The sequence below is a fragment of the Lontra canadensis genome, unplaced genomic scaffold (genome assembly GCF_010015895.1).
Source record: "Lontra canadensis isolate GAN:19392208 unplaced genomic scaffold, GSC_riverotter_1.0 scaffold19, whole genome shotgun sequence".
NCBI lineage: Eukaryota > Metazoa > Chordata > Mammalia > Carnivora > Mustelidae > Lontra > Lontra canadensis.
In genome coordinates, this window is record NW_022631013.1 from 4,519,613 (window position 1) to 4,648,618 (window position 129,006).

The 129,006-nt window shown below is 41.9% G+C and overlaps 1 protein-coding gene and 1 long non-coding RNA gene across 4 annotated transcripts; one reads left to right on the plus strand and one right to left on the minus strand.

Moving 5' to 3' along the window:
• Positions 1 to 1,505: 1,505 nt before the first annotated feature.
• TEK (TEK receptor tyrosine kinase) lies at positions 1,506 to 99,011 on the plus strand. 3 transcript variants are annotated; one of them, XM_032860328.1, is made up of 24 exons: positions 1,898 to 1,961; positions 16,448 to 16,533; positions 46,834 to 47,145; positions 55,613 to 55,723; positions 56,575 to 56,727; positions 60,598 to 60,729; positions 61,048 to 61,188; positions 61,926 to 62,054; positions 64,977 to 65,128; positions 66,738 to 66,882; positions 71,409 to 71,570; positions 72,728 to 72,862; positions 76,930 to 77,217; positions 79,237 to 79,536; positions 81,586 to 81,740; positions 83,469 to 83,679; positions 86,071 to 86,181; positions 88,421 to 88,611; positions 89,159 to 89,272; positions 93,093 to 93,163; positions 94,207 to 94,247; positions 95,349 to 95,445; positions 97,100 to 97,199; positions 98,027 to 99,011. In XM_032860328.1, the coding sequence occupies exons 3-24, from the start codon at positions 46,851 to 46,853 to the stop codon at positions 98,099 to 98,101; spliced, it is 3,309 nt and encodes a 1,102-aa protein (XP_032716219.1). In that variant the 5' UTR covers positions 1,898 to 1,961; positions 16,448 to 16,533; positions 46,834 to 46,850; the 3' UTR covers positions 98,102 to 99,011. The 3 variants fall into 3 exon arrangements, with proteins under 3 accessions (XP_032716217.1, XP_032716218.1, XP_032716219.1); XM_032860326.1 differs by lacking the exon at positions 16,448 to 16,533 and having other exon boundaries at positions 1,506 to 1,961; XM_032860327.1 differs by lacking the exon at positions 16,448 to 16,533 and having other exon boundaries at positions 1,507 to 1,961; positions 81,586 to 81,737.
• Positions 99,012 to 102,475: 3,464 nt separating this feature from the next.
• On the minus strand, positions 102,476 to 117,005 carry LOC116869294. Its single transcript, XR_004383021.1, has 3 exons — positions 116,923 to 117,005; positions 104,723 to 104,857; positions 102,476 to 102,510 (listed from the first exon to the last, which is right to left on the minus strand). It is a non-coding gene; the product is annotated as an uncharacterized LOC116869294 (long non-coding RNA).
• Between the last annotated feature and the right edge of the window lie 12,001 nt (positions 117,006 to 129,006).

The window sequence follows — 129,006 nt, forward strand, 5'->3', positions numbered from 1 at the left end:
CTCGTCCAAGGCCTCACAGGAAGAACAGAGCTGGGACAAGAGCACAGAATCCCCAAATCCCAGCCTGATTCTTTACAACAGCAAACAAAGCCATTTCATAAAATGAGAGAATGGCTTTCGGAGAAATTGCTTGGGGTGGAAATCAGAGACTGAATGGAGAGACTCAAGGAAATGAATACACTAACATTTAACGAAAGCCTTCTATGAATTAGGCACTGTGCCAACCTCATGTAATTCTCTCAAAAATCCCCCCGTTGGAGATATTATTGCTGTTTTACAGCTGTTGAAACGGAGACTCCAAGAGATTAAGTAAATATGTGGCTGAGTGAGTATTTGAACTCAGGTCTGCTTGAAAACAGCCTGCGCCTTTCTACCCGAGCAGACTGGAAACATCCATGGTCCTCAAGATCATCACTGATGTGATAAAACCTGGGACAGAAATGAGGCAAGGCTAGCAAGTGCCTGCCTTTTTCTGTGGTGAGCAGGTCAGGAGGAGCAGACCGCTCTTTCCTCCAGCATGAAGGCAGGGTGATGAACAAGAACATTGACATTCTGTCCTGACGTCACAGTTTGTGTTATGGAAAAATGATTTTCTGGATCAGTTCAGCATTTCTGATCTCATTTTAGGTATGGATACTCCAAGGGCTGTTTTCCTTTTGGCCTATTTGGTCTCTCTGGTCTTATGAATGCTATTTTTATCCCAATTGAATCACTTATATTAGGTTTTGACAAAGGTTATTTGTAAAGTTTTGTGTATAATTTGCTTCTGAAACACCACTGGCCAGGAACCATGAAATTCCTTTCATCACTAAAACTCTTCTAGACCAAGTGCTTTAAGAAATGAAATCACCGGGCGCCTGGGTGGCTCAGTGGTTTAGGTCGCTGCCTTCGGCTCGGGTCATGATCTCAGGGTCCTGGGATCGGGTCCCGCATCGGGCTCTCTGCTCGGCGGGCAGCCTGCTTCCCTCTCTCTCTCTCTCTGCCTGCCTGTCTGCCTGCTTGTGATCTCTGTCAAATAAATGAATAAAATCTTAAAAATTAAAAAAAAAAAAAAAAGAAATGAAATCACCTTCGGATGAATTGTTAATAAAAAATAAAGCTATAGCCAGTAGCATGGATATTTTTGGGCTCTTGGCCAGAAAAGAAACCATCTGTGTGCAAGAAAACAGGCCGACAATTTTGGACTCTGGTCTCTGGGGCTGCATTGTGCATTGACCTCACCGGTAATTACCCGAATGAATTGCCTTTGGGTTGTGTTCTCTCATCATGGAAAACCTTCTCTTACCAATGCAAACCACGTGGGTTAAAATGAGAAAACAAAAGCCAAAACTCCTCCCCACCCCATACCCGAAAGCCCCTCTGTCAGGGATCCCAGGTGGACCTGGTGGGCGGAGGGGGTTTGCTGTTGGAAGCTGAGAAGGGCTGGTTCACCCCCGCATGCCATCCATAGGTGGAGGGCTGTTATTCTGTTTCCCGCCTATGAGAGGATACCCCTATTGTTCCTGAAAACGCTGACCAGGACCCACACTTCCAACAAAAATTCCTCTACCCCTACAACGGCAGCAAGAGCAGCAGCAGAAGCAACAGCAATAGAGAAGTGTTTTGATGAATTGCTAGACGGATAGGGCTTGCCGTGCCCCCAGCCCTGCAGATACCAAATGCCTTTAAGATACAGCCTTTCCCATCCTAATCTACAAAGGAAACAGGAAAAAGGAACTTAAAACTCCCTGTGCTCAGACAGAAATGAGACTGTTACAGCCTGCTTCTGTGCTGTTCCTTCTTGCCTCTGACTTGTAAACAAGACCTAGTAGAACATGCGAATGGAAAGTCACAAACCTCTGTGTGTTTGAAAGGCTCCCTGGGACCTCATGCACATCTGCGGGAACTGGATGGAGAGATTTGGGGAAGCATGGACTCTTTAGCGGGCTTAGTTCTCTGTGGAGTCAGCTTGCTCCTTTCTGGTAAGGTTTGGCTTTGTTTTCTTAATTTAGTTTTTTTGGTTTGTTTTGGCTTTTTTTGTTTGTTTAAAATGGAGTTAGTGATTCTGGGCTTTCTCACCAGCTGTTAGTGCTGGTTAACAAGGGGAAACTGTGGCTTAGGCACTGTTTCTCCAGGACTTTCCATTTAATCTATGTGTGGATTAAAACGCAATGTCTTCACGGCATTGAACTGATTTTTCTAGAGTTTTCCTTCTGCATAATTGCCACCTGTGTTGCCGCAGACTCTATGAGAACTGATCAGGTCACTTTATTTGTAGAGATCCACTTACTGTAATACATTATTTGACTGCCCCTCATTTGGGATTGTTTCCTTATAAAAAAAAAAAAAAACAAAAAAAACAGAAAACCCTGCTTCCAGAAAAACTCCCATAATTTTGTAAAAAACGAAATTCATGCAGAGAATTATGGGACCCACTTACAGCAATGTGCAGATTGTCATTTTTAAATGAGAACAAAAACGCTTTTCTATAAGGATTTCTTATCTATCCACGTCCTATTTAAGCAAAACAGCCAAAGGCTAGGCTTTTTTTCTTTTTCTCTAAGAGCTGGGGTCAGGACTTTATAATTTTTCTTAGATTTTTTAAAATATTTGGCATGTGGTAATTTATAAAGTCTTCATTATCCCAATGGGACAAAAGTTGGGGCAGTTACCCCGATCCCTGGGCACAGGAGATTATCGAAAGCTAAGGAATGGTGGGTTTGGATGTTTTTGGATCTGGTATGTCTGTTGCTCAGATTCTCCAGATAGTGGCATGCCTCTTCTATTCCCTCACTCTGTGGGACACTGGCTGAGAGTGGAATGAAATCCTGATGTGTAAATCACAACTCTAATCACCAGCAGCTTCTCCCTGTTAGTTTGAAAACATTCTAATTATTGTAATGAAAATAGAATTGTTAGTGGAAATCAAATTGGGAAAATGTGCTGAATTCAATGGTGCAGCCTATGTTATTAAAAATGGATCCAAACATACATAAGTATGTGTTACATTATTTTCATCTTTTTCTATATGTTTGAAATACTATATTAAATAGTCAAAAAATTAATCCAACAAGATAAGAGAATTGCAGGTGATTTGTCTATAGCTTTTCAGTTTGCCTTCAACACCCAATTATATTGAGGATTTAATAATATTCTTAAGAATGTGTAATATAAACTGCTGAGATGGTTTCAGTGTTTTGTACAAATTATTTATATTAACATGGAAATGTTGATTTCTCTAGTAATAGGCACCTTTAAAACAAATAATTACCATGATTCTATTTTTATTTTGCTTTCTTTTCTGTGTGACATATTTATCAGTAACATGAAATCCGGAACTACTCTACACCAGGTATTACAGTAAGGCAAAGCCCAGGGGGCTACAGTTGCTCTGAGATACTTTATAAGTTAAATCACCTGTGTGTGTACACATGCACACACACACACACACACACACACACACACAGAGTTTTAATTCATTTTTTCCCCCTCAAAGTGACTGGATCATGGTACTTTGCAGTATAGGCTTAGACATAAAATCAGACAAAAAAAAATTTATGTGGCTGAAATAGTTGCTCTGTGTCTAGACCTTAGTTCCCTGGAAACATAGCCCTGACTTCAATAGGGAGAGGCTCAAGGAGAGGGATTTCATGCTCCTTTTGAAAAGAAAGGGTGACACTAGCAAAGTTGGTTTCTGGGGTAGGTCTGTTGTATTGGAATCCTAACTTACTTTCCCAGTATAACCCTCCATGGACATGGATACACAATGCTTGGTCATTGCAACAAGAATCCAGCATGATCATGTCTATAAGCATAGGAGTCCATTCTTTTTTGGGGGGAAGGGGGGCGTGGGGAGGCCATTCTTTACACCAAACTCCAGTGGTGCACCAATTAATGGAACAAGGGACTTACGACTTAGGCATTTCTCTCTCTATTCCAGTGGGTTGTTTCTGATTCTTTTTTTCTCTGGACATAGAGGACTGAAACAGTATGTCACATTTGCCTCAATGAAGGTGGCTCTGGGTGGCAGATACTGACCCATAAGAGGTTGGAAAAGGTATATAATTTTCAGAAGACTTCCCTAGATTGTGTACATTCCCCTCCCAATGGAGAATCATGGCCAACTTACAAACAAGTTCTCATAAACACACTAGCTTTTCCCTACTCTCCCATTCTCCCCTTTCAGGCTGTTTAGTCTAAAGAATTGTATATGCAGAAATACAAAATATATTATTCTTTGTGCTTTATCATAGTATGTCCTATATGATCAACAGTGACCCAATGGTAAGTCTCTAGTAGTGTGCCTTCATATCTCTTTCCTGTTTCATTTGGCATTTTAAATAACTATTATCTCTAATAGTGGATGTTTTGTCTGGAATGACAGTGGAAATTCGGTTTCAAGGTCAGGGAAGGGGTCCCAGATGGAACCTTCTCTTTAGGGCTGGTCTTGGAAGGTTATATCAGGTCTGAGTAATCTAGGGTGGAGGTCCAGAAGCTGGGACTAGAGACACACCTGGGAATTACTCTCACAGGGAGGAGTTTTGCTTTCTTCACAGATGCTCCCTCCTAAGCATTGTCTTTGTTGGAAATGTCAGGATTTCCCTTTCAGCTCTATGCTGGGAGAGCTTCCTGCAAGAGTTCTGGTTCTTTTAAGACATCTCTCGAGGAGGGAAGCACTCATCCAAGTCCATTTCAGAAGATTGTGCTGTGTCTTCTGGGGGATTCATATGGGTGGATTCCAAATTTTTCTGACATTATAAATTTATCTACTAAAAAGATATGTGTATGATTGTGTAACCTGCTTATTCCCTGTAGATGGCTTATTGGTTAGGCCACAGAATCTGTATTCAGATGATTTCTTTAAGATGAATAAGTGGACCAAACCCAAAAGATAGCAATTTAAAATGGACCAATGTGAAGTTTGGTTTCAAAAAATGTATGTATTTATGTTCAGTGTGAGAGAGTCTTGGTTTGTTGAAAGTTCTAGGGAATAATACCTACATTTTGGTGATACACACAATTCATAGGTGCCAACATGTGCTCTGTTTACTAAAAATGTAATATATAAGCTGCAACAGTTGACTTTAGTAGAAATATAAGGTCCACATTAGAAATGGTAGTCACTTGGGGCGCCTGGGTGGCTTAGTGGGTTAAAGCCTCTGCCTTCAGCTCAGGTCATGATCTCAAGGTCCTGGAATCAAGCCCCACATTGGCCTCTCTGCTCAGAAGGGAGCCTGCTTCTCCCCCAACCCCTGGCCCCGGCCACCTGCCTCTCTGCCTATTTGTGATCTCTCTCTCTCAAATAAATAAAATATTTTTTTTTTAAATGTAAAAAAAAAAAAAAAGGTAATCACATTACTGCTCAGAGAATATCCATTAAACACTGAAGAGACTGAGAAATTTCACAGCAAAGAGAGTGGGCAAGCAAGAAGGTAAGTGCTTTAGAAAAATATTTAGCCAGGAGAAAAGAGATGAATTTTTAAGGGTTTCCTTAGAGAAGACACCATAGATTGACATTGTATTTTGCTAGATCTAGCATACAAGGATGAAGGGAGTTTGGCTTGATTGATAGAAAGTTTCTGAATATTGGACCATCATCCCCATGATGAGTGAGCTCCCACACTGGGGAATGTTGAGGCATAGATGGGTGATCCTCTAGCAGGATCATCTGAAGACACTTCTCTTTTTTTTTTTTTTTTAAAGATTTTATTTATTTATTTGACAGACAGAGATCACAAGTAGGCAGAGAGGAAGGCAGAGAGAGAGGAGGAAGCAGGCTCCCTGCTGAGCAGAGAGCCTGATGCGGGGCTCGATCCCAGGACCGTGTGATCATGACCTAAGCTGAAGGCAGAGGCTTTAACCCACTGAGCCACCCAGGCGCCCTGAAGACACTTCTCTTTTACATCCCTTTCATTTTACTGTTTGTGGCTCTTCCCTGATCATTTAAGTGGAGAAGAATTCAGAAAAGCCACCAACATCTTTGCCCAGTGAAACCAACCTGGCTGTTTCCTGAATTTTAACTCAATCAACATGCCTTATGAGGAAAAAAAAGCATATGTGTACGTGTGCCATGATGACTCTTCTGAAGCCACTACTCTTGGAGACTGAGGTGGAGCTAAAACAAACAAACAAATAAAAAACAGGAGAAACAGTGAAGAGTAAGCATTGTGAAACCACAGATCTGGGGTTAAGCTCAAACTTGATGACTATGGGAATGTCACTTGATTTCTCAAAGCCACTGTTTTCTCCTCTTTTGTGGATGAGAGGACTTATTTCCCAAAGTCATTATGAGCATCACGTGATGCAAGTAGAGAGCTTAGCCAGTAAGAACTTCCTTAATAAATGAAGCAAGTATAATAATAACAATAATAATAATAATAAATGTTTCTATGAGGAACTCTCTGGTAGTTCAAGACTAGTTTAGTATTCTCCAGCATGTAGGGAAGTCACTGCTCAGAGAGGTACTCTCCTTCTAAAAGACATCAATTTTATCTAATTCCACAAGTTTTATGCTCGTCTCTGTCCATGTGGGCTATTATCCAGTGCTTCCCCTCACCTCCTCTTCATCCTTGCTCTAGGCTCTTTGCATTCAGTCAGGCTCATCTCTACAATCTATGCCTTCTTTCCTCTTGGCTCTTGTTCATGCTCCCCCATCCATTTGGAAAGGACACTCCCCATGCCTACTCTGTAAACACATATTCAACTCAACCTGCATAGGCCAAACTTCCCTCAATGATCTTCCCCTAATCCTCAGTTCCCTTACCATATAGGCTGTGTCTTTGTGATTTGGGCACATACATTTAGCTACATTAGCCTCTAACATTTTTGGCAAGAGATGTTACTTCTTTTTTATTCTCCATAATGCATGCATTTGATGTTGAATAATCTTTATTGGATAGAGTTTAATATGCCATAATAAGAAATTGTTGGTATGCCACAGCAGGCCTGAAAAAAAGAAGGAATGTTGTAGAAAGAGTTTTAGTCACATTGAAGTAATAATAATGACAAAAATAACAAATAATTGGATGACAATAACAGATTTCATGTAAATGGCAAGTGGTATTTGCTCAAATCTTCAAAGATAGCTTGTTATATATATATATATATATATATATATATATATATATGATGTGAACAAGGTCAAAAGAAAATTCCTTTATTCCTTTAGATGTGAAACATAAAAAAACTTCATGAAGATGGGTCTAACCTGGCCTTTACCTAGTATTAGATATTGTACTATTATTGAATTTCACCCAAAAGATAGACTCTTTATTCAATAGACCTTTGAGTTATTGCCCATCTTTTCTTTGTTCATTTTATTCATTCCTTTACTCAACTATCATTTCGGTCAATGAAGACATATTGAGGATTTAGTTTATGCCAAGTACTGTACTACTTATGAGGAATGCAAAAAAGGATGAGTCATTTTTTCTCCCTTCACATTTTAGTAGGAAAGAAGAGTATAGGCAGATGAATTATGTGATGTGATAAATGGTACCATAGGGATACATACAAAATCAAGCTTTTCAAGAGTTACAAAAACTATTAGTGACTTCAATAAAAAAAAGGGAACTTTAAAATCTAAATTAAATGTCTAAAAACATAGAATGTCAACTTCATTAATTGCTAAACATGTATGAATAAAATGAATAATATTTCACAACAATCTGTAGGTTAGATTTTCCTCACTTTGCAAGAATTCCTAAATAGTTGTGGATATTGCCAATTATTGCCAATTGTAATTATAAGTTGCTCACAGCCAAATGATGTAAAAACTAAGAATAAAAAAAGGAAAAGGGAAGAAAGCACTTCCCATTAGAGGGAGCAGGGAGTGTGGAATAGCAAGGCAAGTTCAAGAAAGTCGAGTAAGTTTGGTCTGTAGGGTGGGAGTGGAGAATTATGGTTGGGGTCAGAAAGGGAAGGGCCTTGTAGACCATTTTAAGTAACTTGTACCTCATTCTGTACATGTTGAAATTTAGTATGGTGTTTGTCCTATCACAACTGATTTATATCTTGGAAAATTCACTGTGATAATGGTATGGAAGATGGGTTAACCCGGCAGAGAGTATCAGCCCAGACTAATAATGTTTCTTTTCAAAACTCCAGGAAGGAAGGTCTGGATGGGCAGGGGTGTTGAGAATGTTTAGGAGGTGAAGCTATAAGGGTTGGTGATGCATTGCCTTTGGGAGATTGAGTGATAGGGGACAGAATAAGTATTGCTCCGTGGTTTTGGTTTGAGTAATGGTGGTAAAATTCACAGTGCTGGGAAAGGCGGCAGAAGGAACTGGTTGGAGATGAGCTGAGATGGAGCCAGTCATTACTTTGTTCATGTTCACTTTGAGGTTCCATGAAAAGGGAAATATTTAGCAAAATTGAGCTCTCTGGGTCTGAAGCTTAGATAAAGGAGTCTGGGCAAGGGTTTGAGACATAGGCATCCTTGGTTTATGGGAAGCGAAGCCATGGTCATGGATGTGTACAAAAATTAAAGGATGAAAAAGAGGAAGTCAAGGGTTCTATGAAGAAGCAGTCAGGGAGTTGGTAAGAGAGGTAAATCCAATCAGATTTCTTTTCTGGAATTTTAGAGAATTGGTGTGGCAGTAGCTAAAGAAGAAGAGCTTTTTAAGAAGAGGCGAGTAAGAAGGGAACAGCAGAGTGACAGCCCCTGGGCTTGACTTGGGGGCACCAGATTATAGGTGTGTTGTTTTACAGAACACCAGCTGCACTCATAACATTCTGGACCAGAACTGGAAGGGATGTCGGACGATCAGTTGGCATCACTCCCAGCCTTCAGGAAAGGGAATGTCTAAAGTTGCCTCCCTTATTTCTGGAATTTCAAACTGATAACTGAGTTCCCACCAGTCTGGCCAGACTATTCCTTAACTCCTAGTACACGTGCAGAATGTTTTTTAGCTTGATCTGTGCCTGCTTTCCTCTGCACCCCATCCCCCCACTTCCTCCACTTGTCCCTTCAGGAATCTGACCATCCTTCTCTCCATGTTTCTTTACCAAGGCAGCAGGGGCAGGTGTGGGGGCGTGGGTCTGCCAGATGGACAGACTCCTCTTTTCAACACATCTGCTGATGAGAGGGAGTGAATTCCTTCTGCCCCGCTGTTCCCTGTGGGACATGGTATGGATATGACAGGGGACCCTGTCCGGCAGCCAGATGACAGACACTGTGGGTGGCTGCTGTTAGCTTTCTGTTGGCCACTGCCCTTGCTCAGAGTTTGACCAGTGAGGTGTAGATGGTGGTCACACCCATCTCCCCAGATCTGTCAGCTTTCCCGCTTTTGTTAGAGGGTGATATCATGCTTCCTGGGGGGTGTGCTGGAAGACAATGCTCAGCCACTTTTCTCCAGATACAATAGGCGGAGTCAGGAAGGCAGTATTGACATTGCTGGGGCCAGGGAGGCACTCAGAGCTCTGCGGCCGTCAGATGGTGAACCAGCTTAACCTTGGCACACGGGGCCTGGGTTGTGCAAGGCGTCTGGCTGCAGAGCCAAAGGGGACTCCGCCCTGGGGGCAGGACTGCTTTAGACATTTGGGAATCTGGGATGGGCTTCAAATTCTGATCCCTCTGTCAAAAACAACCACAGAACAGTAACAGTACCGGATAACAAAAATGACTACCATAGACTGAATGTCTCTGTGGCAAGTATTAATAGGATTTTTCATAACTCACAACAATCTTGCTCAATAGATAATATTATTTTTTAAATAGACGGTAAAACTGAGGTTCCAAAAGTGACTTGCCCAAGGTTAAAAACTAAGACCTGCATTATTTTAGACTGCTTAGCATTCCTATTTTTCAAGAGCTGTCATTAGTTCCCTCCATGTGACCCTGATGGGACTGCCAATCACTGATTGCAGAGTGTACTACTCAGCTGACCACAGCAGTTGGTTCCGATGGAGGAAGAATGACCCAACAGGGAGAGTTAGACTCTTTCTCTGGGAATTTGTGAGCAAGAGGTTCTCCTTGTCCAGTGAGGACACTGAACACCCAGAGCTACCAGCTTCCCTGGACAGCTGAGAGAAACTGGTCTTTGGCAGGAGAGAATGAGTTCAGTCGCGCAGAGAGAACAGAACCATGACAGGTACTCTGCGATTATTGGAGTGTTGAGTCCAGTGGTTTTAGATCAGAGACCCAATCCTGTACCTTCCAATTATGGGAACCAGTTACCTTCATTTGCTTCCACTATTTTGAATGGTTTCTGTCTCTTGAAAGTGAATAGTCCTGAGAAGCCCCATTTCCTCAGGCTGTCTGGAAAATGAGGCTGGTGACCACACTTCTTCATGTGGTTTTGGTAATGATTTTAAGAGAAATACTACTTAAAATACTTAGTATGGTGTTGGTACATGATCAGCACTCAGCAAAACCAGATGCTCTTAAATTGTTTGCTTATAAACAGAGCTGCAGACTCTTACGTTGTTTTATGCCAGTCTTTTCAAAGCTCATCTGGGTGAGGGCAGGCAACTCCTCTTCTATGCCAGATGGGGCTCCCCATCTTCCCTGGGTGAAACAGCCTTCGTACCCCACATTTGGCCTTGTCTTGGGGAAAGGAGAGAGCGCTTAGAGCTGTGGTTTCTTGGGTTTTTGCTAAAAATCTGGAGTGTCAGGTAGGGGAATTCCTTCCAGTGCCTCTACTGGGTAGCAAGATGGTTCTCCTTACTTTTCTCTGGCCAGCCCTCAATTCCTTCTTCTCTCTTGTCTTGATTGAACAGAGGATCTAGGATGATTTGTCATCTATAAGTCCCACCTCAATCATCCCAAACCTAATTCCTAGTTCTTGATGACTTATGATGGAATTGTCAATTCCAAATAGAAGTCACCTCATTTTTTTACCAAGCTCATTATTGGATTTTTGGACCCAACTAGATTAAGAGTGTGTGTGTGTGTGTGTGTGTGTGTGAGAGAGAGAGAGAGAGGGAGAGAGAGAGAGTGTGTGAGAGAGAGAGAGAGAGAGAGAGACAGTAGCTCTTCTCACATTTCACCATTGTCTTTGCTCCAATCACTCCTGCTCTTACTCTTAATTCCTCTTTGTGTCTAGTGTCCTCACATCTAGAAAGCGCTTTCTTGTCTTCTGGGGTTGCTTTAAATGTCCATCTGTTTTGTTCCTTCTTGCTGCCTCTTCAGACTCAGACAGCAGGGTGCAAATAGCCGTCAGTTGTAATCAGTGCCTTTTCAGGAGCCAGTCTTTGCCTACCCCACCAGGCTCTGGGGATTCTCAGTCCCTCGTGCTAATCTGGAGGTGTATTTCAGCCATTCCAGGCTCTTTGCAATCTCTAAACATACACTTCCAAGCCTCCCTGCCTTTGTATGTGCTGTTTCTTCTGCCCAGAATGCCCTCTTCACCTTCGCTTCTTCATTTGACTTATTCATGCTTCAAGGTTTATCTCCAGTGTCATGTCTTCAAAGAAGTCTCCCTGGACCTTCTTGCATGGGTTTGGGTCTGCCCTTGCCTGGGATTCCATCAGAAATGTGGCTTGAGGCAAAGGCACATGGGTAGGTAGGTTATCTGGGAAGTGATCTCAGGGAGCAGGAGTGAGGGATGAGGGGAGTAGAACTGTACTAAGATATGTTATCATGCGAGCCACTGCTGTGGATCCTGGATCCTGCCGGCATCCTGAGGAGCTTTAGGAGATGAGACTCAGGACTGTTCACCTGTAGCACAGGAAAAGGAGAGGCATTCATCCTTTGCAATCCTCCCGCTTTGTGCAAGGTTCTGTAGATAAAAGAAGCTGGTGAGTTACTGCTGGTGTCCTGTGCTGTTGAGCCAGAAGAAGTCCCAGGAGAGGAAATGAGATGTACTCACTTGGACTCTGGGTGAGCTACTTGGAGATTACATCTGCTGAAAGCTGGTGGAGAAGAAGTGGCTGCTGCAGGCGGAGCTGGCCTGAGAGCTGGGATGGGGAGGATTTGCACTCACGCCCAAAAGAGGTCGCATGTAGGCACCCTTATGCTTGCCTCTGTCGTCGTACTTAGAACATTAAATTATAATTAACAGTTTACTTGTTGCTTTTGTCCACTAGGCTGGGAGCTGTGTTGGGCATTTCAATATTCTAAGCACCAGACATAGTATACTGGCTGGCAGAGAAATGCTTTAATAAATGGTTTTTGCATTGGTTTAATTGTTCCAGCCATTGCTTCCCTAAGTGTACTGTATATATTACTGCTGGCCAGAAAAAAATAATTTGATGTGGCTCTTGGAAACATATTCTAAAACTACCTACTCATTTTTATATGTAAGTATAAATAGATGCATGTGTGTATATATATATATATATATACACACACACACATACATATATACATATATATCTATACATACATCAATCATAATTTCTTGAATATTCTTAATACAAAGGTAATAAAACATGAGTTAAAGAGAATGGTTAATAGAATAATTGTACAAGCAGCATGTAGAGTCAGTAAGAATCTGACTGTGATACATAAATTATGCAGTTTGGGAGACATTGCTCTAAGTGAATGAGTTAGCTAATCTTTTTTAGAACTCTGTCTAAATAAAAAATAGAAAAGTAATTAGGTATATAATTAATACTATCCAAGTGAGATGAGTAAAGTGAAGGCATCTGTGGTGATCAACCTGTCTCAAGGACAGTCTAGGACTCTAATCTTGCTTTTCCCAGTAAGCCTGGAAAGTGGGCATTTGTTAATAGATCACAGATACCTAGTTTGCCCCTTGGGCATACTGGGCATCCATGAAAATAGGCTGAGTGGTCAGCTAGCAAGCCAGGAGTCATTGTCAACCAGGAGAGGAATGGATATGTTAGTGACAGTCACACATTCAGGCTAACTTCTTCTGAGCCCTTTCTATGTCCTGGGACTCTGCTAGGTAATGCAGTTAGAAAGATAGTTAAGAGAGGCACATAACCTCCAGTGCCTTGTGGTCTGCTGGGTGAAAAGCTCTTTAATGGAGGCAGACATTGGGAGCATGGGAAATGGGGCTGGGGAGTGGTAATCCTGGATGTTTGAGGAGGATGAATAGGATTATGTCTTATGGAAAACCAGGAGTGAGAGTGAGGAGTAGAGCATTCCAGGCAGAGGTAAAAGCATGAAAACGGGGAATAGAAAGTTTAAGGATCATTGGTACGCTGGTTCTACGTGGCTATACTCCAGGGCACACTGAAGGAGGTGGCAGGGGATACAACTGGAGAGATGAGTGGGGAAGAGAAGGTAATTTGGTTTGAGATGGGCTGAGTGGGCAGGGACAGTGTAGGGATCCCTCCGGGAGACATTAATACTGTAGGGTGAAGCTGTGTGAGGGAATGAGATTGCCCAAGAAGAAGACAGCAGAGTCTGGGGACACCTATATTAAGGGGTGAAATGGGTAGAGGAAGAGGAAACTGAAGACATTCAACGAGAGAAGCCAAGGGTGAAGGGAATTTCAACCACATCAAAAGTTGTAGAGGCAGGAGCAGCATAAAGAGAGGGACTAGAGACTGGGCAATTTGGGACTGTGCACTGCAGAGCATTCTTGGTGGATGGGCTGGGCTGGGGTTGAGGAATAAGCGGGAAGTGGGGAAGTAGAGTAGGTAAGTATAAGTTCCTTTCTGAGAGATGTCCCTTATCCGGACAGGTTCCTGTAACCATGTGCTTTTCTCTAAGCTTGATTCTGGGTGATCTGGTAGAAGGTATGAGGTCTTCTCTGCCAAGACTGGCTTGAGATGCTAGGAAGATAACACAGAGGTCTGGAGATAGTAGGGAAAGAATTCTTCCATCACAGACACCCTCTCTTGCCCCTGGATGCGGTCCCAAGTTACCTGTATTAGGGAACTATTTTAGTTTCACAAACATGGTAATAGAGGTCTTCATGGAATAGAGTCTTCATGGAAGGGCCACACATTAACCGTTATACAGAGTAACAGAATAATAGGACTTAAGACTTAAAAGATTATTTAGTCCAGCATTTCTGAATACCAATTCCAGGAGAATCCTAGAATCTTTTATTTTTATTTTTTGTGTATGCTAGGGAGCTAACACAAGGTACCTTAAGAAATACTAACTTCGTTCAACTTTCTCATTTTATAGACGCCAACACTGAGGCTCAGCACTTTGGTCAAACCCACTGAGCTCATTAGAGGCTAAGTTTTTTCTCTTTAACAGAGAATATGGAAGGCAATAGAAATTAGAGCTTAATGCATGTACTGTGTTGTCAAACTACCTTTTTTAGGGTAGTTTGTTATAATGTTATGCCTTCAGCTCAGGTCATGAACTTAAGCAGCAGTAAAATGCTGCTTAAGTTAGAGCCCCCATATCGTCCACTTAAAAATTCTTTGTATTCTTTTTTAAATGCTTAATGGACACAGCTGTAAGGCCCCCTAGCAGCATTGGCTTGCTTCGTGCCGCCTGGCCCTCCCATCCCCCTTCCCCCTGTGGATCTCACACCCAGAGTCAGTGGTGCTTTTCACACAAATAGTCTGCCAAGAGGTGTGGAACTAGAGCCAGAAACCCAGAGCAGCTGCAGAGGCTCAGCCACATCTAGAGGCTTGCAGAAATCTCCAGCCCGCCTGGCCACAGCCCCGATCACTGAGTGACTCTAGAGTACATAAACTATCAGCAAAGTGTGATTCCAACATGAGTAATACATGCATTCTGCCAGCTGCTTCTGGAATGAAACAAACAAGCAAAAAGAAACAGTTTTGTTGCCAGCCAGGTAGAAAAAAAAGATCACCATTAATTGCATCACTGTCTTCCTATTAAAGCTGGGGAGAGTCTGTGACTCAGGCTGATTTCTGTTAGAGAACCTCTTTTTCTCTCCTAGAGAACATTTTCTGAAGGAACTCATGGCTTATCACCCCTGCCAAGCCCACATTTTCACTCTACCCAGATTATGAGCACAGACTGTGGGGGCAGGAAAATCTGGTCTGAAGCTCCACACATTGTGGCAGCTGTGCGACCCTGGACAAGTCCTTTGTCCTTTCTGTAGAATGGAGATATGTTATGCCTCTAAGAGTAGTGAGGATTACATAATATAAGTAGATCAGAGGTTCAGCAAGTGCCGTTTCATACAAAAAGCTCAATAAGTATTAGCTATCATTATTATTTCTTATGTTTCCCTATGTTCTGAAGAGCTCCCTGTTGCCAAGAATCTGTGTAAATGTTATTCTATTCCATTCGATCTCATTTCAAAAGCTCCTTCCTTCCCAGCCTATTCTATTCTATGAACATTTCTTGAACTCGTCTCTGTGCCCCACCCTGGGTCAGCAGACGTGAAGATAAATAAAGTCCCTGCTGCTGAGGGGGGCTGCCGGTGGGGTGGGACATGCCGATGGCCGTCCAGTAGGTTCTCATCATTCAGAAGAGTTCTATAAACCGCGAACACAGGCTTAGATTCAGGCAAGTCACCACGTTTTTGTCAACTAGTTGATACACCTAGTTTTGTGTGTGTTTTGTTTAAAGGCAAATCGTTTAGCACATGTGGCTGATGGAGGAGCATGGAAGTCCAGGTCAACAGCACTACTGCTGCTTGAACAGAGCTCCTCTAACACACGGGGCTTCTTCTGAGGCTCATCACCGCTCTCTCATGCTTAGGAACATGAGACAGCACTTTGACACTTGGGGACACTTAAACTTGGGACCATTTCATTTTTTTTTTTTTTATCTTTTGGGTTTGTCTTAAATTTTTTTTGAGTACAGTTGGTGCACAATGTTACATTAGTCTCAGGTGTATGATATAGTGATGTGATGTATTGATACGTTATGCTACGTTCATTACAAACGTAGCTGCCCTCTGTCCTGTTACATCACTATTCTGGTATCATTGACTGTATTATGATGTGCTTTTTATTTGTTTGGGAGTCTTTTTTTTTTTTTTTAAAGATTTTATTTGAGAGGGAGAGAGCACCAGCAGGGGGAGGGACAGAGGGAGAAGCAGGCTCCCCGCTGAGCAGGGAGCCAGACCTGGGGCTTGATCCCAGGACTCCGGGATCATGACCTGAGCTGAAGGCAGAGGCTTGAGTGACCCAGGCTCCCCTAGGAGTCATTTTACATGGTGAAATTGCCAAGTAATACCACAAAAAATGTGAAAAAATAGCACTAGGTACGGTGTGAGGAGGATACTGATTTGCAGTTAGCAACATGGGCATCTGAGGACAACCTAAGCCACAATGGGGGTTGATTTTGAGGTTGTAAATAAACTATAAGCACATTGACAGGTACAGAATCAACAAATGAGGATAGACTGTTGACACAAATGACTCAACTCAGGTGGTAATAAAATATCCAGAGACCGTAGAGGACAAGCACAGGAGAGAGAGAGAGAAATGGGATCCATCTGGGACAGTCCACTCCACTGATGGCAATGAGGTATTCAGAAAGGCATTTCTGACAAGCAGACATGGAAACATGGAGGGATGACAGTATGGCCCCAGGTTGGGGTTCAGGGGTGGAGGGCTCTGGGCCTCCAGCACTCTACTGTGCGGTCTGACTTGACTGGCTACCTTTCGGCAGGCCTCTTCTTGCCCGCGTTCACCTAGAGGCAAGACCCAGCACTCTGAGACTCCAGACACATGAAACAATCTGACCCCCTGGTGTTAGTGAGTAGTAGACTACTTAGTGGGCCGAAGGGAAAGATGCTTTGCATTGTACAGTGTGCGGAACGTACTGAGTGCATAAATAGACATCTCTCCATTTCTCTGACAAAGTTCATCTCCAGCTCCCAGTCTCCTGATTTCTCTTCCCTTGCCCCACTGCCCGCATGATCCAGGCCATTCCATTCTCACCCCCACTTGTACATACCACTCAGCCAATGATAGACCAGCTAGTTATCCGGCCCCCTCTCCTCTGGAAACTTAGCAGGAGCCCAGTATTGTGAGTCGAGCATGGCTTTGGGGAGTTTTCACTCTATGCTTCATTTCCCACTTATCCAAATACTCCGTAAAATATTTTCCTTCATAGTTTGGCATAAGCAATAAAGAAGTACAAGGTCCCAGATGAGTTACCACTCCCTATTACTGCCAGTTACTCCTGATGGAGTATTTTCTCATCTTGGACACGTGACTCATGGTTGCTACAGTTTCTTAAGCACCTTGTCCAGACTCTAGCCATATTAGATACTGGATAAATGAATAGATTTCCACTGAACTGATGATTTGGGGGAAAGGAGACATTTTTTTAAAAGATTTTATTCATTTATTTGACAGAGAGAAAGATCACAAGTAGGCAGAGAGGCAGGCAGAGAGAGGGGGGAAGCAGGCTCCCTGCTGAGCAGAGAGCCTGATGCGGGGCTCGATCTCAGGACCCTGGGATCATGACCTGAGCTGAAGGCAGAGGCTTTAACCCACTGAGCCACCCAGGCGCCCCTAGGAGACATTTTTATAATGTTTTCCTCCTTAAAACTGATAGGTAATTTTACTTACTGTCATTTTCTTACACCTTTTACAAGGTTTTGTAATTCTCATCACATTAAGTTCTAAACATTTCTTCCTAATAATTCTCATCAAAATTTCCAGTGATACTATTTTTGAAACTTAAAATAATTGTGAATTTTATCTTGAGGAATAAGCAGAAGGAGCAGCTGAGAAAACTCTGGGGGGAAGAAAGTAATTCTTGAGAATAGCTCTATTAGATCTTAAGGGTATCTTAAGGGCAGAGTACTATACTATAGTAACAGTGGGGTACAGAACATGAGTCTGGAGACACAGATCGACAGACTAAAAAAATCAGAACCAGGGATGCCTGGGTGGCTCAGTGGGTTAAGCCGCTGGCTTCGGCTCAGGTCATGATCCCAGGGTCTTGGGATCGAGTCCCGCATCGGGCTCCTTGCTCAGCGGGGAGGCTGCCTCTCTCTCCGCCTCTGCCTGCCTCTCTGCCTGCTTGTGTGCTTTCTCTCTCTCTCTCTTTCTGACAAATAAATAAATAAAATCTTTAAAAAAAAATCAGAACCAGACCCAAGTTTATATAAAATTATATTACCTATAAAGGGTAAAAATCAGTGGGGAAAGGAGTAATAGTTCTGGGAAAATTAGTTTTCTGTTTAGAAAAAAGAACTGTTTAAAAAAGTCCATCTGTTACCACACACCAAAACAAATTCTAAATAGATTAAAGAGTAAATGCAAGAAACCAAGCCATCAAAAGAAGATGGAAGTGAATATTTTTTGACATTTTATATGGAGAAAAACTTCTTAAGTTTAAGAACAGTGGAAGAAACCACAAAAATAAAAATCAATAAACTTAGATACATAAATATTTAAGCTGTTAATTTAACAATAAGCAAAATTAAAAGGCAAAGAAAAAATTAGAACAATATTTGCAACAATTATGGCAAATAAGCAACTAAAGTATTTTCATACATGAAGCTGATTGAAATTGATACAAAAAATCAAAAACATCAATAGAAAAAGAGGAACAAACAATTCACAGAGAAAATATAAATGGCTAATAGGCTTGTGAAAAAGTTCATTCTCTAAAGTAAAATCAAAATAAGTTACTATTTTTCTACATCAAACTACTGAAGATTAAAAACCAAGTGGAGATATTTAAGAATACATGGCTAGGGTTGGTGAGATGAGTGTGTTTTCATACACTGTAGCTCTTTAAATAGAAATTTAGAAAATCAAAGCAAATTTTTACAAGATTTAAAATGTTGTAAGGTTAAGTTAAAATTTAGGATATGAAATGTTCTGCTTTAACCTAGGAAAAAACCTATATATGTTGGTTTCTGCAGTTCCTCTTTGTGTATACTTTGTGTATAAAGAATATACATCAAAATGTTAACAAGAGTAAAAATGTTTTGTCATAACCATTTCTTCTCACTGTATTTGGATTTCAGTGTCCAGATTTGGATAGACTTGATAGGGTATTTAAAGAAAAATTTTATGAAAAGAATATGTATTTTTAAGTAGTTTACATTCTGAGTGTTTTAAAAAGATTAAATACAATACTTCTGTAGTTTTAGAGATACTCCCTGCTGATCATTTTTATTCTCAAATTGTTACTACCTAAAAGATAAAAGTAATAGGAAAGGAACTCACGTTTATCAGGATTGCTGTCTATTTTGCATACATAAAATGTTAGTGACTGTCAATATATTAATTCATGCTCCGTGAATACAGGAAAAGATCCTTGGACATTTTCATTGGGCCATATGAACTATTGAAATAAGACCAGGAGAGACTGAGAAATGTTTCTTTCACAGGATTCAGTTAATTTTTGATGTTTGGGAATAAAAAAGTACTATTCAAATTGGAACTCTGTGTAGTTATTTCAAATTATAACATTTGTATGCATTAGCTTCCTTAAAATGTATATTTTTCTGTAAAAATAATTTGATTATAAAAATACTGACAAAAATATTTCATGTTCCTATTGAAAAGTTTGGATATGCAGAAAAACATTTTAATATATAAATGAATTTTATACTTTTTAAATATACAAATATATTAAATATGTGTTAATATATAAAATAATTTAATATATAAATATAGAAATAACATATTTACAAAGGGATCAAGAGAGAAAGAAAGATTAAGAGACAGACTGAGAGACATAGAAATACAGATTTGATTATTTGGTTTTAAACATCTGTTAATTATTGTCTTAAGGCATAAACCCAGTTTTGCCGGCTCCCTTTTATGATGGGAACTGAGAGAGGGACAAAAAAGGGGTCTCAACCACAGCATCATTGACCATAAATCAGAAGGGCCATGCAAACTGAAGACAGAGCCAAGCCAGGTCCTTTTTTTTTTTTTTTTAAATAAGATTTTTATTTATTTAATTGAGAAAGGGTGAGAGAGAATGAGGGGGGAGAGGGAAAAGCAGGCTCCCCACTGGCAGGAAGCCTGACACGGGACTCAATCCCAGGAACTGGAGATCATGACTTGAGCCGAAGGCAGACCCTTAACCAACTGAGCCATCCAGATACCCCTAAGCCAGGTCTTCTTTCTTTCTTTCTTTCTTTCTTTCTTTCTTTCTTTCTTTCTTTCTTTCTTTTTTTTAAGGATTTTATTTATTTATTTGATAGAGAGAGATCACAAGTAGGCAGAGAGGCAGGGAGAGAGAGTGAGAGGGAAGCAAGCTCCCTGCTCAGCAGAGAGCCCGACGTGGGACTCGATCCCAGGACCCTGGAATCATGACCTGAGCCGAAGGCAGCGGCTTAACCCGCTGAGCCACCCAGGCGCCCTAAGCCAGGTCTTCTGATGGTGCCATGTTATACTCAACCAAGCCCTGAAACAAATACTTTCCTCTTGTCCCTGGACCGCCTCTCATCACTTAGACTTAACCCTGAGAGATGAAGTGAGAATTCAGGGAAGTGTGAAGGATGAGGGTAAATTTCAGAAATGGAGTCGGAATGTCATCTATCTGTTACTTGTTCATAAAGAAGACCTATTGCTCTTAATGAAGAAGAGGGTCATGGCTTGTTTTAGGGTCACAAGTCTTGAGAATGTCCAGGAAGGCATTTTTCAAAATGTGGTGTCCTTCTGGCTCTGTGTCTTTTGCTCTCCATGTCACCATCTCCTTGTAAAACACAGGGGCCACAGTCAGCTGAGTTTGAGGAAGGTGAGGACGGCGCCCTCCGTGCCCTCTCCAATCTTGCTTCTTGGCCTCCTGTGTTATCACAGTGGCTGTGATGTGGCCAAACCTGAAGGCCAGTGTCCCCACCTTCCTGTTGGCCTTTAGTATTTGTATGCAAACTAATTACCACACCATGTCTGATCTTTCTACAGATCTACCATTAGGTAGGCCAGTGGCTCTCATATTTTCTTTCTGGGGCCCTGGGATTGTGGGGGGCACCTGTATGTCTGGCACACCTGGCCAAAGTGAGTAAATACCCGTTGGTCTCCAGCCCTATGCCCCTACTTTGCCAACTTCAATCAAGGTTACTATACTTTTTATGTAGTTAACATCATCTTCCATATAATATTTCACTTGGTAAAAGGACGCCTTTGTTTAACAAAAGTGCACGGGGAAATAGCTGACATCAGTTGCAAGATACGCTTGGGCAAAGATGGCCCTGAGCTGGGCTGGGTAGACAAATGTATCCCGTATGAGGAATTATTGGCTCAATACTGGCTAGAAGTACAGGTTTTGAAACTGAAATAGGAAAGCCGATGGGTTTATTTATTTACTGTAAACCAGAAACCAGGTCATCACTTCTATCGGTAAAGGCTGATAACGTTTTGAGAAGGTTTGAGAGACTCTTCTAAGAATAAAGGGGATGTATTTTTAAGCCATGAGCTTGCTAACACTGATCTTAGTGTTATGGGAAAGATTGTTTGCAAAAAAGCAGAATTTTGGCTGGATGAACTGTTACTTTATGGATATTAATATTTTATATACTTGAATTAGGAGTTAACACCATCTCATTTTCTGTGAGATTTACTGCCAACAAACCTGAAGTTGAATAAGTCCTTTGGAAATCTATTGAATATGTACAGGTATTCCCTTTTAAGTTGACATTTGATTGTTGATCCCTTTCACACGTTAAAATTTTGAAATTAACCACTCAGACCTCAGCAATCAAGTTTTAATTTCAAGCAAACATAATAGAGCAAAAAAAAAATCATCCTTTGAATAGATTTTACATCACACAATCTAAGAACTAAAGTCAATTTGATCTAGTTTTGAACTCCTTTAGGACCCAAGCTTAGGACTATCAGAAATTCTTTTTGAAACCTAGGGCTCTGGCTGATGAGTCCTCTTTTAAAATTCAGAATCCAGGGATTTTGGACTTACATTCCTAGAGCAGATGGTAAGTCTGGTTTTCCAGTGGTGACCTTAGACTTAGTCATTCTTTGAATCAGATTTCATTATCATTAGCGAAACCATAGATTAAAACTTCATGGCCCCTACTAGAAGTTAAATCCATTTGAAGATCCAGCCCATTAAAGGAATGGAGGCTTGAGCAACACAGCCCAGGAAGCCGGATGTAGAAGGAACGTAGTTCTGAATTTTCAGAAGCTGATAGGCTGAGGGAGACTCATTTCTTGCCTCTGTTTGTGTTGCTTCTCTGGGCTGTTACTATCTGGAAAAAAAAGAGAGCAAAAAGGTGTGAAATAAATTTTAAAAAGGATCCTTGTCCTAGTGCACCATTACTGTGTGTGATGGTAATTTGACAGCTCACTCTCTGGACCCTGTTTTCTCTGGATGTAAGATAAAAATGCTACTATAAACTTGAGCTTTTCCCTGTGATGGGCTCTGCAAGCAGGATCACCCCTTGAGAGGGTGGAGTTGTGCCTATTCTGCAGGACAGAAGACCCTATTTTCTCCTCATCGGTCTCACAGCTTTAGGGAATCCTGAGGTCGTCATCCTCCTCCTCCTCATTGCTGTTTATTGACTATTACACTATTTGTCACACACTTTTAACACATCATAGAATTTACAAAAATCGTTCTATATGATGTAGACCTACACATTTATGCATCCTCAGCAAAATGCTAAGCGGTCAGGATCCTCTCGTCCTTACAATGATGCCACGAAGGCACAGAAAGCTCAGTCACTCGAGGATGGGTCTGTGTTACATGAATAGTATATGGCAGACCTGGGACTCAAACACTGGCCGCTGGATTCTCGAGGCTCTGACTGGGAACTGCATGGCTCTGCTCCTCAGCCAGGCTTACCTCGCTGGCCTTTCACGCGATGGGATCGGTTTTGAGATAGGCATGGCAGGGCATCTGGGGGCTGATACAGAGTTTAGACCCATCGCTACAGTGAGAGGCAGGACTGTAAATCCAAGACTTAGCGTGCAGAGCACAAGCCCTTTGCTCCCCTTCCAATGACTTCATTTAAAAAAATGTTTATCTTTTATTCTGTGTGTCTACTACCACCATCCAGAGATAGCCACTGTTAACATTTTCCAGATAAGATTGAATTTTATATCCCTCCCTATGGAATTCACAAGCCTCCTGCCAGGTTTCCCCTGTGAATTCCCAGGGCACTTCCATTCCCAGGGTTCCCTCCTACACTAAGTTTGGCTTCAGTCTTCATTTAATTTATGCACCCCTCCCTCGCTCCGTCCTGCTGCTCTAGTCTCTGTTGGACTTGGTGTCAAGCTAGACATGCAGCTCAGGCTTTTATACCTCAATTAAAAATTAAAAAAGGCAACAATTGTTCAACACACAGACGATACATTTGTGACTATAACGCACTTGAGTTGAACCAGAGGTGGGATTTGTCCTGTGGCGACACAGGCACACCTGCTTCCTGAAGTCCTTTAGCTGCCCGTGGTACTGCTCGGACCTTCTCTTTTTTTCTCCTCTTTCCTTTTGTGCCACCAACTGGGATTATCTTAAGTTTATGAGTTAGTTTAGGAAGAATTATCTTTCCACTTCAGAACACAACATTTCTCCGTGTCTTTAGAGCTTTTTTTTATCTTTCAGTAAAATTTCATAGATAGTTTCATAAAGGTCATACACGTTTCATATTGAGCTATTAATACAACTGTGATCTACAACACCATTCTTGCCTGCTGGGAACCATAGATATATTTACAGAGAATGAATCCTTTAATAAAGGGCTGAAGTGATTTGCTAATATTTTATTTGGGATTTTTGCTTTTTCATAAGTGAGATAAGGAGTAGTTTTCACTCGTCAGCTATTTGTTTGAGGTTAGATAACAGGATTATTCTACCTTAAAGGAATTGGTAGATTGCTTTTTTTTTTTTTTTTTTAAAAAAAACATGTTGTTGTATTGAATGAACTCATAAGCAAAATCGGTTGGCCCTGTGAATTTTTTTTTTTTTATTACGTTCAGTTAGCCAGCATGCCCTGTGAATTCAGGCTTTGTATTTTTCGAGTTTAACTATAAGAATCTATATTTCCTAATAAAATCACTGAATATATGTTTTTCAAATCTATTGAGAATTATACATGAGATTTTCTCGTGATTTAAAACATCTTTTCACAAGCTATTTTGCCTTGTGTTTCATTGACAATTTTAGGGTTTTTTTTTTTTTTTTGAGGACTCTCCTCTTATCTTTTTTTTTAATTTAAACTTTATTTTTTCAGTGTTCCAAGACTCATTGTTTAGGAATTGTTTGCCACATTGTTTACCACACCCAGTGCTCCATGCAATACGTGCCCTCCTTAATACCCACCACCAGGCTCACCCAACCCCCCACCCCTCTTCTCTCTAAAACTTTCAGTTTGTTTCTCAGAGTCCACAGTCTCTCATGGTTCATCTCGCCCTCCGATTTCCCCCAACTCCTTTCTCCTCTCCATCTCCCAATGTTCTTCATGTTATTCTTTATGCTCCACAAGTAAGTGAAACCATATGATAATTGACTTTCTCTGCTTGACTTATTTCACTCAGCATAATCTTCTCCAGTCCCATCCATGTTGATACAAAAGTTAGATATTCATCCTTTCTGATGGAGGCATAATATTCCACTGTATATATGGACCATATCTTCTTTATCCATTCATCTGTTGAAGGGCATCTTGGCTGTTTCCACAGTTTGGTGACTATGGCCATTGCTGGTATGAACATTGGGGTACAGGTGGTCTTTCTTTTCACTACATCTGTATGTTTGGGGTAAAGACCCAGTAGTGCAATTGCAGGGTCATAGGGTAGCTCTATTTTTAATTTCCTAAGGAATCTCCACACTGTTTTCCAAAGTGGCTGCGCCAACTTGCATTCCCACCAATAGTGTGAGAGGGTTCCCCCTTCTCCACATCCTCTCCAACACTTGTTTACTGTCTTGTTAATTTTGGCCATTCTAGCTGGTGTAAGGTGGTATCTCAATGTGGTTTTGAATAGATTTCAGTGACTTGCTATTGTGAGTTCTATCCACACCACAAACAACCTCTTGGAATTCTTCTTTTTTCTATTTTTAAGTTTATTAATATCTGTATTTAGCTTTATTTTTTCCTTTTCCCTGCCTTAATTTTTTAAAAAAATTTTATTATCTATTTAGAGAGAGAGGGAGAGAGTGAGAGAGTGAGAGTGAGAGAGAGAGAGAGTGCGAGTTGGGGAGGCAAAGGGAGACGGAGGCACCACACTCAGAACAGAGCAAACACAGGCTGGAAATTGAGATCATGGACCTAGTCAGACCAGGACCCTGAGATCATGACCTGGGCCAAAATGAAGTCAGACAGTCAACCAACTGAGCCATCCAGGAGCCCTTCTCCCTGCCTTTTTAATGTCTTATTAGTTCTTTTACACGTTTCCTGAGTAGAGTTCTTGGTTTATTTATATTAATTAATAAGCAAAATATTTAAAGCTATACATTGTCTCTGAAAGTAGTTTTGGACTCATGTAGTTTTGAAAGTAAGATTATCCTTTATTTTCTAGAAATCTTGTCTTTTTAGTTATGGTCTTTTCTAAAAATTATTTAGAAGACAGTTTTATGATTTTGAAGAGTTGGGAAGAGTTGGATTGTTTTCACTTGTTCATTGATAGATTGTTAAACTCGATTTATCATGCTGTGTATGGCATCATTAGATTGTGTTTGGGGAATATTTCATGGGTGGTTTGTCTTTGTTGGACTTCACTGAGGCACGCACACACCATGAGTTACGGCAGGGCTGATATTCCACTGTTTTGTACTCGTTCATCTGTAGTGATTGTTAAAAGAGTAAAATAATTCTGTGCTCTCTGGTAAATGTTGCTTGCTCCTCCTAAAGGCTCCCTGTCCTGTCACCTTGGCTGCCTAGTCCCTGTAGACTTCCCAACCATCTAAAGGGTAATGTCTGGCCTGTCAGAGTCTTTCAAAGCATTTTCTGACACTCAGAGCAATGTGCATTTTAATTTGGTTGGCCCAGGTTGTTAAATATTTTGAATATTACCTCTGAGCCAAACCAAATGGAAATTAAGCAAATGCAACTAGATGTGCTTGGTCTAAACCACATACAAATATAAAACGGTGCAGATAATTTCACATGCCTTCCCTCTTCCACTGAGCTTGGTCTCTGTTCAATTGCTTCCCATGCTCTGGTTGTGAGCTGTGTGTGTGGAGGTACATAATTTTTGTGTCATCTGATTCCTGAATACCAACCGGGTCCTTTATCTGGTTCTCATCCAAAGCAGCAGTGATCTGTTCCGGTGCGGGAGGAAAACCTACATGTTACATTTGTGGATTAATGACACACTTCCACATTATCTTTCTGGACGAGTTAAAAGATTGTCAAAAGTAATTTTGTCTATATATAGTTTGACCTTACATGCTGATCTTACTAAATGTGTTGCTCCTTTGAGTGTACTCAATTTTGGGAAATACTGTTTGGATGGTGGGAGAAAAAAGAACCTGAATTCCTTGTTTTAAGGTATAGAATTATAGAAAGATACGTGTGTGTATACGCACACGTACATGTGTGTATAATTTATAATAATTTGTATGTTTGATTTTTAGTCTACTTCATCAGTCCACATTTGAGAGAGATGTGATGCTGTCCCCCAAAACTATTGTACTTATATTCTTTTTGCTTTTACCTTTTTTCTTTATATATTTGACTCTATATGATTTAGAGCACAACAATTCATGACCACTGTTTTCATTGTGTACTTCATTTTCCATTAGCATAATATAGATTTAGTTCCATTTCCATTTCATGTCTTCCGTCTTGAATTCCCCTTTGTCTGAAACTAATATTATTACCTTTGGTTTCTTTTTTCTTTATTTTTTATTCTTTTTTCTTGTCATTTCTTGATCATCTCTTTGTTTTTAAGATTGTGTGAGTTTAAGTGAGTCTCCTATAAGAATCATCTAGGAAGATTTTAATTTTTAAGCTAATTTTAATTAATTAATTTAATTTTAATTAATTAATTTTTGATTTTTTTCTGAGAGGATTTGTCCATAGGTGATTGTAAACACTTATCTTTAAGTCATAATATATTTAATTTTAACTTCTAACCTCCTGTTTTATGTCTGTTTTTTATACTTCCCTGATGTTTCCTTTTAGGTTTTTTTTTTTTCCTGTCCTTTGGTTTTTAATTTCATTAGTGGTTACTCTAAGTTTGTCAAAAACATTCTTTAACTTATACTTCTCTATTTATAATAGTAAATAATGAACCCATATCTTGAACATCTGCATATCAATGAGGAACTCATCACATTTAAACTTCATCCCATCCTTCATTCTCCCTTCTGAATCCTTGCTTACATAATATGGAATTTGAGATCTAAGTTACACATTTTCAATTTTAAGAGATACTTTTATTTTATTTTATTTTATTTTTTAAAAGATTTTATTTATTTGACAGAGATCACAAGTAGGCAGAGAGACAGGCAGAGACAGAGAGAGGGGGAAACAGGCTCCCTGCTGAGCAGAGAGCCCGATGTGGGCCTCGATCCCAGGACCCTAGGATCATGACCCGAGCCGAAGGCAGAGGCTTTAACCCACTGAGCCACCCAGGCAGCCCTAAGGAGATAGTTTTGATATTAAAAATATTTTAATAATAAAAATGAATACATTTTTCAGTCCAATTTTATTGGCCTTTGTGGTTGTTAGATGCTGATAATAGGCTGATCACTATAAGCAACAATTCCTCATTCTTTGTTTTATCTTTAGGGAAAAATTAAAAGAAACTACACTAACGGTGCTAGTCAGATGATACTTTAAATCTGAGATCCTCAGCTCAAGTGTTTGTTGATGGATGAATGGATAAAGAAGAGGTGGTGGGGCACCTGGGTGGCTCAATGGGTTAAGCCTCTGCCTTCGGCTCAGGTCATGATCTCAGAGTCCTGGGATCGAGCCCCGCATCAGGCTCTCTGCTCAGTGGGGAGCCTGCTTCCTCCTCTCTCTCTGCCTGCCTCTCTGCCTACTTGTGATCTCTCTCTCTATCCAATAAATAAATAAAATCTTAAAAAAAAAAAGAAGAAGAGGTGGTGTATACACACAATGGAATATTACTCAGTCATCACAAAGATTGAAATCTTGCCATTTGCATGGAGCTAAAGTATATAATGCTAAGCGAAATAAGTCAGAGAAAGACAAATACCATATGATTTCACTCATGTGGAATTTAAGAAACAAAACAAATGAGGGGTGCTTGAGTGCGTCAGTCAGTTAAGAGTCTGCCTTTGGCTCAGGTCATGATCCCAGGGTCCCACAGTTTAGTCCCACATTGGGCTCCCTGCTCTTTGGAATCTTCTTCTCCCTCTCCCTTAAAGTCTTAAAAAAAAAAAAAAGAAAGAAAACAAATGAGCTTAGGAAAAAAGAAAAGAGACAAACCAAGAAACACTCTTTTTTTTTTTTTTTAAGATTTTTTATTTATTTATTTGACAGACAGAGATCACAAGTAGGCAGAGAGGCAGGCAGAGAGAGAGAGAGGAGGAAGCAGGCTCCCCGCAGAGCAGAGAGCCCAATGCGGGGCTCGATCCCAGGACCCTGGGATCACGACCTGAGCCAAAGGCAGAGGCTTAACCCACTGAGCAACCCAGGCGCCCCAAGAAACAAACTCTTAAAAAAAAAAGATTATTTATTCTAGAGAGAAGGAGAGAAAGAGAAAGAACATGAGCTGGGGAAGGGAAGAGGGAGAGAATCTCAAGCAAACTCCGTACTGAGCACAGAACCCGATGATCTCATGACCCTAAGATCAAGACCTGAGCCAAAAATAAGAGTAGGAAGCTTAACCCACAGAACCACCCAGAGACTCCAAACAAACTCTTGACTATAGAGAGTAAACTGATGGTTACGAAAGGGGTGGTGGGTAGAAGCATGGGGGAAATAGGTGATGGGGATTAAAGAGTACACATATCATGATGAAAAAAATAAAATGATTGAAACAAGGGGCTCCTGGGGGACTCAGTCGTTAAGCGTCTGCCTTCAGCTCAGGTCATGACCCTGGGGTCCTGGGATAGAGCCCCGTATTGGGCTCCCTGCTCAGCACGAAGCCTGCTTCTCCCTCTCCCACTCCCCTTCTTGCCTTCCCTCTCTCGCTATGTCTCTTTGTCAAATAAACAAAATCTTGAAAAAAAAAGATTGAAGGAAAACAAAAATAAATCTGAGATTCAGACTTTAGTATTTAGTGTTAATAGGCTCTATTTCTATTTCATGATGTTATTAATTTAATATCTCACCTTTGTTATCTTAAAGTCCTCTGTATTCTTTTTTATTTTTATTTTTTTTTAAGATTTTATTTATTTTTTTGTCAGAGAGAGAGAGAGTGTGAGAGTGAGCACAGGCCGATAGAGTGGCAGGCAGAGGCAGAGCGAGAAGCAGGCTCCCTGCTGAGCAAGGAGCCTGATGTGGGACTCGATCCCAGGACTTTGGGATCATGACCTGAGCCGAAGGCAGCCGCTTAACCAACTGAGCCACCCAGGCGTCCTTCCTCTGTATTCTTTAATTCAAAAAATAAGTATAGAGGGTTTGAATTATCAGTTATGACAGTCTACGCACCTGAACTTTCTTGAACTTTGCAAAATGGAAGGGAAATTCCTATTACCTTAGAGATTTGAACTGAGTCTCAGAAGAGACTGGACTTGAGCAGATAAATATACATAGGGAAGGGCGTCCTTAGTAGAAAGAACCACGTCAGCAGTGGCCAGAGAGGCTGGGACTACAGAGACCACGGTCACTATAAACCCACAGTAGTTCAAGTGAGAAAGAATGAAGGCATGAAAAGGGGTTGAATGTTGAGACAGAGTCAAGCTAGAATGTGCAGAACACGATGATTGGCTAAAAACAGTGGGGGAAAGAGACTCGTCAACAATAACATGGAGTTTTCAGGCATCTGTTAGGAAAGCTGGAGGCTTAAGAGAATGTAGGAGAGGAAAGGTTAAGGCAAGAGAAGTTGCTGAGTTTGTTATAGTCCTATTACACTTGAGATGCCTGTCGAGGGGTCCGTAGGCATTTTCATAACGTGTGTTTGTAGCTGGGAAGAAGTTAGAACTGGAGACCCCGATTTGGCATAAGTGGTAACTGAAGCCTTGGGAGTTGGTGAGATCACTGTGAACACGGAAATGGGGTGTTCCGTAACACTGGTCAGGCCGTCATCTCGGGGCTAAGGCCACAGCCGCTTGCTGAGTTTTGGCAAGAAGGGTGAATGGGAAATGAGATCCAAGGGAAACCTCCTCTTTTGGATGGCGGGTGTTACTCGCAGAGTACTCCCCTACCTCTACTGGGAAGACCTGGTACGAAGGTGTATGGGTACTGAACCAGTGCACAGGGAGAACCTGCTGTGCCAAGCTCTCCCTCAGGGAAAAGGAAGAGTTAAAATTCTAACTCTATTGCGGGTGTTTTCCATTTGAGATCCCCCTTAGTCATGGGTTGCTTGGTTCAGTCAGATATAAATGATTGGCAGGGTTGTTGTGAGAATTATGTAAAACAATGCACTTAAGGTTCTGAATGATAATAGGTGCTTGATAAGTGGTGGCTATTGTATTTCTAGCAGTTTTAGTAATTGTTCACATGTAATTGACACAATACTATTGAAACACCAAACTAGCAAATACTTCACACTGATTTGCAAATGCTTAAACAAATAGCGCTAGAGAGGCGCTCCGGGGATTGCTTCAAGATGGGGGGAGTAGGGACGAATGCTGAGCTCCAATTTCCCTGCCAAGCCACAGGAAGCATGGTTTTATCTGTTTTAGTTATCAGACATCACAAAAAAATGAGAGTTGTTTGAAATGAGCATAGACCTGAAGGCACAAGGGAAAGGAACAGTTACTGAATCCAGATAGAGCAGTGGCAACAGGGGACAGTCCACCAGAGCCATGGCTTCTGTAGGTGGCTCAGCACGGGGGATGCTGGGAGAACAGACGCCCTGACCACACGCTCCTTCCACCCACCAGTCTCCTTCTGGGGCTTCCTACCAGCAGAACCCGGTGGAACACAGGGGACCTCCATGGACCCAGCGCTAGGGGAGAAGAGATAGGAGAGTGGCTGCTGCGGGGCACATCTTGTCAAAATAGAACTGAGGAAAAGCCTGACCTTAGTAGTTGAGACTCTTACACTGTGACCTTCACATTTGTGAACTAAATTTGACTTAAAAATGGACCCAGCCTATCTATGCCCAGAGTATCTGACTCGGACATTTCATGAGATGCTTCTCTGGCTTTCATGTTTTTGGACTGCTTCCCCTCAAGTGACTGCACAGACAGGCTCTGTCTCCTTGATGCCAGAACAATCTAAGTACATCCCACCTTGTCTAATTGGGAAGATAAAGGAATCGTTCTTCTAAACCATTACAGTGTTAACTGCCCAGCAGCAGCTCTCTGTAGGATCACAGTCTCTCACATGGCCATACCCATTAGGTACCACATCTGTGCAGTCCCTAAGACACAGCCCCTGCCCTGTGGCACCTGGGACGCTTCCCAGCATTATGTGAGAGCATTAGCCTAGCTCGTGGGCCAAGCCACAGTTAACCAGTTGAATGTGGGCATAAAAGCCCTGGAGGAGGGCCATACAGGCACGGAGTGTGGTTCATGCCAAGAGATTCCAAAGTTGAATCCTTGGGAGGAGCTGCTGACATGTTTGAAATGACGTCATTGTCATTGGAGTAAATGTGTGGGGCCTGGCAGGGGCCTCAGGGATTACACTAACTGTGGCCTCCAGGGCTTCTTTTAGGAAGACCCCAGACTAACACCCCTTGAGACATTCAGGCTGCTGTGTGATCGGGGAAAACCTGACAGAAAGTTGAATTGGTATTCCACCTGGCAAATGTGTCTGTAATTTGGAAGTACAAAGGATTTTTTTTTTTTAATGAAGGCAAGGGTATGTGACCAGACAAGCTGCTTTGCTTCAGAAATAGGTGACTTCCATTCACAGAAGTAATTCATGTAAGGCACAGAAGACAACAGATTCCAGAATTGTCATAAAGGAATTTCTAAACTAAATGATGCAAGGCTAGAGGGCATCTGACTTTTTTTACTATGAGTTAGGATCATGATCCCATTGGTGAGGTCGATGCTTCTAGAAGGCAGACCTATTGTCCTGTTTAAAGAGTAGAGAAGTATATGGAGTGCACAGACTCACTTTTAAAGACGATGAAGAAAATGTCAGAGCAGGTGCTCTGGCCCAGGGACAAACACAGTGCGGGGCTACTGGGTCAGGTGAGTGATTTCCCTGAGGCTAGCAAAGGCTGATGAAAAGATTGCTTGTGTTATCTTCGAGTGGCCCCTGGTGCCCCCCAAAGTTGCCACCGTGTCACCAAGCTGGTTGTGAGACTGCTTTTCTAGAATCACTTGCATGTGCAGAGAATTGGTTTCCTGTTAAGGTCAGTCCTGTAAGAAAGGGGACAAGAATCAAAGTGCTTTTGAAGGAAACAGAGGGAATCTTCATTAGCTCAGGACTGGCCTGTTTCCTGCTCATATGGGTTTGAAGTGTGTGGGAGGGTAGGCACACAGCAGAACAGAAAGCCCTTAGCAGTTCTTCCTTTTGTGAGTGCTTTAGTTCCAAGATGACTTAAAAAAAAATAAAACAACACAAAGCAAAACCCCAGCTGTCCCCTAAGGCTAATGCAGACCATGAGTTGATAGAAATTCAGTGATCAAATTGGCTTTGTGGCAGGTTGATGCAAATTGTCCTTGACACAGCAATCAGTGATTGAAATTTCATTCTCCCATTTCACAGTTGAGGAAAATGAGACAAGATTTCAAGACCAAAGATTTTAACTACTCCGCTATCTGGTTGACAGTGCCAGGCAATTTGTAATTCACAAAATAGTCACCTGGGTTTAAGATGTATTACTTTCAATTATTGTGGGATCCTTCCAGTTCAACTTAAACGTACTGAGAATACAAGCTATCTGTCAAACGTAGTGCTCGATGCTAGAGAGTCGAGGGTGAGCAAAGCAGTTCTTTTCTTCAGGGAAATGGACATCTCAGGTACTAATTAGAGCACTGCCATTAGATTGATTAGTTGTGTGTGCTTTTCTGTAAATAAAAATATTTGAAAATTACAAAAAATAAAACTATATGAATAATAAGTGAACATCTTTAAAAAATTTTTTTAAATTAACATATAATGTATTATTAGCCCCAGGGGTACAGATCTGTGAATCATCAGGTTTACACACTTCACAGCACTCACCATAGCACATACCCTCCCCAGTGTCCATAACCCCACCTCCCTCTCCCAACCCCCCTTCCCCCAGGCAACTGTAAGTGAACATCTTAAACATACTGAACACAGTAAGTGAACATCTCCCTTCTTCCTCACCCCACCCTTAATTTCTAAGCTTGACAATTTCATTATCCAAAGGTACCACTGCTACTTAACTAGTGTATGACTTCTAGGCTTTTCTCTGTTTGGCAAAGACGAGATCACGCATATGGTTCTGTGTCTTTTTTTAAATTATTTTTATTTATTTTTATTTATTTAATTATTTAAAATATTATTTATTTATATTTATTTATTTTTTCTTAATGAATGAGGGGCATAAATCCATGCAAACTTCTAATATTCCATTCTATGTAAGAATCATCATTTACTTAGCCATGTTCCTATTCATGAATTTCATGGTGTTTCCAATTTTTGGCCATAGGCTGTGATGAATATCCTTGCCATGTCTTTGCCTATTTTTACCAGTAATTATGGAAGATATATTTTTATTGTAATTTTAAAATTAACATACAGCGTAATTGTGTGTGTGTGCAGCCCTATGAGTTTTAATGTTTTAGAAATTTGTGCAACTGTCATCACAATCAGAATACAGAACCATTCCATCACCCCAGAAGTCTTACTGGACTGACCCTTTGTAGCCCGATCTCTCCCACTCCTAATCCTGGGCAACCACTCATCTGCTATTCAGCCATAAAAGGCTTTCCTTTTCCAGAATGTCATATAAATGCAGTCATACAGTATGTAGCCTTCTGATGCTTCCTTACTTTACTCAACATCATACCATGTTGTTGCAAGGATCAACAGTTTGTTCCTTTCTGTTGTTGAGTAATACTCCATTGTGTGGATGTTGATAACTTCATCTATTGAAGGTCATTTGGGTATTTTCAGTTTTGAGTGATTATAAATAAATAGAATTGTTATAAACATTCGTTGCAGAAACAAAAATTTCCATTTCTCTCAGGTAAATACCAGGAGTAGCCTTGCTGGTTGATATGATGAATGTAAGTTTGCCTTTATGAAAAAAATGTGGAAGCATTTTCACAGTGATTGACCCACTCATTTTATGTTATACCCAGCAATGAATGAGAGGTACAGCTGTTGTGCTTTCTTAGTGCACTTAGTATTATCAGCGTTTTTTGATTGATGATAGTTTTGTTTTTAGCCATTCTGATAGGGGTATAGCAATATCTCATTTTTTATAATTCAATTATAATTTATAATTTTAATATCTCATAGTTTTAATGAGCATTTCCCTAATGGCTAATGAAATGGGACATCTTTCTGCATGCTTTTTTGCCATCCATATGTTGTCTTTGGTGAAGTGTCTCCAGTCTTTTGCCCATTACAAAAAATGAATTTTTTTTTACTGTTGAGTTTTGAGAGTTGTTTTTTTTTTTTTTTTTTTTATACCTTCTGGATACAAGTTGTTTGTCAGATATGTGACTTGCAAATATCCTCTCCCAGTCTGTAGTTGTCTTCTTACTTTTAGCACTGTCATTTATGGACCAAAGTTTTCAATGTTGATAAAATATAATTTGTTCATTTATTTCCATGTGGATCACGATTTTGGTGTCCTAGCTAACAACTCACAGCCTAACTCCAAAATCATGAAGATTTTTCTTCCATATCCCTGTATTTTAACATTTTATAGGATTCATTTTCAGTTAATTTTTAAGGTTGGAGGTTTTTTTCAGGGCTCAGTTATTTTTGCATATGGATGTCCAATTGTTCTATCACTATTTCTTAAAAAGACCTATTGTCACTGAATTGCTAAAAGATACATTTTTTATGTGAAATGGTGTAATATGAATATAGTTTCATTGTTAATAGGTTTTGAAGCCAGTCTGCTTAAGTTTGAACCTCAATTCTACCACTAATTATCTTTGTGACACTGACCATGTACTTAACCTCCCTTGGCCTTAGTCTCCTTTTTTGTAGAACAAAGAGTTATAGTTCCTACTCCGTAAGATTGCTATGATGATGATTATGTGTACTACGCTTGAAGCGGCACTTGACATGTAGTAAGTGATGAATTAGGGTTAGCTTTTTTTTTTTTTTAAAGATTTTATTTATTGATTTGACAGAGAGAGATCACAAGTAGACAGAGAGGCAGGCAGAGAGAGAGAGAGAGGGAAGCAGGCTCCCTGCTGAGCAGAGAGCCCGATGCGGGGCTCGATCCCAGGACCCTGAGATCATGACCTGAGCCGAAGGCAGCGGCTTAACCCACTGAGCCACCCAGGCGCCCCAGGGTTAGCTTTTATGTAGCTTTATAATTATTGTAGATATTGCAAGCATGTCCTATAAGTGCATTTCCAAGAAAATATAAAAGATTGCAACCATTTTTTCTTCAACCTACTAGTTGGCTATTTGTATTTCTTCATCTGTGAGTTAACACTGATTTATTTTCTCTAAGGTTTTATTTATTTATTAGAGAGAGAGAGAGGGCACATGAGCAGCGGGGTGGGGCAGAGGGAAAAGGAGGAGCAGATTCCCCACTGAGCAAGGACCAGGTGCGGGACTCGATCCCAGGATCCTGGGATTATGACCTGAGCTGAAGGCAGATGTTCAACTGACTGAACCACCCAGGCCCCCAACACTAATTTATTTGTATATTATATGTATTAACACTTTAAGTTTCACATAGAATAGTGTTTTTTTTCCATTAGAGGCTGGAACTTGAAGTTCCACCCCCTACCCTCTGGGGAGAGGTGAGGAGCTGGAGGTTGAATCAGCCAATCGTCAATGACTTAGTTATGAGTCAAAATGAACCTCCATAAAACCCAAAAGAACTGGACTCTGAGCTTCCAGGTTGGTGAGAACAGAGCTGGGGATTCAGGGACCGTGGTTCTCCTGAAGAGGGCACGGAAGCTCCCAGACCTCCCCCCATACCTTGCCCTCAGTACCTCTTCACCTGGCTGTTGATTTGGATCCTTTAACATATCTTTAATTAACTGGCAAATCTGTTTCTCTGAGTTCATTGAGACCCTCTAGCAAAATAAAAGAAGTTACTCTAGCAAACCTCCGAGGAGGTCCTGGGAGCCTCTGCTTTGTAGCCAGTCAGTCCAAAGTACAGGGAACAGACGGCACTTGCAGCTGGGATCTGAAGTCCAAGGAAGAGGGTTTGGGAAGCACCCATCTGTAGCCCAGTGGAGAAGCACAGATAACAGCCTGAAGTTGTGACTGGCGTCCGAAACAGGGTAGAGGGTGGGTAGTGGGCTGTCTTACAAGACAGAGCCCTTACTCTGGGGAATCTGATGCTGTGTCTGAGTACATAATGTCAAAATTGGGTGGAATTCTCAGACACTTGCTTGTGTCCAAGAATTGCTTGGTGTGGGACATTGGGGAACTCCTCCCCGCACATTGGAATTGAGTCCAGGAACCCAAAAAGAGTCGGTGTCCGTAAACCTATAAAATGGAACATAAATACCTTTCTTCACTATTGTTATAAGAATTCAGGGGTACAGTGTTTGTAAAGCACCCAGCACAGTACCTATTAAGTAGTATATGGTAAGGAATGCTAGCTTTGTCCCTACAGGGTATAATCTGAGGCCTGCTGGCAAGGCTACCTTCCTCCTTTGTCACTCTCTTCATAGTGACTATTATGATTCTGAGCTTTTTCTATTACAGACTCATTTCTTTTGTTTGCTCTTCTAATAGTTCTCAGTGTGTGGTCACTTTAGGCTATTCTTGATTATTCTCTTTTTTGTGCAAACAAATCAATCAAATTGGCTTCTTTATCAGGATCTGGAGATCAAGGCATGAGGAGTTAGAGTAGTTGAATTCTGTCTTGGAAGATAAAGACATTAGGTTGTAGAAGTAGACATGCACACATTTGGGCAGCATAAGGGTGGAGGGGAACTTGGCAGGTGATTGAGTCGGGAGAAGAACCCAGAAAGAATTGGTGGCCTGGCACCAAGTGTGGATTCCTCTGACACCTGATGCGTTTCCTGGCACAAATGAACGCAGTCCACTTAGGGAGCGGTCTTCTCTTGGGGTGAAGTGGACAGGAAAGATTGTAAGGCAGCATTGTAAGACTTGGGGGTATTGGCGAAGTAGGCAAACTTCATTTCTGCGTATTCCCAATCTCTCTGTCCTGTATCCTTTCCAGATTTTTGGCTGCCTCTCCTCCAGGTCTTTCCTCCTTGCCCCAGCTTCCACCAAGCTCCAGGATTCTCCATGTACCATTCTGCCAGATCTGTAAACATTCCCAATGCCCTCACATTAATGATCTGTCCAGTTACACTCATATCCCTGGTGACAGAAAGGGCCCTGGAGAGAAATCAGCAACTGGGGACTGGCTTGACTATTGCCTTTCATGGGACCACTGATGAGTCTCTTGTCTGTAGGCCTCAGTTTACTTTTTAAACACTGTGAGTCTTGCTTCGGGAAGTCTCTCAAGTCCCCTTCAGTTTAAACAAGACTCGATGGGGTGGTACCATGCTACCGCCACCCCCACCATGTGGAACAGAGTTTGTAAGTAAGTGCACACATGTGCTTTAAACCCAGTGAAGTCTCACTGGACGTTCTGCCTATTCCCTGGAAATAAACAGTTTCCTGCCAACTGACCGTAGCTAATTCTAACGAGAACACGTGTTACTCTCAAAAAGAAATCGATAGGAAAAGAATGATGCTGAAACTGTAATTAGGCAGACAACATTGTAGTCTTGAGGTAGAATAAACGATGTCACTAAACAATATCTGTAAAGTTAGAATATTTGTTATTTGCTCGATGTGTGAATTTATTCTAATGTAAGTTATCCTATCTCAGGAGGTGCTATAACCTCAAGAGGTGGGAACTGACTCAGTTTTTCTCACTGTTATGTTCTCACCCCCTAGCACAGTGCCTGGTATGAGCGAATGCCCGATAAATTTTTCAGGAGAAAAAAAAAAAAGAACATGTGTTACTTATCCTGGATGGAAAATTTCTGGTATTCTAAGGTGGGGAGAGGTTGCCATTTCATCCAGGAGACAAGGACCGTATTTGGCTGGGAGGCAGGGATGGGAAACAGGCATGCCCTTTGGGCAAACTGGCTTGGCACAGCTCCTGGTGAGATGTTAGAGATGCACAGCCTACTCACATCAAGGATGTCCTTCTCTAACTCCAGACTCCCAATTATACAATAAAAAAGTTAGCAACTTCCTTTAGTTATTTCTAGTCTTGTACGTTTTGGCATCTTCTCGTTAATTGCCCAGTACCTTCTTGGAAGGAACGTTGAGGATAATGTTAGTCCTCAGAGGCTTACTACATACATAAAAGGATCATGAAGAACAAAAAGAGATTAAAGTGTTGGAAGCATGCCTGGGAACTGGATTTCTTCAGAGAAGGCAAGAAAGCAGAGAAGATACTAAAAATAGTTTAGCACAGACACATAGAAATGGCTCTAGTAGTTCTGAGGATCCAATAAGAAGAAACTAACGCCAACTTTAGGATAGATTTAAGAAAGAACATTCTAGAAGTGAGTCTTATCAAACACTTAATCATTCTTAAAACCCTGCTTTGTAGTTACCCTTTCAGGGAAAAGTATTCTGTCTTCTCATAACCCTTTTGCTTTATCTGAGTAAGTCTAATTCTCCTTCAGGCCAAATGTCACTTCCTGAGGGAAATCTACCTGATCCACAAACCATTCCCCCACCCCAGCCAAGTCTGATTAAGTTCACCGTTATGCTATCCCATAGTCATAAGAACTTGTCATTCTCTCTCACACTATTTATCATGGTTCCAGGGTTACATTTATTTATGTCCCTAGTTTCCTACATCTGTCTTTCACATTTGCCTGGAAGCTACATGAGGGTTGAAATCATCTGTTTTATTTATTGTTGTATCTCCAAGATGGAGTACAGTCACTGGCACAAGGGAGGTACTCGGGAAATTTTTTTAGTAGATGGATGAACATATAAATGACTTCATGACAGGTTTTTAACCTACAGATCATTTTCCTTTTCTGAGCAGTATATATAAAAAAAAATATTCTGCCAAATATCCTGAGTAGTTTGGGGGTTGTCTTGACTTCTTCAGCTCTTTGCCAACTCCCTCATTCCAGAAATGCTTTGGTTAAGATAGTGTTCATTGACATTTTAAATATTTGGAAGTTTAAGATATCTACTGCTGTTACTAAGCTGAGACATCCAAGAACACCTTGGAAAGGTTTTAAATCAAGTCAAGATCAAATTTCCAAGAACTCGGGGCGCCTGGGTGGCTCAGTGGGTTAAGCCGCTGCCTTCGGCTCAGGTCATGATCTCGGAGTCCTGGGATCGAGCCCCGCATCGGGCTCTCTGCTCAGCGGGGAGCCTGCTTCCTCCTCTCTCTCTCTGCCTGCCTCTCTGCCTGCTTGTGATCTCTCTGTCAAATAAATAAATAAAATCTTTTAAAAAAAAAATTTCCAAGAACTCATACATACAGTTGTTTTATTTATTTTTTTAAAAATATTTTATTTATTTATTTAACAGACAGAGATCACAAGTAGACAGAGAGGCAGGCAGAGAGAGAGGAGGGAAGCAGGCTCCCCGCTGAGCAGAGAGCCCGATGTGGGGCTCGATCCCAGGACCCTGGGATCATGACCTGAGCCGAAGGCAGAGGCTTAACCCACTGAGCCACCCAGGCGCCCTATACAGTTGTTTTAAAGACATGATATCTTACTCCAGACACATATCGATGAAACTTTACCAATACTACAAATCTAAGGTGTTAAGAAGCACAAATAAATGACCTCAGTATGCAATAATTTAACCTGCTTTTTCTACTTACCCTGCCAGTGCTTTGAAGATGAGGGAGCTGGTTTAATCAGAACTTCATCATCTTCATCATCTGCAACAGTCTCGAACTTGAATGTGGGAAGAGAGGGACAGCAGGCTAATTGGAATAAGCATGTTGTACTGCATTGGAATGTATTCTCATTGATAATCATATTTAACCGTTCAGTTTTTTCATCTGTAAAAAGAAAAGTAGTTGAAAGTGGTGATCTTTAAGGTTTTGTGTGTTTTTATTGAAACAATATTTTTAAAAGATTTTATTTATTTATTTGACAGAGAGAGATCACAAGTAGGCAGAGAAGCAGGCAGAGAGAGAGGAGGAAGCAGGCTCCCCGCTGAGCAGAGAGCCCAATGTGGGGCTCGATCCCAGAACCCTGGGATCATGACCTGAGCTGAAGGCAGAGGCTTTAACCCACTGAGCCACCCAGGTGCCCCTGAAACAAATTTTTTTTCCCAAATTTTTTCCCCAAATGAAAGCTTACATGAGTGTAAATGTAAACATATAAAAGTTGAGTAGCTCATTGAGAGCACGTATGTGTGATAATTTCACCTTCACCAGTCTCAGAAACTTCTAGAACAACATTTTAGAAAACTGAGAAATAACTCCTTGAAATAATACAGCTTGAAAAATGGCTCCATCTCTGATTTCCAAATCAGTTAATTTCTATTATATGGGTATTCATTTAGGTCCACAATCCTTTCTATAATAATTAAAAATATATTTTTATTTAAAATATTTTAATTACAGCATAGTTAACATATGGTGTTATATTAGTTTCAGGTATACAATACAGTGATTCAGCAAATCCATATATGACTCGGTGCTGTTCAAGATAAGTGTATTCTTGGGTCACCAGGGTGGCTCAGTCCATTAAGCGTCTGACTTCTGATCTCCGTTCAGGTCATGATCTCAGGGCTGTGAGATTCAGCCCCACATTGGGCTCTGCTCTGGGTGAAGAGGCTGCTTCACATTCTCTCTCTCCCTCTGCCCCTCCCCCGGCTCCCGCACACTCTCGCTCTCTCTCAAATAAGTAAGTAAATCTTTAAAACAACATTAAGTGTACTCTTAATCCCCGTTACCCTATTTCACCCATCCTGCCACCCACCTCCCCTCTGGTAACCATCTGTTTGTTCCCCATAGCAAAGAAACAGTTTCTTGCTTTGTCTCTTTCTCCCCTCTTTATTCATTTATTTCTTAAATTCCACATATGAGTGAAAACATACGGTATTTTTCTTTCTCTGACTGGCTTATTTCACTTAGCCTAATGCTCTGTAGCTCCATCCATGTTGTTGTGAATGACAAGATTTCGTTCTTTTTTATGGCTGAGTGATATCTTATTGTGTATATGTGTGTGGATACACCACATCTTTCTCCGTGCATCTATTAGCAGACATCTGTGCTGCTTCCATAATTGGGCTATTGTAAATAATGCTGCTGTACACATGGGGTGCATCTATCCCCTTGATTTACTGCTTTTGTATTCTTAGCGTAAATACCCAGTAGTACAATTATTGAATCATATTCTTTTTTAAAATTTTTTGAGGAGACTCCATACTGTTTTCCACATAAATAAGACACATTTTAGTGGCTGCACCAGTCTGCATTCCCACCAACAGTGTGCAAGTGTTCTTTTTTCCCAAATCCTTACACTTGTTAAAAAACAAGTTTTTGATTTTAGCCATTCTGACAAGTGTGAGGTGGTATCTCATTGCGGTTTTGATTTGCATTTCCCTGATGCCGAGTGATGTGGAGCATCTTTTCATGTATCTGTTGGCTGTCTGAACGTCTTCTTAGGAGAAATGCCTGTTCATGTCTTCTGCCCATTTTTAAATTGGATTATGATGATGATGATTATTATTGGTATTGAGTTGTGTAAGTTCCTTATATATATTTGGATACTAATCCTTTATTGGGTACGTCATTTGCAAATATCGTTTCCCATTCAGTAGGTTGTCTTTTAGTTTGTTGGTTATGTCCTTTGTTGTACAGAACTTTTTATTTTAATATAGTCCCAATAGTTTATTTTTGCTTTTGTTTCCCTTGCTTTAAGAGACATATCTAAAAAGATGCTGTTATGACTGATATCAAAGAAATTATTGCTTATGCTCTCTTCTTGGATTTTTATGGTTTCAGGTTTCACATTAAGGTCCTTAATTCATTTTTAATTTCGTTCTGTGTACAGTGTAACAAACTGGTTCCGTTTCATTCATGAATGTAGCTGCCCAGTTTTTCAACACCGTTTGTTGAAGAGATTCTTGTTTTCCCTTTGCATATTCTTACTTCCTCTGTTGAAGATTAATTGGCATGTAATTATGGCTTTATTTCTGGCCTTTCTATTCTGTTCCACTGATCTATGTGTCTATTTTTTTATTACTATTTTTGTTTGTTTCAAATTTTTATTTAAATTCTAGTTATGGGTGCCTGGGTGGCTCAGATGGTTAAGTAGCTACCTTCGCTCAGGTCATGATCCCGGGGTCTGGGGATCGAGTCCCGTGTCGGGCTCCCTGCTCAGTGGGAAGCCGGCTTCTCCCTCTGCCTCTCTCTCTCTCTCTATGTCTCTCATGAATAAATAAATAAAAGCTTTTTAAAAAGATTAATTCTAGTTAGTTAACATATAGGGTAATATTGGCTTCAGGAGTAGAATTCAGTGGTTCATCACATATAACACTCAGTGTTTATCACTAGTGCCCTCCTTTATCCCCATCACCCATTTGGCCCATCCCCCGCCCACCTCCCTCCATCAACCCTCAGTTTATTCTCTATAGTTAAGAGTCTCTTATGGTTTGCTTCCCTCCTTTTTTCCCCCCTTTCCCATATGTTTACCTGTTTTATTTCTTAAATTCCATATATAAGTGAGATCATATGGTATTTTTCTTTGTCTGATTTATTTCACTTAGCATAATACACTCTAACTCCACCCACATCAATGACTATTTTTAAAGGAAAATATTTCTTTGTCTTAGTTAATGAGTCATTATTCAGAGCAATATTAAATATAAGAAAATCTAAGGGCAAAAACAATTTATAAACATTTCGAGTGTACCACAATGCAGTTTAATAAGCAAATGTTACTGTGAACGATTAGATGATGTGTCTGTCCTACAGCAGACAAATGACAGAGTGAGCCAAGTAACATTTTAGGATATTGGGCTTCAACTGTGATGGACAATCATTTGTTAACTTGGCAGATGCCATGTCATGATGGAAAGCATTTCTTTATAAATAAGACACATTTTAGGCAAATATTAAAAAGTGTTTGCAAGGTCTTTGCTAAGGAAAAATCATATCAATCCCCAAAGCGTGAAAGATGCCTGAAATTCAACATGCGTCTTACTTACTCATATAGCAAACTTAGCCTTTTCCTTGATGCTAGATGTGTCAAGAACTAAGCACTGGGTTGGACTAGAGCCCTTCAGACCATGCCTGAGGTGAAAGAACTCCATGCCAGTCCCCAGTGGGACTTGGAGAAGACAGAGTTATAATGTAGGAAAAGGCGTTAGGAACAGGAGATGATACTGGTGTGAGCCCGGTCTGTCTTTTGGCAATTTTTCTGAGGCCCGTGTCCCCAGTAGCAGATTTCTCTGTGGCACCAGCTGTGTACCTACAGTCACACCTTTCACCGTGTCAGTGGCTGAACTCTTTCAAGAAGCCACAGGCCACAGCTGTACCCATGGCATTAGGGCCCCGGCTCCTTTATTCTCTTTGAGAGGCCAAGTATGGTTACTCTTCTTCTGCCTATTCTCGAAGGGTTTTTTCTTTTTTTCTTTTTAAACCCATGTTTTTTTCCCCCAGCATTGTGGAATGGTATCACATTTCCCACTAGTCTAAAGAAGAGAAAAAGAGAAAAATGCATTACTTGGATGCAATCCAAAGAGATTGGGATATAGGGACAAATGATGAGAGACACATATATTCCTTTGGCTCTTGATTCCCTTCCAAATACAACTTTTTTTTTTTTTTAAGATTTTATTTATTTATTTGAGAGAGAGACAGTGAGAGAGAGCATGAGCAAGGAGAAGGTCAGAGGGAGAAGCAGACTCCCCTTGGAGCTGGGAGCCCGATGCGGGACTCGATCCCGGAACTCCAGGATCATGACCTGAGCCGAAGGCAGTCGTCCGACCAACTGAGCCACCCAGGCGTCCCCAAATACAACTTTTTAAGGGACGAGCAATAGCATTTACTTTTTACATTTGATTTTTATGTGTAGGTATTATTCAAATGGTTCTAAAAGCCAGCGTACATATGTATATGGTGACAAACCTTCCTCTTATCATGTCCCCCAGCTACCCCACTCTCCCCTAATGGGTCAATCTTGTTCTCAGTTTCATGTCTCACCTTCCAGAATTGCTTTAGGCATAAGCAGACAAGTACAAATGCATACTCTTGTTCCAGGAAAACTAAGTAGATGATTTTTAAGATCCATCGCAGGAATCTGGTAGGGATTTCTTCTCATCTCCCTAGCTCACATACAAAATCCTTCTGACACCTCACTGAAAATGGCATGACCAAGGACAGACAACTCACTGGTGGGAGAGGGCTTCCTGTAAGTGGCATGCTGAGTAAGGGGAGGAAAGCCTAGTCCAGTCTGGACCCGCAGAAGTATGTGATTTCCCTTTCTGTCACTGAAAGTAAAGGGAGAGAACTGGGAGCAAAAAAAGGAAAAAGAAACCGGATCCATACCCAGAAACCGTGTAGAGATGAAGCATGGCTGTCTTTTCAAATCAGCTGCGTTTTCTATTATTTCCTAACATCCTTCAAAAACCAGAGCCAACGCAAGTTCAGTGAGTTCAGAATCAGTCCCTTAGTTTTGGCAAGTCACTCACCTGGTCCTAGAAATGAGCCTCGATCGAACTGGAGCTGAAAGATTTACGGTGTTTCCTTCCTCTGATGACTCTCTCTGGGAACATGCCTGGAATGAGTAAGTGTGGGAGACGAGGTGGTATTCACAGCTGGACCTACGTGTGGAGGGGAGCTGGGCTTCAGTGTTATTTTTGGAGGCCCTAATTCCACTGCTAGTTTTCCTCACTCATCCTCTCTTACAGCACTTTTTTTTAATTATTGTTTTTTTAATCACAATCCCTGTCTCTTCTCTGGAGATCGTGAAGTTACCATTGAGGCTTGGAGCAAGATACATGCTTCTTTAGGGTCAGGTTTGGAAACCCATTCAAGGCAAATTTTGTCCCTCAGTCCCAAATATTGAGTTAACGTTACAAGAAAAAAAATATATAGCTCTCATTCCCACTTACATTAAGATCTGATTTGGACATTCTTCTTAATTAATCAGACAAAAATGTAACTCCTAGTAGTGTCCTTCTCAAATTATCACTGCATCCATCCAACACTGGCGATTGTCATTAAAATTCTAAGAGGACTTCATGGCAGGCATAATGTCTGACATAAGCAAAGGCTCAAAAAAGATCTGGTAGATGAATACCAGTTAGCCTAGATACTCAGCAATTGATCACCTTCCTGTGGCATTTTATAAAAATTAAAACATTTGCTTTTTCTTTCTTTAAACTTACTACTTCTCAAAACAGCCTTTTAAATTTGGGCAAGGATGTCAATTTAGACTCAAAGGAACACTTACACGTTTAACTCATTATTCTAGAAGTCGGAGTTGTAAACTTGAACCAAGCAGATCTGGAATAAAATTGGTCCATCCATCCATCCATCCACCCAACCACCCACTCATTCAACAAATATTTGTTAAGTCCTACATGCAGGGACTAGGCAGGGCACTCCTATATACGTCAGTGTGAACAAAACAGCTTCTCTCCTTCACGGAACTTGTCATCCATCGTGCTTGACCTTGCTAGCCCCCAGGTCATTGCATGTAGACTTGGGGATCAGCCATCACCTGAGCCAGTGAATACCCTTCATCCCTGGTTTTCCACACTTGAGAGGAGCAGAGATTTCATTAGTTCATCTTAGAAACTTTGGAAATCAGAAGAGAAGAGAGGGGAGGGAGAGAATGTGAAAAGACGGCATTTTCTTTTCTAAAATGTGCTTCATCATTTATAAAAAAAACTTTTAGATAGGATTTCATTTTCACATTTGGGGACGGTTGAGGTTTGGGCCTAGTGTTCAGGAAATAGAATTAAGAGAACTGAAATAATAGTCGTTGTAAACCCCATAAGACACAGTGCTTAGTAAGTTTGGTACTTTATCTCATTTAATCTTTACAGGAATCCTGCAAAATGGGTCTTGTTAGCCTCATTTTTTTTTAAATAACTTTATATTTTTTAAAGATTTTACTTATTTATTTGAAAGGGAGTGGGAGCAAGAGAGAGCAGGAGCAGGGGGAGGGAGAAGGAGAAGCAGACTCTGCTGCTGAGCCGGGACCCAGACATGGGGCTCGATCCCAGGACACTGGGATCCTGACCTGAGGCAAAGGCAGATGCTTAACCCACTGAGGCACCCAGGCACCCCTGTTAACCTCATTTTAGAGATGAGGCAAATGAGGCTTAGAAGGAAACGTGGCCCTCACTCAGTCCTTCTCTATGGAATTCTTTGATAAGATGAGAGTACCACATTCTCATTAATTTTTAATAATTAAAATTACTTTCATTAATAATTAGTGACAATAATGCTATTGTTGTGAATTTAACTCAACAAGCATTTGCTGAATACCTAACTAATGTCACAGACACTGGAGTGGGTAGAGCTATAATGCACAGCTCTGTTTGGGGGGATGGAGAGTAACTGAGAGTCCATGGCAGCCACGGTGTGCGGTGGGGCAGGAGGGGCTCATAGTGTCTAGGTGATGCCATGGTAAAGAGTTTCAGATCTTGTCCTATGGAACAGTAGCATTTTATTTTATTTTATTTTTAAAGATTTTATTTATTTATTTGACAGAGATCACAAGAAGGCAGAGAGGCAGGCAGAGAGAGAGGGGGAAGCAGGCTCCCTGCTGAGCAGAGAGCCCGATGCAGGGCTTGATCCCAGGACCCTGAGATCATGACCTGAGCTGAAGGCAGAGGCTTTAAGCCACTGAGCCACCCAGGCGCCCCGAACAGTAAGTAGCATTTTAGAAAGACAGCTCACCAGCTATTTTCAGCCAGGACTCTATAAGCCCCCATTTATCCCATGGAGCCACATTAATAACCTTCCTCATGGTGACACACCTTCTTTCTTTTTCAGGAACAGTGGACAGTGCCATGGACCTGATCCTGATCAATTCCCTACCTCTGGTGTCTGATGCGGAAACGTCCCTCACCTGCATCGCCTCTGGTTGGCGCCCCCATGAGCCCATCACTATAGGAAGGGACTTTGAAGCCTTAATGAACCAGCACCAGGATCCACTGGAAGTTACTCAAGATGTGACCAGAGAATGGGCTAAAAAAGTTGTTTGGAAGAGAGAAAAGGCTAGTAAAATCAATGGTGCCTACTTCTGCGAAGGGCGCGTTCGAGGAGAAGCAATAAGGATCCGGACCATGAAGATGCGGCAGCAAGGTAACATGCCCATTCGTCGGGGGCCGTGGGGTCCGCTGAGGCTCACACAGAGCTCGTCTGCTGCTTGTCTCTAGTACGCACATAGCATTCGGGAGCAAAGACACCGGCCAGTCCGCCTCACCCACGTTCGACCCCTTTGCCGGACATTGTGCCTGGTTCCTGAGATGAAATGAACTGTAATACTTATTGTGCTAAGGTTTCCGTGGCCCTAATGGAGATAGGAACATGTTACGTGTATGGAGTAAGGAAATCACAGAGACGAAGACAGCTGTCCATGCCAGGATAGTAGCTGTTTTGAGCTTTCTAATTGAGTTTTCATGTTTCTTTGTTTTGCTTGCCCCTGAGTATTCTTAACAGAAGTCACTGTTTTCAGGGGACAATGTGGTAGAAATAAGAATCTTAAAAGGGGAGCATCTATCAATAACTTAACTGGTTCCTTAGTCTGTTGGCTATCTGTGGCTGTGGTCATGCTGTGTCCCACACAACCACAAACCCCAGTGGCACACCACAGTAAGCGTTCACAGCCTGTGAGTGTAAGTCAGCTGGGCGGATTGGGTGGCTCTGCCGTTCCCGACCCGGCTTTCTCACATGTGGACGTTGGCCGACGGTAGGCATATTATGCTGGCCTTGGCTGTACCAGCCTGGCTCTGTTCCATGCATCGATTTTCCTTTCGCAGGTTTAGCTAGGTGCACTGTCACGGAGATGGCAGAAGTGCAAGAGAACAAGAGGAAATGCACAAGGCTTCTTGAAACTCAGCCTCAGTGTTGTGTGCTCTCACTCCTGTCTCGTTTCTTTGCCCAAGAAAGTCAAATAGCTGAGCCTAAGCTCACAATGGCTGGACCTCCCACAATTAAATGGCAAAGATGACGGAGTCAGGGAAGGAGACAGGGGAGGACCTTCCAGCCCTCTGCCATTCTTGGAAAGAGACCGTGGTTTCGTTTTGGCACTTGAGTGGCCACACTTAGCTCACAGAACCCTGGAATTTTGAAGGGAGGTGTTGAGGGGTTTCTGCAAAGGGGCACATTATTCTTAGCTACCGCCTCACAAGGCAGTGATGGGATGGGACCTTTGTCCCAAAATACAAGTGGCTCTAAGCTAAGTCTTTAGTCCCGTCCACCAAACTGATGACAGCTGGAGAAGGCAGCTGTGCATATTCTTTAATGGTTCTGTTTTGCCCTAAGGCTCCCAGGCCTGGACAGGTGCGTAGACTCCTGGTATCTTGATGCTGCTTGCTGGGAGGAAGGCACAGAATTCCAGCAGAGATGACCTCTCCTTGCTCTGACTGGAATGATCTGGCCACTCATGTGTCAACCCTTTTTTTCTGAGCTGGTCATACCTCTAGAGGAATCCTTTCCAGATTGATGTCATCATATCCACAGGGACCGTGGCCTGAGAAAGTGTCATTTTAGGAGAAAATGACATTGTGAACTCTTCCGGGTTTGATTTTTCATTGCTAGACTGATCCACATAAATAACATAGCTCTATGTGTGTCTCTGGTGGGCCGTTTTTAAGCTAGGAGTCTGCATTTTTTTTTTTTTTTTAAGACAAGTGTCTCTCAAAGTTGAATGAGCTTCTAGATCACCTGTGGGTCTTGGTAAAATGCAGACTCTGATCAGTAGGTCCTTGAGGAGAGTCAGGAGAAGGTGCATTTCCCACAAGGTCCCAGGTGGTAAGATTCCTCTGGGCTGTGATAATTAAAAGATTTGAAGGCAGCAAGCTCATTTTAAAGTCAAAAGTGATAAAAATCACCATTCATTACAAATAAAGGAAAAGGTTTTCTTAGCAAAACTGTACCGGTCACCTTTAAATGACACTAGGGTGAGTGGGAAAGTGCACAACAGACGTTCCCAGGAATGCAGCTCTCCGGTGAGGGAAGAGAGTTTGAACAAAGGGATGTGAGGTGTGCCAAAGCTATCAGAGCTGAAGAGTCAGCCCTGTTATGTTCCACACGTGTCATTCAGGATTTGACTTGTGTCAAGAGTTAGTCCTTTCTGCTGACGTTTCCACATTCACAATGAAGATAATCCGAGACGTGGGCCCCCGTGCCTTCGTAGGAATGAAATGTGGGGTGCCACTGTGCCCTTTTCAGGCTGGTATGGGTCTGTCCTTGACGGTGTAGAAGTAAGAACCTGCAGAGTATATTAAACCAGAATTTGGGGAGTCAAAGACCAACCGTAACGACCGCTCCAAACGGAAGGTCTAGACCAGTGCAGGGAAAAGAGAGCTTAAATTCAGCTAAATGAAGTGAAGGCTGGCTTGCTAGCGAGAAAGCATGGGGAGAAAATGGCTTTTAGATGCCTTTTCTCGTGAGTTTTAATTCTTTTCCCACCACTCACCAGCTCTGGGGCCCTGGACAATTTCTTTAACATCCACTGGTCTCATTTTTCATCATCTGTGAAATGAGTATAATGATACCTTCAAAATACCATGAGTGCCTTTACATGAAGAGTGGATGGATACGGTCGACATGTTGCTAAAAGCTGGGGTGAAATGAGACCTTGCAGAGTGAGTTACAGAATAACAATAGTGGTTTGTAAATGGTGGGAATGGGATTTTAAAAAAAGATTTTATTGATTTATTAGAGAGAGAGAGAGAGAGAGAGAGAAAGCATGAGAGGGGAGAAGCTCAGAGAGAGAAGCAGACTCCCTGCAGAGCTGGGAGCCTGATGCAGGACTCGATCCCAGAACTTCAGGATCATGACCTGAGCCAAAGGCAGTCACTTAACCAACTGAGCCACCCAGGCACCTGGGAATGGGATTAAATGACCAGTGACCTGACTGCGGAGCCTATGTGGGTGACTGTTACATTACGCTTGGCACATCCCTCCCACTTGCTGTTAACCCCCCTCCTCCATTCTGAGCACGTGTTTTATAAGGTAGAGCCAGTCCATCGGAAAGCCTGCAGGGCACCCCAGGGCACAGTGTAGAGACATGGGCTTGAGCCTCTGCAACTGAATCATAGGATGCAGGGAAAACTCCTTCACTGAAATCATTTTTCTCACTTGAAAAAAATAATGCAGGTAGAGATTTTTACCCCAGACATCTGAGAATCAAAGGAGATAGCCAATCTACCTGGCTCCTAGTAAGTCTTCAGTAATCATCACAGTGCCATGGAATAAGCAATCATTTAGTAAGACTATTTTTCTACTCCGTTGTGGAAAAATGTAATACCATCCATTAACGTAATTGTGGAAATGTATACAAAATAGGAAAAGAGGTAGCGCTTTCGCTCCTGCATTTTAATAACAACATCACCGGCTGTTGAACTGATTCTGTTTCTTTCGCTGACCATCCAGTAGCTGAAATGTGGTGGGAGGAAAGTGTTATCCTTTACGGTGAATCAGGAAAACCTGCACAGCTCTGTCTTTGTGACACTATTAATTCCCTAGCAAAACACCAGGGGATCTCAGAGGTGCCTGCGCAGGGACATAGCAGGATAGGATAAACAGCAATGTAGTCCAGCTTGCTGCTGACTCGTGCATCTGGGGAGGAAGTGGAAAATCCATTTGAGATGGGCCAAAATACGCTTATGTTGGCTCTCACACGCCAAACAGTCAAACCGTTTTTATCAATGGCATCATGCAAAAAAATCAAAAGCAGTTTGTTCAAACCTCAGTGGTGATTTCATTTGGGGGTAGGGAGGTATAAATGAAGTTTGAGACATTTTCACATCCAAACGCTGTCTCGGTGTTCCATCAGAAGGAAGCATAGGTTATTTCCTTCCTATTTTCATCTGAGAAATCGCTTTACTTTAAGAACATCAAATTTTGCAGGGGCGCCTGGGTGGCTCAGTGGGTTAAAGCTTCTGCCTTCAGCTCAGGTCATGATCTCAGGGTCCTGGGATCGAGCCCTGAGTCGGGCTCTCTGCTCAGCGGGGAGCCTGCTTCCCCCCCACCCGATCTCTCTGCCTGCCTCTCCGCCTACTTGTGATCTCTGTCTATCAAATAAATAAGTAAAATCTTAAAAAAAAAAAAAGAACATCAAACCTTGCAAATATGATTTGTGAAGTTGATAGAAAGGAGCTATTTCTATCTAAACAACACAGATGAATGTGTTAGAAGCAGAAAGAAAATAGGAAAACTTGAGATCTGATTCATTCATATATTCTTTCATTTCCCAAGTACTCTTAAGCCTCTTTTTGTGTCACACATGGGAACTGAAGTGACGGTAACATTTCCTGAATACTTCTGTGCCTGACATCCCCCTAGCTATCTTATAGACATTACTGCATAGTTTAGTCTTTACCAAATGTATCTCTGAAGAGGACTGTTAGGACCTGTAATAATAGATGAGGCTTAGATCAGTTGCAACTTAGATGCAGTCACACACCTGGTTTTCATTGTCGGATCTGGAAAGGTTCACTCGGGCTGATCACAGAAGCCAGGACCTGACCAACACCCCGTGCTGCCTTTCAAAACAGATGTGAACTTGCGTCTTGGAGCGTTCAGGCTAGCAGGGGTGCTGCGCTCTGCGGGGGCTGGCATGGGGACGTGCGGGGCCTTCAGAGAGCAGCCTTGAGGCACTCACCCTGGATCCCAGGGGAGGGGTAAAGTTCCTGGAGAAAGGGACATCTACGGGGGCCGGGGGCCGAGGATGAGTGACACTTGGTGAGACATAGGGGGAAGGAAGGAGCCGAGGAGAGGGAGGAAGTTCATGACTTGGGTGTGAGTGATCTGTGGTCCTTTTGTAGAGCTGAGTACGGTTCAGAATGGCTGCTGTTGAGAGCTGAGGCCGTGGGCTTGGAGTGAGATGGGTCTGGAGAGCTAGCGTTGTTGAGCAAGTGGGGGCATCTTGAGTTCATGTCTCAGCTTTCACACGGATTCACTGTCAGGAAGCCTCGGGTACGGGACTAACTCACCCTTAACTCCATCTCCCACATGGGTAGACAAATGGATACACCATCTTTCTAGCACACTTGTGAGACTGCACAAAAAAGTAATGGGCATAAAACTATGTTATTACCCTTAGTCTCTATCATTAAAGGAGATACCCAAAATTGAACTCAATTATTTTACATCAGTGAGAAATATCTTTGTTTATAAGTGTTACTATGACCTCTTCTCTTCATCAGCCCTTAAGGAATAGGGAATCATGTTCTTAGTTAAGCTCTGTCCATTAAGTAGCCCATTCAAATGACCTTGAACAAGTCATCTTCATATTCAGTCCCTAGCAATCTCATTGATAAACGAGGTACTAGGACTTTAAAGCCTTGTGAGTACTAACATTATATAGCCTCTGAAAAGCTTCCAGACCCAAGGAATCTAGTTTAAATCCTGACTCTCCCATGAATTTGCTACATGATTTTGAACAAGTTACTTTACCTCTCTGTACCTTAACGTCCTCATTTGTAAAATTAGGATAATTGTAGTACCTATCTGATAGAGATATTGTGAAAATTATATCTGTATGAAGTGCTAAGAAAAAGTTGTGCCTGATCGTAGGCACTGTTGAAAGGTGCTTATTATTTTCATGATCCAGTCAAGTCACGACATTAATCTGTGCATACTGTAGACCAGCGGGGCTCCAGCAAAGGTCAGCATGAAAGTTGTAGATCCCTGTATTAGTACTCAGCAGAGAACAGTCAATTTAGAGCCATTAATGCAGGAGTGGGCAGGATGGGTGGGGTGGACTCTGCTGTTACTGTGTTTCTACCGAAGAAAACAGGGAGCTTATGGGACACCTGGGTGGCTCAGTGGTTAAGCATCTGCCTTTGGCTCAGGTCACGATCCCAGAGTCCTGGGACCAAACTCCACATAGGGCTCCCTGCTCTGCGGGGAGCCCGCTTCTCCCTCCTGTCTCTTGCTCCCCCTGGTTGTGCTTTATCTCTCTCTGACAAATAAATAAATAAAATCTTAAGAAAAAAAAGAAAGAGAACAGGAGCTTAAAAGGCACAAAGTCTAAAATAAGAAAGAGCTACAGAGTGGGGGGAAAAAGAAAAGCCCCGTTGGAGCTGAGCCTCGTGGGGAACGGCAGTTCCTTTTCAGGATATGATGCTGAGTGAGAAGTTCATGGTCAGCTCCATGGTCAGACTGTCACACAATGGGGCAGAAAATCAAACCACAGAGAAAGGAACAACAGTATAAAGTGATCACAAAAGGTTCTCTCTGGTTCTCCTGCTACAGAGAGCAGGAGCTGCATGTGTTGGGACTGCTTGAGGAAGCCCCTTGTCACTGCGAGCAGGAGCCCCAAGTCCCCCTGCCAGTCGTGCGTGCCTTCCCTGCACGTTGGATCCGTCTCAGTCCCCGTGAGAAAGCTGCCTCTGTTGTCCATATTGCACATGTCCGCGCAGCCGTGCTGTCATTTGTCATTGAAGGATGCTGATCGCTTCTAAGTCCCCCAGCGCTTGGAATCCATCATTTCATATTCCCCAGCAACACGTCAAAGTGAATACTTTTACTTCTAAATTAGAGTCGAGGAAGCTGAAATGTTCAGAGGTTGAGTAACTCCTTCAAGGAGGTCCAGTAAGTGGAGGAGCCACTTTGACAGCCCAGGACTGTCTTCTTCCAACGCTCCCACTGCCCTTGAGTCTGTCCCATCCCCCCTCTAGGTGCGTCCCATGTCATTGATGGGGGTGTCCTGGGAGGGCACCATGCCTGGGTATACAGACAGAGAACAGGCAGATGAACCTAAGGCTGAGTCCTGTTGAGTTCAAGGCATCGTCTGCACCCAGGGTAGCCCTCTAAGCCCATGGTGTGAACGTACCTAATCAGCCTCTCTGATTAGGTACGTGGGCCACAGAGGATCCAGGAAGGAAGGCTGATTCACCCCACTGTCTGCAGAAGGCTTGCTCCTGGGCTGAAGTGCCTTAGGGATTCAAACCTCAGGGCATAGGGTGCTTTGCTACTGATGGCTAATTTCGGTGCATCTGGTCGGAGAATTTGTTCCATGGGATATTGATTCTATGTTATTTATGGAGATGTGCTTTGTGGCTTAATAAGGGAGGCAATGATCTTAGAACTGGGTACAGGGATCTGTGAACAGCCAACAGATCTTTAATTGTGTTACTCAGTAATTTTTGGTCTGTTTGATGGATCGGTTTTGGGAAGCTTCCACAATGTTTGTGGGTTTGTCAGTTTCTTCCTTTAATTCTGTCAGTTTCTGTTTCGTGGGTCCTGAACCTGTTGTTAGATGCATACATAAGTTCATGATGACTAGATCTTCCATTTTTTATATCATCATGTAAAGACCATCTTTATCCTTAAAATTTTGTTTTGACTTTAGAGTAAATTATTTTTTTCTGACATAATTATTGCAGTGCCAGCTTCTTTGAATTATTGAGTCTGGCATACATTTTTCTCTCCCTCAGTCTTATGTGTTACTATGTTTAATGTGTAGGTCATGAAAAAGAGCATGTTGTGTGTGTGTGTGTGTGTGTGTGTGTGTGTGTGTGTGTGTGTTTAATGTATTTTTTAAAAATTCATTCTAGGATTCTTTGGACATACATTTGGCAGAATCTCTCTTTTCTGTATGCTGTGATTTTTACTTGGGCTTTTTTCTCCCCTTTTATGTCCCTCCTGGCCTCCATGTTTAGGGAAGTTATATATTCTGATTCTCTTCCTTAAGTAGTGATCCTTAAATTTTAAAAATTGGCTTAACTTGTATGTCAACTATACTTCAGTAAGGCTTAAATTTTTAAAAAATTGGCTTACCTCAATAAAGCCTAAAATTAATCCCCCCCTTATTCTTATAATTGTGGCTCTGTATAGATTATAGCATAAATTAAGGGAATTCAGAAACTGTTGTGGCTGGAAGAATGCTAGAAGATTTTATCCACATACCTTGTCCAACAAACCAAAGGACTCAGGCATATATATACAAACATACATATATACATACACACACACACAATTAAGGGGAAGAAGGGAAGATATTGGATCTCATCTTTGCCTTACTATCCAATATTCCAATATTTACACCATTAGTAATAAGTCCAGTATTGTGCTGATTCCATTTGAGAAACGCTTGCAGCATTCCAAAGCAATTAAAATTTGTTGGATCGACACAACCCAGAAGGAACTTGACCCAAAAGGGAAGAGCCATTTGGCAAATATCTAACCACCTCTATTCTTTTCCACTTTGAGAATACTTGGTAGGAACTGGAGAAGGTTGTTTGATCCATTGTTACTATAGTTTATAGCTAATGTCAGGTCTTAGTTTGATATCAGATACTAATCAACATAAAGTCCTTATCTCCCCAACTAGTTGTATGAAAACAATGTGTTTATGTATAGTGTGTGTATATATGTATTTATATTTTTATGGAGAGAATGAGTATTCCTTTCATCACATTTTTCAAAACCTTAATGAAGTTTAAAATCCGTTAGCTGCCATCGTTTTTCCTGTCCTACAAATCAGCTGACTTCTGGCAAGTGCCATCCCCCATCTGTTTAAGTTCCAAGTTCACTTGCTCCTGGAGAAAATGTGTGACCTCATTTTCTTATTTGTTTTCCTTCTTTCTTTCAAAAGCTTCCTTCCTACCAGCTACTTTAACCATGACTGTGGACAGGGGAGATAATGTGAATATATCTTTCAAAAAAGTGTTGATTAAAGAAGAAGATGCAGTGATTTATAAAAATGGTGAGTATGTGTTTCATTTCCTGCCAGCACCATGGTGTGAGACATTAGATAGCATGAAATGTATCGGGTCATTATCCTGGTGCAGTCTTGGGGGCAGATGTTGCAAGCAAAGCTGTTATGATGCAAGACAGTTGAATCTTATTAAAGAAGCTCTATGAGGCACTGTGGTTGGTTGCTTAATTAAGTAGAGATTCATATACATAAATGAATGTACATACATTCTATATTTATGAGTGTATAATATGAAATTGTGAATGTATAATAGATCACCCCTTATGATGTGGTAAGTGAGGTCCCAAATTCAGCCATGTAAACTGAGGGTTGCTTGATTGCAAGGTTAAGGAAATTACCAGATTGAGCCTGGGAAGCCAACTGGAAGTAGGTCTGGGAGTCCAACTGTGTCTTAACAAATCTGTCCAGTTCCAGCTGTGATTTGGCACCCCATGGTGGCAGTTGCCTGATCCAGCTGGAATATTGATGGGGACTATGCTGAGTTCTGTGGGTGGAGAGGACTTCCAGATTGCAGCAGCGACTCTAGGTTATCTCCTGGTTAGCTGATGAGTTGGCTTGGTGTCTTTGCCTGTTCATCTCTTCCTGCAGAAGATAAGCACTTGAGCTTTACCTCTATCTTCATACCTTTGGTGGTAGATCACGTAGACTAACCTCTCTGCTCTATCACCGTAACTTTCTCAGTCTGGGGAGAGCATTGCACGGCTCAACCTTTTCATTCTTCTACATCCAATATGCTAGAGCACGTTTTCTGTATCCAGTCAGAGCTGATAAAGTGGAGGGGCCAGATGGGGAAACGGAGTGTCTGCGTATGACTCACGGTTCTCCACTCTTCTCACCAGGTTCCTTCATCCACTCAGTGCCCCGGCATGAAGTACCTGATATTTTAGAAGTGCATCTGCCTCACGCTCAGCCCCAGGACGCTGGAGTGTACTCAGCCAGGTACATAGGAGGAAACCTCTTCACCTCAGCCTTCACCAGGCTGATAGTCCGGAGTAAGTGACTGAGAGGCCACAATCTGTGATGATTTGGTCGTTAGGATTTTTAGCTGCAAATAACAGAAACTGACTCTGACTACCTGAGCAAAAACCAGGGGATTGGTTGGAAGTTTACTAAGGACTCTAGAAAATTGGTAGAATGGCTGACAAAGAAGTTTCCAGAAAAGATAGGCCCCAGGGAAGATCTGGGGCTCAGCATGGGTGGGGGCAGATCGACTTTATCTCAAGGAGGATGAGCTTACTCTAACTGTGCTTCAGCAATGTTTTTCTATTTACTAAATTTGAATTCCCAGGATAAAGAATCGGATAGGCCTAATATATGTCAAATGTCTACTGGCTTATACCAATGAGCTATAGTCAAGTGTGGGGGCAACATACCACAGCGCAGACTCCAGGACCTCACACTTGAATAGCAGCTTCATTCCCCTAAGAAGGGGGGCATCACAGTGAGCTGGGCAGTCTCCCTGAAATGCATCTGATACACGGGGAGGAGTTGGGCCTTCTGGATTGGTCTAATAGCTAGTTAAACATTCAGTCTCCTGTGAGAGTCTTGGGTAGCTCGGTCAGTTAAGCATCCGACTCTTGATTTCAGGTCAGGTCACGATCTCAGGGTCATCAGATCAAGCCCCTCATCGGGCTTTGTGCTCAGCATGGAGTCCGCTTAAGTTTCTTCCCCCTCCCTCTCTCTCTGCTCCTCCCCCCGTGCCCTCATGCTCTCTCTCAAATAAATAAATAAATAAATAAATAAATAAATAAATAACATCTTTAAAAAAAAAAAAAAACACTTTAAGTCTCTTGTAAATCCTACACTGTCCGGACTATTTAACTCTCAAATGGGATTTCTATTCTCATGTTTGAAAACGTGCATGAGTTAGAGAACTAGTAAACACTCTGCCCCCCCCATTTAAAACTATCAAAGTAGAGAGTAACTATCAACCAGTAGTTTTTTTTTTTTTTTTAAGATTTTATTTATTTATTTGACAGAGAGGGATCACAGGTGGGCAGAGAGGGAGGCAGAGGGAGAGAGAGAGGAGGAAGCAGGCTCCCCGCTGTGCGGAGAGCCCGATGTGGGGCTCGATCCCAGGACCCTGAGATCATGACCTGAGCTGAAGGCAGAAGCTTAACCCACTGCGCCACCCAGGCGCCCCTCAGCCAGTAGTTTTTATAAGAAATTGATTTATAGAAAGAAAAACTTGCCTTGAATTTCCTGGCTATCCCACGTATTCATGCAATGAAACAACTCAGGTCTAAGTATTTGGGCTGCTCCATCATTCTAATGATTGGAATCTTACCGTTTTTCTTTTTCTTTGCCTTATATTTATTCATCTGTTCATTCAACAAAAATCTATTAATCATAACTCTTTGCCTAGTATTGTGTTGGTATGAAAATACAAGGATGAGAAGATGAATCACTGTCCCTTGGGTAATTCTCAGAGCAGTTACATAGGCAAATGGGTAAATCGTTTTGCATCGTGACAGTGGGAAGTGTGAAAAGTGTGGTTCTTGTGGTTTAGGCAGGTGGAGTCCCCTTTTATTCCACTCTCTCATGAAGAGTCCAAATGGCAAGAGCACAGCTGGACTTCATTTCATTTAGGTGTTTCTCTCCAGCCTATATAGCACTGCGTACCAGGCGTACTCAGAGTCTGGGGGAAATGGGCACATTTTCTAGTCATATCAGAAACACCAGATGTTGACCTATGGTAAAAGATTTAACTTTTTTTTTAATGTCAAAACAATCATGACTTAATATAGACTAGAGTTTGAAGCTCACCTGAAGTTTAAAGATAAAGTGAAAGATTTCAAACACACTTTGATCTCTAGCTATCTCTTGAGACTGCTAGGAGCACGTGGTCATTCCTTTGTTTTGGAGTATTTTGGTGAAACTGAGAAGCATTGCTAATATCTAAAATAAGTCTAAGAAAGTTTGAGTTTAGCTACAATCATCCGGTTTAAGAGTATTTTTCGCCAGTATGATTTACTTGATGTTTTAAGCAATGAGGTACAGCTAATGGCATTTGTACATTTCTCATAACTCTAGGGTAGCTGTCCAGGACAAATTGAAACCTAGGAGTAAATCATAAGTTCCTTAGACTTTGTGCCAAGAATCACACTGGTTATATTTATAGGATTTCTTTTCAATATAAATTCTCTCTCTGACAAAAAATTTCTTAGAACCAATGAATTTATAGGATTTCTCTCTGTATGCACGAATATTTAGTTTCCTAAAAATATAAAACCGCAGGGCTTTTGATGAAAATCGCAGAAGCTTGATTGCATCTTGTTGCTTATCAAAAAACACTTTTCCTAGCTTCTCCATCTCTAGGAGATCACCTCAGTTTTCCCCTCAAGCTTTATTCTTTTGTCTTTCTCAGGATGAGGGAAAAACCTGGGAAAGGTCTATAGATAGGTAGAGAGCTAGAGACATAATTCAGTGTAATAGGAAGCTCATTTTCTTCTCCATGGGCTGCCATCATTAGTTTTCAACACGTGCAAATAACTGTGATCTGGCTCTCAAGAAATCACTAATTGTGCAGAAGTATTTTTCCCTTTATATAGTAAGGCGTGTAAATATTAACTTTTAGACATTTTGTAGCTTTATCTTTTAAATGGAAGTTTGTAAGAAAGGGTCTGTGTAGACAGTCTTCCTGATTGTTTTAGAGAAAATACTGATAACCAGGAATTCTTGCCAAAGAAATTATTAAGTTACATCAGCTGTAGGCACAGGTCCAAGCTTACCACCGTGAGACTAACATTCAGGGACAAAGACACTAGTTCCTATCAGATGAGAAATTAAAACGCTGACCACAAAGGGTCATCCCAATCCCCTTGCATTTTTTCCTTATATCAGAAGGTGTCTTTGGACCTTAAAAAAATCATCTAAACTCACTAAATGTTAGAAAGAAGTAACCAGTAAATAAGAATCTAGGAACATTTTACCATTCTTGTACTTTAGGTTTTGCATAGCTTGTTTTACTTCCTGTATTTTTTTTTTTTTTTTACCTGAAAAATGGGCGGATGCTACTGCTCCTGCTCCTTCCTTCAGCTGCATCTTGTCTCTACAGACTGTGGACCAGAGGTTCTCACACTCTGGCATGCATTAGAATTATCGGGAGGACTTGGTAAGAATAGATCGCTAGGCCACCTCCAATTCAGTAGGTCACGGATGGGGGCTACATTTGAGATTTGCATCTCTAGCAGATTCCCAGGTAATGGAGAAGCTAGTGGTCAGGGATCACACTTGGAAAACCATTGATCTAGCTCTGATCGTACCTGCAGCTCTGGAAAATGCCAGGCCTTCCTCCCCTGCCTTACCTTTGCTTGGAACACACTCTGCGGCCTATCTTCTTTGCTGATTATGTGGTCATGCAGGTTCTGCTCGCATACCACCTCCTCCAGGAAGCTTTCCTTTCATCCCCAAGACAGGATTAGGTACTCCTTGTCTCTCTCTCTCTGTCTCTCTTTTTAAAGATTTTATTTATATATTTGATAGGGAGACACAGATAGTGACAGAGAGCACAAGCGGGGTGGAGAGGGAAAAGCAGGGAGCCTGACTGTGGGGCTTGATCCAGGACCCTGGGAACATGACCCAAGTGGAAGGCAGATGCTCAATTGACTGAGCCACCCAGGCACCCCTCCTTGTCTTTGTTGCTATCCTTATTTCCTGTTTCCATGTCTGTTTCCCACAGAGGACTATTAGCTTTTAAAGAACCGAGATTGTTTAAAAAAAAAAAAAAAAAGAACTGAGATTGTATTTTGTTTCTCTTCATTTACTCGTGTCTGTTGAAATGACTGCCATATTGTAGGTGTTCAGTAAAGGTTTATGGAATGAGTGTGCTCAACTCAGCAGAGCCTTGTTTTTCTTAAAAGGATGTGAAGCTCAGAAGTGGGGACCTGAGTGCAACCGTGTCTGCACCGAGTGTAAGAACAACGGTGTCTGCCATGAAGATACGGGAGAATGCATTTGCCCCCCTGGGTTTATGGGGAAGACCTGTGAGAAGGGTAAGTCCGGAGCGCTTGATGAGCAAGTTCCGCATTTAAAAAGCCGTCATTGCTGGATGTAGAATTTTAACTCTGGACACTGTTGGGAACAGAAACTAAGTGGCCCAGGTTAGGCCATGTAGGAACTTGGTGGGAATTGGAAAAAGGCACCCTTTTCTAAAGGTTCTTTATTGCCAATCATTGTAAAGCTGTCCCTGCCTCAGCTGAGATTGGATTGTTTTCCATATTCACTAGTCTAGGGGAGACCCATAATAGAAGACCCATACATTTCAAGGGGTTGAATATTTGACTCTGACTCATCTTTTTCTCCCACCAAAGCTTGTGAGCTGCACACGTTTGGCAGAACTTGTAAAGAAAGGTGTAGTGGACCAGAGGGCTGCAAGTCCTATGTGTTCTGTCTCCCAGACCCCTATGGGTGCTCCTGTGCCACGGGCTGGCAGGGTCTGCAGTGCAACGAAGGTATGTGCCAGTCACACCCCTGAACAGAAACGTTCCAGCAGGTACACCCGGGAGATCCAGCTTGCAGGAGATCAGAGCGAGGGATGAACCTGGACTGTTCACTCTGCTATCCAGTGCTGAGCTATGAGTTTGTTTTTTAAAAGATTTTATTTATTTATTTGACACAGAGAGAGCGAGAGAGACCGTGAGACAGGGAACACAAGCAGGGAGAGTGGGAGAGGGAGAAGCGGGCTCTGATCCCAGGACCCTGGGTTCATGACCGGAGCCTAAGGCAGATGCTTAATGACTGAACTACCCAGGTGCCCTTGAACTACAGGGTTTTGAATCACAGATGTTTTCATTGCAAGTTAATGATGCTTTCATAATTAAGCATAAGACTCTGGACGTTAGAGAAAGTGTTTTTCCTGCTCATCATCTAGGGTTCTTATTAAAACACAGCCTCTGATTCCATAGGTGTGGACTGGGTCCTGGGGTCTGAGCTTCCCGAAACTCCCAGATGGTGTTCATGGTGCTGGTTTTCAGACTACACTTTGAGTTGGAAAGGCCATAGAGATTTGTGTTTTTTTAGTGGACTCTAGATATCAGAGCTCTGAGGTCCTATCCAGGCAGGATTTGGACTTTGAAAACAGAGGAAGAGCTTTCTTCTGTTGACCCACTAACATCACCTCCTGGCCACCCACAGCCTTCATTTTCTCCCTTCCTCTCTGTTCACCATGGTTCTGGGTCTTGGTTTACAGCGTGCCAGCCGGGTTATTACGGGCCAGACTGCAGGCTTAGCTGCAGGTGCACCCACGGGGAGCTGTGCGATCGGTTCCAAGGATGTCTCTGCTCTCCAGAACGCCAAGGGCTGCAGTGTGAGAAAGAAGGTAAAGCAAGGTAACACTGTAACTAGGACCGTGTTTAGCCTGTCTGCGCTGGGCTTTGCCGGTTATAATTCTTGCCCCAGCAGCCCAAATTCCTCAAGCCACTTCTGTTTCCATCCAGAAGTTGGGAAGAATATACCCCAAGTTCTAAAGGACAACATTCTTGTCCTTCCTACGGGCCCTCCTCCCGGCCTTCATTCCTCTTTCTGCTAGAGTAAACCACGTTCCCTCTTTGTGGAGCAGGGAGTGATGACCGGCTGGCGGAGGGCTCTGCCTACCCCGTCTGCTCCCTTCCAGGGCACACATCTTTTCCCAGGGTGTGCACAACAGGGGAGAATTCCTTTGGAGGGATTTGGACAAAGGATATATATTTTTTTTAAGATTTTATTTATTTATTTGACAGAGATCACAAGTAGGCAGAGAGGCAGGCAGAGAGAGGAGGAAGCAGGCTCTCCGCAGAGCAGATAGTCCGATGCGGGGCTCAATCCCAGGACCCTGGGATCACGACCTGAACCGAAGGCAGAGGCTTCAACCCACTGAGCCATCCAGGCGCCCCTGGACAAAGGATATTTTTGAAAAGAAAGATAGAAAAAGGAAGCAAAAAGAGAAAAGATGAAGCCTCAAAGTGCAATTTTAAGTAATTCTAGTTCAGAAATTACTGTAGAGCAAGGGGTCCACAAACTCTGACCCACAGACCATTCAGTCCGCCATTTTTTTTAACAACTTTATTGAGATATCGTTTCTATACCATGAAGTTCATTCCTTTTAAGTGTGCAATTGAGTGATATTTACAGAGTCGTGCAGCCATGACTGCAATCTAATTTTAGGATGTTTCTGCTCCTTCAGAAGAAACCTTGTACCTATTGGCTGTAGATCCCATTCTCCTCCAACCACCCCCACCCCGCCCCCTGGCAACCCTGAATTTACTTTTTGTGTCTATAGATTGACTTATTCTTGACACTGCATAAACTGTAGATGGGATCACCCATTACGTGGTCTTTCGTGACTGGCTTCTTTCACGGACCCTACTGATTTTGAGGTTTAACTGTACTATAGCACTTACCCTTTTTATTTCCCCACCGTCTGTTGTTGTAAAGAAAATTTGATTGGCAGGAGCCGCACTAATTCGTTCAGAACATGTACTCGCTAGCTGCTTACACTCTACATCAGGGTTAAGGAGTTCGTTATTAGAGAACTTCCAGTCTGCAGAGCTGAAAATATTTACTGTCTAGACAGAAAAAGCTTAATTCCTCCCCTAGAATATACTTTATAAAATGAAAAGAAACATAATTTTATATATTTTCCCAAAATTTAAAAATAATGAAGCTATATAGCTTTTCCAACCCTACAAATTTAAATGTTCCAGAAGGAAATCTACACTCAGAGCAGCAAGACCAAGACCCTTACAGCTTTTTGTCCGTTTGTTTTTAAATTCAGAACAAATACGGGAGGAAAATACCAACAATTGTTTTTTCAAAGGCTTTGGCTTCGTTTTGCTGTGTTCAGTCCCCCCGCCCCCACACTGTTCAGAGTTCTGGCCACAGGGCAGGAACCTGGGAGGGTCTAGGAAGGGAAGGAAAGGCCTTGGGGCTGCGGGAGGATTGAGTTGAAAACAGGCCGCCAACACGCCCAGGGATTTGACTTTTCAATTTTATGCCTGTTTACCTTTGCTGAGCCTGAAGTTGCAAAAGGTGGGAGACCCTCAGACCTAGATGCAGTCCCCTGGCTTTCAGATAGCAGCCCCGCACCCCCCCTTCCTGGCTTCTCCTCCATCTCCACCTGCAAACCCACCTTCCAGCCGACTGCAGGAAGTGCAAGGCGACAGTGCAGGAAAGACTTAACTGCCTTCAAAGTGTCAAAGCGCTTTTTAAAGTTCCTACTCGAATCACTTCTTAAGCTGAAAAATCTGGTAGATTCTAATCACAATCCCTTCAAGTCTACAGACAGGTCAGGGAATTACCCTTGTAGTTCTTAGACCTCTTTCCTCCCTGCTCCGCACCGTTATCTCATTGCATTCTAGGCCCGGGAAACAGGACAACAATATAAAATATGAATGTTGTGTTCAACACGGTCCCATCGCCTTACCCCACCCCCACCAGTATCCAACAGCTTGTAAGTCCCTGCTGCTCTTGGGGGGCATTTCCATCACCCACAGTCTTCACGAAGTGCTGGACTGGTTTCTACTGCGTCTCACTTTTAGTTACAAAGGGTCTGAGGTTCTCTAAGACCCTACAATTCAGAATAAAATCGTATTTCAGGATGATTCATTCTCTACCACGTAGGTATTAGGCAAGGAGTCCTGATAGCCTTGTTGATACCAGAGACTGTCTTTCAGTGTTGGTGGCAACACTAGTGACTGCTCTGTTGCCTAGAAACCAGTTTGAGGGACTAGTTGTGTTCCACTTGGCTTCTTGCGCGTGTCGGTGTCCTCATTGCTCGTTACCTGCAGATTCAGGGAGCTCTGTCTTGTAGAGCAAGAGGGAGGCTCACGTTGGTCAGCAACGTTGTGTGGTTGTTTGCAGAGTCAAAGAGGACCGAGTTTTTGTTTTCGTTTTTTTTGGTCAGCGTTCTCTTCAAAAGTAAAGGGAGCTGAAACGTCAGACCAGGGATGATTTGCTCATGATGATCATTTTAATGTAGAGACTGTCCATCCCAGATCCACTGAGGGGAGCACGGCATTATGGCAGAGTGTAGACTCTGGATTCATACAGATCTGAGCTTGATTCTGGGCTATGAGCCTCAGTCTTCTCATCTGTAAGATGGGACCACAATAGCATTCCCCCGCAAATTTATTACACGATGATAAAACAATATACTACTTGCAAAGTTCTTACTGGGGACATGACTTGCCAAATGGTAGCTGCTTTTACTTCTGTTGCTGCTGTGTCAAAGATTAGATTTCACAGTGCTGTTTTCCTCGTGCAGGCACACCAAGGATGATCCCAAAGATAGAGGATTTGCCGGATCACATAGAAGTAAATAGCGGTAAATTCAACCCCATCTGCAAAGCGTCTGGCTGGCCACTACCTGCCAATGAAGAAATGACTCTTGTGAAGCCGGATGGGACAGTGCTCCATGTAGGAGTTATTCTTCTTCTGGCTCCTGACACTACTAGATACTTTCAGTGTAGCAATCCCCTTGATGCAGGCTGGGTTCCACCCTGGGCTTGCATCCTCCAAAGCCAGTGTGTTGTCACCTTGGACAGAATGCTGTGTCCCTGGGGAGGTAGAACAGAGTCACCGCAGCCTGGCCAGTGCCACAGGGCGAGGTTGGAAAGAGACCACTACAGTGGAATTGAAGCTGAGTGCCAACCACCCCACTCTCCCGGCAGAGTTTTCCGACTGTGTGTGTTGAGAGGGACATGTCAGGCTATGCAGGCCTCACAGTACATCCCCTCCGTCTAACATCTATAAGGAAGAATGAGGGGCTCTTGTGGCCACCAAAGGGTGTGGCAAGGTGTGGCCACATGAATCAGCAGGAGATTCTTGTGTTACCTACCATGTGCTATCAGGAAATGGAAATTTGATGACTGATCTACTTCTATTGTGTTCTTTGGAGCAAAAATTAGTAGAGCTTTAAAGAAGGCAGTTCAGCCTAATTTCGTTGATTCCAGATAGATCTGCTCTCACACTTCCAATTCAGAAACCATAAACCATGGAATCCTTTGGATCTGAATACATTCCTTGGGCCCCCGACCTCTTCACTCTGCCCTTGTGGCAGGAGCTCGGCTCTGGTTAGGGGCTGTCAGAGCACTTCTTCTTTGCTGGAAAGGACTAAGCAACTTTTCCAATATGTTTCCCTTCTCTCTTCCAACAATCTCCAATGCGGCCCAGATAGGAGTTCCCCAAATTTCTCTGTGTCACCAGAGATCCTCAGGAAGTTGATGTATTTTCTTGTCTAAACATTTTGAAATGGTTATCATTTTTTTTTTCCTCTCAAAGATAGCTGAAAATCAACCTGACAAGAAGGTAGATGCCAGTGGCCTCCCGGTTGCAGGATATGTGGAATGTGCCATTATTGGTTTCCACACGTCCGCTATTCCTGACTCCCCTCAAACAATTCCTTAGGCAGTGAAGCCAGTTGACAGCTGCTTAAAATCTTTTTGGCCTTTTCCTGAGTTAATGGAAGTAAGAGCTACTCTCTAGGGAGGGTCAGCCGTGCTGTATACGTGCTGCTTATTATTCCCTGTCCCCTCACTAGAGAAGTGGAAATTGGCTGGGTGACATTGACTCAGGAATTGTCAAGAGGGGCAAAGTAGAGATGTGAGTTGCGGTCCATGTGTCTTCAGAGCCCGGATTTTTCCCACAACACTGCACCCAATAGCTCCTCAATTATTTTGGGGAACCATTTTGTCCTCTCACCCAGCCATTTCTGTATTAAACTGGGAAGGAACAAATATTGCCAGAGCAGTTTAAAGGAATTGGGTTCTTAGCCTGTAAGTATTTACCCCACACTCCCAAACACACAAACACAACAGCAGGATCTGAGAGGGCGTCAATCCAATATAAACTTTCAGGGTTACTACAATAGCTTTGGAAATAAGCCAATGATTATACTAGCATTGCATTTGGCTTCTTAATCTCTCCTAGAAAACTTCTTATCAAACAATGAGATGGGGTCAGTGTTATGGACCTTTCATGTGTTTATGCCTCCCTAGAAGCTTTTATTTGTGTTTGACCCTTCCAGCCAAAAGACTTCAACCTTACGAGTCATCTGTCAGTGGCCACATTCACCATCCACCGGATCCTCCCCCCTGACTCAGGAGTCTGGGTCTGCAGTGTGAACACCGTGGCTGGGATGGTGGAAAAGCCCTTCAACATTTCTGTTAAAGGTGAGCTCTGTTTTCTAGAGGAAGAGCTGGCCTCCTCGGTGCAGTGTTTATGTATGGTTGGGTGCTGCTCCCAGATAGAAATGTTATCTGAACACGAAAATGCCCTTTTGGGTATTTTCTAGGTTTTAAAATTTTTTTCATATGCATGAAAATGGAAAGGAGGGATTAAGTAGATAACCTTTAGAGTCACACAGCCCTGGCTTTGATTTTTGTTCCTAAGAGCAAGACAGCTTTTGTATAGCCCTGAGCAGATGAGTTTAACTTCTCTGAGCCTTTCTTCATTTGAAAATAAAGTTTAGTTCATCTACTGCTCAGGGTGACTGTGAATATTTTTTTTAATATGCAAAACACCTGGAACTGTGTCTGGCACAACATGTCTCGTCGTGTTTGTAGTACGTGAAAAGTTTGACTTCATCATTGTGACTTCCTATTCATTATTGTACAGAATAATTTGGAAAATACTTTGAGAATTACTCACTTATTATGAAGCCCAGGCTATGTTATATAATGAACAATAATTTTTTCACATATTCAGCATGGTGCATATTCTTCTTGCTATGAATTAGGATTCCAAAATTTACATTAATCTAAGTAGATGGGTCTACATTTGTGGCTTGACGGGGAGAAGGAACATGAAGGTAAATCCAAATTATCTTGGCTGGTATACATAGATACCACAAGGGATTTTAAATTTGGAAGTTTCTTATGAACCCATTTAGACAAAAACCTCTAACAGCTCTTGGATGTATTTTGTAGAAAGTCACCAGGCTAAGTACTTCACACACTTCATCTTCTTTAATTATTATAAGAACTGTATGCAGCAGATATTGTTATCACCACTTTACCAGTCAGAAAACAGGTGCAGAGGGTTTAGTTAACTTGTATAAAGTAGCACATTTGTTAAGTAATAAATCTTAGTTTTGAACCTGGGTCTCCTGACTCAGATGCTGCACGATCTTTTCTAGACCATTTTGTTTTCTCTGTCTCCTGTGTTAAAGTTTAGGAAGCAAGATAACGAATGATGACTTGCATTTTACCCATTTGATTGCTTGATTAGGAATCTTTGGGCTATCTGAGAAGTAATTCCCATAAATAAAATAAAAGTAAATGTCCAGAGCATAATAATCTTTTTTAAGAGACCAGTAACGACATTAGCCTAAATACAACTTTGTAGATTGGGATTCTCTACTCTAAGCATCCATATAAACTGTCACAGAATCTTTAATATTTTTTTTTTTGAATTACTGGAAAAAGCCCTGATCTGTTTTATTCAGTAGAACATTCACATGATCAAAATAATTTCTTGTATCTTGCATGTTCTCGAAAGGAAGGAAATGATATGCAGACAAGACAAATTACCTTATTTTTAAGCTTCTTGGAATGTTTGCTGCCCATGGAAAATAAAAGTCAAAAATAAAACATGTTGCTAAGAGTCCATGGTTATAATTTTTATTTTTTAGTGGAAGACACAGCATATAATATCAATGTATCAAAGCCTCTGTAGTACTAAGTTACTGATACCTCTTCATGTCATATTTACTGATAGATATAAAATCAAAATATCCATTTGGTAAATTAGTCAGTGTCTTTAATCACAGTAAAAAAAAAAAAAAAAAAAAAGTTGCAAGGCTTTTACTACCAGAATACAAGTTGGTACAACCACTTTGGAAAACTGAAAATGTATGCTTAAGTTAGCCTGCATATACCTAGGACCTGGCAGTTCTCCTAGGTATAAGCTCAAAAGAGTGTATATGTTCAAAAAGACATCTTCAATATTCAGAGAAGTTTTATTCAAGATAGTCCCAAACTGAAACTAACCCAATTATCCAACCACGTGATAAAGGAGAAATAGATTGTATTATATTCATACCTAATGGGTTGCTAGGGCTGTCATACAGAGTGCCACAGATGAGGAGGCTTAAACAGAAATCTGTTTTCTCACATTCTGGAGGCTAGGTAAGTGATCAAAGTGTCAGTAGAATTGATTTCTCCTGAGGCCTCACTCCTTGGCTCATAAATGACTGTCTTTTCCCTGTATTTTCACATGGTCTTCCCTCTGTGTGTATGTGTATGTGTGTGTCCTAATTTAACTTCTTATAAGGACAACAGTTGCATTGGATTGGGACCCACCCTAAAGACCTCTTTTTGACTTCCTTACCTCTTTAAAGACCCTGTCTCTAAATAGAGTTACCTTCTGAGGTACTGGGGATTAAGACTTTCACTTAAGAATTTTGGGGGAATGCAGTTCAGCTCATAACATCATACAATGGAATATAAAACAGCAATAAAAGAGAATTAATTCCTGCAACAATATGGATATCATAGATGTAATAAAGAGCAAATGAAAATAGATGTTTTATGATTCCCTTTATATAAAGAACAGGCAAAACTAACTGATAGTGACAAAAGCCAGGGTAATAGTTCCCTATTGAATAGTTCCCTGTTCCTCATAAGAGTGCCTTCCTGGGGACTGGAAATATTCCTTGTCTCAGTCTGGGTAATGAGTACATAGGTCTGTGCACAGGTAAAGTCCCTCGAACGAAATACACTTAAGAGTTTTGCACTTTGTAATATGTATATCTCAATACAAATTACTAAAAAACAAAAAACTAAAATGATAAATTACTAAAAGGAAGGTTCTGGAGCAGTTTGTTTCATGTTAATATCATGAATATACTGCATATCTATTCATTACTTTTGTAATATCTGAGGCTTTTTTAATCCCACAAGAACCAATTTTAACCTATATGGGGGTGTTATTTCACTCTATTGAGAATATATGGTCTTTGAAATGGGGAGATTATTCTAGATTTTCTGGGTGGACCCACTCTAATCAGATGAGTCCTTAAAAGCAGAGAATTTTACCTAGTTATCATCAGAAAGAGATATCACAATGGAAGAAGGGCTCAAGATACATGATGTTGTTGCCTTTGAAGATGGAGGAAGGGACCACAAGTGAAGGAATGTAGGTGGTTTCTAGAAGTTGGGAAGAATAAGGAAACAGTGTCTCCCTTTGAGTACAGTCCTACCAACACCTTGATCTTAGCCCAGTGAGACCCACGTCTGACTTCTGACCTCCAGAACTTTAAGAATCAATTTGTGTTGCTTTAAAGAGAGAGAGAGAGAGAGAGAGAGAGAGACCATGCATAGTTGAGAGGAAGTCCAATAACAAATGTTCACACAAAATCTCTAAGAATAATAAATTCTGAAAATTGCAATGGAGGAAAAGATTAAGTTCTTTGAAGCTTAACTGAGGTTCTAGTATAGCCCCTGTAAAGAAATCACATCAGAGCTGATTAATCAATGATCAGTTAAGAGGTAACAGAGAATGGTGAGAGGCCTGGGGCTTTGGTTTCAGGAAAACAACACTTACAAAGAACAGAGATAGAAAGGAGCTTGTCACAGTTTTAGTTGGATGAGTTGAAAGGTCAGTGGCTGGGTGATGGGCATTAAGGAGGGCATGTGATGGGATGGGCACTGGTGTTACACGCAACTGATGGATCATTGAACACTACCTCTGAAAGTAATGATGTACTGTATGTCGGCTAATTGAATTTAAATTAAAAAATTTTTAAAAATTAAAAAAAGGTCAGTGATACTGGAGGGTATTGGGTGAGGGGAAGAGGAGGCAGGGGCTCAATGTGCCAGGTCTGATAGGTCATGGTATAAATTTTAGATTTTATTCTAAACATGATGGGAATCCCTGGTAAGGTCTTGAGCAGAGGAGTGATCATATTTTAAGAAGTACTTTGCAGATAGTGGGTGGGAGGGGAAAGAGCAAAGCCAGGAGATCACAGCGCAGGTGATGGCATTGAATCTGAAAAGCAACTCTTAAGAGTGGTAAGGGAGACTGGGGGAGTTTTCAGGCCCTGAGACCTCAACCACCAGCCAGTGCCAGGTTCTTGACTTCCTTATGAGAAAGAATTCAAGGAATTCAGAGGATAGCCGAAGTTATATTACAAAGCCAAAGTACACACAGATACATGATCTGAGATGCCCTGGGTGGATGTAGAGTTCTGCTTTTTATAAGTAGTCACAATGGGCGGGTGATAGATTCTTGACAGCTTCTGTGAATAGACGGGGACTTCCAAAAACTGTGCATATCATTACGCATGGTTTATGGCAGCTACTCTGCGCAGGCGCAGTCTAATTTTTCTTGTACAGATACTCCATAGTCAAAATGTACGAGGAGTACTCTGGCGCCCCCAGTGGAGGAGTCATTCGGTCATTTGCAGGCTGACTGGGTGGGACTGTGTGCATGCGTGCCATGGGCTTGAGCCATTAAGGGGATGCTTACGGCCCTGAGAAACCACGGAGCTATCGCGGGGTTTACTCAGTTGTCACAGTCTGTCAGGTGTCAGACTCCGTTCCCTGCCTTTTGTTCCTCCTGCAGTTACCCAGTGTTTTCCTATATACTGCCTCAAGGGGGTTTTGTTGGAAATGTAAGGTTACCTCTCCTCTGTCCTCATCAAAGTACAGGTAATCAAACTCCAAAGACTAATCTGATTGTTGAAAAATTTGTCCAGTTCTTCCAGAGCCGCTGAATGCCCCAAATGTGATTGACACTGGACATAATTTTGCTGTCATCAACATCAGCTCTGAGCCTTACTTTGGGGATGGACCAATCAAATCCAAGAAGCTTCTATACAAACCTGTTAATCATTATGAGGCTTGGCGGCATATTCAAGGTAAGGTTTGAACAGGAAAGACCCCAGCTAAAGATGTGGCACTAGGAGGAAAAAAAAAAAAAATCCTCAAATAAAAAAATACAGAAATCCTCTCTTGCACTCTCATTCCTCTGCCCCAGGGTAGTGGCTGTAGCCAAGGATTCCATTTCAGAGTTAATTACCTACCAATCTTTTAGTCTTACTATGCCCGTGATTTCCTAAAAAGGGCCCTCTAGGCACTGTTATGTAGGTAATTGAGGAAGTTACAAAAAGGAGAACAAAAGGAGTTTGGGGCTTCATATTAACCCAGCTGACCTGGATATGTGGAATTAAGTCATGGCACTGTTACCGAGCCCTTCACATTCTATTGTAGACTCAGCCAAAATTCAGAATCCTAGTGACGTAAGGCTGATTTGCAAAGTAGCTGTTGAAAATATCAATGGAGAGGTTTTATTAAAAAGCAGATTTTTTTTCATATGATGGTAATAATTTGTCACTTTCCACAAACTGTTCTTTTAAGAACTTGTAAACCCAGCCCAATTTTTTTTTTCTTACCAACTGGAAATTTATTATATGGTAAGGCAGTACTTTTGCAATACCTGTAGAGAACAGAGTGTGGCTAAAGCAAATAGCTAAGGAGAAAAGATACACATACTATTTGTTTATGAGATCTATTTTCAATGACTTCAGAGCCCTTCATTTGTAAATGGTATGATTATTACAAATCTGCTTTCTGGTCTTTGTAAGCAAACCCTCAAAGAATCTCTTCTCTTGATAGTCTGGTTGTGATCACTATGTATTTAAAAACAGTGGCAATTAAATTATATTATTTTAATTGAGATTCCCTTCCATTAAGTCTAATTGCTATTCCATATTGTTGAAGATTTGTGTGGTTTTATCCTGTAAGTGAAAAGACAAAATCCCTAGAGCAAAAGTGATTCAGTGGCTCAGAGAGACTTACATTAATGCATACATCGTAATCTGAAAGCTTCCTTTAAAAAGTCTCATTTTCCTTATGTTAGGAATGGTGAGGCCCTGAAGGGGGGATTGGCTGTTTCACTTAGTACATTGTATTTTTGAAAAACCAAACACTAGTTCACATCACAATAACAACATTCCACTTTAAACAATGTACAAGTATGCCAACTTTAAGTTTCCTGAACTTTCTCTCTTCTCAGTGACAAATGAGATTGTTACACTCAACTATTTGGAACCTCGCACAGAATACGAGCTCTGCGTGCAGCTGGTCCGGCGTGGAGAGGGCGGGGAAGGGCATCCGGGACCCGTGAGACGGTTCACAACTGCTTCTATCGGTCAGTGGAAGCAAACAGCATTTATTCCTACACTGGGTGGGAGGGGGGAGGAAGGGGAAAGAGGAAGGAAGACCAGGAAGGGTGGTGGTGGGCGAGTGGGTGGGTGGAGATGTAGGGGGAAGGAGTTTGCTTTTGAATGGGTGGGAAAGTGACAGGAAGGTTGGCAGCTTGGAGCCAAAGAGTTCTTTTATTTGGGCTGCACTCCTGGTCTATGTCCCTGGGGGAGGGTGTCTGCAGCAGTACGGGGACAGAGGAGGAAGCAGATGAGCCTTCAGGAAGTCAGGGCCATCCCTTAGGAGTTGGGATTTACTTAGCAGCAACTGCTTTGCTCCGGAGTTTTACCAACAGCTTCCTGTTTCCATCTTAAGGGCCTAAGTCAGACTCTTGCCACATATGTACTTCAGAAATCCCAGTTTATTTATTTTAAAAACTAATTTCTAATTTTTCAAAGAAATTCATGCACAGAGTTAAAACATCAAATAGGATAAAAGGCTTTTATCTAAAGAACAGCAGACCCTGTTCCACCTCCCAACCCTCCAGTGCTGCCTCCTACAGGCAGTCCGGTTTACCTCCTTAAGCTACTTTTTTTTGGTTTCAAGATTATTTATTTGTCAGAGAGAGTGAGAGAGCACAAGCAGGGGGAACAGGGGAGCGGCAGGGAGAGGGAGAAGCAAGGAGCTTCTTTTGAGCAAGGAGCCCGATGTGGGGCTCCATCCCAGGACCCTGGGATCATGACCTGAGCCGAAGGCAGATCCTTACTGGAATGAGCCACCCGGGCACCCCCCTTAAGCTACTTCATATTGTACATACGACTCCATGTTTCTAAATCAGTGGTTCTCAAACATTAGCATCCTTAAGCATTACCTGGAGAGCTGGTTAAGACACATTTCTGGGCCCCACCCCCAGAGTTTCCAATTCAGTAGGTTTGGGGTAAGGGTCGGGCTTAAGACTTTGCAGCTCTAAGAAGTTGACAAGTGGTACTTGTACTTGATCCTCGATTGTACATGCTGAGTAATAGTGCTTGGAGAAGCATTGTGCAAATAAGGGATGGTTTCCCGGAACTCACCAGGTAGCAAATACAAAAAATAGCACCAGAAGCGAGAGAGAGATAGATAGATATATATATATATAGATATATATATATATATCTATATATATATGTTGGAAGATAAAGAGATCAAAGGGGCCTCTGCTCTATGCTCAGGTTGCTGCTAAAAGGCAAATGGTAGTTAATTCTCTCTCTGCCAGTGTTAATGAATCAAAGGGGAAGGTCATAATCTGACTCAGATGGAAAGTATTTATGGAACAGATCACAAAACACTTCACAGACCCACACAGTACTGTCTTCAGCATTCAGAGTACGTTCCAGCCAGGATGTCTTTAGAAGTCTCTTGGAATATTTCAAAGTAGTTCTCAGGGGTAGGTGGGGAGGGAATTCTTGAAGGTTCTTCTTTTCCCATCATTTGAATTTTGCTGATGTTTGTTTTTTAATTCATCTGGCAGTTGCACTATTTATAAGTGTGTTGATTTAGTGGTGAAAGCCAGGAGGCCCAGGTTGGGGGCGGGGAGGGGAGAGATCACACTCTGAACACAGTCAGAAAAAGGGCAGGTAGGGAGGGGTGAAGGGTAGGTCATGTTCCTGAAGGAAAGGAAAGGAAAGGAAAAGGGAAATGACCATTTATCAAGTGACTCTTCTGTACCAAGCCTAGGCTTCGGAGGTTTACATATATGCTCTTATTGTCAAAGCAGAACAGAACTCTCTGTTCTGCTTTGTCATTCTAAGTTTGTCTGGCTCCTCTGGGCGGCTTCTTTTAGAACTTAAACTTCAGGGGCGCCTGGGTGGCTCAGTGGGTTAAAGCCTCTGCCTTCGGCTCAGGTCATGATCTCAGGGTCCTGGGATCGGGTCCTGCATCAGGCTCTCTGCTCAGCAGGGAGCCTGCTTCCCCCTCTCTCTCTGCCTGCCTCTCTGACTACTTGTGATCTCTGTCTGTCAAATAAATAACTAAATAAAATCTTTAAAAAAAAAAAAAGAACTTAAACTTCAGAGATAAGGAAAGGAGTTACCATCACCTCTTTCAACTTGTAAAGGTTATAGAGAATAAGAGCTATTTAGAGTAATAAATGTATTAATATTAAATAGTTAAAATAATGATTATATTTGCAAAGGCTACAGGTCGTCGTCCTGATGTATGGAAACAGACCCTTTCTCTCACCTCTAACTGAAAATAGCAGTTTTTCAAACTTTTCTCCCTCTCTCTCCCCTCCTCCCCCTGCTCCTCTTCCTTCAACTACTGCCTCCTTTAGATATCTGTGTCCTTAGGACAAAATGCCTCTTTTGTTCTAATGTCTCCCCTGCCATGAATTTTAATACCATAGATATATTTGTATACTGTGGCCCTACATAAGCCATTGTAATATCTAAAATATTCTCCTATCCCACAAACCAGTTTTTGCCCTCTTAGGGCCAATAGTGTCCCCACTGAGAATGCATGAGTTAGAGGATGCCTATTGCATGTTTTGAAAATACTTAATATCTAGAATTTAAAAATCAATTTACTGTTATTATAAACTGAGAATACAGAGTCCTGTGCCCACTGACACAGATAAGATAGGAAAGGAGGAAGGGAGGGAGGAAGGGAGGGAGGGAGGAAGGAAGGAGGGAAAGTAGTTTATGTAAGAGTTCCTGACTTCTTGTAAGCATTCTCACATCCATTACCCCATGTGTTCCTCCTGAGTCTGAAAGATAACTATTTCCATTTCGTGTTACATGTGAACTTGGAGAGCTTATGAATTTCCCCAAGGCCTCAAAATTAGGCGTGCTCCTCTCTCTTTCATTTCAAAACCCATTCGTTTGCATTCAGGTACCTGTCCGGTAGCCCATGTTCTCAGTTAGGGCAGCGTGTGGTCAGAGCCAGTCCCTTGCTGTGATCAGAGCAGGGCGAGGCCAGGCTCTGCCACCAGAGCTGTTCCAGTGTTTGAAATTCTTGTTACAGAGAAGGAACCCTGAAATTGCGTTAAAATATATTGCTCAAAATCATAACCGAAACACTGAATAGTTACCCACCCATCCTATCCCACAGCGTTGGAACATCCACTGTTTTAATTTTTATCAGTTTCCTCCCTATCCCTATCCTTCACCAACTGTATCCAGGACTTTTACCAAACTGCAACTAGAGTTTTTTCTCATGTATTATAAATATTTTTATTGGCCTCCCATGCTACTCCCTATGATCAATTTTAATCCATTGGATGGTTATATCATAATTCATTAAAGCATTTTCCTATTTTGAGCATTTAGATTTCTTCTGATTGTTTGTTATTATTGAATAATGCCACAATGAATGTCTTCACGCACTTAGGTTTTTCTCTTCTTCTGGATTATTTCTTCAGGATAAATCAGGATAAAATTATTTCTTCAGGATATAACCTATAGTAAGATTATAGGGCCAAAGCAGACGGTTACTTCTAGAACTCTTGAAAATACTCCCAAGTTGTTCTCTAAGGGGGTTCCTCTATTATAATTACTCAAACTACAAATTAGAACTGTTATAAAGGGGCACCTGGGTGGCTCAGTCGTTAAGCGTCTGCCTTCGGCTCAGGTCATGATCCCAAGGTCCTGGGATCCAGCTCCACGTCAGGCTCCCTGTTCCGTGGGTGGGAAGCCTGCTTCTTCCTCTTCCACTCACCCTGCTCATGTTCCCTCTCTTTCTGTGTCTCTCCCTGTCAGATAAGTAAATAAAATATTAAAAAAAAATAGAATTGTTATAAATATTTGCTATTTTGATAGAAAAAAAAAGTATGGCATGGCTGCTAGCTTGTGTTTCTTTGATGGTTTGTGAAGTTGTCTATTATTCTAGATGCCAAGGTTATTCCGTAACGTTGCCCTTTGGGGCTGTTTGTGCTTCACCTGATACAAAAGTCATGATCCAGGGGCACCTGGCTGGTACAACAGGTAGAGCATGTGACTCTTTACCTTGGGATTGTAAATTCAAGCCCCATGGTGGGGGTAGAGTTTACTTAAAAATAAAATCTTAAAAAAAAATCGTGATCTTTCTGGTTTCTCTCAGGTCTCCCACCTCCAAGAGGTCTCATCCTCCTACCAAAAAGTCAGACCACTCTAAATTTGACCTGGCAACCAATATTTCCAATTTCAGAAGATGACTTTTATGTTGAAGTGGAGAGAAGGTCTGTGCAAATGAATAGTGACCAGCAGAATATCAAAGTTCCAGGCAACCTGACTTCAGTGCTCCTTAATAATTTACACCCCAGGGAGCAGTATATAGTCCGAGCCAGAGTCAACACCAAGGCCCAGGGGGAATGGAGTGAAGACCTCATCGCTTGGACCCTTAGTGACAGTAAGTAACTCGCCTGGCACTAGCCTTGCTCGAATGACATTTGGGTGCTGCTGCTTGGATTTAGCTACCATCAAGTCAAGCCTGTTTGCTAGACATCATAAAAGGCAGTTAAGTGTGCATGCAGGTTAATTAGCGTCCCCATCCCAACACACCAAACCATTTAAATGACCTGTAATATATAAGAAAGCCCCATGTATTTAGATTTGCAATAATTCAGGCAGGACTGTGCTAAAATTTACCTTTCCTTGGTATGCGGTTATCTATTAAGTAAATTCATAGCATGAATAAGGTTTCTAGGGTATGTTTAATTTGTTATAGGACAGTTTTCAGGATTATCTTGTTTCTTCAGACCCACAGATGCTGGTTAATTAGATAGGTCTTTCCTAATCTTAAAAGTCGAAGAATTCTGCTTGAAAAATCTTCAGTAGTAGATAATTCTTAGGGTTAGAAAATACATTTGAGAGTAATAAAAGCTTTTTTCTTTCAAAATATTCTGCAACTCAGGATTTCCTCTATTTCAGATTGGTCGTTTAAAATTAGATGGAACTTCTTGGGTTTCTTGGTAGTATTGAAAGTTTTTCATCATTAAGCAAGGAGTTCTGTTTTGTGCCACTGCATTAGAACTGTGTCTGTGTATTTTGGAGTCCTTGGAAAGATAAAATATGTCTTGGCCACACGGACTATCACTTAGGTTAGGATCATGGTGTCCCTTGCCAACACCCGATGTCTGAGGTTCCCCTCTGCAGCTGCCTATCTCCACTTGCTCAATACCAGGTGTAGAAATGGGTTCTGTGTTCCTCCAGCCATTCTCCTATATCAGTGACATGTGGAAGTCTCACCTGTTATGGTGGCATTCAGGGATTCTTCATCAATTTTTAAAAATTCGTGAAATTTACAGAATACTCAGAGTAATTCAACAAACACCCACATTCCTACCACCCAGAATTAACAACTGTTTCTATTTTGTCATACTTGTTTTCAGCTCTTTTGTTGATTTGTGGAAGTAAAAGCACAATACGGATCACAGGGCCCTTGGCCTGTCATCCCTACTCTCATTTTAGGGCTGCTCCCTGGAGACAATCCAATTATGAGTTTGCTGTGTATCTTTCCATTCAAGGTTGAATCAGCTCGATATGTTAGATTCATCCATAAGTGCACATATGCATACATACTGTTCTTCATTTTGCTTTTTTGAATTAACACTATGATTTCTATCTTATCCATGTTCATTGTTTAGATCTGACATATACTTTTAAAATTTCTGCATAACATTCTATGTTCTGACTATATAGTCTTATTTATCCGTTCTCTTTGAGGTGGACATTTAGGTTGTTTCCTTTGTGTACCATGTTCTCCTTTCTTTCTTTCCTTTTTTTTTTTTTTAACTATTCCAAACAAAAGTGCAATGACCATCCTTATACATGTCTCCAGGTGTATAGATGTGAGAGCTGTCCTAGAGAATATGTCCAGAAGTAGAACTGATGGGCCATGTTTCTCGTTCAATGTGTACAATGTCCAGGGGTATATGAGAGTATCATTTTCCCTACAGCCATCTCTGTTCATATATCTTTTCCCTATATCTCTCATTTGATGGTGGAGACCTTTTTATTTTTCATAATCTCAAAGGTAAAAAATGGTACCCCACTATTAAATTCAATTTTCATTTTCTTGATAATTAACAATGTGGAGTATCTTTTCTTTGGCATATGGATTTCTGCTTTTTGATGAATTTGTTCATATACTTTGCCCAATTTCTACTAGTTGTAACAGAATTTGATGTTCTTAATTTAATGCAAGGATGAGAAAATATATGATGAAATATGTGTTGCCATTTTCCTGTCTTGTGCCATTTTGTCAAGTCTGCATAGAGTCTACTTCCAGCTGATTGGAATTACTACCCAAGAAAACACCTATTTGCCCTTCTTAGTTTATGTACTGACAGTAAGTCTCCATTAAAAACATAATAATCTAAGAGATGGTAGTGTAACTTAAGTGATTTTTTTTTTTTTTAATTTCCAGTTCTCCCTCCTCAACCAGAAAATATCAGGATTTCTAACATCACAGACTCCACAGCCATGATCTCTTGGACAATCTTGGATGGCTATTCTATTTCTTCTATTATCATCCGTTACAAGGTTCAGGGCAAGAATGAAGACCAGCACATTGATGTGAAGATCAAGAATGCCACCATTACCCAGTATCAGCTCAAGGGCCTAGAGCCTGAAACAGCTTACCAGGTGGACATTTTTGCAGAGAACAACATAGGGTCAAGCAACCCAACCTTTTCTCATGAACTGATGACCCTTTCTAAATCTCAAGGTTGGTAGAGTGGACAGGTATTTACCTAGGATTGTTTATGGAGAGTATCAGAAAAACCCCATTATCTTAAGATATTTACCTCATATGTATGTGATGTGACATAATTCATTTGTCCTAGGCTTCTCCATCTCTAGATAGGTTCTTTTTTTATTTTTATTTTTATTTTTTTATTTTTAAAGATTTTTTAAAATTTATTAGAGAGATCACAAGTAGGCAGAGAGGCAGGCAGAGGAGGAGGGAGAAGCAGGCTCCCCACTGAGCAGAGAGCCCAATGTGGGACTTGATCCCAGGACCCTGAGATCACGACCTGAGCCAAAAGCAGAGGCTTTAACCCACTGAGCCACCCAGGCACCCCTCTAGATAGGTTCTTAAAGTGAAAATGCCCCTGGGAGGGATACCCTGTTGATCCATTTTCTTTTGTTAAGCCTAAATCAACCCATCAGCACTCCCCATCCAGGAATGGAGGCTCTGAGGAATATGAATTTCATTCCACAGAAAAAGAACATGGAACCTGCTTAGTGAAGGCAGGCCTGTGCGTGTGCTTCAGTGGGAGGTTCCAAGAACCAACTCCATTCTTTCTCAAGAATGAACTCCTCTTTTAGCTTTGAGGACAGTATGCTCTTCTAAGTTGGGGTTTTTTATTGGTTGGTTGGTTGGTTGGTTTTGTTTTGTTTTTACTTTTTGCATCCAAATTATGATGTCTCCATGTCCACCACTAACCCCCATTCCAGTGAGAGTAAGTTTTTTGACATAGCTGGAGGTCTTTCAGAGTGCCAGGCACATGATGCTCAGTGTTTATGGTTGATAATGCCAGCTGAATGTAGTTAAGTGGATAAGGGACCAGGGTTGGTGGGGGGTGGGTGGGCTGCAGCTCCCAGAGCACCTTCCCTTTGAACTGTCTGCAATGGCGCCTGCCAGCCCTCAGCAACGTGTGCAGGGGAACACAGAGTGAGGTTAGATGGAGAGTTTTGCAGATTTATAATCTGGGCTAGAGTTTATTTTTACAGAAAATCTTCTGGTAGTAAAAACTTCTTGGTTTTCGAGGGTTACTTAAGAAGTAAAAGGAACCATGCCATATTTTCAGGGCTGATTCTTTGGAATATTTTTGAAACATCCAAGGAATGAGGAGTCTGCCAGTTATAGAGAGTTGCAGTTTTCAGGTGACACCCTTAATTAATGCCTATTTTTTTTACAATTATTTGTGCTTTTGTACAATGTATACAGGCCCTAAATCCAAGCTATACATAAAATGCAAACAGAAAAATTAAAAACAAGGCATAACAAAGCAACAAAATCCTCACCATTCTGTTCCAGATGTGTCTTTATGTACCCATGCTTGAGAGAGAAGGAAGGAAAGAGAGGTAATCACAAAAGAGTACTTGTAAGAACATAGGGTCTTGCTCTACATACTGTTTTTCAGAAAATGTATTGCATTTAATTTTTTTTTTGTTTAAATAAAGCGAAAAATGGGTTAGAGCATAATCTTTAACAGTTGATTTTGACTTAAGCCCTCATTTAATGATTTTTCTTTTCTGTCTTTCCCTCCTTCCCCTCCTCCTTTCCTTCATTTTCCCAATGGCATTCTTGGATTTTCTCTATCAGCTTTTAAACAAGAATTTTAAAAAAGGCAAGATAACTTACAGATTTAAATTCAGCAACTTAAGACTTGAGAGCTTTTCTAGTTAGGGAAATTGTGCAGGGACGTTTAGCCACCTGCCCAAAGCTTTATATCTAGTTAGTCATTCTTGCTACTACTTGATTATGTGCTACTGCTTGGGCCTTTACTTGGAAGTAAAAGTGGGACAAATGGTAATAACTAATGCTTAGCACTTTTCCCTTTCTTTTTGCAGGTCTTATAACAGTCCTGTGAGTCAGACTCCTCTCCATTGAGTTTCAGAACATATAAATGAGTAGCTGAATGTCCCCTAGCAATTAGTTGGCAGAGCCAGGGCTGCCATTACATATCCATTGTACCATGATGTTGCCCAAGGATGGTCTTGGCTTCTGTCTCCTAAACTAAACCTGCCGCTTCTCCTGTGTTCTGTGCAGCACCAGCAGACCTTGGAGGTGGGAAGATGCTGCTTATAGCCATCCTTGGCTCGGCGGGAATGACTTGCCTGACGGTGCTGTTGGCCTTCCTGATCATGTTGCAATTGAAGAGGGCAAATGTCCAAAGGAGAATGGCCCAAGCTTTCCAAAACGTGGTAGTGCCTCATCTTCCTACTAGCTAATAAGTACAAGTCTGCATGTATGCAGAATCCTCACTTTAAAGATGTAGACCAGGAGGGGTGCCTGGGTGGCTCACTTGGTTTAGCAATCGACTCTTGATTTCAGCTCAGGTCCTGTTCTCAGTGTTGTGAGTTCAAGCCTCATGTTGGGCTCCACACTAGGTGTGGGGCCTACTTAAAAAAAAAAAAAAAAAGATGTGGACCAGGAAATTTACTTGTAAAGCAAATGTTCCCCTTAGGCAGGTCTCATCTTCTCTTTGACTTCCATTATGAAATGGGAGATAAACAACATGACTATGTAATGTGTTGTCCAAACTGGAATGAATTTGAGAGTGGAAAGTTTGCTCTTAATAATTATTTAGGAAACCAGGGCTAAAACAGAACTATTGCCCTGCCGAAATGAGATGTATTATCATCATAGTGATGAGTCACCAGGACGACCAGTCTTGCAATATGAAGAATTGAATGTTATTAATAAGGAAGAACATGAACATAACCAGATCTCAGTGTGATGGGTAACGATGTATTGTGCTAGAAAAATTTCCCCCACATTTCCTATTTCCAGTTCCTACTTGATTCTTCTAATACCTCCCAGTCTTATTATTGCTCATATATATTATATGTGTAATATATGTGAATTTTTACGTTCACATGTGTCTCTCCATTCTTGTGTACCCATCAGTCTGCAGTCATAGTTTATAATACCTGGCACAGCCCCATTCTTTCATCTAGAAATTTTGACCAGTAACTAAGGCTTACAAAATCATACCTGACCAGTATACACCCAGTTTGATTCCTTTGGTATGCTATAGCCTGAATGTTTTTCTAAAACTAGAACGTTTTTCTAGTTTGTGGTTTCAAACTAGAAACTCGTTTGTGGTTTCAAATTCTGTAAAATGAATTTGTACCTGACTTTATCAATTCCATGTTTGAAACACTAGGTACAATTACACATTCCAGATGAGGTGCAGCTTCCTGTCCACAAATCCCTGAGAGTCCACTCCTTGGAGGATAAGGGGAGCTTTGTTATCTGACTCCATGCCAGAAGTGACTCAACTCAGGCTGTCTCTGGAGAAGAAAAACTAGCAAGGGAGCTGGGAGTGCTGGAGCTGCTCATGGTCCCACTGCTTTGTCCTGATATGTCAACAGTCTATCAAACTCAGGAGAAAAGGGGATGCTATGTTGGGCTTTACTGTATGTCTCTGTCATCCTGGAGCCAGAGTCTGCTCCAGAGTGGGCTTGAGAGGTTCAAAGATTTAGGAGAAGTCAGAGAGAGTAAGAGTCAATAATAACCAAGATAATGCAAGGAAAGCTCTTAGCAATGCATGGCCTGTTACTGCCCCAGACAGGATCTCTGAGTTCTTTTCCAAACCAGAACTGAACACCTGTTCATTCCCTAGCTCAGCAGAAACTCAAGTGTGACTAACTCGGGGATATGCCATCCTGTGGCATACTTGCTGTTATTCCCCTTTGCCTTGTGCTCTGCAGACATTGCTAATCGATTGCAGCATGCCTTCCACCTGAGCCCTGGAATTACCTCATGCAGCCCTTTAGACAGCTTGTTAGATGAAACCTATTTCCATTTGCATTTTAGAATTAGACAGTTTCTTGTTTTGCCTGGTATGGACACAAACCAGGAATATTTATGCACATTAGAATTATGAAAAATCCTGACACTAAACCATGAAAAAATTATTTCTCCAGAGGGAAGAACCGGCTGTGCAGTTCAACTCAGGAACTCTGGCCCTGAACAGGAAGGCCAAAAACAACCCGGATCCTACAATTTATCCAGTGCTTGACTGGAACGACATCAAATTTCAAGATGTGATCGGGGAGGGTAATTTTGGCCAGGTTCTTAAGGCGCGCATCAAGAAGGATGGGTTACGGATGGATGCTGCCATCAAGAGGATGAAAGGTCAGTGCTTGACCAGATCAAGTCAGCATTTCACTAGGGTGGGGAGAAAACTTCACTTCCTGTCAAATCTTTCCGCTATGGTCTTAAATTATTTAAACAGAAAATTGGCATAATGTCAAATACAGCTGTTCTGAACAATGGCAGGTGGTAGTTCCTTTGAGGTCAGCCAGTGATAGGGCCAGGCCATAAACATGAAGGCATGAGCTGTTTACATGCCACTGTCTCGACTCATTGGGATGTGACAATATAGATAGATCTCTGTCACACATGGCTAACTGCAGGGGAACGCTGTTGTTTCTCTTGATGGAGTGGTTCTCAAAGTGGAGTGAGTATCTGAATCACCTGGAAGGCTTGTTAAAAGCAAACTGTTGGGGTCCACCCTGGTTTCTGATTCAGCAAGTCTGGGGCGGAGCCAGAGGATTTGCATTTCTAATTAGCTCACAGGTGCTGCTGATGCCAGGGTTTGGAGACCACACTTTGCAAACTACTGTCTTCGTGGATGATCGGCAACAGAGCTCCTGGAGACGTTGTTAGAAATTCATCTTCTCGGCCTCTCCCACTGTTGGGTCTAGTGTAGGGGAATTTCTGGGGGGACACATGAGAATCTGTGTTCTTAACATGTGTGCTCTGTGATCCTTCTGTATGCTCAAGTTTGAAAGCTACCGACCTAAGGTCAGAAGAACTAAATCTTTTCCAGTTGTGTTCATCTCAGGACTGCTTGGTGCTTACCCACTTACCAAGATGGCTAATATACCTCCTGTGAGAAAGCAGACTGACTAGCTCACTGGCGGTCCTGGCTGTGTTCTCTTGTGTGAGGAGTTTACGTGTGGCTTGACTAGGAAGCCGTGGTGTCGTTTGTATAGCATCTGGCCTTGGAAAGCCATGAATCAGAGCAGGGAATGTCATGAACTGCTGTTGTTGGTCACCTTCGCAAAGTGGGCTCTCTAAGGTTGCTGCTAGGTTTTCCTTTTTGACAACAATATGGAACCTAAAGTTGGAATTAACCCTAAATCTCATTATGTCATTGCTGCTTTTTGCAGTGTTGTCAGAAAAGAAAGAAAATAAAACAAATAAAATAGTGTCTGTGCTTAGGGATAGTAGTATGTTTCAAACACACACACACATGTGCGCACGCACACACACACAAACACGCACAATCTTGCTTAGCATCCATAAATCTCTTTTCCGTTTTGCTACGTTAGTCATGGGGAGTTTGGGGGTACAGTAAGGACAGAATGAGGGAACAGGGTATAGAATCTTGTAAAAGCCAGGCTTTTAAAATCTGAACTGAGCCTGATTGTCTCATGCCCACGTGAAGAGGTGAAATAGCTTAAATGGGGCAGCAGGACAGAAACTGTCATGGGGGAGAGTGATGCATTCAGAGAAGGACAATTACCGAAGTAGGGGGACAACTTGTTTATAAAGAATTTCACTTTAAAAATGCTCCCAAGGCATTGACCCTTGGGCTTCTTGTGGTAAGAGCAGTGTATCTGGCCTGGGATTGCCCACTAGCTAATTTTATGGGTACCCTTCGCCCCTAGGAAACATTCCTGTAATTTCCAAGCACACTCAGGCCGGCACAGGGCCACCAGCCCCCAACAGTCCCCCTCTCCCACCTTTCCTATGCAATGCTATTTTTCAAAAAGCAGCACGAGTGCTTTGTCACTGACCAAGGCTGATCGGTTTGTGCAACAACCAGAGAGCACCTTCCCTTCAGCCTGGTTGGTCCAGGAGATCCTTCTTCTGACCAAATGCTAAGGGAGAGACAGGACGAAAAGACTCGTTTCCTGACCACTAAGCACTTCCATAAAAATACTGTGGGACTTGAGTTTCTGTTTTAGCAGGACTGCTTTGTGGAAAAGCAAGTTAAAATTACGGTAATAAAGCAAGGTGTCCGCATTCCTTGTGTGGTTGCTCTGAAACTGGTTCTCCTGCTCAGCATATTTGTTGCTGGACAGCGGCGTCGGCTGGAACAGGTAGAGTCTAAAGTGGAGGCCACTCCGTCGCTACCAAGTCATTTCACGGGGTCTTTGAGAGTCGAAACGAGGAAAAGTGTAAAGGAGAGGTTCTCAAGCAGGGGTGGTTTTGCCCTTTGGGGGAACATTCAGCAGCATCTGGATACATTTTTGGCTGGGTTGCTGGTATCTAGTGGGAGAAGCCAGACGTGCTTCCAAACGTCCTATTGTGCACAGGACAGCTCCCAACAACAAAGAAGTGTCAGCCCAAGGTGTCAGCAGTTCCAAGGACTCTTTCTAGAGTAATCTCTGGTTTCTGTACAGTTTTCTAGACCTGATGGTGACTCTGAAGGTCCTCTAAGGGGAGCAGGACAGGACAACTGTTTCCAAAGAGGTCTAACAGAGAGCGAATCACAACTCTTGACTTTCTTCCCAGAATATGCCTCCAAAGATGACCACAGGGACTTTGCTGGGGAACTGGAGGTTCTTTGTAAACTTGGCCACCACCCAAACATCATCAATCTCTTGGGAGCGTGTGAACATCGTGGTAAGATGCGCTTTTCCTATCTTTCCTGCCAGAATTTTTTCTTTTGAAACAGCCACAGTCCATATTAAGATCAGTAAAGATAATAATCTTAAGAATGTTACTTTTTTTTAAAAAAAGTTGCAGTCTCAATCAGAATGTCTAGTCCCATTTATAAACTGTGCTGAGGTTTGACAACTTTCTGGATGTAGGTCTCAAGGTTGGATCTTTTGCCCTCTGATGTGGTTCATCATTACTGCCCAGACGTTCCCATGGTTGCTGCAAACTCCCATCTTTGCTGACCCAGAGGTTTCCTCAGCTGCTGTTGCTTAGGGTAGATTGGGGAAGCCTTCAGCATCAGGAAGAGAGAAGTGCTTTGGCTCTTCTTAATTGCTTACCTTTTTCCCTCCAAACCCAAGACACTGAGACTCTGAATGTGAAATCCATGAATGCCAATAATCAACTGTAATATGAAAGCATTGGTGATGATTAGGATAAAATAAGAACAATAATCTTATATCTGATTGAGCTTTATTTTTTTCCAAAACCATTACTGGCACAATTATGGTGGAGCTTTACAACTACCCTATGTCACACTCTTAAAGTTAACTTATATTATTATTTTTTTAAAGATTTTATTTATTTATTTGACACACAGAGAAAGATCACAAGTAGGCAAAGAAGCAGGCAGAGAGAGAGGAGGAAGCAGCCTCCCCACTGAGCAGAGAGCCTGATGTGGGGCTCCATCCCAGGACCCTGGGATCATGACCTGAGCAGAAGCTAGAGGCTTTAACCCACTGAGCCACCCAGGCACCCTTCAACTTATATTACTAATTTGGATATTACTGAGTATTTCCATGAGTTTACATCTCCAGGCTACCTGGGTTTCTAGTTCTACAGGAATGCTTTCACTTAATGTCTCATGGAAAAGTTCGCGTCCACGAAAAAGCTCCACACAGCAATTATTTACAAACTTGACAACCTCTTGTTGACTTTGCAGCACAAACAGCAACAATAGAAAAGAGACTACTTCCTCTTCCTCAATTTATTAAACTAAAAATACTGGGACTTCAAACAATATATCATTCTGTGATCCAATAAGGGTGTAATTCTGAAAGCCAGATCATGTCCCTTAGGTTAGATAATGAAGTAATGACATTTATTTTTGAGCTATTTCCTGACAAGAGTAATCAGCATGGGACAACAGTAAATGAAAAGTTAAAAAAAAAAAAAAAGTAACCACCATCAACAGAAAAATATGTATCTTCCAAATTTTTGCTCTATCATCACCTTAGCCCATAACTGGTTGGCTCTTAAAATTTGTAGTGAGAAAGCATTGAGGTGTATCTTGACTTACAGTGCAACATGGTACAGTGTTAGACTTTTTTTTTTTTTTTTTGGCCAGAATTTCAATGTCTTAGAATGGCATTGAAGTTTACAGTCACTTGACATTTTAAATTTAAAAAAATGGTATACCAACAAAATTTACCTCTAAAAGACAGTAAAATCTGTCTACTTTTCATTGACTCTAGAGATCAATGTTTTTATGAAAGAAAGTAATTTTATTAAAACAATTTGGAATAAAACCAAGACAATGGACCATAATTTGTTCGAGGATCTATTGTTTTGTCTCTAAAAGTTTGAGTTTTCTCATCTCTCTAAGCAAGATGCCGTCTCTGACATTAGACTGTGCTGACCAGTGAGCTAATCAGCAATACATACGGTGACTGAGTATGAACTTCCAGGGAGGAATAGAACCAGTAGAGAGAATGTTACCTGGTGTGGGTCCTTCTGCCATGGATACAGAATCTTTTCCTTTTTAAAAAATAATCTCAAGAAAAGTTAGAGACTACATGGAATAACATGCCTGGCTCATATTAGTTCTCCATCAATACTGACCAAAAAAAAAAAAAAAAAAGATGCCGTGCACCTGCTGTCCTAGAGCTTCTGAAGGAAAACACGTTCATTTCATTCTGCTCTTCTTACTGAGAGGGTGAAAGCATTCAGGAAGCTTCCATGTTAGTCCACTAGCGGCAGGAGGGAGGGGTGTGGGAAAGAGGGGACCCCGGGTTCAAGCATGGTGTCTTTTAAGCACGGCAGGAGCACGGAACTTCTCTTCCTCCTGTCGCCAGCGTTCCCGAGGTTGGTACCGCTAGACCTGTTGCTTTTAGATACCGAGTTTTATAAGCAGTTCCCAGGACCATAGCCCATCTCAGAAATTTCACAGCTGCTGAGAAAGTGATGTCTCTCCCTTTCCCCACAGGCTACCTGTACCTGGCCATCGAATACGCCCCCCATGGAAACCTCCTGGACTTCCTGCGCAAGAGCCGAGTGCTGGAGACCGATCCAGCCTTTGCCATCGCCAACAGCACTGCCTCCACGCTGTCCTCCCAGCAGCTTCTCCATTTCGCAGCAGACGTGGCCCGGGGTATGGACTACTTGAGCCAAAAACAGGTTTGTTGTAAGGACCTTGCTTTGGACATCTTTCCTTTAGAATTCTCTCCAGGATTAGAGTTGAGTTAAATCTATGCATTTTTCAATTCCTCTTCCCCAGTAATTCCCCTTAGAATCTCCCTTATTTTCATGTCTTTCTTACTGTTCTATTTGTATAGAAGTTAAGGCCAAACACTGGCAATACCTGTATTTAGTGAAGGTCGGCATATGCATTTGGTGGGGTGCCCTAACCCATCGTAGCTTCTCCTGGGTCCAAACGATGCGTGGTAGCAGAGGACTTACCTGGCAACAGGAAGATCTAGTGACCTGGGTTTCTTTTCTTTCTTTTTTCTTTTTCTTTCTTTCTTTCTTTTCCCCCATGAAATGCTTCCCAAGACATGGCAGGTCATTTGGCACAACCCACTGAGGATTTTGGAGGGGGATGTTTAAGGGACTTGGATTCCTCACTTCTCTATTTCCCAGAGTTCTTGCCCCAGTGGCTCTGTGCCAGCAGAATGAGCAAACAAGCAAAAATGCTGAAAATACATGATGTTTTTTAAAATTTCAGTTTATCCACAGGGATCTGGCTGCCAGGAACATTTTAGTTGGTGAAAACTATGTAGCCAAAATAGCAGATTTTGGATTGTCCCGAGGTCAAGAAGTGTATGTGAAAAAGACGATGGTAAGTTCAGAGCACAGACACGGAGAACGTCCTCCCCAGGGCCCCTCCCTCTCGCGATGGCCCTTCTCTTGGAATACCTCCATTCTTTGGTGACTCGGGCACCTGGTAGTATACCCCAGGAGTTAGTGCCCTGGCCGAGAAAACATCTCTTCAGAGTTTTGATTCCTAAAATGACCGAGGGCTTCACATTTACCAGTGAAAAGCCACCATCACATGTGGCCAAGGGATGGTATATGCAAGTCTCATGGTGTAGGGGCTCTGGTCTGCTTCTATGCCAGACCCTTAAGTATCTCACCCAGAAACCTCTGAGGAGTTCCCTCAACCCCCTTTCATGTACAGCAAGCATAGGAAGGGCAAAAAAAGGCATTTAACATACTTTCCAAATATAAAGGAAATAAATTAATGAGGTTCCTAAATCACAAGGAGGCCCTGGAGAGAAATTCATAACTTCTAAAGCCTACGGAAGATGTCCCTCTTCATCACAAGTTCTCCACTGTCTCTCCAAGCGCACATCGAATCCACATCCGCCTGACGATACCTCCTCTCCCAGATAGTGATATTTAATCTTGATGTACAAGATCCCAGGAGAACGTCCCCACAGCAGGAGAGAAACTGGACTCCTTCTGCTTTTGTGGCCCAGTGTAAATCATAACGCCCCAGAAATGCCCCTCCCAGGGACATGAGAGCTGGGTGACAACATGGCGCCACCCCTGCTTTCCCTATGTGGGTGGGAGAGTGCAGGACCTTGGCACTGACAAATCCTGTAGTCGTCACATGTGTTTGGTGGCTCTACCCCAGTGGCACGGCTCCCCCTTCCCGAGGGCTGATGGACATTGCTCGGGCTCAGCTTCCCTGTGACTAAAGCAGTTTTCACACGGTCCCTTTATGTTTGTGGGTAACAAGGTGTCTCGCCAGGCTTAGGCTTCTGTATTTATCCTCTTATTCAGGGTTTTTTTTTGTTTCTTGTTTTTCCCAATATGCTTATTTTAGTTACTGACAAGATAACAAACAATATTCAAGAATGTTTTGAAAAGGAAATGACCCATTGTTCACCCCCTTGACCCGTTTTATTTTTCCTTTACTTATTGCCTTCCACAAACATACATATTTTTATATGGTTACCATCCCAGTGAACATAACCATTTTGGATATTTCTAGTCCCTTTTTGGATGGGGGTTTGAAGTGGGACCCCTTCGGCCTGTAGAGACCATCACACACAACCAGTGGGACTCCAGATGCTTATTGATGGCAATGCTTTCAGAAGCCATAGCCACCTCCTTGAGGGCTGGCTTCCATGTAATACTTTTTTCTCTGTTCTTTTCAGTTTTTCTGAATTTGCCTGACCCCAAACAGGCCATGTTTCTCTGCAGAGGGACTGGGCTTGTCTTAAAGAACCAGGACCCACCCCTCACCCATTCACTCCCACTCCCCCTGCTCCTCCTAGGCCACCTGAAGCTGGAGCTCTCCTTCACAGAGCAACTCTCCTTGCTTCTCTCTGGCATATGGGGGGCTGTGGTGCTCTGGGTGATGGGGTTGAGGCACTGACACAGTTTACCCCACAACCTACACATTTTATCTGGATCCTGTCCTCCGATTCCTAAGAAAAATGCTGCTTTGCTTGGCATTTCCTAAAGGGCAGGGATTTCGGTAGTCTTGGATAGTTTGGGGGAAATGCTTAGAGGGTTAGAGCACTTAGGTAGGTCAGAACTTAATTCTATCTGCTAGCACCTGGGTGAAGTGTTGTGGCAACACCGGGTCTGGGAGGAAAGACACAGAGACGGCCCAGGCTGAGGAAAGATGAGAGAATGGAGAGAAGCAAGCTCCGGGCAAGAAGGGTGTAGTGTGGCGAGTTACCACCAGAGGGCAGAGTGGCTACTTTCCCTGGCCTACCGTTTAAATTGGCGATTTTCCACTCCTTGCACTCCAGAATCTCTGGGAACCTTTCAAAAAGTACAGAGGCAGAGTCCTATGGCTGAGATACTATGATTCAGCAGCCTTGGGATGAGCCTTCTACATCAGTTTCTGTTTTTTAAGTCCCCCAGGTGACGCTAATATTGGAAGTGCTGGAAGCCAACATACTGATTTGGGGCTTTTTATTATCATGGATAGATCCATCCCCTCATCATCGATTTATTTATGACTACAATGTTTCATGCCTGTGCTAGGTTTTGGGGTAACATAAATTGAGCTAGTCTCCACTTTTAAATGAACACACAATGAACAATTGTTAACAGTTGGTGAGTGCCAAGGGCCAGGAGGGCACAGAGGAGGAACACACACTGAACTGAGTCCTGGTGGAGTCATGAGGGCTCCCTGGAGGAGGCCAGCTCCTGGGTTTTACAAATGTTAAATAGATATTGGAGACCCAGGAATGAACTGGATCACCCGGAGGGTACAGTCTATATAAAAACTTAGAGGCAACCATTTGGGTCAAGTAATTCAATGTGGCTGGAATGTAATGCAGAGAAGGAGAGTTAAAATTTAGGGTGGGAGGAGGAAGGGGTTATAACGTCTTCTTGTAGATTCTTGAATTCCAGCTAAAACATTTTGGATTCAGTTAGGGACTTGAGATCTTGGGACAATAAGGGACACTGAAGAACTTTAAGAAAAGGAACCACATGGCTGGATTTGCCATTTCGAGTGATCGGTCTGGCTGTGGTGAGGAGGACTGATCCTTAGGGAGTAAACTCTGAAGCAGGAAGGTCAGTTAAGAGGTTGTCCTCAGCTAAGAGGCGATGGTGGCCTAAATCCTGGAGAGAGAGCAAGGGGAACAGGTGGAAGTGGAAAGATCCAAAAGATGTCAAATGAGAAAAATAAAAAAGTGAACATGGAAATGCGGTCCAGGGCACAGCTGGTCTCAGGATGGTTGGTCTGGGAGAATACCTGCTCCTGTTTCAGGGGGGCTGAAAAGACCCCCCCACATAGTGCTGGTGTTGCCCCACCTCTTGGCTACTGTGGGCTGAAACACCACTGTTGGAGCTTGGACAAAACCCTGGAAGGGAGGCAGCCATCTCTCAGTAGGGCCCATGAGATTCTCTTGGTAGGTCTTTAGGAAGGAAGCCCCCAGACCACTGTAAAACTAGGACTAAAACCTAGAAGTCAAACTTCCCAGTGTCCAGTCCACATTCATTTTTCCCAGGTTGGACTTAAAGAAATGGGGACAATCTGGATGGAGTCAGGGCCAGGCCCCCAAAGGATGAGTGTCCCTCACGACACTCCAAACCCAGTGAAAACTGCACTGACAGGAAATTATTTCTTCCTCCACTGATGTGCATGTGCACCGTTCCCTTAGGTCTGAAATGCTCTTCTCTCCCCAGGCCACCTGCTGAACCTACACATCTTACAGGACCCAACTCCGAGGTCCCCTTGTCTGAAAGTCTGCCCCATCTCCTTCAGGCACAGTTGGTCATGTGACATGGCCTGAGCCTTTTCCACCTTGCAGTTTAATTCCTGGTTTCTTTGCCTCCCTCCCCTTTCAAGCCTCTGAGAGCCACAAAGTGAATAAATGAAATGCCCACCAAGAGGGCACACAGCCGTCCACACACATACATGCCCATGCTTACAATTCTTCTTTATATAAAACTCCTGTAGGGACTCCTTGAAGCAAGCAGGGCTTAATCTTTGCAGGTCTTTGAATTTGAGAATGTTCTTGTGCGTGGCACATACACAAACAGCAATTCCTGATTCTACCACGCCATATGTCCGGGAATTCCAAGTAGAGTTCCATGTGGGCTTGGGTGAAGCAGGGCTCCAGGCAAGTTACATGCCTTGGGCAGGGTCCCTGTCTTGACTAAGTGGCATCTCACTTTGTTCTCTCCAGGGAAGGCTCCCGGTGCGCTGGATGGCGATCGAGTCACTAAATTACAGTGTGTATACAACCAACAGTGATGTGTGAGTATGCCTTTTATTTTGAGGGTTTTCTTTTTTCCCCAGGAAAGTAAGCATTTGACAGAGGTCTTAACGAGAGGCAGGAATATGCCTCTCGTAGAAGAAAGCTTCCTCTGTAGAAGAAAGCTAGTCAGTAAGCCCAGGAAATAAATTAATAGTGTACAAAATGCAGCCTCAGAGTAGATAGACTGTTCTCATGGTCTAAGATCATTGGGGGCAGGTTGTGGGTTTCCTTCCGCCTGTCAAGGGGAAGTGGTGACTTCTCAATCACCAGAGAGTCAAGGGGCATGTGGGGTTTCCTGTGGCTCCACATCCCCGACTGAGTTCCGCATACAGGTGGGGGGTGAGGGGGCAGCCCAGACTAGCTGCTGGGGTCAGAGGTGGCAGGGGCAGAAGGCAGGCTGGGTCTAGAGCGCGTCTCTGCTCGCAGCCTGCAGGGACGAGTCTCAGGCTGGAGGTGGGAAGGGAGGGTTGGGAGTGAGACCTCAGCCGTCTGGCCCGCACCTTTATTGACAGCAGGAGAAACTGAGGCCTCGAGGGTTGAGGTGACTTGTCCAGGGAGTTTAGCTTCTGCCTGGGGAAGGGTGGGGGGCTGGCGAATACTTGTGTCCTCACTGCGTGCAACGTGCCTCTGGGGTGTTTGCTCACTTCCTCTCTGTGACCGAGGCAGCACCTGGTATCCACACTTTCCGAACACATGAAGAGGCCTCAGGCGGTTGAGTAACTTGTCCCAGGTCATGCGAGTGTCAAGGTGGTAGAGCTGGAGTTAAACTCTAGTCTGTCAGCTCGGACTGGGCCCTGCCGCCCCGACACCGTCCCGTGCTCTCCGCCGGAAGCAAGTGGGGGCTCTAACGCGGTTTCCCTGTTAGAATCCTGACCTTGGCTGAAGAGGAGAGAAGCACGTGCCCCTGCGGGGCCCTGTCCCAGGGAGCGCACACTTAACACTTCCTTTTCGGCAAAGTGTCAGTCACCCTGACTTTTGAGGCAGGAAACGAACGTGTCAGCTTGTCTGTTGGTGATTGGTCTCCCCGTTGTGTCCCCTGCAGGTGGTCCTACGGAGTGCTGCTCTGGGAGATCGTTTCCTTAGGTGAGTGTCCACGTTCATCTACGGCAAGACTTCAGGCGCCCGGAGCCGGCCCTCCCGGGCCCCCTCGCTGTGTAATTCCACCAGTGCCATTTTTACGTATTTCTGTATTTACGTGGCACCACCGGATAGGACTGGGAAATAGAATTTGATAGGTTTCTGTCTGTGCTTATTCCCGTCTTTCTTTTTTGAGAGCCCTGTAGCTAATGTCATACCTAATACTAACGACCTGGTGGCTGTGAGCTACACTAGAGCTTGTGTCTGTGGGTGCAGAGATGTCCCAGAACTATTGCATGTTTGCTTGAAGATGGCACGCTACACAGCTGTGAGAAGTCCTTTCCGAAGGCTAGTTAATAGCCTGTGAAAACATTTGTGTCAAAACCCAGCAACTGGGGCGCCTGGGTGGCTCAGTGGGTTAAAGCCTCTGCCTTCGGCTCAGGTCATGATCTCAGGGTCCTGGGATCGGGTCCTGCATCAGGCTCTCTGCTCAGCAGGGAGCCTGCTTCCCTTCCTCTCTCTCTGCCTGCCTCTCTGCCTACTTGTGATCTCTGTCAAATAAATAAATAAATAAATCTTTAAAAAAAAACAAACACAGCAACTGCCTTACACTAGGACCACAGTTGTGTAAATACTGCCCATGAAAAACCTGGAAAGACTACACCAGAGTGATACAGACTATTGCTTGCTCTCTTCCTACTTTTTTATATTTTCCAAGTTTTCTGTCATTGGACAGTAACTATTACAGATCAAACAGGAAGTGGATAACCTAACAGCAGACTCCCAAGTAGGGAAAAGATACTGCTCATTGGTACGCTACACAAGTTGTGTGGGCTGACTCAGGGAGGCGATTAGCCCTGTACATAATAGCCCTATGAGCCCTGGGCTGGATCTTTCCACCGAGGGGATGGCCGCCCAGTGACGCGGTTGGTGGCATACAAGCAGCTGTGCTGTGTGGTGGGTTTGCCCAGAGGGGAGGGTCACGCTGGGGGGGGGCACCTCCCTTGCCACACCCTTTCTCCCCATCTCTCGGCTTGAGAGGCTTGGGGCAGGAGACACTATGACAATTAGTAGGCCCTGAGAGTGACGTGGTTTTCTGTCTTCCAGGTGGCACCCCCTACTGCGGGATGACATGTGCAGAGCTCTACGAGAAGCTGCCCCAGGGCTACAGACTGGAGAAGCCCCTGAACTGTGATGATGAGGTGTAAGTCAGGCTCCGTGCTGGGGCCATTTCATCTGGACCTCCCCCGCATTTCTTGAACACGCAGACTCTCATGGAAGGGGTGTCTGATTCATACACACGTCGCCATCCCAAACAGCCAAAATAGAGGAGGAGGGTAGGGGGCTCCTTAAACTCAGAGCATGGTGCAGTGGGCAGGGAGTGAAGAGCTTTAAGGTGGGAATGAGGAAAGGCCCCAAATGCAGAAAAGATCTGAAATTCATAAATAAATGTATGAAACCTTGAGGCTAACTTTGGAGAGAGAGAGATTTCAGAGCTGTGACGTTAAGAAGATGGATTTTTTTTTTTTTAAATCACAGAATCTTGATTCTGCAAGGATCATTTTCCAGGAATAAGAATTATTCCGCAGGGAAGAATGAGTAGCTTTTGTGAAACCACCATTCCCAGAACTCCCTGAAGAAGCTACTGCCTGAAGCGTGTAATGTGAAAGGGCAAGGCGCTAGGTTCGGCAAAGAATTTATTATCCACACGGAGTTACTTTCTGAGAAAGCGTGGTATTCCTTAGGTCTCTGGTATAAGAGGCATGAACCTAGACCACGCTAGGTTGCTAGACTTCTGTGCCTGTAAGTTTCCCTTAAGACATTTATTCCCAATGTGAAATTTTGGGCCCTACCCCCCAACATTGCTTCTTTAAAAAAAAAAAAAAAATTATTAACATACAATGTATTATTTGCCCCAGGGGTACAGGTCTGTGAATCAGCAGTCTTAAAACATCACAGCACTCACTATAGCCCATACCCTCCCCAATGTCCATCACCCAGCCACCCTCTCCCTACCCGCCTACCCCCCAGCAACCCTGTTTGTTTTGTGAGATTGAGAGTCTCTTAAGGTTTGTCTCCCTCCCAATCCCATCTTGTTTCATTTTTTCCTTCCCTACCCTCCACAGCCCCCCAGCCTGCCTCTCAAATTCCTCATATCAGAGAGATCATACGATAGTCCAGTCCGACATTGCTTCTATAGGTCTAGGGTGGGTCCCAGGAATCTTCATTTTAATGCAAATGGTTCTGACCACATTAGGGGGCATACTGCCTTAGACCAGTGCTTCCACACGGTGTTCCCGGGACATACAAGATGCAAATAGGTAATATAAGAGGGAAGGAATTCTATGGTAGCTTACGTGGGGCAAGTTCCAGGTTAAGTCAGGTTACACGGGTTTTTTGTTTGTAAGGGCAAGACTTCTCAAGCTTTGACTCTGCTACTCCCTAAGGGGGAGATGCAATAGGTGGTAATCTTGCAAATTTATTACAGCATGGAGTCTTTAAAAAAAAAAATTATTAACATTTTGAGAGATGTGGCATTCCAAGAGAATTGCTGCCCTAGATGCATGCATGAGTCGGTTCTTTCCAGGTCAGGAGAGCTAAGACCAAGATCCCGCAGGAATGGTACTCAGGATGGGCACTAGTTTTACTGACAGAAGAAAGGGGGACCGGTGGGGGGAGGGGGGAGGCCAGAGAGAAACTCGATGCTCTACTTTTGTGCTGCTGCTTAAGCGCAGATGCCCACGTGTGAAATGGCTCCCTCTCTTCTCTCGTTCTGGTGCCCCACAGCAGACAGGCCCAGGACTGAAGCAGAGTCACGGAGTTCACTGCTTAACCCTCTTAACCCTTTGTGTTCACAGGTATGACCTCATGAGACAGTGCTGGCGGGAGAAGCCCTATGAGAGGCCCTCGTTTGCCCAGATCCTGGTGTCCTTGAACAGGATGTTAGAAGAACGCAAGGTGAGCTCGGACTTCCGGGCAGACTCTGGAGTCACAGTTCATCACGTCCCCCGTGGTTAAAAAGAAATAGCTGATACAGTTCAACAAGGTGGTCTGGGTGTAGCCTGAGGCAATAGAGGGACATAAAGGACGTGGCCCCCAGCTCTGAGGATGTTACAATGTCTGAGTTAATCAGCTTTCCATAAAAGAGAGAGTCACTTGGTAGGACAGATAGAATTACCTCAGAGTTAGAAGGCACCTCATCAGTAATGGAGCCTGACTCTTGAATTTTGCAGAAGAAATCTATACAAAGAGGGGAGACTGATGTGTCCAAGGGCACACAGCCAGGAACCGGTACAGCCTGGTCTGCAGGTTTCTAGGGGGTAGGGGCAGGAATTCTATAAAAAGGTCCAGCAGGTGGTTGGCTGTACAAATCTGAGGTTGAAAAGACAAATCTAGGTTATGGAACTGGACGGAAAGTTACCACCACCCGAGTGGTAATTAAACCAGAGATGTGGGTGAGGCCAGAGAGAAATGGGGACTGAGAACGATCCTGAGAGACTGCGACATTTCTGGGGGGACCACACCGGGACAAGAAAGAATGGCCTAGAGACTGAGGAGAGTACAAGGGTGAAGTCTTAGGTGCAGAAGGCCAGGGATGCATTTTAGGAAGAAAGCCGGCAAATACAACATGGGGACTGAGGACAGAAAAACGTCCCCCAGGTACCTAGTATTTGAATCAAAACAAGTTAAGAAAACTAGGGTCTGATGATTCCTGCCCCTGGCGGTTAGAACTGTTAGACCACTGTTCTGGACACTGTTGTTCTAAACCACTCTTACTCTCGTAGACCTATGTGAATACCACGCTTTATGAGAAGTTCGCCTATGCTGGGATCGACTGCTCTGCTGAGGAAGCCGCCTAGAACAAGTCACACCCATCCGTACGTAATGTTGCCCCTTCCCTGGCCTGTCAGACCCTTGATGCCAAGAAAGCCAGCAAGACTCTGTCAAGAGAGGGGACACAGAATATACCAATGTGTATATATTGCCGTATGTCTGGGACGAGACCACAAAAACCCGTGCGTGTGAATCTGTAGGACCCTTCAACTCTACTAGGACTGTATATACCGTTTTGAGTAAGAATGTGCTGAACTCAGAATGCCTGTTTGTGGTTTCATATGCAATAATATATTTTTCTAAAAATATGGACTTTACAGGAAGGTGTGTGAGTACAATTACTATGATGCCTAACTCATTATCATTCTGGATTTTTTTTTGATATTTACCTTCATAGTGAATGTTGTAAAATGTTTTGCTGTATAGAAGAAAGATGTTAATAAATGTCACACCAACCCTGATGGCACCGGTGAGGAAAGTGGGGGAAGTAGGTTAGTTCTATCAGGACATAGTTGAACATTTAAAAGGGATTCTTCAATTCCTCAACTGTAGACGCCATTTCAATGTCATTTGCTCATTGGACCCTGCTGTCATGTGTGTCCAGAGCCTACAAGTCAATCCAGAGTGCTACCATCTAAAAAGGGACTCAACTCTCCTTCAGTGTGCATCTAAGGAACTTTAAAGAAGTACAAGTTTGGTAAATCAATGGGATTTAGTTTTAGTTTCTCTGGTGACACTGCTTTGTATATTTTAAGAAATCGAGTAGGATGCCTGGGGCTCTATTTGGAAGACATGCGACATTCATACCAACAGAACACCATGTACTGCACATTGTAAAGTTCCCGTGTTGATCAGCTGTGAGTCTGCAGTTTATATGGTAGGCACACATTGCCGTGAGATCTCATAGTAAGTGAATAAATGTCTTACGTACCTGTTTTTTGTCTGGGAGTGTTTCTCCTAGGTCATGCCTGATGTCAAGTTCCCGCCCTCCAACTGTGTCGGTGAGATGCCCGTAGTGCGGTGGGTGGGGACTCCAGCTGGCAGGACTGAAAACATCGAGAAGTGTTCGGGCGAGCCCATTTTCTTGTAGCAGCGCCCTGTGCCCCCAGTAGTGCGCCCATGTCCACTGAGGGCTTAGAACAGCAGTCTTTTTATTTTTTTTTAAGATTTTGACAGAGATCACAAGTAGGCAGAGAGGCAGGCAGAGAGAGAGGGGGAAGCAGGCTCCCTGCTGAGCAGCGAGCCAGATGCAGGGCTCGATCCCAGGACTCTGGGATCATGACCTGAGTCGAAGGCAGAGGCTTTAACCCACTGAGCCACCCAGGCGCCCCAGAACGTCAATCTCTTAACTGGGATAGTGTGAAATCGGTCGACACAGAGCATAAAGTTCCGTGTTCCTGCCACTTGGTCCACCTCGTGTGTTCAGAGACGACAGCAGGGCCCTTTGTTCCCAGCGTTCTCCAGTGGAGCGCGCACGCGCAAGGCTGCTGGCAGACAGTCAGCAGCTGGAAATGCGGGGAAGAGCCCTTGACAGGTCCAGGTATCTGCACTGGTTCCTTGGGCTTTTTACCACATGTTGTGGAGATAATTCTGACAGCCCCTGGTTTGAAAGTCCACGGAACTGAGCACGGAGGACCTGAAAATGCAGGTAATCCCTTCACTGCACATGGCATTGGAACAAACCTCCCCCCCAATAGTCTGACTTTCTTCATTACATAGTACTTAAATTCATAATGATCAAAATTTGTATTATTTTACTTTACATCAAGTACATGACAAGAGAGATGGCTGAGAAGTACCCGAGACAGCAAGAAAAAGAGGTTCAGGCATCACTGAGTTACTTGTAAGTCACAACACGAAGGCAGCCAAACTGACGTATGTTTGAGGGCATCTCCTCACAAGCAACCGTCAGAAGGTAGCAGGTGTACTTCCCACCGGAGGCCCTCCTGTTAACTGCTCTGACTCTCCTGTACTATCGGCAGTGAAACCTTTGTAATTTTGTAGCATGTTAGCAACATTAATACTGAAGATTCGTACTCAAGGGTAATCAAACTGAATCAGGTCAGGTACTTGCCCATGATGAGAAAGCAAGAAAGATGGAGCTAACCCCTCAAAGGAATGAGACAGTCTGGCACTGAGAACACAGGTTAGTGTGTTCAGAAGATCCCTAGGACACTGCCTGAAAAAAATAAGTTGTGAATTAAAATCCAGTCACAGTACACTAGTTAGAATACAAACATTACCCAACAGCCAAATGACCCAAAGCTTTATGTTAACAGAGTACACTGAAAAGTTTACATTTACTTTGTGAGGAAAATCTATTTATATATGAGACCGAAAAAAAATGTGTTAGGTAATGATAGTTTTTGGTATTTGGAGAGAAAGAAATGTACGTAACCAGAGACGTGACCCTTGAGGAGGTCACTGCTCAACTGTAAATCGTACTCCTTTGTAAACCTGTCACCCTAGATCCATCAAGAGGAGTCGAAAATTCAAAGCAACTTAATCCTCCCCATTAACCCCCCCCACCCCACTCACAACTTTAGCAATGAACTGTGGAAATTGAAGAAAAAGGTCAAGAAACTTCCTACTGTCATAGACCCAACTCGACTGCCAGCCGCAGAGGCGTCCCTGAAACCACACTGCAGGGATTTAAGATCTGCTCGGGCAGAGCGATCACTCCTTTCCTTTCAGGTCTTCTTTCACCTTTCAGAGAACCAGTTCCATCTAGGTGGCTGTATTTTCACTTGAACTATGACCTCCAAACATTACAGAATAGAAGACAATGTGTTAGACCCACAATGACTGCATCCATGATACTACCCACAGTGGTTCTCAAAACAAAGCCTTGAGTTCATGTTTATAAAAAATTAACACTTGGCACTTACCAACACATGATTCTGAATGCTTTGTAAAGATTATACATAAATCTAGATTAGCAAACACTCCCTTTTCCTATGGAGGCTCTCCCCACATTGTCACTGCCTTGCTGTGACAAGATAGCACATTGCTACATTCTCTGTAAACCCCTTCTCCAGAAAACAACAAAGAGGGAGGTATTAGTAAAAGATCTGGCAAAAAGCCAAACATAGACAGTGCTAGAAAAAGTGCAACTCTCTACACAGAGAATGACCGAAAATACAAGTGGATAAAATTTACCCCAAACATAAAGCCTACAGTTCTGATGAGAATAATAAATGATGTAGGAGGTTAAATGAGAAATCATATGATCACCATGTCTAAAATGGTATGGTATTTTTCATTTGTGTTATTCTGGAAAAATGGGGTACTATATGTTTATATAAGCTGTTTTTTGTTAAGTGACATATTTTCCTAAGGTTCAAGATAGTTTTCAATAGAACACATTACATTTGATAATAGAATATTGTGGGAATTTTTTGAGATATATTTTTAGCAAAACAGATAAAGACCCACTGTGAGGCAGCAGTAGTGTCTAACAGACGAAGAATCAAAGAATAAAGACCATAGGGTACAGCTGGTATGTTGTACAATTAATGACACGGTCAGAGGGCCTTCCCATGTCTTAGTTATCTTTTAGAAACACAGCACTGTAACAAATTTTAAAATAGGCAGAATTAGTTTTCTTAGAATTCTCTATTTTGCCAAAGAGGAGCCTACATGGGTATGCGTGAACGTACAGAGTAACCTCCCTTCCAAGGCAGATACTGCTCAACTGTGCATATGGCAATGCCACTAACAGGGTAGTTGTAGCTATACTCGATGTACTTGACTAACTTGTTTACTGTTGGGTGTATTTCATCAGAAAAAAACAAGATGTTATGAGAGCAAGATACACACTAAGCCAGTATAAGTCACATGCACATATGATGAAATCTATTGAATTTAAACAGTAGTTTTTCTAACACAACACACACAATTTACTCTGGGTGAGATGACCTGACCCCAGTACATTTTGGAATCTCATTTAATGAAAAGCTGGCATGAAAAGAGGTACCCAGCAAAATTTAGACTGGAATTAGTCCTCCACACCAATTGAAGTTTTATACATGAATTCCAAGACCAGGCAACTTGCTGAACAGCGACCTGGCCACCATTCTCTGTGGCCTGGCTGTTCTGATGCCTGGGGAAGATCCAGGATGACACCAGGCAGGGGGCATTTGAGTGGTGTCTACATACGCAGATGCTTTAGGGTTCTCCACCCTAGCAGGGAATCGGTAAAGAAAAACTTACCGTAAGCATTTCAGGGAGCAAAGCTTCTACCACGAATCCCATGGTTTGTTTACTCAAGTCAGACTTAGGATCCTGATATCAATCATGAGTGAACAGGCTCTTACCACAGTCCTGAATGATTCTCTGCAGGTGGTCAGCCACTAGACGCAAGGGATATTTTGTGAGGCAAACCTTGCCGATGAGGAAACAGAACCGTCTCGTCCACAACTGAAATAGGAATTAGCTGTCAAGTGAATGAGAAAATGCTATCAGAAGCTCTCCCCCAAAAATAACCACACTGATCGCTGCAAAGATCATTGTAGACGGAGAACTATGCTCCGCGGGCAAAGAACGTGAGGCAGCTGTGACCTGTCAGTCACTAAGCTCTCCACGTAGATTATCCAGTACAACTTGCAGACCAACCGAATGGGGTATTTTACTGTCCCTTTTATGATATTGGCCCTTGTTACAGCCCAGGGGACTGCAGCTCTGGGAGGTGAAGGACGGAGTTAGGAGGGTCCCGGGGAATCCAACACAAGCAGTCTGACTTGTGGATTCACTTTCCTGCTGGAAGCACCACCAGGGGGCAGCATGTGCAGACAGGTTCCAACCAAGACGGGTAGATGCAGAGCCACGCTCCTCACTCTGGGATGCCGCTGAAGGGGACACCCCTCAACTTAGCACGTGACCCATCACATATTAGTGTTTACGTGTCTGCGTCTGGGGAGGCGGCACGGACAAGGACCCTGTCCCATCTATGTCCAAGTTTTCTGTGCTTATACATGAAAGATGATGCATACATTTCCACTGAAGTTCATAAAGCAGAAAATAGGATAAAAAGCAGAGCAGTCAGATAACTGAGCGTCTAGAAAGTGAGGTACCAGTTTGGATTCTTGCGGAAGGGAGCTGTATTTTGAAAGGAGCATGGAAGAAGATGAGCTTCAAGTGTAATTTAGAGACTCACTGAAAAATGAGGAGTTGGAAAGTTAACAGTAAGCACCTAGTATGCCATGTTTAAGAAGTACTGTAAAATTTCCTTTAATGAGTCAACTACCAACCAGACACCAGTTCCTGTCTGTGGGGTATTGAGTAAATAAAAGATGGTGGTAGAAATAGAGGAAAATGGGAAAATCCATGAGTTATCTGGGCAGAAGAAACAGACTGATTACAGTGAAGAATCGTGACAGTTTAACATTTTCTGATCCAGGAGACCGGTGGAGTAGAATGGTTCCTGAAAAAGGAGAGACAGAGTCATGGTGAGAAGTTCAGTTTGAGCGGTGAGGTCTCTGGGCCACAGAAGGACATCCCTGGAATAACTTTCTCAAAGACAACTTAGGTCCATTCCCACCTCTCTTTCCGCATAGTTTGGTAGGTCTGGGTGCAGACACATCCCAGTCTTACCTGGCACATGCAAAGACAACACTGCTATGGGAAACAGATCTATACTTTGAATGCCAGGTGCTTTACAGAGAACGAGGTTGACATTCACCTATGAAATTTAAATAGCTATATTTGTATTCTTGCACTAAAGAAGAACTAGCCCTTCTCAGCAGGAAGGTAAGTCCTGGGGGTGGCTAAAACAAATAATCAGCAAATGTCTCCAAAGTTCAAGAGCTGTGCTATGCAAGTGATAGGCCACCAGTTGCATGTGGCTGTTTAAATTTAATAAAAATGAAAAAATCATCTTCTCAGTCACATTAGACCTACTATAAATGTTCAATAACCAAGTGTGGTTAGTGTCTACCATAGTAGGTAGTGGAAAATATAGAAAGTTCTATTGGATACCAGTGTTCTAGAACAGAGGTAGCCACCAACCTCTTCACAGTGTCAAGCTGTAAATATTTTGGGCTTGCAGACCAGTCTCTGTCGTAACTCTTTAACAATGCTGCTGTAGCATGAAAGCAGCCACAGAAAATACAGAGATGAATGGGGGCAGTGGGTCTAACAAAAATATTTGCAAAACTAGGTGGCCAGCACCAGCTGCAGTGTTTGGACTCCTGTTCTAGAGCAAAGAATAGATCATTTTAACCTGAAGTATATTAAGGGGTAGATTTTTCAAGTCTATCACGCCAAGAAAAATGAGCATGACATTTGATTTTGAGCCTACCCATTAGACCTACCTGGACTTAACACAAAAAAGTATCTCCAAGTAGGTGAATAAAATAACCTGTTAGATAAACTTAGTCTCACCCATTTGAATATTAAAGATAATATCAAACAATGATTTTGGTTTAATTCTAACTAATGGATTTTCTTTTTGATCTGGATGAGCCAAAGGACTTTAGCTGTTTTACACTGCTTCTGGTTTTTGATGGTTGGACTATATTATCAACATGGACAGCAATTCTTTCCTTCTTAGTTAACAGGGCAAATCAACCATCAATGATAAGGCAATAGTAAGGACTACCATCTTAACTCATACTGCTCTGTAAAAGTACGAGGCTGTAGTTCTTCACCTTAAGAGCATACAGACTCCATTCAAAGCTATGTCCAATTAGTACAGTGTCAGCACTGAACAGGTTCAACAAGGTGGCTTGGACATCCGGATCAATATTCTAGTGTTCCTCAGGTCATCTTCGACACCAGAAAACCTGCCCCAGTAAGACACACAATGCAAGAAGGCATCTTGCTGGATTTCATCTGTTAGAGTTAGAACACATCACTGACCCAACGTGACAAACATTCACTGAACAAAACAATGATCTTACTTATGATCATCAGCTATCCTTTACCAGATTATATTTATAAAATGTAATGTGGATTAATTAATGTAAAGCTGGGAGGGGGGAGACATTAGTTCACAGAGTTCCTTTGGACTCTCTTTGTATAATCTGAGTTTTAGTCCCCCATTTCAAGTAAGCCTCAAAGAGCCACCACAGAGAACAATATGGAAGTTCCTGAAAAAATTAAAATAGCATTACCATATGATACAGTAATTCCACCACTGGGTATTTACCCAAAGAAAACAAAACCACAATTTGAAAAAGATACATGCAACCCTATGTTTACTGCAGCCTTACTTGTAATAGCCAAGATATGGAAGCAACCTAGGTGTCCACTGGTGGATAAAGGTGTGGTACACACACACACACACACACACACACACACACACACACGAATGTTATGCAGCATTAAAAAAGAATGAGATCTTACCATTTATGACAACATGGATGGACCTAAAGGGTATTATGCTAAGTGAAATAAGTCAGACTGAGTTTTCAGTCACATGTGGAATAGACCTATAAAAATAGAGAGCTAATGGTTGCCGGAAGGAAGGGGGATGGGATGGCCAAAATGGGCAGATGGGAGTGGGAGATACATGCTTTTAGTTACAAAGTAAATTAAGTTCTGGGAATAAAAGGTATAGCATGAGGATTATAGTTTATATTTTAGTAGTGTTGTGTGGTGATACTTGTGAGCATAGAATAATGGAGAAATGTTGAATCACAGTCTTTTATACCTGAGACTAATGTCACATTGTGTGTTGACTATACTCAAATAATAAAAAATAATAAAGCCTAACTATGAAATATGGGTAGCATGGAAGAGTCCTAGGGAGAGGTCAGATAACCTAAGTTTGAACTATGCTATGACTCTACTACTTACTTATATATATTTTTTACTGTTTTATTTATTTAATTTTAACTTCAGGATAGTTAACATACAGTGTTACATTAGTTTCAGGTGGATGATATAGTGATTCAACAATTCTATACATTACTCAGTGCTCATCATGGTAAGTGTACTCCTACTCCCCTTCACCTCTCCCCCGTTGCCCCCCTTCCCTCTGGTAACCATTAGTTTGTTCTCCATAGTTAAGAGTCTGTTTATTGGTTTGTCTCTCTCTCCCTCTTTTCCCCCATGAGCACTAGTTTGGTTTCTTAAATTCCACATATGATTGAAACCATATGGTATTTGTCTTCCTCTGACTGACTTATTTCCCTTGGCATTATACTCTCTTGTTCCATCCATGTTGTTGCAAATGGCAAGATTTCATTCTTTTTTTATGGCTGAATTATACATACACACACACACACACACACACACACACACACACACCATCTTCTTTACAGTTACTATATTTGATTTTCAGAAAGTTACTTAACCTTCTGGTCTAGTCTTATCTGTAGAGTTAATTACCAATCTTAATGGCTTATGAGGACCAGTGAAATACATGCAGAAAACTCTCCAGTGGCTTCCATGAAGCCCATTCTAAATAACTGTCTAGAAGCATGGCTACTTCTATGCTTTACTGTGATTTAGGAGAAAGCCAAGAGATAAAAGTACCTATTTTTTTTTAAGATCTTATTTATATGACAGAGAGACAGCAAGAGAGGGAATACAAGCCAAGGGAGAGGGAAAAGAAGATTCCCTGCTGAGCAGAGAGCCCAATGCGGGCTCGATCTCAGGACCCTGGGATCATGACCTGAGCTGAAGGCAGATGCTTAACAACTGAGCTACCCAGGCACCTCTGGGAAGGTATTTTTAATTTAAAGTGTATATTGATATTATTGTCCTCTGTGGACAAAATATATATGGCTCAACTTTTATTTAACATAGTATAGGAAGTATTAGCTGGAGCAACAAGAACATGATTTTATATATAGACAATCCAAAGACTCCACCAAAAAACTGTTAGAACAAATGAGGTCAGTAAATTTGCAGGGTCCAAAAATCAATATACAAAAGTCTATTGCATGTTTATACATTAATAATGAAATTTCACTTAAAAATTAAGAAAATCCCATTTACAAGCATCAAAAAGAATAAAATACCTAGGAATAAATTTAATCGAGGAGGTAGAAGACCTGTACACTGAAAACTAAGACACTGATGAAAGAAATCAAAGGGGATACCAGTAAATGCAAAGATATTCCATGCTCATGGGTTGGAAGAACACTGTAAATATTGCCATACCACTCAAAGCAGTCTACACATCCAATGCAATCTGTATCAAAATTCTAATGGCATTTTCCAAAGAAATAGAACAAACGATTGTAAAAATTTGTATGGAACTACAAAAGATCCAGAATAGCTAAAGCAATCTTGAAAAAGAACAACAAAATTGGAGGCATCACACTTACTGATTTCAAGCAATATTACAAAGCTATAGTAATCAAAACAGTATGGGGTATTGGCATAAAAATAAATGCAGAGATCAATGAAACAGAATAGATAGCCCAGAAATAAACCCATGCATTTATGATCAATTAATCTAGTACAAAGATTGAGTGACTACACAGCAGAGAAAGGATAGTCTCTTCAATAAGTGGTGTTGGGAAAACCGGACAACTACATGCAAAAGAATGAAAGTGGACTACCATCCTATACCACACTCAAAAATTAACTCAAAAATGAATTAAAGACTTGACTGTAAGATGAGAAACCACAAAACTCCTAGAACAGGCAAAAAAAGCTCCTTGATATTGGTTTTAGACATTTTTTTTTAATCTGACTCCATAGGCGATAGCAACAAAAGCAAAAATAAACAAATGGGACCACCTTAAACTAAAAAGCTTTTGCACAGTTAAAGATACCATCAACAAAATAACCCACGAAATGAACAAAGGTATTTGCAAATCATTTATCCAATGAGTGGTTAATACCCAAAGTATATAAAGAACTCCTACAACTCAACAACAACAACAACAAATCCCAAACAACCTGATTAAAAAATGGGCAGAGGATCTGAATAGACATTTTTGCAAAGATATACAGACGGCCAACAGACTCATGAAAAGATGCTCGATATCGCTCATCAGGGAAATGCAAATCAAAACCGCCATAAGATACCACCTCACACCTGTTAGAATGGCTACTGTCAAAAAGATAAAAAATAACAAGTGTTGGTGAGGATGTGGGCAAAGGGAACCTTTGTGCACTGTTGGTGGTAATATAAATTGGTGCAGCCAATATACCACCAGTATACAGTATATATGGTGCATAGCCATATACTATGAAAAACATGGAGCTTCCTCAAAAAATTTAAAACAGAATTACCATATGATCCACTAACTATACTTCTGGGTATTTATTTGAAGAATATGAAAAGCATGAACTTGAAAAGACGGATATACTCTAGTGTTTATTGTAGCATTATTTTCAACAGCCAAGATATGGAAACAACCTAAGTAATCACTGATGGATGAATGGATGAGAAGATGCAACATAATATCTACAAAGAAATACCACTTAGCTCTATAAAAGAATGAAATCTTCCCATTTGTGACAACATGGATGAAACTTAGGGTATTAGACTAAGGGAAATAAATCAGAGCAAGATAAACACTGTATGATTTAACTTATAGGTAGAATCCAAAAAAAAAAAAAAAAAAATCAACGAACAAAACAAAACTCAGATACAGAGATCTGAATGGTGGTTTCCAGAGGGGAGGACTATTGGGAGTAGAAAAAAATGGGTTCAGGAGACCAAGAGGTACAAATTTCCACTTTTAAGTCAAGAGGTTGTAATGTACACCATGGGGACTATAATCATTAAGACTGTACTGTAAATTTGAAAGTTGTTTAAAAAGTAAATCTTAAACGTTCTCACAAGGAAAAAGTTTTTAAACTTTGTATGGTGACAGATGGTAACCAGTCTTATTTTGATCATTTCACATACGAATGACAAATCATTATATTGTATGTACACCTGCAACTGATAATGTATGCCAATTATACTTGAATAGTTAAAAAAAAAAAAAGATACCTAGCTCCATCATCAAGCTTAGGGAATTTAATAATCAAATATTTGGATTAAGAGGAAATTATCATGGGGTACTTGGGTTTATTTTAAAACATTTTTAAAAAATTCAATGCATTGAATGTATTTGAAGGTTTTTTGAGACTCAAAAATTATAATGCAAGCCCTTCAGTTATCATTTTGTCACTATGAGTATCAATAATTACCAAATATTTCCAAAATGCAGTTAGGAAAGATCCCATTAAAACCATTAAAGTAGGGGAGGAGTCAAGATGGCAGAGAAATAGCAGGCTGAGACTACTTCAGGTAGCGGGAGATCAGCTAGATAGCTTATCTAAAGATTGCAAACACCTACAAATCCAACGGGAGATTGAAGAGAAGAAGAACAGCAATTCTAGAAACAGAAAATCAACCACTTTCTGAAAGGTAGGACTGGCGGAGAAGTGAATCCAAAGCGACGGGAAGATAGACCGCGGTGGAAGGGGCCGGCTCCCGGCAAGCGGCGGAGCAATGGAGCACAAAATCAGGACTTTTAAAAGTCTGTTCCACTGAGGGACATCGCTAAGGCTTAACACCCAGAGGCTTAACCGGGGTGAAGCCCATGCGGGGTCAGTGTGGCCTCAGGTCGCGCAGGGTCACAGAAGGATCAGGGGTGTCTGAGGGTTGCAGAGCTTGCAGGTATTAGAACGGGGAAGCCGGCTAAAGAGATGGAGCCGAGGAGTGAGCTCACAGCTCGGGGTTACCTTGAACTGGTCGCAGGCTCGGTCAGCTCGGAGCGTGGCCGGAGGCCAGGGAGACAGGAGTAATTGGGCGCTATTCTCTGAGGACGCACTGAGGAGTGGGGCCCCGGGCTCTCGGCTCCTCCGGGCCGGAGACTGGGAGGCCGCCATCTTCATTCCCGTCCTCCGGACTCTACGGAAAGCTCTCAGGGAACAAAAGCTCCCGAAAGCAAACCCAAGTGGATAATTCAGCCCGGCCCTTGGTAAGGGCAGTGCAACTCCACCTGGGGCAAAGACACTTGAGAATCACTACAATAGGCCCCTCCCCCAGAAGATCAACAAGAAACCCAGCCAGGACCAAGTTCACCTACCAAGGAGTGCAGTTTCAATACCAAGGAGAGCAGCGGAATTCCAGAGGAGGAGAAAGCAAAGCACAGAACTCATGGCTTTCTCCCCATGATTCTTTAGCCTTGCAGTTAATTTAATTTTTTTTTCTTTTTCAATTTTTTTTTCACTTCTTCTGCTAAACTTTTTAAACTTTTACCCTTTTCTTTTTTAACGTTTTTAAACTAGTTTATATATGTATTTTTTTCTTTTTTATATTTTTTCTTTATTTGTTTTTTTTTTAATTATTTCCTTTTTTTTTCTTTTTTCTTTCTGAACCTCTTTTTATCCCCTTTCTCCCCCCTCACGATTTGGGATCTCTTCTGATTTGGTTAAAGCATATTTTCCTGGGGTTGTTGCCACCCTTTTAGTATTTTACTTGCTCCTTCATATACTCTTATCTGGACAAAATGACAAGGTGGAAAAATTCACCACAAAAAAAAAGAACAAGAGGCAGTACCAAAGACTAGGGACCTAATCAATACAGACATTGGTAATATGTCAGATCTAGAGTTCAGAATGATGATTCTCAAGGTGCTAGCCGGGCTCAAAAAAGGCATGGAAGATATTAGAGAAACCCTCTCCGGAGAGGAGATATAAAAGCCCTTTCTGGAGAAATAAAAGAACTAAAATCTAACCAAGTTGAAATCAAAAAAGCTATTAATGAGGTGCAATAAAAAATGGAGGCTCTCACTGCTAGAATAAATGAGGCAGAAGAGAGAATTAGCGATATAGAAGACCAAATGACAGAGAATAAAGAAGCTGAGCAAAAGAGGGACAAACAGCTACTGGACCACGAGGGCAGAATTCGAGAGATAAGTGACACCATAAGATGAAACAACATTAGAATAATTGGGATTCCAGAAGAAGAGGAAACAGAGAGGGGAGCAGAAGGTATATTGGAGAGAATTATTGGAGAGAATTTCCCCAATATTGCAAAGGGAACAAGCATCAAAATCCAGGAGGTTCAGAGAACCCCCCTCAAAATCAATAAGAATAGGTCCACACCCTGTCACCTAATAGTAAAATTTACAAGTCTTAGTGACAAAGAGAAAATCCTGAAAGCAGCCTGGGAAAAGAAGTCTGTAACATACAATGGTAAAAATATTAGATTGGCAGCAGACTTATCCACAGAGACCTGGCAGGCCAGAAAGAGCTGCCATGATATATTCAGAGCACTAAACGAGAAAAACATGCAGCCAAGAATACTATATCCAGCTAGGCTATCATTGAAAAGAGGAGAGATTAAAAGCTTCCAGGACAAACAAAAACTGAAAGAATTTGCAAACACCAAACCAGCTCTACAGGAAATATTGAAAGGGGTCCTCTAAGCAAAGAGAGACCCTAAAAGTAGTAGATCAGAAAGGAACAGAAACAATATACAATAACAGTCACCTTACAGGCAATACAATGGCACTAAATTCATATCTCTCAATACTTACCCTGAATGTTAATGGGCTAAATGCCCCAATCAAAAGACACAGGGTATCAGAATGGATAAAAAAACAAAACCCACCTATATGTTGCCTACAAGAAACTCATCTTAAACCTGAAGACACCTCCAGATTTAAAGTGAGGGGGTGGAAAAGAATTTATCATGCTAATGGACATCAGAAGAAAGCAGGAGTGGCAATCCTTATATCAGATCAATTAGATTTTAAGCCAAAGACTATAATAAGAGATGAGGAAGGACACTATATCAAACTCAAAGGAACTGTCCAACAAGAAGATCTAACAATTTTAAATATCTATGCCCCTAACGTGGGAGCAGCCAACTATGTAAACCAATTAACAACAAAATCAAAGAAACACATCAACAATAATACAATAATAGTAGGGGACTTTAACACTCCCCTCACTGAAATGGACAGATCATCCAAGCAAAAGATCAACAAGGAAATAAAGGCCTTAAATGACACACTGGACCAGATGGACATCACAGATATATTCAGAACATTTCATCCCAAAGCAACAGAATACACATTCTTCTCTAGTGCACATGGAACATTCTCCAGAATAGATCACATCCTCAGTCCTAAATCAGCTCTCAACCAGTATCAAAAGATTGGAATCATTCCCTGCATATTTTCAGACCACAATGCTCTGAAGCTAGAACTCAAGCACAAGAGGAAATTTGGAAAGAACCCAAATACATGGAGACTAAACAGCATCCTTCTAAAGAATGAATGGGTCAACCAGGAAATTAGAGAAGAATTGAAAAAATTCATGGAAACAAATGAAAATGAAAACACAACGGTTCAAAATCTGTGGGACACAACAAAGGCAGTCCTGAGAGGAAAATATATAGCGGTACAAGCCTTTCTCAAGAAACAAGAAAGGTCTCAGGTACACAACCTAACCCTACACCTAAAGGAGCTGGAGAAAGAACAAGAAAGAAACCCTAAACCCAGCAGGAGAAGAGAAATCATAAAGATCAGAGCAGAAATCAATGAAATAGAAACCAAAAAAAACAATAGAACAAATCAACGAAACTAGGAGATGGTTCTTTGAAAGAATTAATAAGATTGATAAGCCACTGGCTAGACTTATCAAAAAGAAAAGAGAAAGGACCCAAATAAATAAAATCATGAATCAAAGAGGAGAGATCACAACTAACACCAAAGAAATACAGACAATTATAAGAACATATTATGAGCAACTCTATGCCAACAAATTTGACAATCTGGAAGAAATGGATGCATTCCTAGAGACATATAAACTGCCACAACTGAACCAGGAAGAAATAGAAAGCCTGAACAGACCCATAACCAGTAAGGAGATTGAAACAGTCATCAAAAATCTCCAAACAAACAAAAGCCCAGGGCCAGATGGCTTCCCGGGGGAATTCTACCAAACATTTAAAGAAGAACTAATTCCTATTCTCCTGAGACTGTTCCAAAAAATAGAAATGGAAGGAAAACTTCCAAACTCATTTTATGAGGCCAGCCTCACCTTGATCCCCAAGCCAGACAAGGATCCCATTAAAAAAGAGAACTACAGACCAATATCTCTGATGAACACAGATGCAAAAATTCTCACCAAAATACTAGCCAATAGGATTCAACAGTACATTAAAAGGATTATTCACCATGACCAAGTGGGATTTATTCCAGGGCTGCAAGGTTGGTTCAACATCCGCAAATCAATCAATGTGATACAACACATTAATTAAAGAAAGAACAAGAACCATATGATACTCTCAATAGATGCTGAAAAAGCATTTGACAAAGTACAGCATCCCTTCCTGATCAAAACTCTTCAGTGTAGGGATAGAGGGCACATACCTCAATATTATCAAAGCCATCTATGAAAAACCCACCGCAAATATCATTCTCAATGGAGAAAAACTGAAAGCTTTTCTGCTAAGGTCAGGAACACGGCAGGGATGTCCATTATCACCATTGCTATTCAACATAGTACTAGAAGTCCTAGCCTCAGCAATCAGACAACAAAAGGAAATTAAAGGCATCCAAATCGGCAAAGAAGAAGTCAAACTATCACTCTTCACAGATGATAGGATACTATATGTGGAAAACCCAAAAGACTCCACTCCAAAACTGCTAGAACTTGTCCAGGAATTCAGTAAAGTGTCAGGATATAAAATCAATGCACAGAAGTCAGTTGCATTTCTCTACACCAACAAGAAGACAGAAGAAAGAGAAATTAAGGAGTCCATCCCATTTACAATTGCACCCAAAACTATAAGATACCTAGGAATAAACCTAACCAAAGAGACTAAGAATCTATACACAGAAAACTATAAAGTACTCATGAAAGAAATTGAGGAAGACACAAAGAAATGGAAAAATGTTCCATGCTCCTGGATTGGAAGAATAAATATTGTGAAAATGTCTATGCTACCTAAAGCAATCTACACATTTAATGCAATTCCTATCAAAATACCATCCATTTTTTTCAAAGAAATGGAACAAATAATGCTAAAATTTATATGGAACCAGAAAAGACCTCGAATAGCCAAAGGAATATTGAAAAAGAAAGCCAAGGTTGGTGGCATCACAATTCCGGACTTCAAGCTCTATTACAAAGCTGTCATCATCAAGACAGCATGGTACTGGCACAAAAACAGACACATAGATCAATGGAACAGAATAGAGAGCCCAGAAATAGACCCTCAACTCTATGGTCAACTAATCTTTGACAAAGCAGGAAAGAATGTCCAATGGATAAAAGACAGCCTCTTCAATAAATGGTGTTGGGAAAATTGGACAGCCACATGCAGAAAAATGAAATTGGACCATTTCCTTACACCACACACGAAAATAGACTCAAAATGGATGAAGGACCTCAGTGTGAGAAAGGAATCCATCAAAATCCTTGAGGAGAACACAGGCAGCAACCTCTTCGACCTCAGCCGCAGCAACATCTTCCTAGGAACATCGCCAAAGGCAAGGGAAGCAAGGGCAAAAATGAACTATTGGGATTTCATCAAGATCAAAAGCTTTTGCACAGCAAAGGAAACAGTTAACAAAACCAAAAGACAACTGACAGAACGGGAGAAGATATTTGCAAACGACATATCAGATAAAGGGCTAGTGTCCAAAATCTATAAAGAACTTAGCAAACTCAACACCCAAAGAACAAATAATCCAATCAAGAAATGGGCAGAAGACATGAACAGACATTTCTGCAAAGAAGACATCCAGATGGCCAACAGACACATGAAAAAGTACTCCATATCACTCGGCATCAGGGAAATACAAATCAAAACCACAATGAGATATCACCTCACACCAGTCAGAATGGCTAAAATTAACAAGTCAGGAAATGACAGATGCTGGCGAGGATGCGGAGAAAGGGGAACCCTCCTACACTGTTGGTGGGAATGCAAGCTGGTACAACCACTCTGGAAAACAGCATGGAGGTTCCTCAAAATGTTGAAAATAGAGCTACCCTATGACCCAGCAATTGCACTACTGGGTATTTACCCTAAAGATACAAATGTAGCGATCCGAAAGGGCACGTGCACCCAAATGTTTATAGCAGCAATGTCTACAATAGACAAACTATGGAAAGAACCTAGATGTCCATCAACAGATGAATGGATAAAGAATATGTGGTATATATACACAATGGAATACTATTCAGCCATCAAAAGAAATGAAATCTTGCCATTTGCAATGACGTGGATGGAACTAGAGGGTATCATGCTTAGCGAAATAAGTCAATCGGAGAAAGACAACTACCATATGATCTCCCTGATATGAGGGAGTGGAGATGCAACATGGGGGGTTAAGGGGGTAGGAGAAGATTTAATGAAACAAGGTGGGATTGGGAGGGAGACAAACCATAAGTGACTCTTAATCTCACAAAACAAACTGAGGGTTTCTGGGGGGAGGGGGGTTGGGAGGGCGTGTGGGGTTATGGACATTGGGGAGGGTATGTGCTATGGTGAGTGCTGTGACGTGTGTAAACCTGGCGATTCACAGACCTGTACCCCTGGGGATAAAAATATATGTTTATAAAAAATTAAAAATTAAAAATTAAAAAAAAAACCATTAAAGTATAAGTACCATTGGAAGTATAGTAACGTTAAGTATATTACAATTTTGTTTGTCAGTATACCCCAATAAAGCTGGAAAAAAAATAGAGTTAAATCCATACAACTATTTAAATGTGGCAAAAATGAGTAGGAAAAAAAAAATCCAAAGAGATCAGGAGAAAGATTAGTATACAAATATTAGTATTTTCTGATCATAGCAATCTTTACTAAGATTTATGCATATAACCATTTTTATGAACTGTGAGGGAATTTAGGTTTAAAAATGCTTATTAGAATTCTCTATACATATTCTCAATATTTATCATCAAAACAACTTTTAATTTACATGGCCACTTTGCTTTGTTGTGTTCCAAAATTATGGGCATATATACATTATATATTATATGATATATACTTTATATACAATATTATGTAAGATAGTATATATACTATACTATATTATGTATACTATATACATTATTATATATACTATATATGTGTATGTGTATATACAAGTCATATTTGTTTGTATATATAAACAAATCATATATATATATATACACACACACACATAATTGAGTAATTTTAAGTACTTTTGGAGAATGTATTAAATTGAATAAATACAGTAATATCAATAATAAACACTTCTTATTCTAAAGTGAAAATTTAGATCCTTGCCATTTTATATTTGAGGAAATATATAAATAGGTCATGTTATATGGCTTATAAACCTTTAGGAAACCCAAATTCAACTGATCAGTGATATCACTGGTGTTTCATATGAGGTTTTAAAAAATTAAAGTCACATCTATATTGTACCACTTCAAGTTAGCACTGAGTTTGGGTCAGAAATACATTTTATTTTAATAATAATGATTCACAGAATAGAATCTGCACTGAACCATTACTTTGCATGCCATATCAAAGCTATGTATACTCAGGGACATGTCTACAAGATTGCAGAAATTTTTATCCAATGGGAATTTTTACTGAATAGAAATGGCAAATAGGGCATTTTCAAAAGGAACTGATTAATGATGGAACAATGAATAAAATAATTTATTCAGTGTTTTTACGTCTCTAGCTCCTACCTAGCACTTCCACATGTCAAGACCATAATGGCTGAAAACCTGTTATTTAGGGTTGTAACATGGGGTCTAACACAGTGTCTGTCTGCATAATTTTAGCAAGGTACTCCATAAAATATGAATGTTTTTGAACAAATGAATGAACTAAAGGAAAATAGTGTAACTCCTGCTGTAACATTGACTCAATAAAAGTATTAAGCTAAAACTCACCTAAACTACATGTTGAATATTCTACATTCTCAAAGTCAACCCTTTTATATACCTGGTGTTATAGTCAATGACTTCTTCATCTGGTTTCACAAATGTATCATAGACCACCTGGAGGCTAGGATCAACCACTGTCACTTAAGTTCCAAACCTTTGGCTGTACAACACTATAAAGGGGGACATATTAAACTTACATAGCATATTGAGTAAACATTTTAACATCTGAGATATCACAAAGGAATATTTCTGACTAGAATAGACAGTTTAGTATTATTTGGATTTCTAACAAAAGCCAGTCTGACAGTCTTACAAAAGATATTCCAAATTTTTATTTTTTTCTTTAATGTTAGTAGTATTTCTGCTAATAAAATAATTCCATTTTCTTGGCTTAGTTGTTATGATTATTTTTATTAGAATCAGTGCTATCCGGTAGAACATTCCATGATGACAAATGTTTTATTTCTATGCTGTTTAATATGGCAGCCAGTAGCCACAGGTCTGAGGGGTGCCTGGGTGGCTCAGTCAGTTAAACATAGGACTCTTGATTTCAGCTCAGGTCATGATCTAAGGGTCTTGAGACCAAGATCTGCACTGGACTCTGTACTGGGCATGGAGCCTGCTTGGGATTCTCCATCCCAGGGCTCCTGGGTGGCTCACTTGGTTAAGGGTTTGCGTTTAATTCAGATTATGATCCCAGGGTCCTGGGAGCCAACCTTGCATTGGGCTCCCTGCTCAGTGGGAAGCCTGCTTCTCTCCCTCCCCCTCCCCCTGCTCATGATCTCTTTCAAATAAATAAATAAAATCTTAAAAAAAAATTCTCCCTCCCCCCATTTGCCCCTCCCCCGCTTACATGTGTGCTCCCTCTCTCTCTCTCTCTCTAACAAAATGAAATATGGCCAGTGTGACTGAGGAACTGAGTGTTACCATATTGGATAATGCAGTTAAAGATCTTACTCAATGAAAAAAAGAAAATCTTTACAATAAATGTATAAACATGGCATTGTAGAAGACAGCATAGTAAGGATACTGGATTTCAAAGCCCGAAGCAGCCTCAATTGTTTTTAGTTAAAGACTCACACTTCAAACTGAACAATGCCTTATATATTTATCATAATTAAACTCTACAAATCTGCTCTCTAAATATACTACAGGGAATAAAAATTTTATGTTTTGGGAGAGACAACTGTTCACATGATGTTTGACACATCCAATGTACTTTCCCCCATTTTAGTATATCTGATTCTCACAGTAACCATGGAGTGATGATTAACCCCATACTTCACAGGTTAGAGCATCTGAGACTCTTGCTCGGGGGTGACCGTGGGGGAGGGGTGGAGGTTCCAAGGTCATAGGATTCCAAGTTCTGTTTGTTCCCTACTTTTTCGTATTGATTCTCATATGAATAAAAGTCCCTACAAATATTTTACTGTCTCTATAAACAATAGTTTCTGAAAAATTTATTCAAGTTTTTATGTTGATTCTGGGGATAACAGCACTATTTATAATATTCTCCACACATATAATTTCAGCAATTTGAGGAGTAGAAACACCATTGGTAATATATAAAGAAAAATTAATAGCCCAAAGGAGGACCAAGGGTCAATTCCTGGCTCTATCCCTAAGTATAGGAAAGTGGCCAAGTGGCCTGATTCTCTGCAGCTTCTGTTGTTTCTGAAAATACATGAACTACACTGCAGAGCGATGTGGGATGGGGATAAAGCCCAGTGAAGTACTCTCATACTACAAAGGGTGCGACACCATAATTTCCTTATAATTACTCCAAGAAGGGTAAGAGAGAAAACATTGATATACCACCTCACAACTCACAGCAAATACACCAGGATTACCACTGGCAGGTGGGCACTTGATGGAAGTCTTCATGAAGCCCTCTAGGTTTTCTTTCTTTCTTTCTTTCCTTCCTTCTTTCTTTCTTTCTTTTTTAAAGATTTTATTTATTTATTTGTCAGAGAGAGAGAGAGAGTGAGCACAGGCAGACAGAGCGGCAGAGGGAGAAGCAAACTCCCTGCGGAGCAAGGAGCCCGATGCGGGACTCGATCCCAGGACGCTGGGATCATGACCTGAGCTGAAGGCAGCTGCTTAACCAACTGAGCCACCCAGGCATCCCAACCCTCTAGGTTTTCTTTCCGGTCATGAACATGAAGCTGAAATAAACAGGACCCAATAAATTACTGTATATTCCTGCAGGGGCAATTATGCTCATAGAAATTTCATCAATTAAAAATTAGTTGATGAATTCTTTCAAATTCTTTCAAAGTCTTCTTGATCTCTGGAGACAAACCTCTGATCCTGACCCAGGCAGTGGTCTTGGTGACAAGCCCTACCCTAGCAACCGGACACCCAGCAGGTCCAAGGATGCATTCCCAACAGCTGTACTGTGTCTCTAAGCCACTAAGGACTACAAACCAGAAACAAATAAAAATCAAAACAGCCCAACTCTATAAAGCAGAAGCAGACCTTACTCCCAGGTCTTACCTTCAAAGACCTTTAAGGACACTGCTGTGTGTGTGATCTGATGTTACCACTCCACATAGTCTTAGTTCTAGATATTCCATAATGAGCAGAAAAATCAACTCCTGGAAGCAGAGTTCTTATGGGTTCCACTTTGATGAAGTACAATTACCAATGTCCTGAACACTTTCTATTCCCTTCCTTCCTCTTTCCCTCATTTTTGTCCTGGTACCTCAGCGATCCCCTGGCATCATTTTTAAAAGATTTTAATGTATTTATTTATTGAGAGAAAGAATGCAGGCACATGAGAGTAGGGCTGGGGCAAAGGGAGAGGGAGAAAGAATCTCAAGCAGACTCCATGCTGAGTGGGGAGGCCCACAAGGGGCTTGATCCCAGGACCCTGAGATCATGACCAGAGTCAAAATCGAGAGTCAGACACTTCACTAGCTGAGCCACCCAGGTGCCCCTAGTGTGGCTTCTTTATTCTGCTTTGACTTTACCTCAACTATCTTTTCAACCTTCTCTACTCCTTGACCTTTTCTCTCTACTGGAGCCCTCTGGTTGAGGGCTACCAACTACCAGCTTCTCCCTTCCCATGTCTGAGCTGTTGATCTGACCCAAGAAACATCACCCAGTTATACAGTCTGAGAGCGCAACACAGATGTCCCCTCCAGCCTTGGCTAGACCTACGAAGCCCTGATGCCCTCTTCTGGATCTTTTTTCAGGCATATTGCACATTTTCACAGCCATAATCCCAAGCCTTCATAACTCTTTTCTTACCCCACTCCCATATGCCATCCCATCTGTTTCCTTATCCACCTCAGCCCATTTCCCTCTGGCCAAGACAACGTTCTCTCAACTGCTACCTATGAAATCCTTCTGCCTCCAGTGGTTTCTGCACCAGTTTTCCTATAAAATGTGGTTAAGATTGACTTTCCTAAAACACATGTTCATTATATCACTTTGCTCAAGTTGTTCCCTTGCACATGACTAATCAAATGCAAATTTCTCAGGCTGGCCCTGAAGGCTCTTGCTTACCCAGGCTTACCTCACTCATCCAGTCTGGACATTCCACAGCTCCATCTTACTTCCTCCCGGGATGAGGAAGGGAGGCGGAGATCCAGTTTTAACGCAGCATTTATTATAAGCCAGGACTTGCACACGTCAGCTCACCAAATTGCCACACAAAGCTCATTCTGTGAAGGTGGAACCAAAAGCTCAGAAAGCTTAAGTAACTTGCCCAAGGTCTTAGAGGAAGTCGGTGGCAAAAAATCCCCAAATCTTGGGTCTGCAGACTCTCGAGTCCTCATTCTGCTTTTTACGCTGTATTGCCTGGTTAGCCCAACCGGTCTCCCTGCTACACTGACTCTTCCTGCGGCATCTTCCCTCTTTGTTCTCCTCCCTTGGGAATTCACAATCCCTCCACCCTGTGAAACTAAGCCCTCCGTGCTCTAAACACTCGGGCCAAACCTGCCTGATTTACTTTATTCTTTATCCACATATTTTTTTCTGTCATTCAATCAAGCCCACTGTTCTGTTATCTTCTTCATAGTATTTCGTACACTCACTCATATTCATGCCCATCTCTACATAATACATAAATAATTCTGCATAAATTCTACATAAATAATTCATGTGTCCACGCACCCACCCAAAGATTTACGGACAGTCCCTTTGCGTTAGTACCATGCTAAGTGCTGGGGATACAATAGGGAGAGAAATCAGGAACGGATGGGCATTCCTCCTAGAGCTTACAGTCTTTCAGAGAGGGCAGATAAACGACTAGAGTGTTATTAAATATGGTTACATGCTCTGAAAGCAAGAGGCCCGGAGCCAGGATTCGGCTGGGAAAGGATGGAGGAGTTAAGCAGAGACACAGAGGGTAAGGAGGACCCAGCCACAGCACAAGCACAGGGAACAACAGGGAAGGAGGCTCTGGGCAGGTGGGCAGGGTGGGGGAGGCTAGGAAGGGAACAAGGAACAGGGTGGAAGATGGGGGCAGCGGCCGAATCAGGCAGGGTCAGCCAAGAAACCAAAGTTGTTTTCATCAAAGCAGGGCAGAGTGATGTCAAAAGCAGATGTGATGTCAAAAAGTTATTCTGGGGACTTGGGGGTGAAACATAGATTGGGGGTGGGGGTTGGGAGGAGCCGTGAGACTGAGCAGGAGGACGGTGCAGCAACTGGGGACAGAGATGGGGCGGCCGGGACCTGGGCAGGGGCAGGAGAGGTGGAGCCCCTCAGGCTCAAGCTACATTCCTGAGGGAGAGCAGAGGAGACATGCGCGCTGCTGGGACGAAAATGTGCGTGACAGGGAGACTCCTGAGGCGCCCAGGTTTCCAGTTTGCATAGGCAAGCCGCCCAGCTGAGGGGACTGGAGTAGACCTACCATGTTGCAGGGAAGACAGGGGCTGGCGGGGGCAGGGATCAAGAGTTCATGTTCATTCAGCGTCAGGCAGAGCGGCAAAGACCATTCCAAGCCCAGCAGATGCAAAGCAGGTGAAGTCCGGAATGAGCTGACCGCCTGCAGGTCCGTCTGCCCAACTGTCCCGGCCTGGAGTTCCTGAGCCCGCGGGCCACAAGGGGAGGAAGTGGTGGTCAGAGGTGCAGACTTCAGTGGGTGCGGTCTCTCTCTACGGGACCGCATTTATACATACAGCAAATGGAATACTTTATTCCACTTTTCTCTCAACAGCTTGGGCACTGGCTGGTCAATGAAGTGCGACGGAGCTACCCAGTACTTGCCTTTAGGACTCAGCACCGGGCCAGAGTGGTAGTGACACTCTTCCGCCCTGCTGTGTTTGCCTGCAGGCAACACGCCATGTATTTCCCTACAACGACAAAGTATCTTCCTGTAAGCTCAACCCAAGCAGGAAGTGAGATTATTTGTGAATCTCTGGAGAGAAAAGAAGAACGGATGGAAGTGCAGGGAATGAACCGCCCGTGTGTTCTTGGTCATGCATGGACAGCACATGCAGCGCTGACCATGAAGTCACAGGAGAAGTCACAGGGCGACTCCAAGGAATCCTTGCCGGTGACCTGCTCATGGCAGCCCGGGCCCCTCCTCAAACAGGCATTCTCCGTCTGCCTCCAGAGTCAGCCCAGCGCCAGAGAATTGTGGGTTTAGCCCCACAGTCACACTGCAGCCAACTTGATTAACCATGCGTGCTAACCCATCATGGCTCCTGAAATGGGATGCAAGTCTTCAGTATTATTTTATCCCTTCCAGACACACAGTGACCTGTACGTACGTATTAAGTCGCTGAGTGTATATCTGAGCTATTCACTAGACCCATTTCTGAAAAATATTCCTCAAACTGGCCATGATGATGAAAGCAGCTCTTGTCTGAAGGCCTACATGCGTTTCTGAGGCACATGCTGTGCAAAGTGCTTCACATGTGTTCCTGGAACAGATGCTCAAAACAACCCAGTGGAGTAGCTCGATTGCCCAGAACTGGGAAAACCAAGGCTGGGAGAGGCTAAGTGACTTATCCACATCTAACTGGCATCCAAACCTAGATTTGCCTTCCTCCTTCAGAGCCTGTGTTCTTAACTGGGTGAGGGGGTCTAGAAAAAAAAGAAAGGTATCACAAATGGTGAAGATAATCCTGAGAAAAATTCTAAAGATACAAAAGGTATTTTATAGTCACTGAAAAATATTCCTATAACTGCATTTCAAACTCCAATGGACCTAAGATTTGACAGTTGTGGTATCAAGTATCCTATATTTTCTTGTTTTGGGTGGTGGTGGGGGAAAGGAATGGGTTTTAAGTAACCATGCCTAGCATTTACAGAAAATGTAGAATAATACCAGTTGTAAATCTTTTGATAAGAATTCCTAACCAAAGATGTAAAGTATTCAGAGATGACACTGCATATGTAACGAAGAGTAGTTAGGAGTAAGGACTCCAGAGTCAGACTCCTTGGGTTCAAATCCTAGCTCTACCACTTATTTTCAGAGGGAACTCTGACAAGTCATTTGACCTGTGAATGGAGATAATGCTAGTACTTACCGGAAATGATTAATATTCAATACAATAAATTATGAAAATAAAATAAACTACATAGGTAATGGAAATGAAGTGGTAAGGAAAATAGTCCTTTCAGTGTTCCAAACTTAGCAAGTAACCAGGATCATTTTTGGTCCCCATAGACTTACTGTCATTCACAAGAGCTTTTGTCATGCCTGGGGTTAAAAGAACACTTCCTGATTTGTCAGGGTTGGGGTGGGGATAGTTATTTTCCTGTAACTGTTCTTTGGGTTAGAAGGCAGTCTTTCAGAGGTCTGTAGAGAATAATTCCTGTGAGTGCTAAGAAAAAAAAGGGGGGGCGCTGTTCAATAAAACTTAAATAAATACTTTTAAAGGAGTGGTAAGGTTAGAGTCTATTAATCCTTCCAGACATGAAAAGCTAGGATGCTAATTAATATTAAGTAAGGGAGTAGCCTAAAAGAATCCAAGTCTCCATATTCTCTGACAAAAAGATATATATATACACATACATACACACATATACACATGCATGTGAATATACAGACATATGTACATATACATGCATACATATATATTGTTCCCTGTATCATGTGATGTCCTATACTTTGGGTAAGAGAGGGGAAAGTAAGAATCAGGTCAGTAACAGCCAGTGCATAGTAAGCATGCCAAAAACTATCCTAATGACTTTGATTTAAACTTTACATTAACCCAGAAGGGCACACATATTGACCTTGTTTTTATAGACGAGTGAGATGATGTTCAGGGAAATGAAGACACACGACCAAAGTTACATAGCACAGTTGATATACAAACTCAGGTGCTCTGGTTCCAAATCACACTTATTGATTCTTAATAGTCACAGAGATAAGAGTGCAAAGGCTTACAAGCAGGAAACATGGTGCCTTTCACACGGGCAAAATGCACAAGTTCAAGGATCTCTTCCCAGCATCACTAACTCTTAAAATGCCTCACACTAATGGATTCTTAAAATTTCTTCTAATACATTATTTAAAAAACGGGCAGAATTTGCTAGACCACCTTTGGCAAACCTTTTTATAAAAGGAAGAATTCTTCTGTGTGAAAAGTATTAAGAGATTCTAGAAGCATCTACTTTGTTTCAGACAAGTACTTGGAGGACAAGTACTACCATCTGGTTTTATTCAAAATACAACCAAATTCAAGTAACAACTTTTCTCTAGTTTCTTGCTCCTGGAAGTTTGTTATAAATTCAGACTTTGAGGCTGTTCCCAGACCCACTGAAGCAGAATCTGCATTTAACAATTCCCAGGCAATTACGTGCATGTTGAGTTTGAGAAGCATGAGAAGCAGGACTCTTTCTGACTGGATGTATGTTAGCGCTCACCCCCTCAAAAAAGAGAGGTTGAGAATTCAAATGCTGCCTAAGTATAGCCCATTTCTTCATCTATTTATACTAACTTTTAAAAAGGATATGAAGTATGCATGGTGTGCAGATGATCCTTCATAAACAACAGCAATTTAGTAATTGCATTATGCTACTTTTAGTTCTTTAAGGTGACATGGTCAAGAGTCTGTCATTACACCAAGCTTACCACTTCTCTTTTCCTTCTTTTTCGATCCAGTTGTTTTGCTGTTGTTACTGCTTCCGGACACATCTAGAATATATAAGAACTCTTCTCCTAAGACATGAATTATTTTTTAATTTATTTTTTAAACTTCTTTTCAGTGTCCCAGAATTCGTTTATGCACCGCACCCAGGGCTCCATGCAATCCGTGCCCTCCATAATACCCACCACCAGGCTCACCCAACCTCCCACCCGCTGCCCCTTCAAAACCCTCAGATTGTTTTTCAGAGTCCATAGTCTCTCATGGTTCACCTCCCCTTCCAATTTCCCTCAACTCCCTTCAACTCTCCATCTCCCCATGTCCTCCGTGTTATTTCTTATGCTCCACAAATAAGTGAAACCATATGATAATTGACTTTCTCTGCTTGACTTATTTCACTCAGCATAATCTCTTCCAGCCCCGTCCATGTTGCTACAAAAGTTGGGTATTCATCCTTTCTGATGGAGGCATCATACTCCATTGTATATATGGACCACATCTTCCTTATCCCTTCGTCCGTTGAAGGGCATCTTGGTTCTTTCCACAGTTTGGTGACTGTGGCCATTGCAGCTATGAACATTGGGGTACAGATGGCCCTTCTTTTCACTACATCTGTATCTTTGGGGTAAATACCCAAGAGTGCAATTGCAGGGTCATAGGGAAGCTCTATTTTTAATTTCTTAAGGAATCTCCACACTGTTTTCCAAAGTGGCTGCACCAACTTGCATTCCCACCAACAGTGTAAGAGGGTTCCCCTTTCTCCACAACTTCCCCAACACACGTTGCTTACTGTCTTATTAATTTTGGCCATTCTAACTGGCATAAGGTGGTATCTCAATGTGGTTTTGATTTGAATCTCCCTGATGGCTAGTGATGATGAACATTTTTTCATGTGTCTGATAGCCATTTGTATGTCTTAATTGGAGAAGTGTCTGTTCATGTCTTCTGCCCATTTTTTGACATGATTATCTGTTTTGTATGTGTTGAGTTTGAGAAGTTCTTTATAGATCCTGGATATCAGCCTTTTGTCTGTACTGTCATTTGCAAATATCTTCTCCCATTCCGTGAGTTGCCTCCTTGTTTTGTTGACTATTTCCTTTGCTGTGCAGAAGCTTTTGATCTTGATGAAGTCCCCAAAATTCATTTTCACTTTTGTTTCCTTTGCCTTTGGAGACATATCTTGAAAGAAGTTGCTGTGGCTGATGTTGAAGAGGTTACTGCCTATGTTCTCCTCTATGATTCTGATGGATTCCTGCCTCATGTTGAGGCCTTTTATCCATTTCGAGTTTATCTTTGTGTATGGTGTAAGAGAATAGTCAAGTTTCATTCTTCTATACATAGCTGTCCAATTTTTCCAGCACCATTTATTGAAGAGACTGTCTTTTTTCCACTGTATATTTTTTCCTGTTTTGTCGAAGATTATTTGACCATAGAGTTGAGGGTCCACATCTGGGCTCTCTACTCTGTTCCACTGGTCAATGTTTCTGTTTTTATGCCAGTACCATGCTGTCTTGGTGATCACAGCTTTGTAGTAAAGCTTGAAATAAGGTAATGTGATGCCGCCAGTTTTGTTTTTCTTTTTCAACATTTCCTTAGCAATTCAGAGTCTCTTCTGATTCCATACAAATTTTAGGATTGTTTGCTCCAGCTCTTTGAAAAATGCAAGTGGAATTTTGATAGGAATGGCATTGAAAATCTAGACCATGAATTATTTTTGTCTGCTTTATAAAAAATAAGAGAACACAAGAAAGGTATATAGCATAGTCAAGATTTTATCTTTACCTTAAAACAAGCACCCAGCAAGTGAGACTAAACATCTTCATAATCACTTTCAACTTGGGAAAAAAGTTAAATTTACTGAACTACTAAATAGATCAAGATTTCACAGTTTCCAAAGCTGATGTATTTTGTACTCTGTCTAGAGTATGTCTAAATGTGAGTCAATGAGTTTTCATCATCATTGACTGCAACCCTAATGATTTGCAAATCCTTTCTATTTCCTTTGTAAATATCCAAAATATGTACTTAGACCTCTATGTTCAATTTCTGTATGCTATATTTAATTTGAAAAGGGGGGAATTTAGAATACCATAAAAATACTAACCTATACGACCTTGTATATTTTGTTTTTTAAAATTTTTATCTTATTAAGTTTTTAATTCCAGTATAGTTAGCATACAGTACTGTATCAGTTTCAGGTGTGTAATGCAGTGATTCAACACTTGCATACATCACCTCATGTTCCTCACAAGTGACCTCCTCAGTCCCCATCATCTATTTCTCCCATCCCCCCACCCACCTTCCATCTGGTAACCATCAGATTGTTCCCCAGAGTTAAGAGTCTGTTCTTTGGCTAGTCTCTTTTTTTCCTTTGTTCATCTGTTTCTTAAATTCCACATACAAGTGAAATACGGTATATGTCTTTTCCTGACTCACTTTGCTTAGCATAATACACTCTAGATCCATGTCTATTGTTGCAAACAGCCAAGATTTCATGCTTTTATATGGTCGAGCAATATTTCATTGTGTATGTATGTATGTGTACATATATGTAGGTATATATAATATAATGTATGTACATATCTTCTTTATCCATTCATCTACTGATGGACACTTGGATTGCTTGTATAATTTGGCTATTGTAAATAATGCTACAGTAAACAAAGGTGTGCTTAGATTCTTTTGAATTAGTGTTTTCTTCTTCTTTGGGTAAATACCCAGTAGTACATACTAGATCATAGGGCAGTTCTATTTTTATTCTTTTGAGGAAACTCCATACTGTTTTCCACAGTGGCTGCACCAGTTGCATTCCCACCAACACTGCATGAAGGTTCCTTTTTCTCCACATCCTCACCAACACTTGTTGTTTCTTATGTTTTTTTTTTTTTAATTTTAGCCCTTCTGACAGGTGTGAGGAGGTATCTCATTGTACTTTTGTTTATTTCCCTGATGAGTGATGTTGAGCATCTTTTCATGTGTCTGTTGGCCATCTGTAGGTCTTCAAGAAATGTCTGTTCATGTGACCTTGTATATCTTAATGCATGTTTAAGTCTACTTGCAGTGCTGTATATTTTTAAAACATCATAAAGAAATTATAAACAGTTTTTATATTCTTGAAATTAGAATAGCCTTTCTAAGCATAACACAAAATCCAGAAACCATAAAAGAAAATACCTTCTATATTAGTAAAAACTTCATAAATAAGGCTGAAGTACAATTGACAAACTGAGGAAAACATCTGCAACGCATTAAAAGGAGAGACGCAAAAAGTTGTTGCAGATGAATGGGCCAACAAGAGGGAGGAGAAGGATGCAAAAAGGGAAATTAAAAAGTGAGAGGAAAAGGAAGGTCTTCATAGTAATAATTTAAAAAAGACTGGGGCGCCTGGGTGGCTCAGTGGGTTAAAGCCTCTGCCTTCAGCTCAGGTCATGATCCCAGGGTCCTGGAATCAAGCCCCGCATTGGGCTCTCTGCTCTGCGGGGAGCCTGCTTCCTCCTTTCTCTCTCTGCCTGCCTCTCTGCCTACTTGTGATCTCTCTCTCTCTGTCAAATAAATAAATAAAATCTTTAAAAACAATTTTTTTTAAAAGACTAAAATAACTTCATTTCTGGCCTATACTTTCACACTCTGAATAGGATAAATGATTAACTTTTGCAAGGTGTGAGGACAAACACATATACTCCTATATTTTTAGTTGGGGATGTAAAGGGCAAACATTTTCTGGAGGCATTTGCAGTATTTACCAATTTTAAACATGCAGACCCTTTCTGCTAGCTACTCTGTGCACCGGCATTTATGCTAAGGATGTACCTGCTCTAGCATGAGGAAATGTTAGATTTCACACTCCATTAATCACAGAATTTATGGCAGGAAAAACATCTAATCAACCTAAATACTCAGATGTGTCTATTTCATTTGTATTATACATTCCACACAATGGAATATCAATATTATAGGTTCTATACAATCGAATACCCATAGTCATTAAAAAGTAGGATAACAGATGTAGATGTTAACAGACTGTAGATTAACTGACTAGAGACTTCTGTGATACCTCATTTCAGTGAAAAAAGTTAGACCATACGTAAGATGATTGT

What these genes read in the sequence shown, in the direction of transcription:
- TEK (XM_032860326.1), top strand. Translation starts at nt 1,910, where the DNA reads ATGGACTCTTTAGCGGGCTTAGTTCTCTGTGGAGTCAGCTTGCTCCTT. An exon ending in GGGGAAGACCTGTGAGAAGG is followed by an intron (nt 60,730 to 61,047) that starts GTAAGTCCGGAG and finishes CTCCCACCAAAG; the next exon opens with CTTGTGAGCTGCACACGTTT. An exon ending in CTGGGAGATCGTTTCCTTAG is followed by an intron (nt 94,248 to 95,348) that starts GTGAGTGTCCAC and finishes TCTGTCTTCCAG; the next exon opens with GTGGCACCCCCTACTGCGGG.